The sequence below is a fragment of the Callorhinus ursinus genome, unplaced genomic scaffold (assembly GCF_003265705.2).
Source record: "Callorhinus ursinus isolate GAN/ISIS: 27379988/994484 unplaced genomic scaffold, GSC_fseal_2.0 scaffold26, whole genome shotgun sequence".
In the NCBI taxonomy this organism is placed as follows: domain Eukaryota; kingdom Metazoa; phylum Chordata; class Mammalia; order Carnivora; family Otariidae; genus Callorhinus; species Callorhinus ursinus.
In genome coordinates, this window is record NW_027397088.1 from 8,753,216 (window position 1) to 8,897,394 (window position 144,179).

Consider the following 144,179-nt stretch of genomic DNA (forward strand, 5'->3'; position numbering starts at 1 on the left):
GATACAGACCACAGCCAAAACAACAAAGACAACTGATTTAAGGCTCCAGACACAGTTCATTCTAAGTTCTTAAATTAGACTGAAGACCACCAAAACCTGGCCCCAGCACACTCCACAGAAGGAACAAAGTGCCAAGACCTCATGCCTGGTGCTCTTCCACCCAGAGAGGCTACTTTAGCCACAATCCCAGAATCACACATGGGCTGCTTTCCATCCAGTCCCGTGTGATAGCACAGGCCCTACTTTTGCTTTTTGCTGTTGTCATGGACTCTTCTTTAGATGGTCTTAATTTTATCTATTACCTTTTTAATTTTTTAAAAAATTGACCATTTCCATCTACAGTTTCTCAATTTGTAAAGGGTCAGTGGGAGTCAAAAGACTGTCAAGTGGTAAGGAATTCTCGAATGTGGACATATGGCCATCAGGAGGAGCTAGATGAAGCTGCCAACTACATTGGCTGGCCAAGTAAGGGCCAGGCTAGATGGAAAGATACCTTAAAGGAAGAAAACCTCTATATAGCTATTTCCACTGTTTCCGAAGAACTGGTCAATTTCTAACACAATCAGAAATCATTTTAAATGCAAAATTTCACACTACACTTCTAAAAGTTACATATTTCACTACAGAACATGACCAACAATTTGATTCTGATGTATCATAATGAAAAGACACTAAATCAATACCCACGCTTCCAGACAGGGAGAAGATTTATGAATACCTAAACAGGCCAGACTGAAAACAGTCTACCCTACTGTGAAAAACTTCCGGAGACAGCTTATGCAACCTCCCTAAGTAATGTGACAGTGTCTCGAGTTTCTCTTCATTCTGCTGTCACTCCCTGCAACACTTACACACAATATGTTATACCTCTTATTTCGTAGGGAGGATATGTCAACAAAGTCCAATATTCAGATGCAATTTCAAACGGGCAATCTTCTGGAAGTTTCCAAAGATATATAGTTGGCATAGTCCAAACTATATAGGCTCAAAGTCCATGACTGTCCCCAATTTTTTCTCAGGACACAAAGAAGAAAACCCATAATGAAATCATTTATTGTGCCAGTTTTCCTTCAGATGAGAATTCCAGAAGGCAATGTCTAAATATTAGAAGTCTTCACTTCTCTTGTTTGCCATGAACATGATTCAGCTACCTCTGTGATGTCCAGATTGTTAAGGATCACAGAGAAGACAGCTCTTATTATGAATATCTACCAAGCTGCACTGAACATAAAGGACCCACAGGGTTCAAAAGAAGCTCTCACACTACTCAAAAACATGTTTTGATGAAATGGATATTCATGCTCTCTAGAAAGTGCACATTTCTTATCGGAAAGCCTGAAACAGAAGCCCCAAATTCTCTTCGGGAGTAAAAGAAAAACAATGCCATAAGTAAGTATAGTTCCAGAAGCTGCAGGTAATCTCTGGGATGGTTCCCAGAAGTGGACAAAAAAGGACCCAAGGCCACCATCTCACAAGAGGCTATAAGGCAGTGAGCAGTGTTCCCAAAGCAAAGACAAACAACTTACCCGGCCAGAGCCCCTCTGAGTAATGCCAAGTGGGTAGTAATTCATTACTGCTGGTCACTGGATTCCAGTGGAGGAAACTGAAATGTCATACCTTCATTCACAACACCGGCTCATGGAATTATTTTTTCCGGATTCCTTGGGAAGTTCAAGTATTTGAGAAGAATATCAGGAACTGTTGTTTCAGCCTGTTTTGTGAGTAGATAATTGCCTTCCAACTCCATTATTTCAGGAAATGATGTGTGCGGCATTGTTCTTGGATGGGGGCAGCACTGTGTTTTAGCAAGATCCATACATGCTTATTAAACAAAACAAAACAAAAGCACGCGGACTAAGTCACTTCGCTGAACTCAGACTTTTTGAATCTGGGCTCTAGATAAGAGGCTGGCCCCAGACAACCTACCCACATACCAAAAACATTCTTTTGAAAGGGTGTAAGCAAAACTTGTTCTGAGAAATGAGAAATTTCACCAAAATTACTAAATGTGGTAATAAATAACTCTGGTCAATTAAGTGCTGTCAAAATCGGTTCAGCAAAGACCTGTTTGAAAGGCTAGGTTTTTCTCTAATTTGGGTCTGAATCAAAGACCAGCCTGGGAACTAGAAGTAAAACACTTCATCCTGAGAAGTACCTTTGATTCCATGGAATATATTAGCCGATCTTCCTGAAATGTGACATCATTTGTGGTACCAGCTGTATGGGTGTGCCATCTAAGGATTTACAAAACTAGCATTTCTTTGGCTTTAATATGTATTTTAAGATCATAGAAAGCAGTCTAATCCAGCTAAGGGCTCCAAGGGGAACTGCTATGGACTTCACTTTAAGAAACTTAAACTATTTACAATCATGACCTATCAACCTTTTTATGGATGGGTTGCAAAGAATAAATTCCCAAATGGACATCTAGAATCGATGATGATGATAAAACTGTTAAAAAACAAACATTAAATATGGCGCTCATACGTCAGGCGATGTTGTAAATATATTACATAAGTTAGCTCATATAATCCTCAGAACAAACTTATAAGTTTTAGTACTTTTACCACCCCTATTTTACAGATGAGGAAACTGAGGCACAGAACAGCTAAGTAACTTGCCCATGGTTACCTAATTAATGAGTAGCAGAGGTGGAACCGAACTCACAGAGAATACGCTCACCACCTCAGCTATCCCACCTCTCGTGGTTCTCAAACACTTCTGTCTGATTCAGTTATGTATGTTACAATGGTCAGATCTCCTCTTAATAGAGGTTATTATTTGGATGGTTTGTTAATGAAATGAGAAGTACTGAAAATTTTCTAGTTAGTCTCTATTATGATTCAGCATTAGTTTCCAATAGTTGCTGTAGAGAATTCATTTTCCCCTTGAACAATATATTACTATAGCTAGGATATGTAGGTAAAGAGAAAGCCATTTCTATGAAATATCTATGCCTGGCATTATCATTCAAAAATTTAAGGATGTATTATCTTTAAAGGTTTTTAAATAATCCATTACCAAATGTAGAAGTAAGCTATAAAGAAATCCCTCAGTTCTTTCATATTACACCTTAAAAAATCAGGTATGAAGAAATCTAGGTGGAGTGTTAGACTACAGCATAGCCTCCCATCCATCCATCTACCCACCCATCTATCCATCCATCCACCCATCCATCCATCCACTCATCCATCCATCCACCCATCTACCCAACCATCCAACCATCCACCCATCTACCCATCCATCCATCCATCCATCCAATAAGTCCCATAAGTCAGGCACTGAGAATACAGAATGGGTAAGACAGACAAGGGTCCTGCCCCTCATGGAGGTTATATTTTAGTCGGGGGACTTTAAATACAAATGTGAGGGTGCTATTTTAGGTTGAGTGGTCAGGGAAGGCCTCTCTGAGAGGTGATGTTTGAACAGAGAACTAAAGAAAGTGAGGGAGGGAGTCTTGATTGGATATGGGGACAAAGCATGTCAGGCAGAGGCTCCTAGGTGGAAACGAGCTTCGGTATGTTTGAAGAACAGCAAGAAAGCTAGTGTAACTAGATGAAATTAAGCAATGTGCACAAGGGCAGGAGATAAACGTGACATAGACAGGACCTCATAGGCCATGCCAAGGGGTGTGGATTTTGTTGAGTGGGAGAGACTGCCATTAGTTGTAAGCAGGTGAATGACAGTGATCTGATCCGTGCTTTCTAAAGACACATGACTGCAGTGAGGGAAATGAACGGGTGGGGAGCAAGAGCAAATGCAAGGAGACTGGTTAAGAAGCAGGAGTCTAGTTGAAAAACCCAGTAGTGGCTTAGACTAGAATTGCAGCAGTGAGTTGGTAAAAACTGGTGGTTAGATTTGGGATATATTATGAAGGCAAAGCCAATTTGGCTAACAGATGGGGTGTGTGACACAAGAATCAAGCAACTGGATAAACAGTGGGGCCTCATACAGAGATTTGGAAGACTAGGGGAGGAACAGTGTGGGAAGAAGGGGAATCAAGAGTTCTGTTTAGACACTGAAGTTGGATACCTGTTAGCTATCTAAGTAGATAAGCTTCTCAGGCAGATTTCTGAATGTGTGAGGGGAAGAGTCAGGGCTGGAGATAGAAATTGGGGCTGGTTAAAGTCATGGCTGTTGGGAAGAGACTAGGCTGGAGGTCTGACCCTGAGGCACATATAAAATTAGAGGCTGGAAAGAAGAGGAATATCTGGAGAGGTGGAAGGCAAACCGGGAATATATGGCGATCAGAGAGCCAAGTGAAGAAAGTGTTTCTAGAAGGAGGGAGTAATCCATTGTGTCAACTACTGAGGTAGAATAATATGAACTCAGGGCCAATCATTGGATTTGGCTCGATGGAGTTGCTGGTGACCTTGACAAGAGGGGTTTCAGTGGAGGAGTGGTACTGAAAAGCAGGTTGGAAAGGTATTCTCAAGGAGAATACAAGGTAACGTAAGTGGAGACAGAAGCAAATTTTCAGGTATTTTACTATAAATGTTAGCAGATAAATGGACCTAAGGGTAAACGTGGAGCCTCTGGAGGGCATCTTGGGTCTAGATGGTAGTTATAACACATTTGTAATATGTTAAATGAATGATTTTGCATGATCCCTAAATTTTTATCTTTTCATCTGAAAAAACAAATAAAAGAAATAAAATTAGTTTAATTGATTATAACTAATGTTTGAAACATGCATTTTTTTTCCTGTACACATTTAATCAAGGTTTTGTTTTGCTGCTTGTTTGAGATACAAGGTGGCATACAAATGGGCATCTAGACGTGGCTCAGCCAGTCAGTTGGCCACAGCAACTATGAGTATTGTCTCTTACTTTTCTCTTACTATCATTGTTCTCCTTTCCCTAACACTTAAAAAGGGAACTTGCCTTTTTCTTTACTAAAATCAAATCTAGATGCTCCTAGGTGGGCACTGGAGATGAAATCTCCACTGGAGAGCAGTAACCAGGCCTCGTGGGTACAATGCACACCTGCTCCTTGGAGATCTCTCCCTACTATCACCACCATGTACTTTATGCCAAGGGACACCTCCTTCCCGAATTCCCCCCACACAACTGAGACCATATTGGAACATGTAAAAAAGGTTTCACTGAGGATTTGGGGGCTACAAAATGGGAACAGTCATAAAATATAACTAGATAATCTGGTTTATAAAACATACCTCACTATCTTTGGCTGAAGCACTCCTATCAAGAAGACTCCCTGACTAGCTCCATGTGGCAGGGTCTATCTGTAACCCCAAGGAATGCTACCAAGTGTGCCTAGATTTCTGAAAGTCCAGATGAGAAGGGGAGAGGAGGGGAGAGGTTCTCAACCCACCTGGTCCTAAGAATCACCACTTTCTCAGGCGACTGACAGTAATGTCCAGGCATTCCAGGACTCAAGTACAGTCTCACTCTGGGTCCTTAAGAAGATACCTACATGAGATTATAAGACAATAAACCCAGGATCAAGAGATACACATATATCAGATACAGGAAGGTGTTTTATTATCATCTTACAATTGTATAAGGTCCACTGGGACCTGGGATCTCTACCACCACCCTAACTCACTTCATGGTAACCCAGGTCTGTGACGGCAGGGCCAGTCTGGGCAAGAAAGAAGGGAAAAGAAATGAAAATAAACCCTTGGGAGTTGCTTTCTACAGCCATTGTCATTTCTCAAGCCCCGTTTTAAGTCCTAGGCAGCAACTTCACAGCCAACTCAGTCACCTCACAGAACATCCCACACTTAGAGAACCTCAGACAAAATGTCTGAAGTTCACTGAATCTGCAAATGAAGAAACTTTATCCAGTGATGGGTTTTAAAAACTATTATTGTCACCTGAGTACATTTACAGATGTGTGTTGAGTACGCATGGTGGTGGTAGGGAAGGGTGCTTCTCTTCTGTCGTCTGCTTCTTATTCTCAACAAATTCCAAAATCTCTTCAGCACCAGATAAGAGAAACTGTGACTTCATCTGGAAACGAGATGGATAACATTCTGTTTTGAGACAGTAAGTATAACAATGGAAAGGCAACCAGACTGGTGGGAGCCAGGCCTGGGGATAAAGAAGGATTTGGCCTAAACTGTATTAGTCTCTCTTCAGGAACTAAGGGATTCCTGCTTCCTCTGGTCCTACCGGGGAACATTACTTTCAGGCTACAGCAAGAAGGGTTCATTCCGGGTCTCTCAAGTTGAAACTCTAGACACATTTCTCAAAAAAAAAAAAAAAAATTAAATATAGTGGCTTATAGCCACATACTACTGGTACTACCATTGGCACCAGATATTTTGAGACATAATAGTTTTTGTGGGCTAGCTAAGTGCCTAATCACTATGTACATCATCGTTTCCATCTAGAGATTCGTTCCAAGTTCGAAACAGATGACCTAAATTTTAGAAAAATATCTATACTGGTTAATTGGGAGTAATTATGTGTGTGTTTGAAGAAGGTAAGATTTCAAGTTTCTACTTTTGCAGTATATAGTTCACCTTAAAAGCTTTCCTAAGAGAAATAGCAATATTATAAATTAGGTGACAATAGACCAGAACACTGATGGTGTAGACTAAAAATAATGGAACATATTAATCTAGCCTATGTATTTCTTCATATTCAATCACTGGTAAAACACAAATGTAAACAGTGAGGATAATTCAAATCTTCCTTAACCAAACCCATAACTAGCTCTGTTGGGAAGGTGGGGAAAAAAAATGCCCTTGTTTAATACACAGTCAGCACATGTTCTCAGCATGGGATATAAAACACATTCTCTGTCCTTGAACAATTTAGTCTTCTGGGAAAGGAAACAGGAAATCCTTAAAGAGGGGTAGCTGCTTAATAAAACCCCATAGTATTTTCTCACTAATTATATAAAAGCAAAATATCTAAAAGGTGAAGAGAAGACCCTTCAATATCTTTTTCACTTTCATAGTGATGATATTCTCAAAAGCAAAAATTTGGTCACTTTGGATAACAATTAAGAATGTATATGAAAAGGAAATATCCCAATCTGAAACTGTGCTAGTAATTGGCGTAAGTAATATAAATAGCGGGTGCCTGGGTGGCTCAGTCATTGAGCGTCTGCCTTCGGCTCAGGTCATGATCCCAGGGTCCTGGGATCGAGTCCCACATCAGGCTCCCTGCTCCGCGGGGAGACTGCTTCTTCCTCTCCCACTCCCCCTGCTTCTGTTCCTGCTCTCGCGGTCTCTCTCTCTGTCAAATAAATAAAATCTTTAAAAAAAAAAGTAATATAAATAGCACATAAACATATCTATATATGGATGTTAAGAATTCCTACTACCTTAAATTCCAAACCAAGATCTTCATCTCTATCCCTGCCCTGTCTGGACTAGGCATTGCTGTTTTCAGCTACATTCTCAAAATCCATGAGCAGGTTAGTAATTTCCTCTATCAAACAGTCATACATCTGAGTCTACACAGTAACCTTCCTGTAACTTTCATAGTGCCACTTACTCTAATAGTCTCATTACCTACAGGATAAACACAAAATACTCAAGTTGGAAATGACGTGAAAATTTTCTAAGTGATGTGTTTAAGTCCCTGTATAAATTTAGTGATGGAAGCATGACTAAAACCTAAGTCTTTTGGCTCTCAAACCAGTGCGCCTTCCAATTCCTAGTCTTCCCTATCACTGCCTTCAACATCGAAGAATCTGTAATTGTCATTTGAATTTGCCAGGAGTATTTCCATCTATGTTTTTGGTAAACAAGGGTGGAAACCAAGCTTCATTCACTTCTTTATCTCTGACATCTACTGAGGAATAGAGTGGCTGGAATATAGGTGTTCCATGTGTTTACTGAACTAAACTGAACCAGAAATATTTTGCCATTCTTTTCATTCTCTAAATCCTAATCAATTCAAGTTTTATCTGTATTAATAATAGAATGACTCTCTGTTTACAATTCACAAAGATAGTTCCTACCTGGAATTCACTTATTTTAATCATAAACTACGTGCTTGTATATAATGGGGTTTGTGTACGTACACACACAGACACACACACACACGCACATATAAAAAATGGTCATTGATATATTAATATTATGGTCCTTGGTATCATATTGTCTTGGCTTTTCTATTTTATTATCATATGTACAACTTGATTATAAATTCCTTTAAGATTGAGGACTATGTTGACTGTGTTTCTCTTGGAATAAAATCCAGACACTATACAATGCTCCAGTGAATAAATACTCATTAAATTCTACTTTGGCTTCTATACCAGGTGGGGAAAAAAAATGCCCTGACAACCAGCTCTTCCCATTATTTTCCACCAATTATATAATTTGGTCTCTAAACATTCATTTAGAAATTATAACTCTACCTCAATTTGGAGGAAAGGACCAAGGGCTTTTCAAAATTCATCTGAAAACATTCCTAGGAATGCTGTTTCTTGATTTGGTTTTGGTTACACAGCTGCAACCTAATCATCTGTGCACTAGTCTACACTTCAGTACAAAGTCCAAAACATCACCTGGAGTTTTTTACTATATATTTTTACTGCTAATAAAACCCTCACATCAATAATATAATGAAAAATCTGTATGTTTGAGACATGAAGGAAAAAAATATATATAATTCTCAAAAGTACTCCTAACCCTCCAGAAATCCTGTACATACTTTCCTACATTCTAGTATTTTTGTTCAGTAATGTAACTTAAATTATCTCTTACACATCTTTGTTCATAGATGGTATACACCCATCTATACAGAGCAGCTTAGATGGAGGGGGGGAAAATTCTGTTATCACAGTGACACCTGCTGGTTTTAGTTATATATTTCAAACTCCAAGTGCAGGACAGATTCCCTAGCAACAAAATTTTGCTTAGTACAATTAAACTTTAATGTTTTCCATCTTAATAAATTACTTATTTGATATATAATTAATTTTTAAAGCATATTTAACATACAATTGGCCACATTTTTAAAATTCTGCGACAATGGTCTTACTGTAACTTTATAAACTATTTTCTTAGAAAAAGTAACATTTCCAAAAAAGCTGTTTAAGCCTTTCAGGGTACATTAAGTTTTTTAAAAAGTGATTTGACTCGTGGCTTCCTTTTCAAATTCTCTACAAATATATTTTAAGGGAATGCATTATATTAAACCTTAAAAACATTTAGAACATATTTGCTTTGTAGAATTGTAATTTTTGCAATATAAGCAATTTCATAAAAGTTGAGAATTACATCTATGCAATAGAGAAACTTTTAAACTCAATCTAGCTAACCTCATATATTGACTTTTTTCTCTCAGATTTATTGATATTTAATTGACATAGAACATTACATTAGTTTCAGGTATACAATGTGATGTGATATATGCATATATTGCAAAATGGTCACCACAGTAAGTTAACATCCACCATTTCAGTTATAAAATTCTTTTCTTGTGATGAGAACTTTTAAGATCTATTCTCTTAGCAACTTTCAAATACACAATATAGTACTATTAATTGGTCACCATGCTGTACATCTCATGACCTAATTTATTTTCCAACTAAAGGTTTGTAATTTTGACTCCCTTTGCCCATTTCACTCACTCCCCACCCCCACCTCTGGCAACCACCAATCTGTTGTTTCTGTGAGTTTGATTTTTTTTCTTTAGATTCTACATATAGGTGAGACCCTACAGTATTTTGTCTTTCTCTAACTTATTTTACTTATAATGCTCTTAAGGCCCATGTGAAAACTCATGTTTTCACAAATGACAAGATCACCTTCTCTATAGCTGCTTAATATTCATTCCATTGTGTATATATAATCGCATTTTCTTTTTCTATCCAACCGCTGATGGATTTAGGTCATTTCCACATCTTGGTTATTGTAAATACTGCAATGAACATAGGGGTGCAGATATCTCTTCCAGATAGTGGTAAGGTTTCCTTTAAATATACCCAGATGTGGAACTGCTGGATCCTCTGGTAGTTCAAGTTTTAATTTTTGGAGGAACCACCATACTGGTTTCCAGAGTGGCTGCACCAATTTACATTCCCACTAAGAGTGCATAAGGGTTCCCTTTTCTCCATTATCTTTGCCAACACTTACTATTTCTTGTCTTTTTGATAGTAGCCACTCTAACAGGTGTGAGGTAATGTCTCATTGTGATTTTGATTTGCATTTCTCTGATAATTAGTGATGTTGAACACCTCTTTAGGCACCTGTGCGCCATTTGTGTGACTTTTTTGGAAAGTTGTCTATTCAGTTCCTCTGACCATTTTTTACTGAATTTTTGCTTTTATGCTATTGAGTTGTAGGAGTTCTTTATATATTTTGAATATCAACCTCTTAGCAGATATGATTTGCAAGTATTTTCTCCCATTCCACAGTTTTCATTTTATTGATGTACAGAAGCTTTTTAAAGTAGTCTCACTTTTTGCTTTTGGTATCAAATACAAAAAAATCATCAAATATCAAAGAGCTTACCCCTATGCCATCTTCCAGAAGCTTTATTGTTACAGGTCATGCAATGAAGTCTTTAATCCATTTTAATTTTTGTGTATGGTATAAAATAGTGATCTAGTTTCACTCTTTTTTTGGATGTGGCTGTCCAGTTTTCCCAACACCATTTACTTAAGAGACTATCCTTCCCCCATTGTATATTCCTGATTCTTTTGTCATAAATTAAATGACCATATGGTCACATATACATGCAGGTTTACGTCTGGGCTCCACTCTCTATTCTGTTCCACCGATGTATGTGTCTGTTTTTATGCCAATCCCATACTGTTTTGATTACTATAGCTTTATAACATACTTTGAAATAACGAAGTGTGATGCTTCTAGCCTTGTTCTTTTTCAAGATTGCTTTGGCTACTCAGGGTGTTTTGTGGTTCCATACTAATTTTAGGATTATTCTATTTCTGTGAAAAAATGCCACTGGAATTTTGTTAGGGACTTAACACAGTCTAGCTAACACATATAATCTATAGTAATCATTCTGAATTTGGGTAGTACAGACATTTTTATAAATTGTGTAAGTCTTCCAATCCTTCAGCACAGATTATCTTTCCATTTATTTATGTCTTCTTCAATTTCTTTCAACGATGTCTGGTAGTTTTCAGTGTACAAATCTTTTACATCTGGTTAAATTTATTCCTGGGTATTTTATTCTTTTTGATGCAGTTTTAAGTGGGATTGTTTTAATTTCACTTTCTGATTTCTCTTACTTTCTTGTTGTTACTGTATAGAAACACAACTGATTTTTGTGATTTTATATCCTGTAACTTTACTGAATTTGATTAGTTCTAATAGTTTTTTGGTGAAATCTTCAGGGATTTTCTACATATCATGAAAGAAATAAAACTATGTATTTGCAGATGACACCGACTTCTTTTATAGTCAAATTTTTCACCCATACATGGTAGATAAATTATTTGCTATGAAGGCTAAACTTCTCCAGGCCTGCCTGGTCTCAATCAAACTTGATTTTCTTTTTTTATGTTTAAGGGAGGAAAACAATTATTCCAAAGGAATAATGGGAACCACATATTCTGTATTCACTTCCATTTTTAAAAAGTATTAATACTGCCCATGTTGACTGTGGAGTGGTTTTGCTGGCCAGGAGGGCTAAATGCATTGCAATGGGCTTGTATTCCCTTTCTCCTTTAAGTAAAGGCTGGACCACTCTGGCCTGGTGTGTGTGTGTTGACAGCTCTCAGCGACCTCAAATCATACAGCAGTCTGTTCCCTAGTGGCATTTATCGGCCTTTTAACCTTGGCCACACTCATATTATTTTCCATCCTGTGGCACAGTCTGAAATAGTAGTAAATACCTTTAGTAATTCAGAATATTTTAAAAGACAGAAATTTCACATATTGGAACTTATTAATCTTTGGTTAAATGTCACATGTTGACTTATTAATCTTTGTAGGACATGAAGCATTCTTTTTTATTTTTATTTTTTTTAAATATTTTATTTATTTGAGAGAGAGAATGAGATAGAGAGGGTACATGAGAGGGGGGAGGGCCAGAGGGAGAAGCAGACTCCCTGCTCAGCAGGGACTCGATGTGGGACTCGATCCCGGGACTCCAGGATCATGACCTGAGCCGAAGGCAGTCACTTAACCAACTGAGCCACCCAGGTGCCCCTGCATTCTTTTAAAAAAAAAAAAAAATTTTTTTTAAAGAAAAATTGAGGGACACATCTATGCCATGGATTTTCATGACATTATTTATGGATTAAAAAAAAACATAAAAGAATTATTTATCTAGCTAATGCTGCTGGCTCAATGTTAGGTGAGCAAAACACTATATTCCCTGTATTTCTATCACTTTACTTTTTTTCCAAAGAACAAAGTGTATAAGTCTTGGTTACAAGGATGAAGTAAGATTAAATTACATATAAGGCACTTAAAAGTACATTGTAAACTTTAAGCTATAAGCTGTGTTATACAAATGTGAGTATTGGTTACTTACCTTAAATCAATTTTGATTATTTCTGCAGAGACCATTTGAATCTTGAATTTTTCTGAGGATCAGATGTTAGTGTACTTCTTAATTCACTGCTCTGTGCAGTGCATCACATGTAAAAATGTCAGTTTCCTTTTTTTTATGGAACATAAATATGAAAATATCAGAGGAAATACTGCTTTGTTAATTTTGCCAGATCAATCACAAGAAAGCACTGTTTTTAACAGTTAATTTTAAAAATGAGAAGGAAGAACAGGTAGTGATATGACCGATTTTTAACCTTCCATTCATTCTGTGACCTTGAGTTGCACGTTATTAATATCAGTATTTACTGGAGTTGAAAATTAATGAAATGATTTTAAAACTTTCCTGAAGGACTAAGAACTACTAGAAAATACATGTTCTATAATGGTAGCTTCAATTATTTTAGCTGAATGAATATTTAAAATATTTTTCTGGTATTTTTCATCCTGAAATACAGACTTACAGCACCAAATGGCAAAAAAGGAGCCTCTAGGGTACAGTTTCAGGAAAGGCAGTCATTATGCTAAATTCCAAAGCAATAAAACCCTCTACTTTTAATTTGCAATGGCAACCAGAACCTAATACATCAAAATACATGTACATTAAGAAACAGTTCAGAAAGTGAATGGAAGTGTTCAGATGGAAAGCCTATTGTGTTCCAGGAGCAAAGAAGAGAATCTATGATGTATCTGGGAAGCATCTGTGACTCCTCCAGGTTTTTAGGGCACTTCTGGTTTAATACCACAGATCTAACCTCTAACTACATATCCATATTTATTTACATATTCACAAACCACAGTAATGTCCTAAAAAGAAAAGAATCCAAAATGAAGTATTCAGATAAAAGTGATCAAGGTTCAGAACAAGACTACTATATTCTTATTGGTCTTCAGTAGCTCACAAGCAGTAAAAAGAATCCAACAGAAGTAATAGAAATAATCAAATTAGTTTGCAGATAATAAATAATCAAATGGACAATATTTGGCACAATAATTAAAAGGAAAGGTATCGCTTTTTATACCAGAATATATGGACATTTCTTTTGGAGGCAAATTTTAATATAATAAAATCAACACATACTTGTCTAACATGCTATTTCTGTACAGGGAAATCTCACTAGCTACTGAATGTCAAGAACACTGGGGAAAAAATTTAACTATTTTTTTTTTATTCATGGCTGAGTAATGGTAAATAAATGGAAACAACTGAAGGTAGATAGGAAAGAGTGAAATTCCATACCGTAATTTAGACTGGGAATTGGTAACTGTCCTAAAGACATTTCTCCACCTCTGTAGCCTAGAAGGGCCCCAGTTTTAAGGAGCCACGTCTACACGGGGGACAGGAATTACACAGTTTGGGACTGTATTAGTCTCCTCTGACTGCCCTAACAAAATACTACAGATGGGGTAGCTTAAACAAAAGAGATCTGTTACCTCACAGTTCTGGAGGCAGTAAGTCCACAATCACAATTCCAGAAAATTCAATTTCTGGTGAGGCTTGCAGATGGCCAATTCTTGCCGTGTCCTCATATGAACTTTTGTGTGTGTGCAAATGGAGAGAGAGTGCTCTGTTGTCTCTTCTTCTTTTCCGAAGGACGCTGTGTTATGGGATTAGGGCTCTACTTCAGTTCACCTTAATTACCTCCTTAAAGGCGCTACCTCCAAACACAATCACCTTGGGGGTTTGGGCTTCAACATATTAATTTGGTGGGACACAATTCAGTTCATAACAGGGACTGAGCTGGAGGAAGAGAAGGACTGATGGACCCCCAAAGGGCACGACTCTCAACGAGTAAAGCAGGAAATACCTCAGTGTGCCCTTCTTTACTCCAAGTAGGTCTGCGGAGAAGTCTCCCCTAGGAATGCTGACACTCACATATGTCCGAGGACGAAGGTCACACCACCTGTGAGCAAGCGTGTGTGCACGTGTGTGCGCGCGCACTGAAGCACAGGGGAGACACAGGGAGGAAACCCAAGATGAAAAATGAAGTGATCCAGGGTTGGTCGTGCCCCAAGAAACAAACTGGTAGTTCAAGGAAAAGAAAAACAGTATCTTCTCTATGGGAACATATTTTAAATGAAAATTCCCCAAAATAAAGTTTAGAAGAATACCAACTCAACCAAAATCACTGGTCTTATTAGAAAACAAATCACTGTAACTGTTTCAGACAAAACAACATATACAAATTTAGACTTAGAGCCACAAAAAAGGAGAAAAATATGAAATTATCATGTATAGAATGTAAGTACATTTAATATGTTTTAAGAAAAGAGAAAGAGGAAACAATGGGACTATCCCAAATGACCAGGAATGTTTGAGAAACAAACAATTCTTTGGAAATGAAAAAAACAACTATAATTAAAAACTCAATAGGTTATAAATAGGTTAGAGATGGTGTGAACACAAGAATTAGGGAACTGGAAAACAGATTTAAAGAAACTATCCAGAATTCAACACACTGAAGAAAAAGAGACAGAAAATATGAAACAGATATAAGAGATACAAAGAACAGAATGTGATGATTTCCTAAAGGAGAGAATGAGCGATATGCAATATTTAAAAGAGATAATGGCTGAAAATTTTCCAGAATTCATGAAAAGCACTAATTTTCAGGTTTAGGAAGCTCAATGAATGTGTATAGGATAATAAAAAGAAGTTAAAAAAAAAATACTGGAATAGGGGCGCCTGGGTGGCTCAGTTGGTTAAGCGACTGCCTTTGGCTCAGGTCATGATCCCAGGGTCCTGGGATCGAGACCCCGCATCGGGCTCCCTGCTCGGCGGGAAGCCTGCTTCTCCGTCTCCCACTCCCCCTGCTTGTGTTCCCTCTCTCGCTGTGTCTCCCTCTGTCAAATAAATACATAAAATCTTAAAAAAAAAAAATACTGGAATTAAAAAAGAAATCCACATTGTATTACAATGACTTTAATTATAAAACACCAAAGATAAAAACTGTAAACAATGTGAGACAGATTAGCTTCAAAGGAATACCGATCAGACTACAACTATGATTTCAGAAGCAACAACGAAAGCAAGAAGACAATGAAAGAATATCACTAAATACTGAGAGAAAATAAGCATCAATCCATCAATCTAGAATTGTAGAGCCAGCTACCTTTCAAGGATAGTAAAATGATAAACTGTGGGTAAGTCTAAATAAATACTGACTGTATACAATAGCTATTTTTGGAGTTCAACTGAGATAAATTAAAATTCTAGACACTAACTGATTGAGGAATCAAACTCTGTTCAAAAGTCTCTGGTGTTGAGGGAGACAGTAAAGATACTAACTTTAGATTTTGTTAACTATGCAGATTAAATTTCTTGGTAAGCACTAAAAGTTAAAAATTGAGTTTTACCTTCTAAACTAGTAGAGGGAGGATAAACAGGAAAACAAAATGAAAATCTATAGGAAAGCAAAAACAAAACAAAACAATGGGCAGTGAGGAAACAGAAAAGGTAGGACAATAAGCACAAAAGATGATATAAATGAACCCTAACACATCAATAGTTTCAACAAATTTAAATGGATTAGATAGAAAAAAACCCAGTTATAATTTTTAAGTTACAAATACTAACCAGGTGATGTGTGTAGCTTACATAAATTTAAAAAAAACCCCACAGAATTAAAAGCAATAAAAAATGAAATAAAAACATTACTAGAAATAGAGGCTATGTCAACAAGATTCAATTCTAAGCTTGGAAGATAAAAAATTCCAAAGTCGTATGTACCTAATAACAAAGCTTCAAAATATAGAAAACAAAAACTGACAGAATTACAGGAAGAATTAGAAAACTGACTAGAGTATGAAACTTCAAAGCATCTCAGAATCTGAGGGATTACATAGAAGGAAAACAACAGTAAAACAGAGATAATTTGAACAACACAGTAAGTTTGGTCTAATGGATACCCAACAACTGGAAAACAGCATATGTTCAAGTGCTAATGAAACACAAAAACTAACAATATTTTAGGTCATAAGGCAAATAAAAAAATTTCAACATATCAGTCTTATACCAAACCATTCTTTAACCACAATCCAATTAAAGAATAAATCAACAAGAACAATTTAAAAATCTACAGGTTAAGAAATGAAAGAACTGAAGAAAAGAAATGAAAAAACACCCACAAATAAGTCAAAAAAAAGAAATCATAATGAAAAATAGAAAATACTTAGACCTTAAGAATATTTTTATAATACGTTAAAAAGGCAGAATGTTACTTCAACTTGATCATTACAAAATAATCCTGTGAGCTACGCAGAACCCATTTTATCTCTGCTCAACAGCATAAACAGAAATGTTGTAAATGATGTAATTATTAAAGTTAATTTTTACATGCAAATATCTATCAAAAGTGATTTGGAAACTGGGAAATATAAGTGAAAATATTAAGGGGAAGGCAAACCAACCGTCTCTTTTACACACTATGTTGATTAGCTAACAAAGTTACAAAGAAAGAATTTAATATCTTAATGTTGACAGTTCAAAAAGCTTACCAATTCATTTTGGTCTAAGGAGTCCTTTAGATCCTTATATAAAATATACAAACTTATATAGTATTTATTATTCATATGAGAGGAACAAACACTATCAGAAACCTTGGCTGCACAAGTGGAGTAGTCACTTTTGCTACCACATTTGCTCTCACACACAGTCCTGATTTCTCAGTCACAGCATCTGTTCAAATGGTGCGCTGGCAATTAATAGCATTCCAGAAACTGCCTACAGTACAAAGGGAATTTTCATTTAAGGTTCCCCTCCCTTTTCATGTGTGGGCTATTTTTGGAAGTATGGTTTTATTTTTTTCCATCCACTGAAAGAGAATTAAGAAAATTCCAACATGCCTTAGTGTCAGCAAGTGCTCTTTTTAGTCCAGGTACCAGAGAATGATTGATGAACCTGTCAAGCCTACAGTAGCGGACAGAGAAAGTTGGCAGAAGTTCAGTGTTATTGAAAGAAATCTCAAATACTTATTTCATCTCCTCTATTAACTTTAATCACATTTTCAACATGCAGCCAAGAATGAAGCTTTACAGTAAGCCATAAATTTACACAAGCAAGCATTGTCACTTTTCTGCAGTAGCAACACTGAGATAACACAAGAGAGTTGGGTATTTTCTTTCTTGTGCCTTTCTTTACTGGAGAGCAATAAAAAATATTTGAAAGATTTATCCATACCTTGAATTCATTCGCCATATATCTCAAAAATTATTGCATTTCATTTGCTTGGTTTATAGCAAATAAAAAAATCAACTTAGTTTCTCAATTAGACTGTTAAATGCAGATTTTTTGAAGATCACAGTGATGACAGAATTGGTACATGTTTCATCATAATACACCTGCTTATGAGAACAGACGTTAAACACTAAAAAAGGATTTACATTTAACATGGATCATTTGCCATGTGGGCAAACATTTCTGGTTTATTCAGAGCCAGAATCTTTATATGGTTCCAGAGGGACTCCTTGGCAGATTTTGCTGATTACTCATTAAACAGTTGAAACATGTATAGACGTTATTTATCTTACAAAGCTTACCGACAGCAAAACAGACACAAAAATGAGGTAAATACCATGGACAAGATTATGGTTCTTGGAAAGGCTAAACGTCAAATATATTTTTGGTAAGATTTTCCTTCTAAGTATGTTTTAAAAGCTGAAAATATTAAGTGCCGGAAGGCCAGAAAACTTAGCAAGTGTGTTTTGTCATTCAGTGAAACACTTATTATGCCGTACTACAAAATCTGTAACCTTTCCCAATGGGCAGTTCAAAGACCAACGTGGCCATCTTTGTCTCAGCAGAGAAAAGGTTTTGCCTCTCACCTCTCTTAAATATGATCTCTGCTCCAAAGACGTTGTTTTTGTCCACATTACTCATGGAATAACACTGTATACATTCTTCCAATAACCAAGGACGTTATGACAGTAGCTATTCTATCTGCCTTCTAAGCCACAATAACTAATATTCACCCTATGTGAGAAAGAATTAAATTATTTTTCTAAGAAGTCTATACTTACAGTCCTCTGAGATAATCAATGGAAAAGACACCCAATTCTGATTAACAAAAAGCAAATTTATCCCATTTTTCCTCCTATCCTCCCCATTCAAATAATCATATATAGGCACTTAAAACTGGAAAGATGTAGCACTCTTCTTCTATTAAACAATTAAGACTTACTTTTCTTCTGATATAAGAGTGCCATCGAATATATTGCTAAGCTTGAAGCAGAGGCTAAATGGTTTGGTGGGAACAGTTTTTTGGGGGGAAGTCAATGTTCTCTTATTAAATTGTCACTGTTGTGGTTAAAGTTCTTAAAAGGTTGAAAACTTTGCTAGGTCCTTCTCCATGTCGGCATATTGTTCTTTAAGCCTCTCCATGGCTTTTCTGTGTTCTTCATCCACTTCAGCCTGTCTGCTGTGTTTTTCTTTCATAAAATCTTCCCACTGGGTTATATGCTGTTTTTCACTAGCTATTAAATGGTCATTAAGAATCTGAGAAAAGAAATTTGAAAGTCACATGACATTTTCCAGACAATTATTCCTCTATGCAGAAGAGACAAACATAACTTTACCTCTTGATATGTGGCTACTACAGCAATCAGCTTGAAAGTCACAATGCTAAAATTGCATCACAGTTTTAATGTCCAACAAGAACATGACAAATTAGAAATATCTAAGGCTTCTTTACTATGACTGAACATGGATGGGTAACCATATTTCTGAAATTTCAATAATGTCTAGTATCTTTAAATGACAAAATCAAATACAATCCAAGTAAATTTTCATACCTCTATTTCTTCTCAAATTCCATTTAACTGTACTTAATATTTAAATCAAGTTTAAAGATTATATGTCCAAAGAGAAATCAAGATGCATGTCTTACATAAAATATTTTTTCAATGCATTAAAAAAGATTTTAAATTCAAAAAAGATTTTGGGACGCCTGGGTGGCTCAGTCGGTTAAGTGTATGCCTTCGGCTCAGGTCATTATCTCAGGGTCCTGGGATGGAGAGCCCCGCATCAGGCTCCCTGCTCAGCGGGGAAACTGCTTCTCCCTCTCCCGCTGCCCCTCCCCCTGCTGTACTCTCTCTCTCTCTCTCTCTCTCTCTGTCAAATGAATAAAAAATCTTTTAAAGAAAATTTAAAAACAGATTTTAAATCTAAAAAAGATTTAGAGGCATAGATTATTAATCACTGGAAGAGAACTCAAGACATCTCTTCTGGCTCAGTTCCATTCCTTAAAGTAAATAAATGCCAAAAGCATCTGTGCAAATATCTTAAGTTCTTGAGATGTCCCTTAATACTTCTATATAAAGATGAAAAAATTTTCTTTTGACTACCACGATAAAGATAAAACAATGTATAAGTGAAAAAGGCGTAAGTTTAGTACAATTTCAATTATCTTTGAATATGTACAACAAAGAAAAGCTCAACAGGAAAAGAGAGTATGAAAAATAGCTTTATATCCCTGCCTTAAATGTTCTACATACATGTCTTTACAAGTCGGGATACAGACTAAGTTCTATTAAACAAACAAACAAAAACTGTGACAGATGTAAACCATAAAAAGTTATAAAGCACCTAAAATCATTATAAATTCCAGCACTCTAATGAAAACAGGACACCTGGTATACTCAGATACAGGTGCCCAGATGCTTGGTCACACCAAAAAGATAGCTAATAGGAAAAAAAATGGGAACTGTTTTCATGCTGTCATCATGTCCCTGCTGCTCCATTTTCTCTCTCATCTGAGATGATAAGCAGAATGAAAAGGTGGATAAATCCATCATTCTCTAAGTATCTACGAAATGCATGTTTTTGCTACTTGTTTTGCATATCTTATCTACTCCTAAAAACTGCTCTTATAAAATTACATTATTTTCACTTTACAGATGAAGAAATTAAGGTTTAAGGACAGTAAATGTATTTCTCTATGGTCACTCAGCTACTAAGTTGTAGATTCAAACTTAGGTCTTTGTGATACCCAACCTATGCCTTTTTTATCCAAAGTGTGAACTGGATCTTTCCAGAGGAAGGTTTATACAGGTAGGAAAAGTCTCTTTTACAAGACAAAAACAACTATTACAAGAGCTTTTTCCTGCCAATGTGATCTGACCTTCCTCCGCATGGAGGCTTTTCAAGTGAAAAGAGGTTGGAGTGAGTCTGAAGTCTGCATTAAAGTCAAACATTCCCCTAAAGTATGTGCCACAGACCCCTGGGACCTGCACAGGCACTACAGTGTGGGGAGAGAGGGTTAGGGAGGGGTTTGCTGGTGGCAATAAATTTAGGAAACAGGTTAAACAAAATTCAGAACTTTACTTCTTAAGTTTTCAGTCTCACGGATTGTAATTCTCCAAAAGATGAATAAAACATGGAGTTCATTAAACTCTTTTCATGGTACTTTGGCAAAAACTATTATATTCTAAGAGAAAAGCCACAATCAGACTTAAGAGAGAAGAATATGCAAATAAACCTTCTCAAAATGGGATCCTGCTTTAGCTGTAAATTATTTTTTAATAAATACAGAAAATACTAAACGTGCACTCAGATGTTGTTTAAAAGATTTTTCTTTTTGGGGCGCCTGGGTGGCTCAGTTGGTTAAGCGACTGCCTTCGGCTCAGGTCATGATCATGGAGTCCCAGGATCGAGTCCCGCATCGGGCTCCATGCTCCGCGGGGAGTCTGCTTCTCCCTCTGACCCTCTTCCCTCTCGTGCTCTCTGTCTCTCATTCTCTCTCTCTCAAATAAATAAATAAAATCTTAAAAAAAAAACATTTTTCTTTTCTTTTTATTCTTTTAAGATATGCACCATAATTGGCTCAGCCGACCCTGTGATTTGGACCACAAGGCAACGGCCCTGATTCCACTTCCCACCAGAGAGCACTTTTTCCAGTGCTACTGAATGGAAAAATGATGATTTGGGAAGCATATAAACCTCACTTCAAATTCTGGTTCACTTGCTACCAGCTGCATGACCTTGAGCAAGTTAAAGTTTCTTTAATTTTAAAATGAGGAAAATACTTCATACTCATAAATAAATATTTATGAAGACCAGAGGTATTACATGTCAAGTTCCTAGCTCACTGCCTGTGGAACTTAATGAAAATTAATATCACTAGTATACAAATTATAAGCAAAACATCTAGAAGGAAGATCAAACCACTTTTTATCTTCCCCATTTTTTGCCCTTTAATTTTAATAATTTATTTTTTATTTTACTAATTTTAATAAATATAATAAATTATTTAATTTAATAATTTACTTTTTAAGATTTTATTTGAGAGGGAGAGATCCCGCGTGTGCGCGCGCACGCTTGCATGTGTCGGGGGAGGGGGGAGTGGGTGAGGGAGAAGCAGGCACCGGCTGAGCAGGGAGCCCAAGGTGGGGCTCCATCCCAAGACCCCAGGATCATGACCTGAGCTGAAGGCAGACACTTAACCGACTGAACCACCCAGGGATTCCTAGTTTTAATAATTCAATTTCAGCAATAGATTCTTGTAATAATTTGAACAATACAGGCAACTCAAATAAAAGTGAGTTTCCCCTTCCCATTCCTATACTCAATTCAATCCTCCTTGATGATTCTACTATTTACCATTTGGCTCTAAGAAAAGAATTTAAGATGTCACTAATTATCAGTATGTCTATTTTGTAGTTTCAGAATATTATGACTAAAAACATATATATCCAACTAGCTTTTTCACGTAAGATAGATCACTTGCTTGGCCTCACAGTTCAGGTGCAAAGAAGTTGAATGCTGACTACTCTCTAATCCAGCTGAAAATCTAGTCTTGCTTTCTTACCAATAAGTTCATGAAGTCACTCTTGGAAATGCTGATAAATGAGGTAGGAAGAAATGATAGGCATCAGCCTTGTGGGGAAGGAGAACACAGATACAAAAACTTAGAACACACAGTATTTGAGAACATTTCCTATAGAGAAACACTCTTAACATCCTGAGGACACCCCCATATTCACCACAATGTAAAACTGTCTATTCTCAACAATTCTTGATTCGTAAAGAAAGTTAGCCTATAATAATTCTTTTTATGAAAACCAGAAAAGTACGAAATACATTTTTAAAGATGTCCCCCCAAAATAAAGTTATAAAAGTGTGTGCTTGAAGAAGATAAAACCTCAGCTCTGTTAAGCTTGGCTAGATGGAATGTTTCATTTTCTAAGATTCCTAGACACATAAGGTTTTATTGTATGTAAGAGCAGAAAAATCCCCAATTAGCTGTATCTTACATATCACCTAGGCAAAAAGTTAGAAAGTATTGTACGACAGGAGTGAAGGTCATCCTAGGGTATAGCTATTCAAAATGTAAGGAAATGAAGTCTGGCCAGTTGTAACTTCACTGGAATAGAATGACAAGGAGCTGAGCAGCTGCTTCATCGAGAGCAGCACATAAGGTCCCTCCTGACAGACTGTCACAATACTTCCTCGACTCCACTGAAGCCGTTCTGACGTCAGCGGGCGCCCCAGTTCATACACGAGGAAGTTACAGAAGCCAAGGACTTGGCCCGACATGCCAGTCAATCTGTTCACAACTACAAAGAACTCTCGGAAATAAGGAAAAATCTTTTATAAATACTAAGCTAACTGCAGACGATTATCACCTGTGCACATCACCTTCAGGAACAGCAATTCTGCTTTTATGTTCAAGAAATGGGGTTCTAAGTGAGATTCAGTCTGAAGTAAGTGTTCCTTTCATTAAAACACATTTGAAAACAATGATCCGATCGAACTATAGTTAGAGTCACACAGCTTCATCTAAGTCTGATAGCAAGTGATAGCTCCCCACGTACACACCAAATCCTTTCTCTGGTATCCTTTTTCCTGGCATTATTAATAGTTCAGTGAGTACTAAAGATTATTTCCTGACGTTTGTACAAACGTATCTCTTTAATAACAACACAATGGAGTTGCATTACACAGGAGGGTCTGCAGTTTTCTCTTTTCAGTAACGACACACCATGTACCAGAGGTACAGCAACAGCAGGAGGGTGGGGGAGCCCCGCCCTGGGTGCAAGCAATAAGACAGTGTATTGTCGGTAGAGAATTTACATTAAGGACACAAACAAATGAAAGACTGTTTTTTATCATCACCAGCCACTGACGATACTGAAAAAAGTCAGTGATAAAATACTCCTCCTAAACCAAAAATCTTTCTCTGATCTAAAGCTCTAAACAATTACTGAAGTTATTGTTGAATTTTAATAATATGTTTCAAATTAACACATTTTTATTGTTTATCCTTTAATAAATTTTGTATTTTACACTGAAGTTAATTTAGAGGACTTCCAGTTACATAACCAGTCCTGGACAAAGATGAAGTCGGCTATACATGTTTATTTCCAAAGTAAATACCAAACAGTCCAGAATCATTTCAGCTTTCTTTAGACACTAAGCCCCTCCAGCCCCCAGGGAATTCAATATTATTGCACTTAAACAATGACAGTAGAGCAAATGCAGATAAACTCTGAATCAGTTCAAATCCATTATTCTATATGACCATTTTTTTGTACTTAAATTTGAGTATGTTTTTATTTATACCTAAAATTTTTATACTGTAGGGATACTGGGAACCATTAGAATGACTGCCAAAGAATAAAGACAGTATTGCAATTTCTGGAATTTATTGTGACACATGTTTTTTATGAAGCTCTTTCAGACTTATTCTTATGCTTAAAACTTTTCTGAACTATGTATCTATTGCTTCATGTCAAAGAAATTTTTCAAAATTATAATAAAAAAGCATTTTTAATCAACTGAGTCAAAACATTAATTTGTCTATACTATTTATTTAATTTGAATAGTCAAAGATCAATTCAATGAGGTTATTAACAAATCTGCGTTAAGAATCAAAAGCAAACTGTAATATTATTCATTACCATAACAGACAACATGTAGATGACAAGTTTTTTTTCCTTTTTTTTTTTTTCAAAAAATAATCGATGTACTTAAATTTATTAATCTCTTACCTTTTTCCTTTGGTGTTATAGTACTTTTTTAAGTTTTTTATTTTTTTACTGGTGTGACTACATATATGAAGTTAAAAACACCACCACCTGTATTTTTGTTCTTGTCATTATTCTTTAACATCAGGCTTATTATTAAACATAATTTTGTTGGGAGTGGTAAAAAATGGTCTATTCTAAGTGTCAAATATGGTATATATGCTGCTCCTATAGAGACATATTTCCATAGACACACACTTAGAACACGGTAGAATCAAGAGTAAAAATCCAGTTTTCTACTCTTTTTGCTACATAATGTTGTTTAAACCAAATATATTAAATTATTAGTCTCAGGATTGGTTCTGTTTTAAAAAATGACAGAAACTAACAAGTATTTCACATTCCAATTTCCAAAAGTATTAAAAGCTTTAAAAAAACTGACTGAATATGCCTGAATAGGCAGAAAAAAGTCTATAGGCATACACTATGAACCACTCAGGGATTTATATGTGCTAATTTTCAAAACAAAAGTACAACTAACTTTGAAATAGTTTTTCTTTTTCTAGCAAGAGTTTATGAGAGCATGTGGTATTAAAAATCAAGTCACACCAGAACCAGATGAGTTTACTGGTGAATTCTACCAAACATTTAAAGAAGAATTAGGGCGCCTGGGTGGCTCAGTTGGTTAAGCGACTACCTTCGGCTCAGGTCATGATCCTGGAGTCCCGGGATCGAGTCCCACATAGGGCTCCCTGCTCAGCGGGGAGTCTGCTTCTCCCTCTGACCTTCCCCCCTCTCATGCTCTCTCTCTCATTCTCTCAAATAAATAAAAAAAATCTTAAAAAAAATAAAGAAGAATTAATACTAATCCTTCTCAATCTCTTCAAAAAATTTGAAGAGGAGGGAAGACTTCCCAACTCATCCTGAGGCCAGCAATGTCCCAAGACCAAAGCCAGATAAAGACACTGTATGAAAAAAGAAGTGCAGATCAATATTCCTGATGAATACTGATATAAAATCCTTAATAAATTACTAGCAAACTGAGTTCAACAGCATATTAAAAGGGTCGTCATACACTATTTTGTTCTTGGAATGTAAGGATGGTTCGAAACACATGAGAATCAATGAATAAAATATACTACATCAACAGAATGAAGGAAAAAAAAACATTAATCATCTCAATCTAATGCAGAAAACGTATTAGTCAAAGTTCAAGACATGAACTTTTTTTTACCTTATGTGGTAAAAACACTCCACAAACTAGTGATAGAAGGAAACTATCTCAACATAATAAAGGTCAATATGTGAAAAACTCACAGCTAGCATCATATCCAATGGCAAAGAACTGAAAGCTTTCCCTCTAATATCAGGAAGGAGACAACAAAATTTTGCTGTAGCCACTTCTACTCAACATAGTATTAGAAGTCCTAGCCAGGGCAATTAGGAGGGAAAAAAAGAAGGCATCCGAATTGGAAAAGAAGAAGCAAAATTATCTGTGCTTACAGACAGCATAGTCTTATATGTAGAAAACCATAAGGTTCCACAAAAAAAACACTAGAATGAACAAATTCAGGAAATTTGCTGGATACAAAATCAAAAAACTCAAAAATCAGTTGCATTTCTATATACTAATAATGAACAATCCAAAAAGGATATTAGGAAAATTCCATTTACAAGAGCATCGAAAAGAATATTTGGGAATGAATTTAACCAATGAGGCAAAAGACTTGTACAGTGATAATTTATATATACATACATACATACATATATATATATATATATATAAAATGGTAATCTCATTAGAGATAAATTTAAAGAGAAGCCAATCCTGAGGCCAAACTATGTCTAGGAATAGGTCTATAAATGAACTCTGAGATACATAATAAGAACAAAATTTTGCATATACTATAGTCTAAATCAGTGAGTCTTAACGGTGGGGGGGGCGGTTTAACCACCATTTAATTTTCTCTTGTCCCTCAAATTTTTGGTTATCACAGCACAGATTAGGGGGAAGCGCTACTGGCATGTAGTGGGTAAAAGCCAAAGATGCTTCCAAACATCCTACAAAGCACAGGCCAAGCCACCACAACAAAGAATTATCTGTTCAAATGTCCACAGTGCAGAGGTTGAGACACCCTGGCCTATGGGAAAACTCTGAATTGGCCAACTAAGGCCTAAAAGGCCCTTTCAAACATCTGTCAGTAATACACTATCATTAATTTTACCAAAAAATAAAAAAGAATTTACTTCAGTAAGAAGTGTCAGAATAACAGCTATTCCTTTGCATTTTCAAACTCTATGACGAATGATGTATATGCTATTTCGTTGCTCTCATGAAAATAATCACGCAGGGGTGTAACTAAATCTAGTAAATATCTGCAGACAAGATGAATCAAAGGATTTGTATTTACTTTATTATTATCTCTACTCTGGTCGAATATGGCTTCAAAAGTTGACACGTGTGCATGAACCTAAGTTTAAACTACTGACAGGTATTAACAGCTTGTTTCCCTTGATGGTATATTTTTAAGTCACTGAATTTTCTAAACTAGTTGTATTTTCATTTCATTACTTTTAATGCTAGCTTCCAAAATGCAACTTTGTACTAGAGGGTAGTTTTCAAGACATGTCAAATAACTGGGGAATGTGCATTCATTGTTCTTCTGAATGTACTTTTTAGGTATCAATTGTGGGAAGTGTAATTTGGATGAATGATGTTTATCATAATTTACTTCCCACAGAATTCCACATATTGTCTTGACATAAAAGAATTAAAGATTAATGGCAATAGTCTATTTTATTCCATTACTACTCCCATCTTTCTTTGTTCTGAGAGCCATTCAAATATACAAAATGTAGCCAGCAGTATAACCAAGGGCAACAATTAACATGAGACTGTAAAACCCAGCTAGAGGTCAATTTTGCTTTGTACACATTTGCTAGATGAAAATTTAAACTTTATGTCTATATCTTTTATATATATATATATATATATATGTAATCTGAAACCTCTGCCATGTCAGTTTTGGCAAAAATCAGATATAGCAGTATCAAAAAAGGGTCCTTAAAGATAGATATTTCAAATGTTCTGCTAACTAGATAAGCTCTAAAAAAGAAACAAAGACTAAAGGTTTATTGACCTGCAGAATATAAAGAATGTTTACTTTTCTCTGAGCACTGTCTGAGAAATGCATCTTTGTGTAACATTTAGCTGTTGAATTTTATTAAATTATCTTGAGAAAAGAAAATAATCAGAGTGGATTCTTACACATTTAGCTTCGTAAATGCCATAAAAATTCTTAGTGAAACACATTTCAGTACATTCTAAAATATTGATTTTTAATATGTATTCCACATTAAAAAATAGTTCAGTAACATTCTCTGACATAATACCTATTAGAAATATATTTAAAACTAACATAATCTAAGGACTTTATTATTTCTTGAGGCCATTTTTATTCAAACCACAGTACGGTATCTTAGTATCTTTTAAAGAAATTGTGAATGGGTGGGATTCTCAAGAGCTTCACCAACTCTAAGAGACCACAGCAGGGTTCTTACCAACCTTAAACAATAATCGAGCTGGCAGGGGAAAAATGATGCCTTCCACTAGGGGTGGGATACAATCTGCAAAGCTGTTTCATGTAGATTATATAATACAATTTATCTGGTAAGTAGAAAAATCAATCTATCAGATAAGTATAACTGGTTTTTATTTTGCAGATGAGGAGCTTGAAGCTCAAGGACTTGTGTAAGAGGATACAGCTAGCTCAACAAAGGAACTACCAGAAGTAGAAGATTCCAGGTATTTTCTCACCAAAGCTGGTCATTTTCCTACTTATATACAGTTAATACACCAAATGTGAGAAAGTTCCAAGTGACAAGAGGAACTATTCCAATTATAATTTAATTTTAGGTTAGTTCTCAAGAGTGACAAGAATTGACATTTTATCACAATCCTAACTGTTCTGACAATCTCTCAGGAAGAAAGGCCAATAATGTATGAGTGCATATTGATGTCAATCTGCTTAAATCACATAGTAATATGCTACACAAAACACTTTTTTTAATTTTTATTTTGAAAACCAAGAGAATTGCTTATTTACAGTAACAGCCAGTGTTCTATCTGTTTCTCAAAACCAGAAATGCTCCTGGTGCCCTCAACCACAAATTGTTTAATACAGCATTCAAGATTCTCCACAATCATCTCCAGAAATATCCACTTAGATCCTCTACATAGCAGCTGCATGGGACTACTGACTTCACAGCCTTTTGTCTTTGCTTACCCTGTATCCCTCACCCTACAATATCTTTCTTCCCATCCTCCATCAGCTGAATTCCTACTCACTGATCAAGGTTGGGCTTGAATGCCACCATCTTCCTAATACATTACTCCTTCTACCAAGATCCTACAAAGTTCTTTGTAACTTGACCACAGTTCTTACTTTATCCTACATCATACTAGTGTTAGTAGTTTGGGACTCCTCTTCTGGACTGTTAGTTCCTGAGTGTATGATCTGCCTTCAACTTAAACTAAAATCTTTCATCCCCAGTGGCACCTCGCAAAGGAGAGAACTAAAAAATATCTGCTGTCCAGGCTGGCATGGCCCACATGAGCTCCAGTGCCTGCCTTTACAGTGCTCTGTGGACACTGCAAGCACTACACTCTGACAGATTTCCCGGCATGGCTTTGCCTTGCCATTTTATCAACATGCTCAGGGGCCCTGCTTCCTGACCCAGCCTGCTAGGACCCTACTCCTCCTGGGCAGTCTTCCCACCTGCCTGAAATGCCAAGTCCTTTCAGTAAGGCCCAATTCACCAAATTGTTGAATTTTTAAACTCTGTATCGATATTTAGAATTGAACAGAAGGTGTAGAAACTTAAACTCTGGCAAGGTTTATTTCACTGCATTTTTATACAGTGCAGATCTGAACTATTATTGTGGATTAACCACAATCCATTCCAGAGAAATGGAGATAGTAACACTTGTTCATACATAAAAGGCATTATATTCACAGTGATTTAGTATTTTCAATATTTCTTAAAAAGTGTATCTTTATTAGTTCAGAACAATGATTAAGTTATAAAAATACTTTATGGAAATTGTAAGTGAAAACAGCAAATCATCACAGGAACTTAAATTCTTGTGCTGTTTTTCCACATCTGAATTTATGTAAGATATACTTTCAATAAGCAAAGCACTACCCAGCAAGTGATTCACATACTCTTAGGACTATTCATTAAATAAACCATCCACAGGCATGAATGCTTCCTTTTCTAGAAGAAATATACTCATCAATGCTTCAAGTTTAAATAAAAGATTTATATTTCCAATACAGTGGGTATTTTTTGTTCTATGTAAAAGTCTTAGTCTCTGTTCTCAATCAGACAAATACCAAAAACATGGAAATGTTGAAAAAGGAAAAAAAGAGGTCTGCAATTTGAATTAGAAAAGTATGGATGGGGCAATCATGTGCTCAAACCTCCTCAACATTATCTTCAATGAATTAGCCATTTTTAAGTCACTGCATAAAGAAAACAAATTTGGAGATTTTTTTAATCAAAAGCAACTGCTAACAATTTGGTGATATTAAGAGTTATAGACCCCATTAGCCAAATGATCTACTTTTACCTTCTTTCGTTCCTGCTCCCTCTGTTGGAGTCTACAGACAGAGTCAGAAGCTGCTCGCACTGAAATAAAACAGACAATGAGTTTCAATCAGCAGCCCTTGTTCAAGACTTACCTGAAAAAAACAAAACAAAACAAAACACACCAAAACTTGGATTGTTTTAGATCTCATGATAAAAGAACTGATACTATTTTGGTCGTGGTGAGGTGGCTAGAAGGGAAAAAAGAAGTTTTGCCAGTATATTCAGGATGCCATAATTAGAACCATCATCATTCTTGAGCCTTGAGGTACAAGCCAAGGGCATTTTAAGTACTAATTCCAATGACAAGTTGTCAACAATGACTTCAAAATTCTCCAAAAAGATATAAAATGCCTGATAAATTTACCATTACATTCTGACTATGTCTTTACAGTGTCTCTTTGATTCATTCACCCTCCCTCCCCTCTTTTCTCATTCATACGAACTTCTCTCTTGCAGGTAGTGCTTGATACCTACAATGCTTCCACAACTTTCTATTCTTGTTTCTCCTCTCTTATCTGTTAATTCATCCTGGCTGCCATTGCCAGATTCAAATTTCTCTGGACTGTTTTCATTGAGTGATTTCCCTTTCTCATGGACCACAACTACTCGTAATAATTATTAGAGTTATTTATTGAGTATTACTAGTGCCCAGACCCATGCTAAGTACTTCCCATGTATTATTCGTCTTAATCCCACTTTCCTATTAGAAGAGGATCACTGTCCCATTTTACAGATTTTTGGCATCTGTAAAAAACTGAGGTACAAAGAGAAGGTAATACAACTAGTAAGTACAGAAAGCAGGATTTAAAATCAGACCCCTGCCTCTAAGGACTTGGCTCATACCCTCAACACTCTACTCCTCTTATGATCTCATCAATGAAACTGGTCTTCATCCATCAGTTTTTCAGACCCTTTCATTTACTGGACCCATCGTATTTCTGTACACAAATGTTTTCGTTTATTTCACTGTTTCGCATGCAGGTTAACAGCGAGCAATAGTCAAATCTAGAGTTGATTGCTTAGTTGCATAACTTGGCATGTTTGCTTGCGCGTTCATTCACTTGTTTAATACTGAATAAGCACCTACTATGTGCCAGGTGCTGTGACTACTGCAGCTCCTAGTGCCTTAGCACCTTAGTTCCTCATCTGTAGAATGAGCATAAGAACTAATACAAGCACTTCAGAACTGACATTAAATGAGATAATACGACAGAAGCTACAATGCTTACAAATAATTGCAATATTAATGCCACTGAGAACAGTTCTTCACAAGGTGTAAGCAGTCAAGGAGTTAAGTTATTATCACTATTATTCTTCTTACTGTACTATCCCTATGGAAAATGCTTTCCTTATTCCTTTCTTCTAATGAAAATGTTTTACTTGTCTTCAAAGAACAGTTCAAGGGTGACTGCCTTCATAATAAAGCCCTCCCAGATTAATCCTTTCCCTGTAAGGATTTTCTCTTATTTGAAATTCCTTTATGAGGTAGGTGTGTATCACACCACTTTATCCTGTAATTGCTTAAACAGAGGTTTGCCTAGTGTTTTACAATTCTGCCTTCCTATCCTACCCAAACCTAGCCCCAAATAGCTCACAAGTTCCATAACAGGGCAGGGACTGTGATTTCCCTTTCAGAAAAATGTTAGGTCCCTCCCTGTGAGAATATGGTAAAAGAGGAGGATTCTGCTTTTCAAAAGTAATGTTTTTATCAGTAACCATTTATTTTAGTTATATCAAAGATAATATTTTAGGACTGAAAATTATGTTCCCAATCATTGTTTGTTCTAACAGAAAAGATGAAAACAAAACAAAATGGGAGCTGATTAGATCTGCCTTCTTTCTGTGGTATATTAATATTACATCATTTCTCCCAAGCAGTGGTTCTATCATTTCCTGATTGGATTTTTTCCCCCTGACTCCAAACATAACTTAAAAAAAAAATCCATTTTGTGGTCTTTGGGTGCTTCTTCATTTTCAAATCATTCTGGGCTTAATCTAAAAGAAGAGTTACAAGACTATGATATCATTTTGTCATTTGTTATGTCCTTTAAAATTTTAATTAGAACACATCTGACAGAGGAGTCAGAGGCAAACTTTTGTTCCTCATATTTGTGCTCAGACAGAATGACCATTTTTAGAAATTTCACTCCCTTAGAAGTAACTGATTTTTTAATTCTTTAGCCACACAATAATAAAGGCTTACTTTCTAGATTTCATGAAATCTGCTTTTCTAAAATACAAGAAAAATCATGTGACTATACCAAACATTCCTTCTTCATGATTAGAGACCCCAAGGGAAAAGGCCCATTATGCAAACCTACCCATCACTTCCACATCACTTACTGCAGTGTTATACCTAATTCAGTAGGAAGCCATCTCCCCTGTTGTCTCAGTGTTTTAGGAGACTGTACTGATTTTAAAGCATCAAGAATCTGTCAGATTATTTTCTCTCAATCAAAAGAGTTTTTAAAATTAGCACCACATACAGTAATTGTGTCACAGACGACAATTAACAACATCCTGACTGTCCTCACAGAAGAGAAGCAAATACATTCTAACATGGTGTGTATATGTAAACCTCAAATACATACATAAGCAAATAATTTTGGTTTGCTAGCAGAAGATGTTGCCTGAATTCTCATTCACTCATTTCAATGAATGCATGATTACTTCGTGACTACAATGTGTCACTGTTTTAGGTGTCAGGGGTACTGCAGAGAACAATCAGAGTCTCTGAGCTCATGGAACTTATGTTTTAGTTGGGGAGACAGACAACATATAGATAAATATTGAGCATGTCAGGTGGTGGTGGATATTCCAGAGAAAAACAAAGCATGGTAAAGAGGCCAGAGAATGCCTGAATGAGGGGCAATGATTATTACAGCATGGCTAGAAGGGTCTCACTGTGGACACCTGACCGGAGATCTATAGGAAATGACAAGGGACAAAAACCTGACAAGAGTATTCCAGAGGGATCCCTGAAGTGGGAACACATTTGGCACATACTAGAAGAAGAATAAGGAGGCCAGAGTTGCTAGAATGAAGTGTGGGAAAAGAAAATGGAAGAAAATAAAAAAGTCAGAGCGGGGCCGTCATGTAGAAATGTCCAGGCTACTGTGAAGACTTTGGCTTTTCTCTAAGCAGGGTGAGGAGATCCTGATATAGTAATGACAAGAGCCAAGACACATTTCGAAAAGATCATTCGGGCTCCTATGTGGAGAACAGACCACAGGGAGGAAAGACATGAGTTATGTGGCTACTAGAACAATCTAGGCGAGAGGTCACTGTAGCTTAGACCAGGGTGGTAGCAGTTAGGAACATGATGAGGGTAGTCAGAGTCTGGTCACAGTCTCAAAGTGGAGCCAAGAAAGTATGTTAGTAAGATACATGTGAGGGAATGACCAGGGGGAGAATGGAAAAGGGAGGAGACGAAGGAGATGGGTAGAGGAAGGAGCAGTCAGTGAAGAAGAAAATTCTAACTGGTAAAGTGCTATTAAAAATTGGTTAGTATTTTAAACTGTTGAATTCCTAAAGATTTCTAGGTAGAGACAGTGTGAAGCAAAACCAGGCAAACTCAGTCCCTTAAAATAACCCACAAAATAAATAAAAAGTTAAGAAAAACAAAAGGTAAAAAATTCCATCATTCACTGAATAAGGTTGAATTATAGTTGTATATTATAAACTTTGAAATGTGGCAGCCAAGAACTAAGACTCCTAACCCCACTGTAATTACTTCATCCCCCAAAAGTTAGAAAGAGAAAATGAGTTGACAAAATTCTTAGAACTCTAATATGCTTACATTTGTACAGAAATAGATTTGGGAGGCAGAGAAAGTACGTAACATGTGAGAGATAAGACAAAACACTTATTCTGAAAGAAAACCTAATATAATTTTCCATAGGTACTTTGTTATACAAAACAACAATATGAACTTATTAAAAGAGAGCAAACACATTGCATGAAATGAAAAATGAAATTGCAGCGCTAAGGAAACAAACTGAGAACTATGACAATATCATTACAGATCTAATAAATAAATCAGAAGGAACTGAATAGTCTAAGGCTAAATAAACAACTGGCAGCACTAGAACTGCAGGATAGAAAGCAAATACTGCAAACCTTGATAAAGTTAACATTTTCAGGTGAGGAGTTGGGGAAGAGAGGAAGGAGGGGAAAGTTGCCTCTAACTCTCAAGGCATTAATTAATGCAGAAATAATAACATGACCCTAACTTCTGAATGTTTTTTGTAATTTTTTTGTTTTTCTAATTATTTTTCTTTGATCTTTTAGTAACTATTATCTCTTAGAGTATAGAAACACTTATTTAAGGTATTCCCTTCAGTTTTAAGTGTTTGTTCTGTTAAAATCAAATAAAATTTAAAATTAATACCTAAGCTTCAAAAGTGTATGAGCCCATTCTTATCAAACACTCTCTCTCCCCCTCATACCTTCCCAGCTAGCCATTCAGCCATTATTTCTCTATCTGTTCTTCTATGTGGAGATACACAGAGATGTCTGAAATGATGTTCCCCAAAGTTAAAAAGCAATGGTTATCTTCAGGTGGTTACTAAGGTGATTTATTGCTTTCTTCTTTCTCTTTTTTTTCTTATTACTTAAACATATATCCTTCTGTTTAAGTAAGGTAATAAAAAAAAGTAATAAAAGTAATAAAAAAAAAAAAGTCATGTTCTCAAAAAGAGAGAGCAAGGGGGAAAAGAAGAAAAAACTATCTTCCTATGACCATGCTAGTTAATGTGAATAAGGAATAACCCAGAGAGGCTCTGCCCTTCTTACTCTCAAATCAAGGTCGCGGTCCTCAATACTACAGTGAGATCTCCAGACAACAAAGTTGGTGAAGCCCATGAGTCTGTGAAATAATTTGTAAGCAGGGCACAGACATTACTGTTATCAGGATGAAAATAACATAAAGGCTGCATCTTGATGACTTTATAGGCTGCTTTTTCCATATTCTCCTAGAGCTCTCATTTACTTTTTCTGATTTTTAAGGACCCACAGGTCAGTTTTTGTTCTAAAGCTTCTGGTCCCCAAATCCGGAGACACTCTGCAAGGTGGGTGGCTGCCCAGCCCAAAGCGGAAACAGTTCCAAGCGGGATTTCGTCACAGTTCTACATTCCAGTAATTCAAGACGTCTGCACCTTACTGCTCCACAGTTACTTAGCTCTGTGCAACATGTGGGACCACCAGCTTAAGGCCACACCTGCAGAGTTCTGAGCACACAGCTCTCCCACAGGAAGAGATAAATGTGGCAGTTGTGTTAAGAGGCACAAAAAAAACCCCAACTCATCCCTAGGCTTGTAAAGCGCTACTTAGGTCAAAATATATTCCAGTATATTCCATATAAACTTGCTTGCATGATTTTGTACAAGTCCCTGATCAATTACCATTGAAAATAAACAAGCCAGCACTCTGACTTAAAATGGCAGATTTTTAAATGTGAAATTCCCCAGGAATGACAGCTGGGCCAGGCAAATTTTTAAAATTAAAGTAGATAATCACCTCCATTCTACGCTTGCTCATAATACTTACCAGAATATACGTGGGCAGAAGCCTACTGAAGAAGCCTTTCCTGCTTCTGGCAGGCAAACACCTCCAAAAGTCTTTTCTTGGGTTCACAGAGCTAATTACACCCAGGGTAGTCCACAGATTTTGAAACCTTAACTACCAAACTTTGTATTTTATATGTTTCAATTCTTTTTTTAAGATTTTATTTATTTATTTGAGAGAGAAAATGAGAGAGAGAGCACATGAGAGGGGACAGGGTCAGAGGGAGAAGCAGACTCCCCGCTGAGAAGGGAGCCCAATGCGGGACTCAATCCTGGGACTCCAGGATCATGACCTGAGCCGAAGGCAGTTGCTTAACCAACTGAGCCACCCAGGCGCCCCATGTGTTTCAATTCTTTTCAGGACATGTGTACAGTCTGAATCCCATTTTACCAGCAATACTTTTCTATTTCATTATGAAGACTCTTACTTTTAAGAGGCTAGTCCTCAAATCAGAAGTAATATTAGCCCAAGAATGAAGTAAGTCAAAATAGTCATTCATAGATTGTTATCAAGTTTTACCCAACTTATTTTTATATACTCAAAGTGTAGAAAAGGAAGGTTATAGGCACATCTCAAATGCATTCATAAGAATTCTTATTAATAATAATTCAAGTTTTACTGTTAGTATAACATCTAGAATGTTTGTCAGGGTTAAGGAAGTCACTGTGCAAACAAACAAGGGATGTCTGTAGTAAAATGCAAAAGCCCACAGTCAATTTTAGACTTTTTACTATTCTACTCAAGGAAACCAAACATAATCTTGGGGCATTCATTCTATCCAAGCTCCTAAAGGCATTAGACTACACAAAACTAACTTGGACTTGAATACAAAGACTGGCTTAACTCAGTTATTAACCAAATCTCCCTGTTGCTTTCCTTCACAGATCATTATATTACTGGCTAGTTTTGTTTTCTTTTATTTTCCCCCCAGAAAGATATTTTTTCAGTTACCAGCATTATCTATCCTTGGACAAGCTGAATACCGTCAATATAGATCTAAGGAGAAGCCCTGAGTAAGATCAGTTATTAATAAAACTTTTATTTTATATTATTATTTGATACATTTAATAAGGATTCTTTTCTAATATCTTTCCACATTACAATGTTTTGCTTAATGAAAACAGTTATAAGATACAAACATTTATGACAGGATTATGTTTTTAAAAAGTTAAAAACTCTAGTATCCTGTCTGAAAAAGAAGTTTCATTTCATATCCTAACTCTTAGTTACCAAACTTCTTCTTATGGATAATTAAAGAAACAAAAAAGGTAAAAAGTGTTGCAATTTTCTCACATCCTAAAAGGACTCCAGATGCACACATCTCACTTTGGAGATTAACGCTCTCAACATCAACGGCAACATACATTACTCATGAGATAGTCAATGTTCTTTATGGCAGGGCTTTCAATTTCTATGTTTTGGTTAAGAACTCTCTCTCCACCTACTACCAAAATACTGAAGGAAATACATTTTGGCATAGCATTCATTTGAAATAAAACAATATATATAAAAAAAACAACAATGCCGGCTTACATCTCTGGAGAACTTGGTTTAAGTTGTCCTGCATGATTTCTCTACATTTGGGAAGAGTATGTTCGTTTGTTTCATGGATCATATTCCTCAAATTTTCAAGAACTCGCATTTCTCGAAGACCACGTTTTTCCTATTAAAAGAAAGTAAATTACTAATACATACTGTGTCTTAAATCTCAGTAATTACTTTCTGGGATTTCCAGGCAGGTTTCAGTTGTTATGCTATTACTTATTAATGAAATTTACACAGCTTTCTTCTAATTATTTGGCAATAAATGAGGTCACAACCTGGAGGCATTCTTTTTATTATGAAATGCTTCAAAAGTTGCAATATGAGTAATCTTTTTATAGCACTGTTTAAAAGTGGGCATGAGAAACATTAAATGAACAAAAAGAGGACTAGATTGCCACATATTTTATTCTGCACAGCAAAGAAATTAGACACCCTTGATCTAATTTTAATTTTGGTGTTCTTACATCAAACATATAATAATAGCTCCCATTATTATGCTGTTTTTAAATCTAATCCCATTTTTCTCAAAAATGTGCAGTAAGGGTAACAACACGTAGATACTTCCCTATACAGAAAAGAGTTAACGTTGACCACTCCCCTTAGAAAGGCCCGCTTGCAAGGCTGGCCTCTGGCCAGGGGTTGGGAACTTGCCCAGTAAATAGTTCCCTACACTGGTATAAAACTTTCTATAAATGATAAGGCACATCTTTTCTTCTGGGAGTCTAGAATTTTGATACACGCCAGGCACAGACTGCCTACCTGACCAATTGCCAATAAAATCCCTGGACTCCTAGACTCGGGTGAGTTTTCTCGTAGGCATTTCACCTGTGTTGTCACAGCTCATTGCTGGGGAAATGTAGCCCATCCTGTGTGACTCCACTGAAGACTCCTGGAGGCTTCTGCCTGGTTTCCTCCAAAATCTTCATCACGCACCTGTTCCCTCTGCAGATTTTGCTCTTTATCCTTCTGCCGTAATAAGGCCTACCCACCAGTATGACCATATGCTAAGGCCTATTAGTCAGTCACTGAACCTGGATGTGGTCTTGAGGACCCGTGATACACCCCCCCTTCAGAAAACAGACTTTAACACTACCCTCCCACCACCACTTGAGGGTAGGCCAGATTTAGTGACTTGCTTCCAAAGAACCGAGTAGGGAAAGCAAAAAATACTGACTTCACAGTGAAGACAATGAAGGTTGACATCATCAGTGATGTCATGGTGATAACACATACCCTCTGATGTAATGTGACAAGGGCACTTCCCCAAAACCCATAACCCCAGTCTAATCTTAAGAAAAACATCAGACAAACCCAGATTGGGGGACATTCTATAGGCTACTGGCCAGTATTCAAGACTGTAAAGGTCATGAAAAACAAAGAAAGAAAGATAACTCACAGGCCAAAGAAGACTAGAAAGACAGACAAGTACGTGCAGTGTGGTACCCTGGACTAGGTCCCAAAACAAAAAGAGGACCGTGATGGAAAAACTGGTGAAACCCAAATAAAGTCTGGTATTTCATCAATAGTAATGTATCAATGTTTTACCCATTATATAAGACAATAGGGAGAGAAACTGAGTGAGGGGTACATGAGATCTATTTATACTACCTTAGCAACTTTACTGTCAGTCTAAAATTAATACAAAATAAAAAGTTTATTTAAAAAAGAAGGGTAGTAAACTTGATTGTAGGGAAATAAGTTAGTTGTATTGCTGAGGTTTTTATTTTGTTCTGAGCCATTCTTATGGAGCAGCTATGGCCAGATTTTTACTACACTGTTTTTAGATTTTTACTAAAATTTTTTCCATAGAATCTTTCTCAAAGAATCAAAAGCGAATACTGTACTTATTGCCAATCAACAATTCTCAACTCCTGGCTTATTTTGTTCCCTCTGTAACACTGCATACATTCTCCTGCCCACAATCCTAGATTCTTTTGAAGCAAATCCCAAACAGCACATCATTTCAACTGTAAATATTTCAACATCTTTAAAAGACAAAGACTCTTCTTAAAAAAAAAAATACAGTAAGACCACTTCTCTGTCCCCTTCTCTCTTCACACACTCTCACACACGTACATGTGCACTCAATAATAATTCTTTAATACTATTAAATAACAAGGCAGTATTCCCATTTCCTCAAATGTCCTATTAATGTTCTTTTTTATCCCCATTTAAACAAAAATTGAAGTAAAACTTATATATTGCAACCGGTTAATACGTTTCTTAAATCTTTTTTAATCTATAGATTTCCCCTCCATCACTTTTTTCTTTGCAATTTGTTGAAAAAAAGTGAGTCATCTGTTCTGCAGTTTCCCACAGTCTGTTATTTGGCTGAATGAATCCCCGTGGTGTAATCTAACATATCCCTTTGTCTGTTCTCTTTCCTGTAAATTAGCAGTTAGAACTAGAGGCTTGATCAGATTCAGGGTTTTGTTTTTTTGTTTGCAAGAATATTTCAGAGGTGGGCTGTGTACTTTCAGCAGGATGTTGGTAGCATTCCGTCTTTGTTTATCAGCAGGAATACCTCTGTAAAGAGAAATTTCCCCTCAACTATTTGGTTACTCTGAGGAATGCTTACATGTGAAAGGCAAAATAAAAACTTGATTATTTCCTCTTATTTAACAGATTTAAAAATAATGATTTGGTTCCCTAGTATTCTCTAAAGGTTTCTGTTTGTTTCTACGCATTCCTATGACTCATAGAATTAACATATTTGAAGTTTTCAAGCCATTACAGTATTTTTCCTTACTGGTGTTCAAACTGTCCTATCTTTGTCCAGTGGGAGCCCAGTCAAGTCGGCTCTGCAATGCTTTAGACAGAATTCTATGTTCTTTAGTAGCCTCTTTGCTTTCTGATATAACTGGGTGCACCAGGCTCACTTCGTACATTTCTGGACTCAGACTTGGAATCAGCAGGTCTCTAAACACCATTTTTTTTTAAAGATTTTATTTATTTATTTGAGAGAGAGAGAAAGAGAGAGAGAGCATGAAAGGCGGGAGGGTCAGAGGGAGAAGCAGCCTCTCTGCCAAGCAGAGAGCCCGATGTGGGACTTGATCCGGGGACTCCAGGATCATGACCTGAGCCGAAGGCAGTCAATTAATCCACTGAGCCAGGCGCCCCAAAGATTTTATTTATTTATTTATTTGACAGAGAGAGAGACAGCAAGAGCGGGAACACAAGCAGGGGGAGTGGGAGAGGGAGAAGCAGGCTTCCCGCTGAGCAAAGAGCCTGCCGTGGGGCTCCATCCCAGAACCCTGGGACCATGACCTGAGCCAAAGGCAGATGCTTAATGACTGAGCCACCCAGGCGCTCTAAACACCATTAATATTTAGAAATGGTATTTGAGAATGATCACTAGGGGTGTTCACTGCTACTGGGTCAGTCATTATTTCTAGGCCTTTCAGGGGATAAGGCTACAAAATAGGTTATATGCTTTTTAAAAGACACATTTTAAGTTCATATTAAACAAATTAAGAATAAGGTTTTTAATTATTGTTCTTACCCATTTCTTTGCAGTTCTCAAAACACCAACAGAACTGCTCATTTGCTTTATCACCACTTCACTCAAATGACAATGACACTAGCATCAACAAAATGATTACTGAAAACAGCTTAAGGGTTTGTTTGCTTGTTGTTGTTGCTACCTACGGCTGTTCTGAAGGCATATTCTGCTAGGAATGTACAAACTGCCCTGTTTTAAGTTACTTGGAACAGTTTCTCTCTGCATGGCAATGCCACCATCCAGAAACACACGTTTGCTTTTTTTTTACATTTTACTTGATTTTTAGGGATTGTTCCTTAAAATTTTTCTTTTATGTAAAATATTTACATGCCTCCAAAATTACATTTATAAAAAATATATATACATTCCAAACAGTCTAGCTTCTATCCATGTCCTTTGCATTGTATTCCTTCCTAACTCTCTCTTTAGGTAATTATTTTAAAAACCTTATCCTACCACTGTCTTAAGTATAAGGATATACATCCACATACATACGTGAATGTATACACACACACACACACACACACACACACACAGGCACATATAAATGTGGATGTGGATGTATTTGATGTGAAAATGTTGAGGTTCGGAGTGAATGGTCAAGAAAGAATTCTTGAGGTGTCTCCAGTGCAAAAGGGTGGTTTTATTAAAGCCGGGAGACAGGACCCGTGGGCAGGAAATGCTGCACTGGGGTTGTGAGGGTTGACTGATTATATACTTTTAAGTTGGGAGGAGGTTAGGGAGAGCATAAGCCTCTAAGGAATTTGAGATCAGGCGCATTCAGGGTGATATGGCCATAGACATCTTCCTCTAAGGAATTTGGAAGCAAGGTTTCCAGGACCTTGAGGGGCTAGCTGTTATGAGGAAAAGGTGATTTACTACTATCTAGTAAACCCTTAGTCATAAGACCCTTCAAATGTTTATCAGGGGGCCACATGTTTGGAGGATGATTGCTAACGTACAAAGAGATATGGGGGTAGAGAAAAGGAAGTTTCCAAAGGAATTTTTAAATGTTAAAGGAGACTTACGGGATCCTGGAGTTTGGGCTAATATTAAGCTAAGGCTGCCTTTTGCCCTTAGCAAAGTATTAACATGGAGGCAGTTGAGTTCCGAGAAGAAGGTCACTCTGCCTGTCTCAAAGATTTGTCAATGGGCTCCAAGTTGTAAGGAAATTTAATTTTTTCCCTTTTGCCTTTGTTCTCCCCATTATATTTATTCATATGTATGTGTAAGTATATATATATTTTTCCAATTCCTTCCTTCTTAAATGGAAACATGATATACAGATACTCTTATTTCACTTTATGAGGGACTCATAAATGCACACACATAATGTATGTAACATTTTCAGGTGCGGTCATGTGGTCTATTTGTTCTCCCTCTTTTCGTATCTTTTTCAGTACTGAGAAGAATTTGGTGTTTTCGTTCTCATGGTTATATTTATATTAATACTTTATATAATACCCTTGGTCTCCACTTTTTTGGTTACTGTCTACTGGTTCCCTACTATAAGCAATATTAGTATTAGGATCATCGCCTTCTCTAGCTTTCTCACTCCTTCAGGATCCAATGTGAAACAGTACCCTTTTACTCCCAGTTAATATTTATAAGGCAATAAGAGCCTGGCGATATTCTCCTCATATACACTTCCCTCAGCCTCCACCTTTCAGTAGACCGAGTCTGCATGGTCAGAAAGCAGTCACTGCATGTTATACTCTCTCCCTTAACAACTGCCATTCAGTCTTAGTTCTGTAAGTAAATGGATATTTAATGCTTACCAACTCTTGTTAGGTAGAAGTCTTGCCAATCATTTTCGTCATCTGAAACTCACTCTGTGGATTATATAATTGGTTCCTCAGGAAAGGCTCATTTGAACAATATTTGCAGAGTCCTGCATGACCCAACAACAGTGGATTATATAGCTGTGGGTCAGCTAGACATAAAATCCCTGGCTGTTCAAATCCATTGTCTTCTGGCATAAGACAGATAAGTCTGTTAACAATCAGGTTTTCTGGGCGCCTGGGTGGCTCAGTCGGTTAAGCGGCTGCCTTCGGCTCAGGTCACGATCCTGGGATAGAGCCCCACGTCAGGCTCCCTGCTCAGTGGAGAGCCTGCTTCTCCCTCTCCCTCTGCCTGCTGCTCTGCCTATTTGTGCTCTCTATTTCTGTCAAATAAATAAAATCTTAAAACAAAAAAAATCAGGTTTTCTTCCCCTAATAAAAGATACCCATTTTGTCTATATGCCCAAAGAAAAAAATTTTTTTTCTATAAAATCCAATAGATTAAAAAATTTCTCAGTGTAGGCTCTTCTGGGTTAATTTTCCCTGACAGCAGTGTGCCCTTCCATAAAATTTCGCTAGTACTTTTTTTCAGGAAAGTTTTCTTGAATTTTCGTTTTCACATTTGTTCTATTACACTGCTTTGGCTTTCTTCTCTAAGGGCTGATTATCAGGCATATACTGTATTGCATCTTCTGTATTTACTATCAATAACTACTCCTCTTGAATTCTTTTTATCTCTTTCACTCTTTTAAATTTCACATAAGGGCTATCCATTGTGTTTATTCACTCTTGTGTTCCTTCTAGTTTAGTTTTCATTCCTGAAATAATTTTTAAAATTCCTTTTTCCTGAAATTTTCACCTTAGCTTTTATTTTTTCCATTCTGTTTTAGCCAATCAATTTTGAGTTTTTCTGATTCTGATTTATACCCTTTTTTTCCTCACTTCTAATAATTTTCTTATGCTTCCCAAGCTCATTTTAAATATTAGGTTACAGTTCTTATCTTTTTTTGTGGTCATACTTACACTCATTGCCTTAAAGGACATTATTGTTATGGGATTTGACTCCTGCTTACTTTTAATTAGTTTTCCTCTATTTTTACAAGGGAGGGGTGGTCAGGACGGTCTTTCTAACTTCAAAGTTCTAGAACGCCCTTTTCCTGCTGTTTCACAAAGTATTCAATCTCCTTTAGTTTCTCTAAGGTGAAGGGCCTTGTTCTAGAAGGGTGTTTTGGTTTGTGAGTTTCAAACTCATGGGTGGCTTCAGCCCTCTAGACTTTTCTGTGGTCTGCTACCACTCACTCAGAAATTAGAGCCTGTGAAGTCCCCTCTGAAGGTTCTGCTTTCTCCTTAGAATGGCCCTTCAAGCATTCCTGATGGTAATTTTGAGGTTTTCTAGCATTCAAGACTTCACAAGACCCTTGGCCATTCTTCCATGTCTTCCTCCAGTTTCTGATTCCACAGAAGACTTTTTTGGTGATTTGGTCATTTGGTATCTGGGGGATACCTTGTCCCCTGGTTTTATTACAGATGTTGCCTGGTTTTGCTATTCTAGTTGCTCTATCTCTGTAGCCAGAAGGAAGTGAAAAAACAAACCAACTATGTCATAGCTGCTGTCACCTTCCCCCCACGGCACTGGAATCTGAATGAATCAAGACTATTCCTTATGGTACATTTTTTCTTTATCAAGATGCAAAGGAGTGGTCTCTCAATTCAAATACAAAGACAATGAAGAACAGAAAGGGGAGTTCTGCAGTTCTATTCAAAGTATAGGTCTTACTCTAGGGTCCATGGATGGGCTTTGGGATTCCAGAATGCCCCTGAAATTGTACTCAAATTGAATATATATGTCCTTTACACATTTTCCTGGGAGAAAAAAATTCTCCAAGGAGACTATGACCTACTCAAGTTAAGAAACACTATCAAAGTTGAAATAAAATATAAAGTTAAGAATCCCTATCAAAACACCAATAGCGTATTTCAGAAATAGAACAAATAATACTGAAATGTGCATGGAACCACAAAAGACCCGGAATAGCCAAAGCAGTCTTGAGAAAGAAAAACAAAGCTGGAGGTATCATAATTCCAGGTTTCAAGATATACTACAAAGTTGTAGTAATCAAAACAGTATGGTACTGGTACAAAAATACATACATAGATCAATGGAACAGAATAAAGAGCCCAGAAATAAACCCATGCTTATATGCTCAATTAAGCTATGACAAAAGAGGCAAGAATATGCAATGACAAAAAGACAGTCTTCAATAAATGGTGCTGGGAAAACTGGACAGACACATGCAAAAGAATAAAACTGGACCACTTTCTGACACTGTACACAAAAATAAACTCAAAATGGACTGAAGACCTAAATGTGAAACCTGAAACCATAAAAATCCTAGCAGAAAACATAGGTAGTGATCTCTTTAATATTGGCCTTAGGCAAAAGCAACAAAAGCAAAAATAAGCTACGGGACTACACCAAAGTAAAAAGCTTCTGCACAGCAAAGGAAACTTATCAACAAAACGAAAAGACAGCCTACTGAATGGGAGAAGATATTTGCAAATGCTATGTCTGATAAGGGGTTAATATCCAAAATACATAAAGAACTTAGAAAATTCAACACCAAAAACAAATAATCCAATTAAAACAAGGGCAGAGGACCTGAACAGCCTTTTTTTTTTTTTTTCAGAAAACATACAGACAGCCAATAAACATATGAAAAGATGCTCAACATCACTCATCATCAGGGAAATGCAAATCAAAACCACAATGAGATATCACCTCACACCTGTCAGAATGGCTAGAATCAAGAAACACCAAGAGTTGGCAAGGACGTGTAAAAAAGGAAACCTTGTGTACTGTTGGTGGAAATGCAAACTGGTACAACCGCTGTGGAAAACAGTATGGAGGTTCCTGAAAAAATTAAAAATAGAAATAACATATAATTCAGTAATTCCACTACTGGACATTCACCCCAAGAAAATGAAAACACTATTTTTGAAAAGATACAGGCACCCTTATGTTTACTGCAGTGTTATTTATAATAGTTAAGATACAGAAGTAACAGAAGTGTCCATTATAGATGAATAGATACAGAAGATATGAAATGTACACACACACACACACACACACACACACGCTGGAAATATTACTCAGCCATAAAAAAAGGGATGAGATCTTGGCATCTGCAACAACATGGATGAACCTTGCAGGTACTATGCTAAATGAAATAAGTCAGACAGAAAAAGACAGGGGCACCTGGGTGGTTCAGTTGGTTTAGCATCTGACTCTTGATTTCGGCTCAGGTCATGATCTCAGGGTCGTGAGACTGAGCCCCGCATGGGGCTCCGTGCTCACTGAGGAGACTGCTTGAGGATTCTCTCCTTCTCCCTCTGCCCCTCCCCGCCACCAAATCAGTCAATCAAAAAAAAGGACAAATACCATATGATTTCACTTATATGTAGAATCTAAAAAAACCAAAACAAACAAAAAGGAGAAAGAAACCCATAGAGACAGAAAACAGATGGTTGCCAGAGGCAAGCATGAGGGGGGATGGGCAAAATGAGTGAAGGGGTAACAAGTACAGGCTTTCACTTGGAATGAGTAAGTCTCAAGGATAAAGGGCACAGCACAGGGAATATAGTCAATGGTATTTAAAGCACTGTATGGTGACAAATGGTAGCTATACTTGTGGTGAGCATAGTACAACATATACACTTGTTGAATTACGATGTGTAGACCCGAAACTAATGTAACATGTGCCAAATATACTTCAATAAAAATAAAAATTAAAAAAGAACCACTTATTTAGAGGGTTATTTCTTCTATCAGGCAAACTGGTAGTCTTATATTGTAGAAAGGGAGTTTGTAGCCTCATTCATTTAAACAACAAATAGGCACAATGATAGTGTTATATAAGACAGAATGTTAGAAACAGGCTCTGCCCTTAAACTTACCTGCTGGTATGTGCTTGTTTTTATGCTGATATTTTTGACCATGGTGTACTGTTGACACTTATTACAAAAGGAAGACTATAAATTAACATCCATTTATTTTTTTTAAAGATTTATTTATTTGAGAGGGAGACACAGCATGCAGGAGGAGCAGAGGGAGAGGGAGGAAGAGAGAAGCAGACTGCCTGCTGAGTGGGAAGCCCGATGTGGGGCTCAACTCCAGGACCCTGAGATCATGACTTCAGTTGAAACTAAGAGTTAGCTGCTTAACCAAACTGAGCCACCCAGGCACCCCTCCATTTAAGAGTGTGTGTGTGTGTGTGTGTGTGTGTGTGTGTGTATTCTGGGGCATAAATTCTCAGAACAAAGCTGAGCACTAATGAAGCTTGGTTTCTGATGTGTAACACCCCATAAAATTACATATACAGTTAATTTTAAGTTAAATTTAATAACAAGTTGCTTATGTAATGTACTTAAAACAGTACCTGCTACTATGTGCTTAAAAATGCTACCAATGGGGACACCTGGGTGGCTCAAGTTGGTTAAGCGTTCAACTCTTGATTTCGGCTCAGGGTCTTGAGACTAAGCTCCTTGTCAGGCTCTGCACCAAGCATAGAGCCTGCCTGAGATTCCCTCTCCCCCCTCTCCCTGTCCCTTCCCCCCACCCAACTTGCACTCACTCACTTCCTCTAAACAAACAAAAATGCTACCAATTATTAATAATATTAGTACAGTTACTAAAATATTTATATTTAAGATATAATTTGATATTATTAGAAAGGAAATGAGAGACCAATACCATAATTTAAAATTTTCTTTCAGTCACTAAACTGGTCAGTCCCACAGGATTTAAAACCGTATTGTGTGTGTGTGTGTGTGTGTGTGTGTGTATGTCTATCACATGCTATATGGGACAGTCTTTATCCTGATACTTAATAATCTGACAGTTACTCTAATAATCTCCCATCCAAGTACTAACCAGGCCCGACTCTGCTTAGCTTCTGAGATCAGACGAGATCGGGCATGTTCAGGGTGGTATGGCCGTAGACAGTTACTCTAATAATCTAACCAAAAATGAGAGATTAGGATGTCAAGCGAAATTCTAGTTTGTCCTGCCTTTTAAGGAATTTTCTCTTCATCAATTCAACCCACATTCAAATTCATGGACACAATCCCTTCCAACTCTGTAATTACTGCACTTATTTGAATCCCTTTTTTTTTTTTTTTTGGGCTCTACTTTAATCGTCTCCATTTTTGTTTTTCCTACTGGCCAACATGAATTTTTCTTTCTTAGCTCAAACACCACCCCCTCTATGAAAATTTTCCTCCCAGCTCTGTGGGGAGTTGCTTCTGGAGTTGTTTCCTCTTGAGATCTCAAGTGCTTTGTGCTTATTTTATCATAATTCCACCATTAAAATTCACTGTTTCTATGTCTTTTTTCCCCTAGACTGTTACCTTCCTGGAGGTAGACTCTTTCTTATTTATTTTTATATATCTCCTTGACATTAGTTCTGGATCCATTCTCCTTTCTTCCCATCAATCCCCAAATATTATCTGGAGTGGCAAATGTGCCTGTACAGAGACTGCTTGCTATTTTCCATCTGCCTTCTTTTTTGTTACATGAAATGCAGATGTCATGGGTAAAACTTCCAAAGCCACCTTGAAAGCATAAGGATAGGAGCAACACTCCAGGGAGGTAGAAGGCAAAGTTAGAAGAAAAAGCTAACTCCAGCCCTAGGCTCTGAGTATTGAGAGAAAAATAAATACTTGTTAAAAAGCCACTATTTTTGAGCGCCTGAGTGGCTCAGTTGGTTAAGCGACTGCCTTCAGCTCAGGTCATGATCCTGGAGTCCTGGGATCGAGTCCCGCATCAGGCTCCCTGCTCAGCAGGGAGTCTGCTTCTCCCTCGGACCCTCCCCCCTCTCATGCTCTCTCTCTATCTCATTCTCTCTCTCAAATAAATAAATAAATCTTAAAAAATTAAAAAAAAAAGCCACTATTTTTCAGATATCTGTTACTAGTAACTAAACACATTCCTTACTGATATACCTAGGTAATCAGTAACTATTCAATAAAGCATTCAAAGAATAAAATTTGCTAAAAATGAAATAAGCAACCAGAGAGGAAGAGGTGGTGGGATGGGCAAAGTGGGTGAAGGGGAGTGAGAGACACAAGCCTTCAGTTAATGAAATGAATAAACAGGTCATGGGGATAAAAGGTACAGCCCAGGGAATATAATTAATGGTATTGTAATAGCGTTGTATGGTGACAGACGGTAGCTACACCTGTGGGGAGCACAGCATAACGTATAGACTCACTGAATTACTATGTTGTACACCTGAAATGAATGTTAACATTGTTTCAACTATGATTCAATAACAAAACCATCAAAAAAGAGACTTATGCAACTAAAAAAAAAAAAAAATGAAGTAAGAAACTTGTACAGGACCATAGACCCCAAAAGCACTCCAGAAAAGCTCACTAACTGTTCTACATGGTGAGGCCATGACATCTCCTCTGTGGCTAGAGAGATAATGGTCCCGCAGACACTGCCACACCCACAGACCCTACCGAACCGATGCTCACTGAAAGGGCCCTACTGGGATCTCTGTGCACTGGAATCAACGATATAAAGGATCTGCATAAAGTCAGGAGAAAGACAGTCAACTGTCCAGAAATACTAACAAACACAAAAAGAGAGCTTAAATATAATAGAACTTCAATAATTTAAGTAATGCTGCCACCATGTGGCACTTACTCCCCTCTTCTAGAAATAAAATTTTATAAAGAAAAAGATGATTGTTCCCCTGTGCATTAACTTTGTGAAACATAAAAACTATAAACAACTTTAGTTTGAAATACTAGCCAGGTTTTCTTAGGGTGAACTACATTTAAATGCAGGAGAGATGAAAGTTCTAGGAAGTCCTAATAACTGCCTCACTGTTCCTCTCTGCCCAACCATGCCATCTGGGGACGAGAATCGGAGGATGTTGTTTGGACCAAGATACAAAAGAGCTGTAAATAATGCAGATATATATTCAAATCAAAAGCCTCTAAAATGCTTTCAGCTTTTTTCTTCTAATTTGAGGCAAAATGTCAGCACACGGTACAGAGAAAAGGTAGATGAACCTGATACACAAGAAGGTTTCCATGCTACTCTAAACCCTCAGGAAGACCAACTAGGGAGGTTATCGTGTAAAAAGCCTGGATCAGGTATGTGGCAAGAAAAGGAGTGGGGGCGCCTGGGTGGCTCAGACGGTTGTGCATCCCACTCGTAGTTTCAGCTCAGGTCCTGAGATCAGCCCCCCATCAGGCCCCCGCAGACGGCACTGCGCTTAGCGCAGAGTCTGCTTGTCCCCCTCCCTCTGCTGCTCCCCCCACTCTCTGCTCACTTGCGCGCTCTCTCTCAAATTAAGAAAAAAAAAATTCAAAGGAGTTATGTTACACTTAGTTGAAGATAACCACTTAAACTTAGCTGACAAGATATTTTTGGGTCTTTCAGAGGCCAGTGCTTCATGACAATATGAGAATGCTTCATGGCTGGGTCTATGCCTGTCTTCACCAGGACAGCACTGGTTCCTGACATTATGTCCCACACAAAATAAGTGCTCGAGACACAAAATAAGCTTGTTTCTCTCACACCTGGTGTGATCATTTTATTCTCTAGTAAACATTTTTCTAATATAATGCTCCTGTCATTTGCTTAGCAAATCTCTATCTTCCCTAAAATGGAACCCAATCTCATTCACACTATTGCAAATTCTGAATTAAAACATTTTTATCTAACTGTACTTGCTACCATCTTTCTCTTAATAATAACAGTTAACAACATTCATCTAACACCTGTATGTCAGGGATTTTTTAAAATAACATACCATTTAATCCTCACAAAAGCTGTACAGTATATATTATTGCTCCCATTATTAAGTACGCACCTTAAGCCTTAATAAAGCAGGTAATCATAGCTGATAAGGGGGGCAGGGTTTGAACCCAGAGATGTCAAGCTCCAAGGCCCGTGTTCTTTTTCCACTCAACATCGCCTCCCTTCCAAAAAGACCTGGAAGGCTTCACGATGTGGAGTGCAAGTAATTCCTCTCCTCTCAGACACAAGCCCATCTTCTCTTGCCAACTATCTTCTAACCCAGTTAAAAGAGGTATTGGCTTCTATAGGAAGTGAGCTCTTAAACATAAGATATTCAACCGCATAAATGTAACACTTCTTTCATCTGCCACTCAACACTCAGCTTCATTTGTATAGATGGCCCTTTCATAGAAACCATCGACATTATTTTTTTTAAAGATTTTATTTATTTATTTATTTGAGAGAGAGAGAATGAGGGATAGAGAGCATGAGAGGGAAGAGGGTCAGAGGGAGAAGCACACTCCCTGCTGAGCAGGGAGCCCGACGTGGGGCTCGATCCCGGGACTCCAGGATCATGACCTGAGCCGAAGGCAGACGCTTAACCAACTGAGCCACCCAGGCGCCCCCATCGACATTATTTAAAGAACAATGATGTAAGTACAATGACACATATTCTAGGGATATCTCAGCCACTAATTAGCAATGTGTAACTTTTCACACTTATGAAAAAGATGACTTATGACATCAGTAGACATCAGAAAACTCAAGTTTTAGTCAAGGCTCTGCTGCTTGTTCTTTTGAATCATATTAAGCACCTACAATGCATCAGACATTGGTTTAGGCATTTTTAAAATAGATTTATTTATTTATTTTAGAGAGAGTGTGTATGCGTGTGGGGGGGGGGACAGAGGCAGAGTGGGGGAGAGAGAGAATCCCAAGCAGACTCCCCACTGAGTGCAGAGCCTAACACAGGGCTCGATCTCACAACCCTGAGATCATGACCTGAGCCAAAATCAAGAGTCAGACACTTAACTGACTGAGCCACCCAGGTGCCCCTGGTTTAGGCATTTTTAATACAATGAAGAATAAGGCATTTTTATACAATGAAGAGTCCTGACTTTTATGGTACATCTATTCTAATGAAGGAAGACAGGCAATAAACAAATAAATAACAAGAAAAATATCAGGTAGTTACAAGAGCTTATGGTAGGCAAAATTCTAAGATGGCCCTTAAGACCCTCACCCCTAGTGTACACACACCTTCTCTCAGTTATTCAATCAAACCATTATCTAGGTGTTACTGTATATATATTCTACAGATTTATTAAGCTCCCAAATCAGCTGACTTTAAGAAAGGGAGACTATCTTCAGTGGCCCTGGCTTAATCAGGTGAGTCCTTTAGAGTCTAGGCTCTTCCTGGCAAGCATAAGAGGGAGGGACTCCACGTGAGCGAAACTGACTTATGGTTTTGTTTTTGTTTTTCTGGTTTAAGTAATCTGTACACCCAACATGGGGCTAGAACTTAAAACCCCGAGATCAAGAGTCACATGTTCTACCAACTGAGCCAACCAGGTGCTCCCAATTTCTGGCTTTGAAGATGGAAGGGGCCACCTGCCAAGGAATGTGAATGGCCTCTAGGAATTCAGAGGGGCCCCTGGCTGACAGCAAATAAAGAAATGGGAACTTCACTGTACCATGGAAAAGAACTGGACTCTAAGCTTCAAATAAGAACAATGTCTGACCAACACCTTGATTTTAGCCTTGAGAGACTCTTAAACATAGAATCCAGCCATGCCACACCCAGACTTTATTCTCACTAAGGAATTGGTAATAATCTTCATATAGCATATTAAGGGAATCATCTCTGGATAATATTCTGTGGGTCCCAGATTATCTGTACCCCACCAAACAGTAATGATGATGATGAGAGCTAACAGCTGCTTATTCCTAGATACCAGATCACATTCTAAGATATACAGACACATGCACTGTGTGCACATGCATACCTTCAATCTTTACAACCACGCTGTCAATTAGGTATTATGCAGATTTTAAGTAAGAGTCTGTTGAACCCAGAAATGGTATCTGATGCTACAGCTCTGTCCCTCATCTTGAGGGCTCTGTGCCACTGGCTTTCTGTAGTTTTAAAAAGGATTTATGAAAAGGTTCTTTCCTTTTGGCAGGTTTAGACTTCCTGTTTGGCTGGAGTCTTCTTTGAAAATAGCACCCCAACTTACACAGACTCATGAAATTTTTGTGTGCAACACCAAGTACCATCTATCTGACAGTAGCTCGGGCACTACTGTTTAAGGCACAATGAAGCGATTACACATGTGTAAAACACCAGGAATACGAAACAGGATGGCAGGCTGGTGCCTCAGTGTTGATGCAGCATGGCACGAAATGCTGGGTGGCAGACGGTAACACCAGCAAGGTAGGGGCCTAGAGAAGGATGCTTGGATTTCATCCTGTAGACAGCAAATATTATTTAAGGGTTTTAAAAAGTAAAGTAACATCAGAGCACTCTGATGTTACTCTATTCATACTACTTTGCAACAACTATATAGTTTAAGAGGTAAACCTCAAAACTCCTGGAGGAAATTAAATCTCCAAATAAGAACAGCATTGGCAGCATGGTAAAGACTGGATTTGACTGGGGTGATGAAGCAGGCACACAAATTAGAAGGGATGGAGATTTATGAGTAATATCCAAAAGAAATGGTCACTGAAAGTGGGCATTAACCGGGTAAGGACAGTCAAGGATGAGTCTCCTATTTTAACCTGAGTACTTTGGGTGGGTGCTAATGCTCCAACTGAGAAAAAAATATAGAAAATGGATCTGGAAGACCCACACCTATCAGTCTTTAAAATCTTTTTTTCACTATACTCATTTTACTGATGAAGAAAACTGAGATCAACAGATATTAAATACTCCAGAGTAGGCACCAGCACTTGAGCCCAAGTCTCCTGCTGCCTAGTCTTAAACTCCTTCCATGAATGGTAATGCTTCTTAATGAGTTTTACTTTGCCTATTTTATGAACACATGAATGGAAATCAGAGACTTTAAAACCAGAGAAGTCCCCTTCTGTATATTAACATACTAACAACTAGGGCAGTATTTTTACAAAATAAGTTTTAAATACTCACTTCAAATTCTTTCACAAAATAACGGGTTTCACCTTGAATAACTGGTCTGTGATCTAAAAGCCTTGAATGAATTTCTCCAAGGTCTATAAAGACAAAATGAAATTCAGAGTTAATCCACGCTGGGGGGCACAATCTCTAGTATCTCTAGTTTGTTTTACTCTTCCCAATTCTCATGAATAGATGTAGGTTAAATTCTAGTTTAGACTTGGACTGAGAGGAAATCTCATCCACTGCCAGTAAAACAATGTAAGTACTTCTGAGAGCAATTTGGCAATATCTGGTAAAGCTCAAGACATGTATATCCAGCAATTTCATGCCTAGGTGTCCCAGAAAAACTCTTACACAAATGAAAGACATTTATAAATGTTCACTACAGCATGAGTGTAATGTCAAAAGAAGAAAAAAGGAAACAATCTAAATATACTTAGACAATGGAATACTATAAATCAGCAGGTAAAAATGAATACACTAGGGTTACATTTACTAACATGGATAAATCCCACAAATATAATGCTCAACAAAAAAGCAAGTTTCAGAAGGATAAAGCCATTTTATATAAACTTAAAAAATATGCAAAAGACACTTCCTGTTGGAACACATACCAAAAGCAATAAAACTAGAAAGAAATGCGTGAGAACAATAAACAGCAAAACCAAGACAGTGGTTAACTTTAAAGGGGAGGGAGAGCAATGCAATTACAGCAAGGTACCCAGTGGGCTTTGAATGTTTATTTATTAAGATGGGTGGTGAGAGTGCATTACAGGTCTCTGTACTTTTTTTTTTTTAAAGACTTTATTTATTTGACAGAGAGAGACACAGCGAGAGAGGGAACACAAGCAGGGGGAGTGGGAGAGGAAGCAGGCTTCCCGTGGAGCAGGAAGCCCGATGCGGGGCTCGATCCCAGGACCCTGGGATCACAACCTGAGCCGAAGGCAGACGCTTAACAACTGAGCCACCCAGGTGCCCCACAGGTCTCTGTACTTTTTGGTAGGTCTGAAAAAGTTAAAGTTAAGGGGAAAAGTTGTGAATTTTAAACTGTTTTTGTTAAGTCATTCTATTCATACTACTTTGCAACAACTATATAGTTTAAGAGGTAAACCTCAAAACTCCTGGAGGAAATTAAATCTCCAAATAAGAACATGTACCATTCATGTTTATTTACTAGCATAATCTGTTCCTCTAATTTTTTTATTTTTGCAGACATGCAATGAGGCAATATTTCAATTCTCTATTTAAGGAGTTTTAAAGGATACATATTGGGACGTATGCTAAGTAAAAAAATATAAAAAGAAGTATTACTTCTGCTTAAGTTCTTCAATGATTCATTACCCAGAACACTTCTGTAATTCTGTGAGAAAATAATAGTTCATTAAAAAAAAAAGTTCTATTCTGAGTTAACTTTGGGAAATAGATAAAATCAAGTTAGGTTCCTTCGCCTCAGATCTTCTGGGAGTCTGTAGTTTACTTATATGAACTATTAATGCCCAAGTGAGGGCTACAGTATGCAGAAATGTGTGGACCTTATTTGATAAGAGAACCTATGTGGCAAAGAGTATCTGCTCACATTTCAGTAAACACCAGTGTCTCTGAAACACAACTGGCCAACAGGCTGAAGTTCAAGCCTCCTAGTAGCCCACCCACCCCCCACCCCCACAGTCCTCCATGTCTGGCTCCAGCCACCCTTCCCCCCATGTTGGCAATTCTGAAGTACTTGCAGTTCTCCAAAAACATCATGCTCCTCTCGTGTCCTTGTCATAGTTCATGCTCTGGAACTCTTCCCCAATCCCTGTTCTTCCTTCAAAACTGCTCAGACATCACACTTCCTTGAAATTTTCATTGATTCTATTCAGCTTCCTCCTAGGTTTCAAGGAGTGCCCCCACTTTATGCTCCCAACGCACCAGGGGCAATTACTTCTATCATACTACTTACTATGTTGTCCTAAAATTGTATTTCTCTTCCAGGGAGTATCTCAGACACCAAATTATTTATATCATCCACAGAAGACATAGGAGTTAACATGTATTTTTCTGTGTGATGGAGAAGCCATTAAGCCTTGTTGATTTGGGGAGCCTGATATAAGGAGAACTTATGTGACCTTCGGAGAGAGAATTCAATTCTGTTTAGAAGTGGATAATGATCACTTCTAAAACCCTGACTGTGCCCCAAAATTTAAGAGAGTGAAGATCTAGGGAGAAAATACACATGACCACAGAAATTAAGCCACTAACTAGTTTTGTTATAACATTATAACAACAAAGCAAGCACATTACAATGCAGGAGTCGCAAGGACTAAAATTCTCCGAGTCTGATGGTGTAAATATAAGTTACAGATTTTCACGAAAGTTCCACCCCAACCTTATTGCACGCAAAGCATTCTTTCGTTGTTTGATATAATCTTTTGTCCTCCAAAAATTCATACTCTAATATGGGAGATGGACAAAAATCCCTTCACACAAAAGAGATGAGCACTTTAATGGAAGATCAATATGCTGCTCTGTGGCTATGAAACAAGGAGAAACAGTCAATTGTAGATCTCTCATTATCTAATAAAAGAAGTTTCTCCTCTGGCCCTGAATTTCCAGGCCTTTAATGTAATATCATATGGAACAATTTACTGCAATTTTTCTGATAACGTCCTTTGCATCACCAAACAGATGTTACTCTTCCTCACCACTTCTCAGATCCATTACCTCGTTTTCATCCCTGCTTGTCTCACTAGGATTCGAACACAGTCATACCTCTCTGTAACCCACTCTACAGAGTTCTTGTCATTTGCAGTAGTAATGTTTATAAAGTTGCCTCGAACACTGAACTAGCAAGTACTGAACTACTGTTCCTAGAGGAAATACAGGCTTAGCTTTCTTCTGCAGGCCTCTGATCTCATTTCTGTCACACCAAAATGCCATCTGTATTACACAGGCTTACCAACATCCTTGTAAAACATGCCAGTCTTAGCATTCCAAAATCTGCTCTTACAGCGTTAACAATTTCTCCTGTATTAACACTTACCAGTTATTTTTACCTGCATAACCTACTTCACCTGCAAGTCAAACATTTTTCACACTGTACCACCTATGAAAGTGTGGCCAGCCCTAGACCAGAAGGGTTTAACATTTTCCTGACCTTATCCAACCGACCATGAATTCCTTTGGCTTTCAGCTTCACAGCAATGCTGTCCACTACGCTCTCTAAATCATCTCAGGAATCCACAAATTTAGCTGCTTTCCCATCACTTCATCACACGCTATAAATGTTACTTTGGCACTTTCCAGACTGGCCTAACACACAAATTGGTGAATGCCCTTCCTTTTTCTAGATTGTTGACTAATTAACATTTACCTTGCACCAAACAGCACTCTAACTCATACCTGAAAGAAACTTCTCTAATACAGTATTTTCTCTGTAAGGCACACCACAGCTTTCTTGTGCTTAGGGAAAACTCAGCACTACACCTTGGGGATCTTTTTAAAAAGCAAAATCACCATCAAAAAGCACAAAAATGTGAAAAATATGACACTAAATAAAAAGCAAAAAGGACACTTATGGTGTAAGAGCTAAAACAAAAAGCAGAGCATTGCCTTGTTCAGTCTCAACTACAAATGTGCATGTAGGGAGATTCAAATTTTTCTCTATTCTGTGCATGTGGGAATGACTATGAAAACACCATCAGTATTGATTTTGGAGTTACAAATTCATTTTAGCAATTAGACAAATTCACTAACACCCAATGCACAAGATGAGGATCCACAGTTATCTGAGTGCTTTATTTAAAATATGAATCTAACCACATGATTCTCATACTTACTGCTGGAGAGTTTCCTGCCATTCAAGAAAAAGTCCAATTCCCTAAAAAGGCGAGAAGTCTTCTATGGTCTGATTTCTACCAAACTCCACCTCTCTCAGAGTCGCACTGTAGCAATACATGTAGCTTCCCAAACATGCCATGCCTCCACATCTTTGCTCATGCTGTTCTAAACTAAGTCCAAAATAGCCTTGCCTTCTTTTATTAACTGCTAACACTTGACTCCTCAAGACTCAGATCAGACACTACAGTGTCCAGGAAGCCCTCCCTGTTTCCCAGTTCTTACTTCTTAACACCCAAACCATGGGCCAGAAACCCTTAAAGACCCAGGGCACAAGTCCTGAAATCATTTATTATGTTTCCCTTTCACTAGACTCTGGCAATAAAATTCAACAATGATCTGTTCACAACCGATGGTCTTTAAATAAGAATGAACTAAAAATAGATTTTCAGAATGAAAAGAGTGAATGGTTCCATAAAAAAAAGTCAAGGAAATTCTGGACATATTTTTTAATTAAAACTCAATTTTCAATTAACTTGAAAAACTTTCCTTGAATTACCTTTAAAAAATAATATATGAAAATTAAAAAAAACCAAAACCTATGCATCAAGGGATACAATCAACAGGGTGAAAAGGCAACCCATGCAATGGAAGAAAATATATGCAAATCATCCATGAGCAAGGGGGTTAATATCCAGACTATATAGAGAACTACAACTCAACAACAAAAAACAACCTGATTGAAAAATGGGCAAAGGACTTGAATAGACATTTTTCCAAAGAAGATATACAAATGGTCAATAAGCACATAAAAAGATGCTCAACATCACTGATCATTAGGAAAATGCAAATTAAAACTGCAAGACAGGACTTCATACCCATTAAAGAGGGCCACTGCCAAAGACACAAAATAACAAGTGTTGGTGAGGATGCGTAGAATTGGAGCCCTTGTGCACTGTGAGTGAGACTGTAAAAATAGTGCAGCCACTACAGAAGACTGTATGGTGACTGCTCAAAAAAAATAAAAATGGAATTATCATTTGATCCAGCAATTCCAGTTCTGGGTACACATACACTCAAAAGAACTGAAAGCAAGGACTCAAACAGATATTTGCATACCTATGGTCACAGCAGCATTACTCACAATAACCAAAAAGGTGGGAGCAACCCAAGGGTCCATTCAGAGAGGAATGGCTACATAAAATGTGGTCTATACATACAGTGGAATATTATTTAGCTTTTACAAGGAAGGAAATTCTGACACATGCTACCACATGGATAAACCTTGGGGACATTATACACAGTGAAATAAGCCAGTCACAGAAGGGCAAATACTTTATGATTTCATGTGTATGAATTACCTAGAGTAGCCACATACAGATACAGAAAGTAGAACGGTGGTTGCTGGGGACTAGAGGGAGGGGGAGATGGGGAGTTAGTGTTTCACTGGTACAATGGGTTTCAGTTTGGGAGGATGAAAAGTTCTGGGGATGGATGGTGGTGATGGCTGCACAATAATGTGGAGGTAGTAATGCCACTGAACTGTACACTTAGAAATGGTGAAGATAAATTTTATGTTACCTGTATTTCACGGCAATTAAAAACATTTTTAAGTAGTTCACTTAGCACATATAAACATTTATACTTTAGCCCCGACACTCACGCACCACTCCCACACCCCTAATCAGATTTTTACAACCTAAAGTCTAGAAAAATAGCCAACCCACAGCCAGCTGTGCTGAGCGGTCTACAGTCCTGACAGGTAAGGTCAAAATGAAAGAGGCAGCAACCAAAGGACGTCATTCTCTTGGTAGTGAAGGACTCTGGCATCCTACGAGGGCTTCCACGCTGCAAGATGCTAGGACAGACAGGGTCAGCATAGGATTAAGAATGGATACGGACTGGGGCGCCTGGGTGGCTCAGATGGTTAAGCTGCCTTCGGCTCAGGTCATGATCCCGAGGTCCTGGGATCGAGTCCCGCATCGGGCTCCCTGCTCCTTGGGAGCCTGCTTCTCCCTCTGCCTGTCTCTGTCTCTGTCTCTGTCTCTGTCTCTCTCTCCCCCCCCCCCCGTCTCTCATGAATAAATAGGTAAAATCTTTAAAAAAAAAAAAAATGGATACGGACTGAGGATGAGAAATTCCGTACCTAACCGGCAAAGATCCTGCTACACGAAAATAGGGTTGTTGCGAGCTTTGGGAGTCGAGTATTCAGGTTCTGTGAGAATCCGGGATGTACCCTTCTCAAAGCGCAAAGCAGGGAAGACAAATGGACATCTCTACACGTGTATGGCGCTTTCATGTTTTAAGACGCTTTCATGTATGTTATCTCACTTATTCCTTGCATGACCCAGGAGCAGACAAGGACAGAGTAGGTCAAGCAGACCACCCAAAGTCACCCAACTCCTAAGCGACCTACCGGGGGGGCGCAGGCCCTACCCGACACCCAAGCTCCATGCCTCCCTAAGCGTTATAGGACCGTCGTGAGGCAGCGTCCAAAGCAGCTCCGCGCTCAAAGGTCCCCTGCAAGGGAAAGGGGAGAAGGGGCGGGGCCCAAGACGCACATCCGCGGCTTTTTTGAAAAAGTAAGAGGGACTGGGTTGGTTGGTTGTTACTGGGAGGCATCTGGCGTAGGAAACCAGGCGGGCTCTGGCCGCTACTCCCCCAACTTCCCACGAATGCGAGGCCGCGCGGGAGCTGGGAGGCGCCCTGGAGAGCGGCCCTGGGTCAGAGGGCGCCGCTTGGGAGGTGGAGTAGCGCCGGGCTCCACCACAGCGATAGCCCTACCACTCCGTACCCTTGATAATGAGATGCGCTGGCGAGCCCGCGGTCCCCAGCGAATCCTTCTTCTTGTCGCCGCCGCCCGGGGTGGCCTCACAACCCACAGGGGTCTCCGTCTCTCCGCCACTCATCGCGACCTGCTCCGCCCACCCGCCTCCGCGTTGCGCCTGCGCAGACCTGCGTTGCCCGCCTTCCGGGCGTGGGTTTAGGGCGTCATCAAAGGGCGTAGGGAAAGCTGAGTCTACCCAGCGGGCAATTGCGTTAGTGTAGCCAGAGATGGGGACTTCAAGAAGCAGATGCCGCCATGCTGGGTTAGGGCAAATGCGGCCGGAATTGGAACGTTGGTGTGAAATTCAGTCGTTTCTCCTTAAACTCGCTGGAATTTATTCTGGTTTAGGGAGGATGGGAGAGAGGAGATACAGTCGCAGAATAATATTAATAGTAGTAGAAGTATATTATCTCTGTTATTACCTACCACCAATATGTTATAAAGCATTTTGAGGGGCATTGCCGCGTTTAGTCATCATAGCAACTCAGGGAAACGGTTTTACCATTTCTTTCTAACAAATGAAACAGGGTTAAAGTAATTTGCCCAAATCACTTAGGCTCATTCGTGCCCATGTGAAGAAAAAACAAATTTGTTCTTGGTATTTGTATGTACAAAATTTCAACTGGTTGTTATATGGTCTAAGATAAAATACATGTAATTACGGAAGGGGCCGGTTTGCTAGGCAGCTTTGAATTGTGGTCATGAAATGTCAACTTTGGAGCTGCATGTATCTAATTGCTGCGGTTTGTTAAACTCCATAAAGTTCATCTTGTAATCTCAACAAGTCTTCACGTTTGTTCAAAGTACAGACAACGTGCAGCTTTGCAATGGCTCCTTCACCTCCTATGTTCATCCAGTGGTTCTTTCTAAGAATCACCTAGTCTCCCCCTGTCTCTTTCTGTACAGCCCTTACCCTCCAGGGTATTGCAGTCTAGTGCTGAAGATGGAACATAAGCCAACGTTTAGAATATGAAGCCTATAAATGATAGCATTGAGGAAGGTACAGTACACATGTGGGACACCTGGGGGTGGGAGGTGGCCAGGAAAGACTTCCCAGAGGAGGCACCTATTTGTCCTCAGAACCGAAATGAAGAGAGGTTGATCAGGTTGGGTGAGAAGAAGATGGAAATTGGGGTTTTCTAGCGAAGGAAATAACAAGCCCAAAGGCAAAGAGGCATAAAATAGATGAATTAACACATGAAATGTACTCTTGATTAACTGCAAGTTATTGAGTCTGATTTGTAAGCTTTCTAGTCTCAATTCCATTCCCTCAGCTTTAGCATCAACCTCTAGAAAATGTAATTATTTTTAAAGCCTTCATTATTCTCCCCACTTCTAAGTACTTTTCTTTTTCAAGTTTTCTTCTGCACCTGCAAGCTAAATTTCCTTTCAGCTTGTCTTCTCAGTGTCTTTGAAATACTGAAAAATCTGAAAAGGCTCCCTATAATACAGTGAGGTTAATGCTTCTTCCACATTAATGTGGCTATTAAGTATGCAGATTCCGGGTTCTACATTCAAAAATTTTGTTTCAGTAGTTGTGGGGTAGCAGCTATCTCCCCCTACCCAACTGCTGATTGACTATAAGTGATAGAAGAATTTTGGTACAGTAGTAGTTAAGACTTTGGAACCAGACAGAACTGGGTTGAAATTCTGGCTCTGCCTCTTGCCTGCAGTTCCTTAGCTGTAAAAATGGCAATAAAATATCCATTTATAAGATTTTGATGATTAAAGAAGATAATACCCATAAAACGCTTAGTACAATTCTTGGCGCATAGCAAATGCTCAATAAATGTTATTATGACTCCTATAACCTCCTCTATCTCCTTTTAAAGCCCTGCATAATCTGTTCTCATTCTTCCAATCCACATTTATCACCCACCACTAAAATATCCTGTACTTTTTTAGCACTTTACAATTTATAAAACGCTATCACATATCATATGACATGTCTTTTCTCATGAATCTAGTTGAGGTAGCTATTAAAATACCCACTTTGATGAGTAAACTGAGGGTCAGAGAACATGCTAGAGTATCCAAAGGTGACTGCAGTGATTCCTTCCCTCCGTGTGTACACATGCAACATGTTGCTCAGATAGAGTTGGTCTCCCCTCCCCTCGAAACTTTGTGACTTGCTTGGATAGATAGAACATGGTGGAAAAAATGTTGGGCCGGTGTTGGGCCTTGAGACACCTGGCGGTTTCTACTTTTGCTCTCTTGTCAGGAAGTCCAGGCTGTCCTGCTGTAGGAAGGCCGTCATGTGGAGAAGCACTGGAAGATGAGACATCACGTGTAGAGAGAGGCTATGTGGGTGAGAACTGAGCCAGCAAGCAGTCAGCATGAGGCCACAGATGTGTGAGGGAGTCATTCTCAGCTCTTTTCATCCCAGCCATCAACCTTTTTGAACGCAGTCGCATGAACTGCTGTGGAGCTAATAACGCCACACAAGCCCGAAAACTGCCTACTCCTGATAAGGGAACTCTGTGTCCTAAGATGGCCGACCGACCCAGCAAGGGAGTCCCAGCCCCTGCTCCAGGGCTCTTCCGGGTTCTTCTCCCTGCCCAGCTTCCCACACATGCCAAGACTGCCTAGTATGCGGAAGTAGAAGTGTATAAATTACCCCCTTTGTGCTTGTGGCTCAGACCTTTGGAGACCACTCTCCTCTGAGCCCGTGGGCATTAAATAAACCTCCTATCCTCCAAGATCTCTGAGTGCTGCTTGGTTCTTCCCACAGGCGATCCAATCCAGGTTCCATAACACTCCAACCACAGTATTGTGAGAAATAATGAATTTTGTGGGGGGGGAAATAATACATTGGTAACAAATAGTAAAATTTTGAGAAATAATAAATAAATTCACTAAATGGTCTCTGTTTCAATTATGCCCATCTCTCCTAGACAGGATTTACGATGGGTTACAATGATCCCTATACTCCCATGAGATGGCTCGTGGCTATCAGATAGCAGAACCGTCGTCAGAACTCTGGTCTTTAGACTACAAGGCTGGTGCATTTCAATGTAGCAAAGCCCGGTCAGCTAGGGGGGTCTTTCCACTGTGCCATGACTGTGCCAGGCATATTTCTGCTGCTTCTCTTTAGACATTCCCTTCCTGGAATGCTTTTCTTGCCCTTTCTGCCTATTCAATTCAGTAAACTTTATTGATGTTGTATAATAAAGAATTGGGCTGATCTTTATTCCTGATTCCTTGGAGATAACCTCTAAATCTTTGGAATATCTCAAATATCTCAATTGATAGCAGTGTCTTTGTTATTCATGGTGGCCTGAGTTTATGCTAACGAGGTCACTCCCAAGGGCCCTTAGATGGTTTCAGGATGGGAGCTGGCCATGCTTGAAGACCAACGTCTGATTAGAGGGTTGGGGCTTTGAGCCATGAAATAACACTGACCTCTGGGGAGCAGAGGGGGACTGGGGACTGAGTTCAGTCACATGGCCAATAATTCAAGCATCCATGCCTAAGTAATAAAACTCCAATAAAACCTCCTGGACACAGAGGCTCCAGTGAGCTTCCCAGTTGGTAATCTCCCACTGATGTATCTAGAGGATGGGGCGTACTGAGGATACAGAAGCTTCATGTTTGGGACCTTCCCAGATCTCACCCCATGCATGTACTCATTTGGCTGGTCCTGATTTGTATCCCTTACAATAGAACTATAATCATAAGTACAGTACTTCCCTGAGTTCTATGAACCATTCTAATGAATTACTGAACCCGAGGGGGTAGGGTGGGAACCTCCAAAATTTGTAGACAGCTGGCCAGAAACACGGGTGTCTTAGGAACCTGGAGCTTGTGCCTGGTGTCTAAAGTGAGGGCAGTCTTGTAGAGAATGGTGTCTGTTACCTGTGGGGTCTAAGCTAATTCCTGTAATCGGTGTCAGAATTGTGTTGCAACTGAACAAATACCTACACGGCACCCATGATACGCCAGATAATGTCATAAGTGCTCACACATATTAATTCATCTAACCCTCATGTCAGTCCTTTGAAGTAGGTATTATTGTTATTATTATCCTCATTGTACGGATGAGGAGGCTGAAGCACAGAGAGGTTAAATGACTGTGCGACTTGCAATGTGGCAGAAACAGTCTTGGTCCCTGTGCGTGTGTCTACCTGTAGATGGTGGGTGAGGAGAGAGTGGGGAAGGGAGACTGGGAAGGAGGGAAGAGAGAAGTCATTCTACCTCTAAAAGGACATATGGGCTGTAAATTTTTTTCATTCAAACACATTTAACAAGCGTGTAGTGAGCACTTTCTATGTACCAAGTGCAGCGCTAGGAGCTGAGATACAGGGGTGAGCAAGACTGCTCAGCCTTTTCCTTCTCTCAGTGAGTGTATAGTCTACCAGAGGGAACAATATTAAATCACTATACAATTACTCTTCTTCAGTTCTGTTGCTTATAGTCTGCAGATACATGTTCTAGCTGTTTGATTGTTCTGTTCTGTATATCACTGAGTTATGTTGTTGTCTGGAATGCTTAGGTCCGTAGCAAAAAGTCAGAAAAGAGTCACACGAGCAGTGCTGTTGCATCATGCACCTCAGCGAGGGTTAGGGCTTCTATGAGCATGTCCTTGGACTCTATGTCATCTTGCCAAAGGTCTTGTGTGATCTCTTGTCTGGATCCATGAGATTTTTCTGTATTCTTAAATGAAACTTTGAGATAATTACAGATTCTCACACAGTTGCAAGAAATAATAGAGAGATTCCTTGTATATTTCACCTCCTTTTCCTCCAGTGGTAACATTTTGCAACTGTTAAAATCACAACCAGGATATTGACATCAATACAATCCATGGATCTTATCCACCTTTCCCATTTTACTTGTATTCATGGTGTGTGTATGTGTGTGTGTGTGTTTGGCTCTATACAATTTTTAAAATATTTATTTATTTATTAACGGGGGCAGGGGGAGAGGGAGAGGGAGAGAATCCCAAGCAGACTCTCTGCTGAGCGCTGAGCTCCGTGTGGGGCTCAATCTCACCACCCTGAGACCATGACCCCCTGACCTGAGCTGAAACCAAGAGTCAGATGCTCAACGGACTGAGCCCCTCTGACGCCCCTGGCTCTGTACAATTTTAGGTTGTAGGTTCATGTATCCATCATCACAGTCAACATATTGAACAGTTTCAAAGCCATAACGATCCCCCTGGATGCCTTTTTGTAATCACACCTACTTTCCTCTCTGTCCCCATCCCAACCCGTGGCAACCTATAATATATTCTCCATTTCTAAAATTTGGTCTTTTAAAAAAGTATTACAGGGCGCCTGGGTGGCTCAGTTGGTTAAGCGACTGCCTTCGGCTCAGGTCATGATCCTGGAGTCCCGGGATCGAGTCCCACGTCGGGCTCCCTGCTCAGCAGGGAGTCTGCTTCTCCCTCTGACCCTCTTCCCTCTCGTGCTCTCTATCTCTCATTCTCTCTCTCTCAAATAAATAAATAAAATCTTTAAAAAAAAATTTAAAAAAAAGTATTACATGCATGGAATCATACACTAACTACTTCTGTGTTTTAAGAATAGCTGTTCTCACCATCATCTTATACCTACAAGATCATTTTCCAGAGACTCAATATCAGACACTTTTCAACCATGGAATTGTAAAGGGATTTTTCCAATTATTGTGCTTTTTGAGAGTTAAGACTTCTAAATCATGGAAATAATATTAATTTAGTAGGAGTAAAGTTCTTACTTCAGGGTAATAATTGCTACATCCATATTGAAGCTTATGAAAATTAGAAAATAGAAATAAAATGAGCACTTAATTATATACATACAGAGAACAAAATTGAAATTCATTCCTTGGTATAAGTTCATCAAGGATAAGCATAACTGGGGGAAGGGACTTCCTAAATTTATTTTGCTTTTTATCTTATCTGCTTCCTGAGATTTCCTCTGGCACATTTTCTGTTGACATTACTGTTATCCCCTTTTGTCTAACCTATTTTTGAAGCAGATGAAAAAAATTAAAAATGGAAGAAACTAATGAAAGCAAAGGAGAGAAAAAGACTAGAGGGTCTTTGGGGGTTAGATGGTAAATATTTCTACATATTAATCTCATGAAGTTTTGGGAATGCACCGGGCACACTAGACTTGAGATTTTGGTGGAAGTAGCATGTTGTGCTTTGAGATCAGCTGTCTTCCAGGTGGCAACCACTCAACAGTCCTGTCCTCAATCCTTCTTCTTACCCCTACAAATGCTTCTGTTGTAGTTACACCACTTGGAGAACATGAGGCACCCAACTGCAGGGCCACCACAAAGAGGACCTGTGTTCCTGTGATGGGGCTGACTAATCAAAACGTAGAGAGCTCCATCCCCCCACTGGTCACACCTTCAGAAAATGTCACAAAAGTACCAGCTGTTGAGTGATACAGCTACTCTATGCCTGATTGTCACCCCAGCTTTGGACAGGTGTACTACAATGGTCCTCGTGGTGTGGTCACCACACTGGACCTATCAAATCACATAAACTCAGATTGGAGCTTAGCAACGTGTGTTTTGAGAAGTGCTAGGTGATTTACCACGCACACTAAAGTCTGAGAACCCCTGCTTTAGTGTGATATCTGTTACGCATTCCCCAAACTTCTGACAATGATAGTCAATTCTAGAGTTCTTTTATCCAAGTGAACAGGGCTCAAGTCAAATGCTGAAAGCAGTCAGAAACTACAGAGCTGATGAGACCAGCCAGAGGGTTAAAAATCTCTAAGTGACTTTAAGATAAGTGTGTGTGTGTAGAAGGTCAGGAACAATGAGACAGTAGGGGAAGGATAACCTACATTACGTGAACAGACTGGTTTGGTTCATGGACTGCACCAAAGAAACTTTGGAATTGGTAATCCGATAACTGGAAGTTTGTGGTCTTGGTCACAGCAAGCCTCTAAGGCCTTGTTGTTCAGAGCTATGCCTTGTCAAATTAGTTGTGTGGCTACTGTATTTCAAGCTTAATTTGGACAGACAGGCCTGCCAGGCACAAATTTCTCAGGCAGATGATGTTAAGGGGGAAAAAAAGTATCCCCTGCAAGACCGTTAGGACAGATGACACTCAGCAGGAATGGCAAGCCAAATCTGCAGGATCCATAATACAATTGGCTAGCCCTAGGGACCCAGTCTCTTTGAAGTGGAAGAGACAGCACGCATGAGCCATCACATTAACTCACCAGGCTGGAAAAGATGCAAAGCCTTCATCCTCCCCACAAAGAAAGTTTAAAAGATTAAAATATTCCTAAAGGAATCACGATAATGGAAGCAGAAATCCTTGAGACATAATAGCAAAGATATTCAAGATCTCAAATTCTCCTGACTTCCTGTCTACCTTTTTGGGCCTCTCTCGTAAGTGAAAGATGAGTTTTGCTAGATTAGGTAGCAGGTGGAATTAGTTTTATTCACCAGCAGTATTGGGAATAAAGGCAGAGCCTGCAGGAATGTGGGCTCCAGCAACAAGTAATCATTATTGCAAAATCAAATTCCCCATCTCATCTCTGATATGCCTGTATGTAACCCTAGAGCTGGGCTTCAAAGTGTTATAAATTCAGCATATAAGACATGGAGCAGTGGGATATAGAGCCCCTTGTGTATCTAAAAGCTCTGGCTCTGGCCAGCAAGACAGATATATGATGGTAACTTTCTCCCCATTGCTTTTGCAATAAAATTCACCCAGAGCTCCAGGAAGTTAGGAATGTAATTCAGCTTCAATAAATCAAGACTAAAATTAAGATGGCCATATATGTAGCAGCCTGCTCAGGTGTATGAAGAATTTGAAACTTAGTGCCCTGGTAATAGGTAGGAGCAGATAATCTAATTATGGAAAAAAGAAGAAATATTGCTCTCTGGGGTAAAAAGCTAAATGCTCTAATCCATTAAACCACCACATCTCTGCCAAAGCTAGATTAATATTAAAGTTCATGTAACGTCTGACTTTTTTTTTTAAAGGAATGAAGTCAAATGAAAAAAATATATAAGTGAAAAAGCTATACTTCACAATAATTCTAATTTGCCTTCTTGTCAAATAGTTGCGTATTTGATCTTCCAGTGTGATGCATCTGTACCTGATTATAATAGAGTTCCATTCTTTCCCAACAATAGATCTGCTTAAATTTTTATCAACACATCCTGAGGTTTTTCTGGAAGGACTTTCAGCCGGGCTCTAATGTGATGCCCTGCAGTAGGTGAAACTCCCATTCATTCTGCTCCTACCTTCCTGCCTTCATCCTTGCAGGAGACCTTATGTGCATATCACTGACCATGCTTAACTATGGCTTCAGATTTAACTGGGTGGAGCCATTGGAGGACCTACTCCCTGTTTAATAGGGAGTAAGTAAAAATGAGAATGCCCACATATCTGTTTAAAACCTCAGTCCAACCAACGTGGATACTCCCGGGAGGTCACTCTCCCCGGGCTCCGTCCAGGTGGTGTACGGGAGCATAGGGCTCTGCCCCGTGATGTACAGTCCCTTTCCACGACGTTGGAGATGAAGCCGGGCCTTGAGTCTGTGCCTGCGTATTCCTACAGCTTCTCAGAATCCTCTGGACGATGACTGAGGAGATAAACCATGCAGGAAACAGCTCCCTCTATCTGGATCTAGGTTGATTGGAAAGAAAAACCTTTTCTCCCTTCCAAGTACTACTGGATTAAGCTCTTGCCTACCTTATTTTGCAGTGATCACGCAGGATTCCAAGTAAATTTGATTTGAGGAGGGAAGAGGAGCCTCACCAATCATTGGCAGTTAACACTTACCCTTTTTGGGTCCTTTATTTGGCAGGGAGGGTTGGCAAAATGAATGATAAATGCTGTTTTTATAAGATAAGCCTGGAGGTTTGGAAACTTGGGCACATTTGACCTCTTTAAAACTGAATACTAAATTTGGGGAACAAGTTGAATGTTCCATAGGACAGGTGCCCATTGAAATTTAAGGAATGCGGACAGCACTGAATATAGGCATGTCTTAACAGTCTGGTCTTTGACCCACAAAGCCCAAAGATTCCCGAATGCCTGTGAGGAGAAAACTTCAGGAAGCTGAGATGCTACTTGGCCTTTTCTACTGTTCTCAAGTAAACTGGGTTTTCTAACTACATAACTGAATGGAAAACAGAAGCCTATCAGATCCTAAGTGTCTTATTAAAGATCCAGGCCTGGGTGGCTCAGTTGTTAAGCATCTGCCTTCGGCTCAGGTCATGATCCCAGGGTCCTGGGATCGAGCCCCGCATCGGGCTCCCTGCTCGGCGGGAAGCCTGCTTCTCCGTCTCCCACTCCCCCTGCTTGTGTTCCCTCTCTCGCTCTCTCTCTGTCAAATACGTAAATAAAATCTTTAAAAAAAAATTCAGGTCTGTTTATAATGTATTTATGAATTATAATAAAGATGGCTGCATAAAAAAAATAAAACCTCAGTTCAATAATCTTATTGCTGAGTCTGGATGGGGAGGGAGTGGCGTTTCAACCAGAAAGCCAGGTGATTATGTCATTCTCGAAGCTATGTTACTTTTTTTTACCATATTGCGACAGCAGCTACTTGAGATTTAAAACCATACAACTTCATAAAATACTTCATGACATCTTGTGCTTTGGATATAATAACTGTGTCTAAAGGCATAAAAAAAAAATCTTTAAAGGCAAATGACCTTTTGATATTGGCTCCAGCCCTGTTATTCCGCTTTGTTTTAAAACTAGTGTTCATTTCAATGAATGAAAATTTCATGGAATCTGGACTGATGAATGTTCCTTCTCTATTTGAAATTTTTTATCTGTTCTTGAAAGTTGCATGTGAAATAAGGAGACAGGGCCATGTATCTACTCAGGGCAGTCAAATCAACCCGTGTATAATATGGTGACAGATTATGTCCTCTGCCTCTGAAATTGTCCAATTCCCATTCACTCCAGCCATGGTTTAACTGAGGTGTTGGTTAGCATGTGGGCTGGTCTATGCCCTCATCCTAACTCCTCAATTAATTAATGTGAGATAATTTGAATGTGTAGTGCCTGGTACAGAGCCTGCAACAGAGCAGGCATTCAGTAAATGGTATCTGATTGTTTTTACTTACTTTCAAGCAATGCTGAGTGGCAGCAGCCTCCCAAAGAAACTTTACGTGCTGTTTCAGAAATTTGGTCACAGACCATTAGATTGTAAATGTGAGCAATGTCATTGTCATCCTCAGGGACAAGCAGTTTCTGATACATAGTAGGTTCTAAATAAATATTTGAGGGATTATTGAATGATCAGTGATGCAGACTTCTGAGAATCACAGAAAGAAGATGGTTATAAAGGGGCATTCACTTTTCAGAAGAAATAGCATGCACAAAGATTGCCCCACTTTTGAGTCATCTCACTGTTCTTTTAGAAAACAAAACAATGAATAGAACAGTCCCTTTTTCTGAACAGCTTGAAAGATGTGAGGACCAGAGATTTTTAAATTGGTAAGTCATAAGACAAATTCATGTTTTACCAAAATCATGAGATGTTCTGCCCAATTGTGTTATCTCAGATGGGCTCATGCTGCACAGGTGCCTCAGGGACAGCAAAAGGGGACTTAAGAATTAGTTTAAGGATTTGAGTTTATAAAATTGTGGGTTATGATTTTACGATCTTCCATAGCAGTACTGATCACTTTTTGTGTGCTACACATCGCACTAAGTAATTTTTATATGTTCTCATTGCAAATTAAATCATGAGATCAGAAATTTTTACCTCTATTTCATAAGAGGGATTTCATGTACACTGAACTCTTCAAGGTCTCCTAATATATGGTGAGGCTGATGGATTCCACTGCTTAAAAAAAAAATGCTTTACCTAGCTGTAATTCACATATCACAGTTTAGTCATTTAAAGTGTGTAAGTCATTTATTCTTGAAGTTATGTACTCATTTGTTTTATCCAATGCTTAGGGCAGCTTTTTTCCTGAGGTTGGTAATAACTAATTTCTCAAACTGATTTAAGCAGAACCTTACTGGTACACAGGTAGTCTACAGGTTAAGTTTGAGTCAAACTTTTGTCTGAATCCCAGCTCCTTGATAATGATTGTGTGATCTTGCCCAAGTTCCTTAACCAATATGTACCTCAGTTTCATTAGTTGCAAAAAAAGGGTCATAATTAAAGGAGTGAATTCCCTCACAATACTTAGAATGCTGCCTGATACATACTAAATGCTCAATAAATGTTACTTACGTATTGTTGTTATTAAAAGCATGGGGCGCCTGGGTGGCTGAGTCGTTAAGCGTCTGCCTTCGGCTCAGGTCATGATCCCAGGGTCCTGGGATTGAGCCCCGTGTCGGGCTCCCTGCTCAGTGGGAAGCCTGCTTCTCCCTCTCCCACTCCCCCGGCTTGTGTTCCCTCTCTCGCTGTCACTCTATGTCAAATGGATAAAATCTTAAAAAAAAAAGCACAACAGATCCTCCTGGTAGCTCATGAGTATTGCAGAATTCTGAAACAGCTTCTGAATCATGGAAATTGTGGTCAGTGAAAAGTATTTACTGTATTCTAATTCTTTACAAATTGACGATCCATGGAGTGTCAACAATTTACTAATAAAAATTCTTTTACAAATTATTTGGCATTCAGAAGATATTTTCCCATTTAAATACTACTTACTGTGAGAGACACCTAGCTGACTACCTAGTATCCCATTTTTCCTTCTTCATCATTGACAGAGCTCCAATTTTATTCTGGATGACTTCTCAGTTGGGAGAAGTCTTTTTGCCCTTCCTCTCTTCCTCCTCTGGATCTTGATCACGGAGCTGATGTCTGGGGCTCTGGTAGCTGTTTTGGGCTTTAAATTGAACTTGAGAAAGAAAAACGACTCATTCAGTATGGAGAAGCAGAAAGATGGGAGCTGGACGCCTCATACCAATTGTGGACTGTCTTCTTTCATATGAGAGGAAAACAAACCACTTTAATGTTACTTGGTTTTTCTGCCACTTGACAGCTGTACCTAATTGCAATTCACCCTTACACTTTCCTTGGTCATTGCAAAATGGACTTAAAAGAATACTCTATTCTTTCAACAAACATGCTGAGCATCTGTTGTTGCATGCCAGTCATTGTTTTGAGGGCTGAATATGTAAGGGAAGAGTCTCTGTGCTCAAGGAATTAACAGCCTGGTAGAAGAGACAAATAATCCTAATAGTACAATGATGTCAAGTGCCAAGCTCAAGGGTAGGAGATGGGTTGGTCAGGAAAGACCTGACTTTTAGGAGGACATGACATAGTTCAATAGTGAAGAGTGTCAAGTGAGAAAGGAAGGACATTTCTGGCATAGAAATACCTGACAGAAACGACCCATGATGCACGGCAACATTTCTACAAGGAAATGAATTGTTTCTGTTTTAGGTGCTGAGAACATTACCTAACCTTTGCTTACAGGAGCCAGGTCTTTACATTTCTGCCACACCTTCATCCTCTAAGATCCAAGTTAGTGACAGGCAGTCCTGGCACATAATAGCACTGGGCAATACGTGTGGAAGCAATGCTGCGCACTTGCATAAAGAATTGACTAGCAGATGTCATATCCTACCCTTTCCTCATAGCTGACCTAACCTGAAGGGAAAGGAAGAAACGGCTGGAAAGGAAAAGCTGGGTAGCCCATCTCTCCTCTATCCTGCCTGTCCTGCCCGTCGTGCTTATTTCCCCCAGCAGTCCTGGGGCAGAGGGAGAAGTGTTAGGGGAAGGAGGAATTTGCAGCAGTGGAATAGGACATGGAATGTTTGTAGCAGACCTTGCTGGGGCAGTGGTTTGCAAGAAAAGTCACAGACTGGGTCTGCCTCTGTGACACACATACTAACTCCCAAGACTGGACTCTTCTAGTCTCAGTGTGCAAATACAAGTTTCTAGTTTCTAATTTAAAGACTGTGTTATATAATTAAAAAAAGATGCTTCCAAGGGCAATGAAATGTGAGATCTAATCCTACAAAAATTGTCCTATTACAAAATAATCACATACAGTTAGCTTCTAAAATCTGACTTAGTAACATGAAGGACAAAAATGGGGTGGAGCGGCTCTTACAGAGGAAACTTTACTGATAGACATGGGCTCTATACTAGGCTTTTTCCATATGTATTATCTCATTTAATCCTCGTAATTTAAGAGTTAGCTTTATTTTTACAGATTAAGGAAACATGGTTAACTGATTTGCTCAAGGTCATATAGCTAGTAAGTGATAAAAGCGGAACTCAACCGGAGGGCTGTACACTTCCCAAATCTCTGCTTTTCTCACTTGACCTTTGAATTGTACACAACTGAGATCCAGCACCAGCACCAAAATAGTAGTATGAAAAAGTAAAGCGCTCAAAGTCTCGATTTTTTAAAAAGATTTTATTTGAGAGAGAGACTGTGTGAGAGGGTCAGAGAATATGAGACAGCATGAGCTAGGGGGAGGGGCAAAGGGCGAGGGAGCCTGCAGAACCCCGCTGGTCAGGGACCCTGACATGGGGCTCCATCCCAAGACTCCGGGACCATGACCTGAGCTGAAGGCAGATGCTTAACTGACTGTGCCACCTAGGTGCCCCTAAAAGGCTCTATTTTTCTTATTATTTGGAAATAAAAGTTCTTTAGCTCTCAATAATTATTTACTCAGCCATTAAGTTATAAAATGTATAGATTTGTTATTAACACGTGTCCTTGTTCTTTAGAGAGCTTCAGCAGCAGCCTTGAGTTGGCTTTTAGTTTAGGAAAATCTAGTAGTTGTCAAGTCTAAAGTTAGTGGGATAGCAGGAATTTCCCATCTTGTTTTTAGCCACTGCATATTCCAATAAGCCCAACACAACAAAAGAACCATTAGCTCCACTGAATGTATCTTATTCCAGCTCCCTCCAGGGCAGTTCAGGAGTTAGTTTCACCTCAATGAATACTGACTACAGGAAAGAAAGAAACAAACAAAAAAGATTTTTTTCAACCACATTTACTGGCTCACATAAATATTTGAAAACAAATCCATCTGTCTTCCCTTTCTGTAACCTTGGCACAGTTTATTATAGTTATTAAACAAATTACTGTAAATATCCATAAGGGGGAAATGAATTGTAAAATATGAGATGGAGGTCGATAAATAGCCAAGTTATGTCACCATTGAAAGGACTATTTTTTTTCCCTTAAGATTAAGCCACTGATTTGCAAGTTTTACAAAATAAATTTCATCTATGAAAAAAAGGTTAATTTATAACTTGATCTCAAGTTTTGACAGTTGAATTTTTACATAAAAGCTGCAAAATTTCAACTGAAGAACAAATAAAACATTCAGACAAGTTTATTCCAACTTCAGCAAATAAAGAATGACTGTGTAGCCATTTACGTTATTTCTCTGGTCCAGAATATACTTTCCATTTAAAATATTTGTGATCATGCTTCTGTATGTCATGGATAGCTTCTAGTGGGAATTAGTATATAGTCTGTTCTTGATGAAGACAACAATGGACAGATGTTGCCTGATCCCTGGATAATGCTGAATGTGACAAAACCAGCGAGACACATTAAGATATTTCTCCTTTTCTTGAACTGTCAGGTCAACCTAAATAGAGATTAAAAACACACACAACACAGACATTGCATAAGAACAATTATCAATATCATTTGTGTAGAAGATAAGAAACTTAGGGAGAAAACTCCAGTTCTCAAAAGCCAATACATTTAGAGAGGAGTAAAAAGTTTCAGCCACTTAGAAGAACCATTTGTTTGATGTTTTATTGTTCAGTTCAACACGAGACATGCTTTTTACGGAAGTCTCAAATTTTCAACAAATGCAAAAATTGCATTAACCCAGCATCTGGAGATCCAAATGTTACAGGATTTGTGTCCCCTTAGTGCCCCAGTTCTTGGTCACGCTGCTTCGAAGAATGGACAGTGGACCAGATGAAGAATGGTGGGCAGCAAAGTTTATTGAGGAAGAGAATAAAGTTCCCAGAGAGGGAGGGGGGCCCGAGTGGGTTGCCCTCAGAGTTTCTAAGTTTAGGGGTTTTTATTGAGCTCTTTTGCGGAACTTTCTTAAGCAATCAGGGTGTGCTGAGTTGTGCCAATCAGAGCTTTGGTCACATATCTATTAGGTTAATGTCCACATGTTGATGGTCTTTTTTTTTTGCTGACATCTGGGGGCTTAGGTCTTACCTGTCCCTTGCCTGTGATATTGACAAATGCTTTTGTAGTTAACTGTCTTATTTTAGGACGTTTTGCAGAAGTCATTTCTGCAAAGGCTGCAAAGCAGAATGTCGGTCTGGTCCTGTCTAAGCTGCAAAACAGGATGTTAGTGCTGTTTTATCTTAGCTGTTCTGACTCCATACTTTCTTGTTGGGGACCCTGGCTCTGATCATCTAACTCCTAACAGAAAGAGTTTGTTTTTTACTTTTTGGAAAGGAAGATAGGAGAAAGAAAGAGAATAGCTTCCAAAAGGCTAAGACACTGGTTCTCTCTACAATATTTTTTAGCAAATCTAAAAGCAAGGTTTATTAGGATCTAACATGCCTAACAAGGGAATACCATGTACACTCAAAATATATATACTTCCTTTCTCTCTCTCTATGTATATTACTTCCTTTCTCTTAAACTCTGGGGAAAACCTGTACTCAAGAAGATGATGACCCACTTAATTGCAAGTGATTATTGCCTAATACAAGAAGGAAGTGCTATTTCCAGTGGCATATGCCTCAGATGAACAACAGACCTTCTCAATTCGGTTTGCTACAAAGCTGAACTCTCTCTCTAGTGGAGGTAGCAGGCCACACAATTTCCTGTCAAGCTACAAGAATGCCCAGAGATTTGGTTAGAGAAAGACGCAATAAAAAGAGTTGGTGCCGATCATTTCACTGGGCTCCAATTCCAAAATAGGTGACTCAGAGACTTTTCTCTGAGACAAATCTTGGACTGGAATCATTAAGAGCTGTCAGGTAAAGAGAGAACCAGCGGAGCAGTAACTAACAGCTATGACCCATGTTTAAGAGTAGAGTAGCTAGCTCCTTTTCCTCTTCTTAAATCAACATTTATTCAACAGATATTACAAGTCTCTGTAAAACTGACTGGAATATTTACACAAGGGAAAAAAAAAAACCCTCCTGTGGTTCAAATCCATTAGCAGTCTGCTTGTTGGAAGGCATGTCTAGTGAGACAGATGTCCTGTGGCTGTTCAGAATTTAGCATATACTCGTGTCTACAGGCAAAGACTCTGCTATGTTACTGGGTCAACAACACTGAAGGTCAAATTGCTCTAGTATGCAAAATGTATTGCAGAATACAAAATAGTATTAATAAAATTAAAAGGTAGATATGTAGTATTTTCTCAATAAATGTTTAACTGAACTCATTCCCATTTCATATTTACTATAAGGCAATTTATAAAGAAAAACTGATACAATCATCCTGCTTTCCTTTTTACCTTAGACATGAAGATACCATTGTATCAACAATGTATTAACATTGTCTTTGGTGGCCTCAGAGGTCCAACTCTGCAAGCTCAGTTTACTTATATTAGCAGTGAGAGTCTCCTGCTTATTCTGCATAAAAAAATTTACGTTTCAGGTTTAGGTCCTTACTTATAAGCTGCTACACAAATTATAAAAATATACTCATCTTGTTTAAGGCGGTGTAAGTTTGCATCTAGTTATCAGAAATACATTACTATAACTGTTTCACCTACAATATCGTTAATCTATGGCATAGAGATAGAAAATTAACACATTAGTCAAGAAAACTGACCAAAAAAGTTACTTTTTATTAAAAGAGAATTCATGGCTTCACATATGAAGAATTATCTTATTCCTAACTATCTGGACTGTACACAGGAGGCAAATAAACAACCACTACAGAATAAACTGAGTAACTGAGTATCAGTTTATTCAAAAGGTAAAATTACATTTTGTAAAAGAGCTGACACTTCATTCTTTTTCTAAATCTTTCTCATATGTAAACTTCACCAGCTCAACCACTAGTAAACACAGCTACAAATCTAACAGGAAATGGGGGTGAGTTTTCTTCATTCATACACACATACATACATTCGAAATCAACTTCAGCAAACCTCTCTCCCGATAGCTAAAGCAAACAAGATTTACTCCAACTTGATTTCATGTCAGCTGCTGAAATACAGGATTCAAATCTGACCACTTTCTACAATTTACTCTTCTCACAACTCTTCCATTTAAAAGTCTCCACTCAGCCACTTGGTGAAATGTTATTTTTCTGAATGAATTAAAACACACTGAGAAGAAAGCATTTCCAAACAATACAGTACTAATGCTTGTTTGATCTATGTGCAAGTTGTTCACTCAGACTCTGAAACACAAAGGGCAGTGTCTGTTTACTATTTACATTTCAGAGGAGTATTTGCTACTGCAGAAGGCTGGTTAATGCTGCTACTATTATGGCCTATTATTTAAAATGGCAAAACAACAAGACACAACACACAGCAAAATCGATATTCTCCAACTTAAAAATTGCACATTGAGTCTCTAGTGTAAGGATTATGAATAGACTCAAGGCACAAAGGAACTCATTTTTTATTTTTTGTTTTTTTGGGGGGGGTCCAAAATAAATTTTTTAAAGGTTTATTTATTTTAGAGAGAGAGCAAGTGAGTGGGGGGAGAGGAAGAAAGACAGACTCTCCAGCAGACTCCCCACTGAGCATGGAGCTGGATGCAGAGCTTGCTCCTATGACCCTAAGATCATGACCTGAGCCGAAAGCAAGAGTCGGATGCTTAACTGACTGAGCCACCCAGGAGCCCTGGTGCAAAATAATTTTTATTCCAGGAGCTTCTAAAGCTTCTTCTAACATTTCCATTTTATTCCAATAATTTTTAACTAGATGACCTACTTCAGAGAATGTAAATGTTCATTTTCCCTCAGAAAATTTTGCCAGAAATACACAAGAACCTTTCCAAAAGGTGCCGGTTACCACTGACCCTCCTTTTAGTTTAAACTTTGGAGCTTGTCCCATGAATCTGAGAAAATTATGACTGATCTCAATTTGTTACCTCTGCTATATTTTTGGTAGGCACTTTATTTCTGAATTTACTGTAAATAAACACAAAACAGATCCCCCCCCCAAAAAAACACCTTACAATTTTTTAGAACTTTATAGATGGGATCCCCTGGGCCCTTTCACATACAACATTGGTCTTCCAACATCCCTCTCTAGTCGGCTAGTTTCTTTTCCTTTCTTACAAAAGGAAACACAATGCGACTTTCCAGTCACCACTTCCTGTTTCTTACTGGCCCACATGCCACTGTGTCTACAGCCATGATTCTTGGCTCTTTCTACCTAATCATCCCTTTTTATTTATATTGGCTCTCTATACCTCATCTGAACCTTCAAAGCCGAAGAGATAATATTCTTAGTCACTAATTTCCCATGGAGACATGTGAGCACCACTTTAAGTGACCCATTCCAGATCGGGGTGAGAGGCTGGTTTGCTACCTTCGGGACATTCTTTATGGCTGGTGCTGCTGGACTGCACTGTAGCCGTTTCTTGTACTTTTCCTTTCTTTCCAAAAGAACAACATACCTCCACTGGTGCTCCTAACTTCAAAACAAATGTATTTTAGATGATAACAATCTCACAGTCAAGCAGCTCATAATGCTACAAAGGATTTCAATAATCTTGAGTAACAGTGTGTTCACAGGGACTGCTATCTATGAGTGAAATCACTTTAAGAAAGCAATGAGTCACTGGTATGATAATAAACAGCCATGCTAACTGGCAGTTTCACAAAGGAAGAACAACGTAATATTCCTCAAAGGAATTAAGATAGACCAGATCTTAAAATTAAAGTAACTTAGCCACAACTAAAATTGGGCTCACAATGAAACAAAATACTGTGGGATTATCTGATGACTTGAAGGTTCCCTGACTGCTGTTTTGTACCCTGTGATTACATATTAAGTATTTAATAATGGGAACAAATAAATGAAGGAATGCATGAGGGCAAAAATAAATATACTGCCAAAGCAAGCAAAGCACAAGAAACTGTCTGATGAACACGAGCAGGTAGTCAATCTGAGCTTTACATCGATTCTGCCTGAATACTGAATAATCACCTTTTTCTCATCTGGATATATTTACACCTAACTCAAGAGGGATGATGTCATTTAACACCACAGTGCAATTCTATCACAGTAGGGGTTTGAGTCGGTGAGGAGTTCCTTGAGAAGGTGTTTATTTCTCTGATGTACTTTGCCTGCACAAGGACCAGGGTGGGAGAGATGCTTTGGTTATGGACTCATTTCATGAACCCAAAGGGATGGTGAGCTGAATGATTTACATATCATTCTACTCACTTTTGTTTTGAAAAAGATAAGCATAGTATCTTTCATCATAATATCATAGTCACTACATGTAAAGAGGACATACATTGCAAAACAGGAAATATAAATGGGCACTTATCATTAAATATTGTTAATGTAACCCGAGTTTTAACATGCTGCATTGAACAGAACACTTCTAACCTGCCTGAAAACCAAACGCCCTCCAGGACACCTGGATTCATAATTAAATAACTATGCAGCTTGTGCTGTGACTATTTCGCTTTATAGAATTATGACCTTGTTCACTCTGCTGGCCAAGAAATTCCAGACAAGCTCCCTTCTTCTGAGTATTTCCTTTCCCTACCACATGACCTGCATAAGCCAGGAGAGAGAAAAACGTAAATACACACTTGGTTTGCAAGAGTGAGACTTTATTACATGGGAGAAATGCTGTCCTTCTCTTAATGAGAGTCAATGCCACTAGAAGACAGGCCTTCACTAGCCAAGTGATGGTCCGGACAGGCCTTTACTAGCCTGCTCACAGCATCACACATAGGATTAGAGATGACATTTCTCCTAATATTAAGCTTTAAAATTAAGTAATGCCACATTTAAATGTTTTAAAAATGTCTACAAGGGTGCTGTTGTTGTTGATATAAATTGTTCTTATGCTTCTCTAGAAAGTAGCCATGCTCTTAACAGTGGACTTGCTCTCAAATCAAGTTATGGACACCTCCTAGTTGAAAGACTGTAGATTTGTCACCGGGATAAAGATAGGTAGATACCATAAGAGCAAACTCTTTTTAGCTAGAGGCTTTTGTATTTTGAAATGAGGTAAACCATGCCACGTCACCATTCTACAGTCAAAAAGTTACTAAAATATTTTGAATCTAGAATGGAATAGATCAAATTATTTCAGCTCTACTTAAACTGTCTTCACATTCAAATAAGGTTTTAGAGTTAATCATATTAAAGTATAAAACTGAAGATTACACTATAAAGATATACAACCTAAAATAGGAAATACAAAGAGGAAGAGATTGCTAAGTATTGCTGATCTCAGTAAGCATCTAGTTGTATGATGCATTGCGCTAAGAGCTGGAAGGGGTACAGAGAGGAAGGACATGATCCTCCTCAGTCCCCTTATTCTGCTTAAAATTATTCTGCTTCAAAATACAAGGAACATTTGTCCTAATTTATTCCTATTGTGCCAATAATTATTAATAGCCCTCCTTTCACTGTCAAAAGTGTTTTGGATGAGAAATCAGATGGTCATCCTACTCACATGCAAGATTTACATTCAAACTTATCATTAAGCTTTCTAAAACAACATAAATTCCCTTAAATAGCCAAAGGCATCTGAATCCTGCAGATATTTTTCTGACAATTTCATGATTCTACATTTTACTTTGTTCTACTTGCCTCTTTAACTTTTACATAATACTCTGACCAGAAATTAGCACTTTGCCTTATTCTTTTCACGTGAAACAGGTCTTATCTCTTTGAAGAGATCAACAGTTGCTTGAAAATAGGGTTTTATATTTCTTTTATGTCTCTCAAGGATAGTATTATAGACATATAATGAACTCAGTATGTATAGTTGTAACAGAAACTAGTAGGCTGAGTGAAGGATCATACTAGGTGGTTACAGTGATGATGTTATAGAACTCAGCACAATCCTTTAGGGATTTTAGAGAAACAATGCTTAATGAGTTGAGTAAATCCACTGAGGAATTAGAGTTTGAGGGGGGATGAAGAAAAACTGTCATACATTAGGTTTTTTTTTTTAAATTTTTTTTTAAAGATTTTATTTATTTATTTGAGAGAGAGAATGAGAGAGAGAAAGAGAGGGGGAGGGTCAGAGGGAGAAGCAGACTCCCTGCCGAGCAGGGAGCCCGATGCGGGACTTGATCCTGGGACTCCAGGATCATGACCTGAGCCGAAGGCAGTCGCTTAACCGACTGAGCCACCCAGGCGCCCAGTTATTTATTTATTTTTTTGTCATACATTATTTGACGGTGTATGAAGGGCGTCCCCATACACTGCGACACTTGCAGCAGAAGACGAAGTTCGTCTTGGCCCCTCCAAAACCCAGGCTGTGTCTTCGCACAAAGCACTTGATGTTCCAAGCCCTAGCTTCCTTCTCTATAAGAGGAGGATAATACCACTAGCCCCATCTCCTTCCGAGTTATGAGGTACAAAGAGAAAATATACATAAAACTGAAAAATCTAAAGGAATCCGTTATGTTATTCAATGTTCATAGAGGGGAGTGCAGACTATATGCATGTGGGAGGAATTACGTCAGACGGGAGTGTTGCAAATATGAGTTGCTGCAGTCTCTGGCTCAAGCAGTTTACGATTTAAAAGAGAGAAATTTTCCAAGAAGAATTACAGTAGAAAGTGAAACAAGCCGAAGCTGAGGGAGGCTGTGAGGCACAGAGAGCCCAGAGGAAAGGGCTCTTCGGTGTGCTTCGGGAGACTGAGAGGGCTTCACCAGGAGGTCAGTGCTGCAGCTGAGTGACACTTGCTGAAGTGTGAACCAGCGTGGGGGGGAAGAAAAGGCTGGGCCCAGGGAGCCAAAGAGCAGAGCAGTACGAGGACCCTGAGCAGAGGGAGCACAGGATGAGAGACCAGAGAGTATGCTATGGCTGAGAGAGGGGTGTGTGGGGCGAACAAAGGTGATGAAGCCAGCAGGGGAGGCAGGGTCAACAAGAAGAAGGGGCTGCCATCCCAGGCAGTGAGGAGCTACTTATTTTGAGAAAGAAAGACACATTCGTGAGAAAAATCGCTCCAGGGGCCATGAAGATGGGTGGTATGAGATGAAACTGGTGGCAGGAGGCCATTTCCATAGCCTTGATAGAAGATAATGAATTCTGGAACTAGGGCAATGTCACCCAGGATTACAGGAAGACACATGTGAGAGGCATCCAAGAGGTGGAAACAACGAACCTGATGAATTGGATGCATGAGGTGCGGAATACAGAAAAATCTAAGGGTTATTTTTTTCCACAGGGGAGAAGCTAGGTGATCTCAAAGAAGCTATCTGACCTCTCTTACTTTATCTGTAAAATGTGGATGATAGTAATAATACCTACCTTATAGGACTGTTTTAAGGATTAAATGAGTTAACATTTATGAAGCATGGAGAACACAGTGAGTGCCATATAACTGTAAATAAATTTAAGATGGGATACAATTTAAAGTGACTGATCAGGGGGCACCTGGGTGGCTCAGTCGATTGGGCGTCTGACTCTTGATTTCACCTCAGGTCTTGATGTCAGGGTCCTGGGATCGAGCCCCGAGTTGGGCTCCACACTCAGCGGGGAGTCTGCTTGAGGGTGCTCTCTCTCCCTCCACCTCTGCCCCTCCCCCAACTCACACTTCTCTCTCATAAACAAATTCTCTATAAATAAATTAAAAAAAAATAAAGAAACTGACCAGATAAAGGGGAAAATTGCACATATGGGAAAGAAAGGATATAAAATTTGGGACAAGATCCAGAAACAGGGCAGGAGGGTGCGTTCAAGTAAGAGGGCAGTGAAAGGAGACAAGACAGTTAAGGATAAGCATGCAGTGGGCTGGAGGATGAAGGCATTCAAATGAACAGTCTCCAATTTCTAGCTGAGAGAGGGAGGATGACTCTGTGATAATGACTAAGATAAAGGGGGAGGGAAAGGATGGGGTTAAGGAAGGTGCTAAAGGTCTGGAAGTATGCCTGGGAGGAATGAAAGAGCTGATCCGTAGGAGAGCCTGGCTGAAAATGGATAGTATAAACCTATAGTGGTACCAATCTGTAGCTTTGGGATTTCTCCATCAGAGCTCAGCTTGGATATGGGATTGAAGGCATTTATGAGAACTGACCAAGACGTGGGGATTTACAGACAAAGAGTGGTGAATGTACAGTGGAGCAAAGAAGCTGCAGATACTAAGAAGAGTATCGGAAGTTACACAAAAGGGGATCTAGGTTGGATAGGGAAAAAGTAAATAGGTTTGGAAGTGGGAAGGAATCCAATTGCTTCAGACAATGATGGGATTAGTGAGTTAGAGATTACGAGCTAAGGATTTGAGGTTTCACAGAATATGGGGTACTACAATTAAGATGTTAGAAGGAGAGTGGGAGGCTGATAACAGGGGTCAGGTGCTGATGACGATCAAGCTCAAAGGGTGGCAAGAGAAGTAGGTGTGAACAAGATTAGAAGCAACAACAGGAAGCAAATAGGTCAAGGAACAGGAAGCTACTATATTTGATGGAAATGTGGAAGGAATACGTGCATAAGGTACCTTGTATAAAAATAATTCATTTTCATCTGAGAAGGTGAAAATGCAAATTTGATTTAAATTCAAGACAAATAAAAAAAATCATTCTGAACATTACAGTGAAAAAAGCTAACAACTATTCAAATACTCACTATAAAGCGATGAAGTCCATAGTACAATAGGATATCTGCTAAGGTAAAGTTATATCCTGTAAGGTAGACTTTATCTTCAAGATATGAATTAAGATCCTAAAAAATAAAAATAAAAAAATAAAAATTTCATTTAAAAAACAGTAATAATTGGGGTTCTGGGGTGGCTCAGCCAGTTAAGCATCTAACTCTTGATTTCAGCTCAGGTCATGATCTCAGTGTTGTGAGATTGGGCCCCACATCGGCTTCACACTCAGCTCGGAGTCTCCTTGAGATTCTCCCTCTTCCTCTGTCCCTCCGCCAACTCACACACAGGTGTGCGCACTCTATCATATAAATAACATCTTTGAAAAAAAAAACAGTTATAATAAAGTTAACTACCATATCATTGGACTTCAAACATTTAGAAGATTATTAGAAAATAAAACAATGACTTTTAATTTGAGAAATTTAATCTGACATTAATAGATTCAGATTCATTCAAAGAACAGATCATATACCAGTCATCTCATTTTAAAAACAGGGTAAATGTTATTAGTCTTATTTTATTTTAAAGAAATAAGAAAACATTAAAAGATGCTATTCAGAATGTCATCTATGACCATTTGAAAGACACCAATTTTGGGGGGGGTGGAGATCATTTTATAAATTATGTTCATGTTAGATTTAATTTTTCCATTAAAATATAAAAAGCTCTTCAATAATTTCTCTTAGGATTATAATTTATTGGTTTGCTATATTTTTATATACGTATATTTAAAATTTTTAATTGTAATACAATCACGTTTCCATCTTAACCACTTTGAAGTGTATAATTCAGTAAATATCAGGGGTATTCACACTGTTGTGTAATCAGTCTTCAGAACTTTTTCACACTTCAAGACTGAAACTCTATCCTGTTAAACAACACCCCATTTCCCCCTCAACCCAGACCCTGGCAACCACCATTCTTTCCATTTCTATGAACTGACAACTTTAGATGCAACATGTAAATGGAAGCATAGGGCATTTGTCTTTTTGTGACTAGCTTATATGTAGCATAACAACCTCAGGGTTCAGCCATGTTGTTAACATGAGTCAGAATTTTCTTCCCTTTTGAGGCTAAATAATATTCCACTGTTTATATATGCCACATTCTGTTTATGTAGTCATCTGCCGAGGGGCCCCTCTCAACTATTACCAGTAATATTGCCATGGATGTGGGTGTACTCATAACTCTTTAAAGCCCACTTTGAATTATTTTGGGTATACATCCATAAGTGGAATTACTGGATATATGGCAATTCTATTTTGATCTTTTGAGGAATCAGCGTATTGTTTTTCATAGCAACTGTACCATTTTACATTTTTAACTGGCTTCTCAGTTTTTTTGTTGCTGAGTTATAGGAGTTCTTTATATATTTTGGATATTAACTCTTCATCAGTTACGTGATTTGCAAGTATTTTTCTCCCATTCCACAGGCTGCCTTTTCACTCTGTTGACTGTCCAGCGATGCAAAGAAGTTTAAAATTTTGATGTAGTCCAATTTACCCATTTTTACTTTTGCTGCCTGTGTTTTTGGTGTCATATCCAAGAAATTCCTGCAAAATCAAATAACATATTTTTTTCCCTGGGTTTTCTTCTAAGAGTTTTATAGTTTTAGGTTTTACATTCAGGACTTCAATCCATTGAGTTAATTTTCTATATATTGTGTAAGGTAACATTCCAACTTCAATTTCATTCTTTTACAATTGGAGATCTAGTTTTCCCAATACCTGCAGAGACTCTAGTTTTTTTTTTTTAAGATTTATTAATTTATTTGAGAGAGAGAGAGAGAGAATGCACGCATGGGTGTGGGGAGAGGGGCCGAGGGAGAGAATCTTCAAGGAGATACCATGCTGAGTTTGTAGCCCCATGCAGGGCTCCATCTCAACAACTCATGATATCATGACCTGAGCCAAACCAAGAGTCTGACACTTAACCGACTGAGCCACCCCTAAAAGACTCCAGTTTCAAACACCATTTAAACCTACAGAAAGTTCTTTGCCATTTGTTCTCCAGACCACAACCATCAATTTTCAAAAGGCAATGTTAAATTAAATATATACACAAAAGAATTCATTTAAAATCTTTAACAACAACAAAATATTAGTAAGCACTGAGCTCCCTAAATGGTGAATAAGCACTTTTGAAGGAAAAAAAGAATTAAAGTATATGTCAAAAAATGAAATAAAAATCTCAAGAGATCCTAATCTAAATTAGACATAGAATCTGACAGAACAGCATGAATGAATCAATTACCTCCCTGAGAAAAGAAAAAAATGTAGATAAAAGAAAGATCATATGAATACTCTGGGTTCCTCTCAAAATTAACATATAATTTCATAGCACAGGAATTCATGCTGCATTCATTACATTACACTCGAATCAAATGAGACAAAAGATTCATATAACCTTTAGACAAAGGTTTATAAATCAGTTACATGGATTATTATCAGATATTCTCACAGGCTTCTCTAAGGACTCGTTTTGGAACACTGCTCACTGGTCAACAGCATTTATTCCAGAAAAATTCCTTAAACCGTAGAGAACATTTTGTTTTCTCAAATCACATCCCAAACGCCTGGCATGTGGTATTTCCGTAGGTAGTAAATATTTGCTGAACTGAATTTAATCTCTTTGAGTCTGCCCATGTCTTCATCTAAAGACAGTAATTTTCAAAATGCTATATGAGCATGGAATTGCTAGGGGTGCTACAGATGAGGGCATAAAGGAATATGGACAAAAATGAGACAAATGCAGAAAAATCAAAATAAAATTTGGGTACAGAGGGTGAAATAGACTGGTATATAAGGAGCTACCACTTAAATTCTACAGTGATCTGTGAATGGAGATGGTTTCTCTCCAGTGTCTTCAAATGAAACACCTTGGATAAAGTTTAAGAATAAAATATATATTCAATTTAATTTTAAGAAGCATTTTTTAAAAAGGCCTGAAACAATAATTTAACACTGGTTTGTACAGTGTATATATTCTTAAAATAGAATCCATGTGTAAGTTTTTGTTATAGAGACTCTCAAGGTTGTCGTCTTTAAAATGTCTTCATAATTAATATTTTTCTGATTAGTGATATAATTCAAAATTTCCCTGCCATATCACAGAATTTCACATATTCAGAATATTCACAGAACTAACATTCAGTGTCCATTTCCTTTGTTTTAAACAAGTCTTTCCCATGGCCAAAGTTTATCAAATATTTCCCCCTATAGAGTTCTGAGGCTTTTTTCCCTATTAGTATTAAACTTTCTAATAACACTGAGAAAGCAGTATAATAAACAGCTATATATTCTCCATCTAGATTCAACAAATGTGTTTTGTAATGCCTGCCATTTTGAAATTATGTATTACCTTAATTATGAGCCATTTAAAGTTAGAATAATGGTTTTAGACCAAAATGGAACTTTAGAGAGTAAGAAGTAAAAATACATGATACAAAGATAAATAGCCCAGTATTAAAAAGAACGCATACAAGGACATTTTTAAAATGATTTAAATCCTGATACACCTATATGAGGCAATACTAACAGGTTATCAAAAAAATAGTATAAATGAATATTCTGTGGACATGAAAGATATTCACAACACACTGTCAGTGAACAAAAATGCAAGTTACAGTGGCCAATAGCTGCCCATTTTTAAAACAAAACACACACATGTCTATACGGAAAGGAAAAGCATGGAAAGAACATGAAGGGAGTTCAATAAATACTTGACGACCAAACGTAAGTGTTATTAGCACTTCTCTCTTGGTGGGACTACTAATCCTTGAAATTTTTTTCCTTACTTATATTTCCTAAATTTCTATAATAAATATTTACTGCCTTTAAGATAAAAACAGCAAAAAGCAAAGCAAAACAGAAAACAACACTTTCTCATCTATGCTTCTATGGCCAAAAATCACACTGCCGTCCATTATACATACACTTGTCTCCCCCACTGGTCTGAGCTCTGTACAGGCAGGGACTGTGTCTACTCGGTCACTGTACCACTGGCCCTTAGAACTGCGTCAGGCACATCAGTGCACGTACAGGTACGGGTTAAGGAAACTGGCAGAGCAAGGGTGACAACCAAATCACCTGTTCCCTTGTACACTTCAAAAATGGTAATCAGATTCTCCTGATTGCAATTTCAAATAATGTTTACATATCCCAGATAGAACATTTTAGTGGAATTACTTCTATGTTCTTAAAACCCAATCTCTGAATACAACTATGAACTTATAAACCCAATTCAGTGAAATCCTGTTCATATCTTTCAGAATGAAGTACTTTATTACTATCCTTTCTTCTGGAAAATTGTAAGAGATAGTTATATTTATATTTTATTTGCCTGAAATCCCACATTCACGTAGAGGAAAGGCATGCTTGCTTCCCTCTGGAAAGGCTGATGAGCACGGCAGAGGCCAGTGGGAGGGGTCAGTATGGATATTAAGCATAAATAGCTGATCAGGATAGACCTATAAAGGAACAAAGCCTGAAATTTATTTTTTATCAGTTCTCTTTATGGTATCTATCAAAAATATAGTTTAAACCATTTCCCCAGTGATCACTGAAAAGCTTTCAGTTCTATGAGAGCTTCTTGCACAACTCATACTACCAATTTATATGACACTGGGAATAAAATTAGAAAACAGAAGGGATTCCTGCAGTGACACGTGGTTGCCTAGATGATCTCTATGGTTCCTTTAAATTCTAAGCTTCTATAAAAAATTTTTTGATCTGCTTTATTTTTATGTAAATAATTAACAAAAAGTATCATTTGGAATATTTTTCACTGCTGGTGACTCTGGAGCCATGTTCAGCTTATACCTTATACTGATAAATTCTTTTAGTCTGATTTTGCTTCTTTGGAAAGAAAATACAGATCTTAAAGCAGTAAGTCTCAAGGAAAAAAAATGTGAGTTTTTTCAGATCTAACAGTTTTCTTCAGTAGCTCCCAAAGATTCTGATTCCCTTCCTGCCTTTGAGAAAGTACTTTACTGCTGAGTGCAGAAACTAAGTATTAAGACATCCCATTAAAAAAAAAAAAAAATCATACAAATAATTGTTGACTGATGAGTGTTAGGAAGAAAAAGCATATAGAACAAGTACCCACATGTGTTAAGAGAAAGGTGGTCAAGAACATTTCTGGGGAAGGGGCATCTGAGCTGAGATCTGAAGGGGGAGCGCAGGCAGAGTCTGTTTCCAGCACAGGTAATAAAAGGTACAAATTACCCTGAGGCAGAAGGAAACAAGAAGGCCAATGGCTTTGGCTAGTGAATCTCAGGGGAGAGAGCTTCCTGCTACTAACAGTTCATGCATTTTAGCCTCTAAAGAGAAGTCACAATACCTTCAACAGAGTGTGGATATCGTCTTTATTGGAGTGTCCATCTACTCGAGTTACCCTGTATTCCAACCACTGCTGAACGATTGCTTTTTCTTCTGCAGTGCTCCCAAGCAAATATTCTTTGTTGGCCTGCTTGACAAGATGAGCTGCTATAGTAGTCAGTCCTGTGAGACTTGGACCATTGTTTGTCTGAAGAACTGGAATCTTAAAAAGAAAAAAAAGTTCTGAAAAATTTAAAAAACAAATACCAACATAACCTTAAGTTCTAAGGAATCACTAAATCCCTCACTGCTTTCTCAAATGCCCTAGGATTCTACTCCAAGATACTAAATTACATTCAAATGAATATCAGGAAAATAGTAGTTAAAATGTTATTTACAATTTGAGAACAGATGCTTGAAGTGAAACAAAAGTCAATGTTTCTACATAATTCATAACTGTGCATATACAAGAAGAAAAATGGAAATCCTAATAATACTGCATTAGTTTTGATCAAGTTTACCAATACCCTATTTTAGCAAGATGAACATACTTAAATAAACCTGACTTCTGTAATAACAAAAGGATATGATTACAGTTAACACTGACTTAATGCTGATGTAGTTAGAACCACCAAATGAGATATGGGTTGGTTTTAGTGATATGTGATCTAATATAATTATATCTCGTTAACTAGGTATGGACTGTGACAGTGACTTGGTTGCCATGAATTGCATATCCACCAATTTTTTAGAGTGAAGTCACTGCTGGCCAGTATTTCATGTTTAAAAAACATTCCAAAATATAATTGCGGCCACTGATAATAGTCTGGGCTTCAGGTAATCATCTGAAAAATAATCCTATTTTTGTTTCCCTTATTAGAACAGCAATACTGGGGCGCCTGGGTGGCTCAGTCAGTTAAGCGTCTGTCTTCAGCTCAGGTCATGATCTCAGGGTCCTGGGATGGAGCCCCACATCAGGCTCCCTGCTCAGCCAGGGAGCCTGCTTCTCCCTTTCCCTCTGCTGCTCCACCTGCTTGTGCTCTCTCTCTCTGTCAAATAAATAAATAAAATCTTAAAAAAAACAAAACAAAACAGCAATACCAAGGTTCAGATTTTAGGAAATTGACAGTTAATTTAAATGTTCTTGATGCACAACCAAGCAAAGCACTATGAGAAATTTAAAAGAAAACGGAAGGTATCATCTGATGAGGAGACTGACCACTGGGTGTTATACACAAACAATGAATCATGGAACACTACATCAAAACCTAATGATGTAATGTATGGTGATTAACATAACATAATAATAAAAAAAAACACACTGGAAGAAAACAATAAGGAACCCTCTAGGGGTGCTGGTTCTACTGTTTTATACCTTGCTGGTTGGTTCCTTGTGTGGTTACCTACCTGTGTTCACTTTGTGGTAACTCGCTGAGATTTATTCACTTTTCTGAAGGTATGTTATACTTAAAAAACAAAATAAAAACAGAAAAAGAACTTGACATCAATGAGTGTGTGGGGGGAAATGACATTTAATTCTAAAGAGAATTATTTGTAAAAATAAATTATCCACAATCCTACATTGCTAACTCAAAAACTTCCCAGTTACCTTCTCATTACATCTTGTAAGTTGGTAAGTAATTTCATCATCTTACAAAGAACCAAGGTCACCCGCTTTGTCATGGCAGAATCAGGGTTTGGATAAAGTAAGATTGACTCGAAAGTCCCTTCTCTTTCCTTCATACAACCTAAAGTACACAAATCTTATGTAGTTGCAATTGTGGGATACATACTTTTTCCACATTCATTTTAGGATGACATGGTCTTCTAAGTAATCACCGTCGATGGCTAATAAGTAATATTATAATATGCTGATGTACCATAATTTAACAAACCATTCTCCGAAAGCTGGATCTCTGGATTGTTTTCAATTTTTTTCTTTTATTTCCTTAAATAATCTCTATACCCCACATAGGGCTCGAGCTTACGACCCCGAGAGATTAAGAGTCGCATCCCCTACCAACTGAACCAGCCAGGCGACCCTGGATTGTTTTGAATTACACAGTCTCCCCTTATCGGTGGGGAATATGTTCCAATACCTCCAGTGGATGTCTGAAACCACGGATAGATAGTACCAAACCCTACATATACTATGTTTTTCCTACACATAAATACCTATGATAAAGTTGAAGTTATAAATTAGGCACAGTAGTACAAGATTAACAGCAAGAACTAATAATAAAGTAGAACAATTATATCAATATACTGTAATGAAAGTTATGTGATTGTGGTCGGTCTCTCTCCAAATGTCCTATTCTACTGTACTCACCCTTCTTCTTGTGATGATGCAAGATTTCAAAATGCCTATATAATCAGATGAAATGAGGTGAATGATGTAGGCATTGTGACATAGTGCTAGGCTACAGCTCACCTTCCGACACTATGCCAGAAAGAGGATCATCTGTTTCTGGATATGGCTAACCATGGGTAACTGAAACGGCAGACATTGAAACTATGGATAGGGAGGAGGTACACAGACGGGTGACTACTGTCTAAGTGGTAATGTTGCAGAGAAGGCCTTATTGCTTGATGTGGAGAACAAAGGCAAAAGAAAAAAATTAAATTTTCTTACAATTTACAGCCCAATGACAAGTACTCGAGACAGGTAGAGTGACATTCCTCTAGGAACTTAACTGCCTCCATCGATGTTAATACTTTGCTAAAGGCAAAAGGTAACCTTAGCTTAACATGAGCCTGACCTCCAGGATCCTCTAAGTCTCCTTTAATGTATAAAAATCCCTTTCGAAACCTCCTTTATCTCTACCCCCAAGATATATGTTAGCACTCATCCTCCAAGCATATGGCCCACTGATATACGTCTGAAGGGTCTCATGACTGAGGTTTTACTAGACAGTAATAAATGACCTTTTCCTAACAATAGCTAGCCCCTCAAGGTCCTGGAAACCTTGCTTCCAAATTCCTTAGAGACTTATGCTCTCCTTAACCCCCTCCCAACTTGAAAGCATATCATCAGTCACTCCTCACAACCCCAGTGCAGCTCCTTCTGCCCATGGGGCCTGTCCCTGTGCTTTAATAAAACCACCCTTTTTGCACCAAAGACACTTCAATAATTCTTTCTTGACCATTCGGGAGCACCCGAACCCCAACATTTTCACATCATTGCTGGCTTACTGCTATCAGTTGTCTCCCTGCCCCACCAAAAAAAAAAGACCGAATCTTTTCATTTGTTCCCATCCCTTTCCCCAAACATATAAAAACTTTCAATAGCTGCCCTCTAATAAGACCAAAAAAAAAAAAAAAAAAAAGTTTTAATTAAAGTAAGAAACCACACAATGAACTCCAGAGCCCTCACAACTGCCCTCAAACTATAATTTTGGGCTTCCTTTGCATTGTAGCACTTTTCATATTGGTCTACTTCTTGCCCCAAACTTCCCAATCTTTCATAATTTTGGCCTTACACACTTTAAACACCAGCTTTTCTGTGAAGTTTACAAATCCATTCTCACAGTCAAAATTAACTTTCCTGTCCACGTTCCTCAACAACGTCTCCTCCACTTAGTATATATTCTGTCTTGCCTTAAATTAATTGCCAATGACTGTTTCTCATACTAGGTAAGTTTCCTGAAGGCAAGATTCATGTCTTGGCAATGTTCTCTAAAAAAACAGAAACCAAACAAGGGAGCGGTGGGTGAAGGGAAGGAATTAGCACATGGCCAGAGGAAAAAGCAAAAGCAGGCGGCTTTGTCTCCAATCAGTGGGCTCATCTTAAGCCCCAAGACCTTTCTAGGCTTCAGCTGAACTTATGTGTAAGAACTACACTAGGACCGCTTTTAACATAAACCAAACAAAGAACAGAAAAAGTAAGAACAAAAAATAAACGTCACATGGAAAAACTCTCAAGGGGGCAAAAAAAAATATTACCTATCCAAAGAAGTCTCCCTAAAATTATTCTCCTTTCCTAATGCATTCCATCGACGTCAAACAACGATATTTACGAAACACAAATATTCTTCACCGCCCTGAGAAATCTGAGTCCTTATACCTTACCAATTTCATACTGTATTATCCTTCCCCTTCATTCTCTTCACGTCACACATTGAACTTGAACAACTCAGGAAACCTTCCTCGAATCTCCCGGATTGGACCGAGACCACTTATGTGCCCTCTCTGCCATCTCGGCTTCAATATAGCACTTTTCATTTATTGTAATTAAAATAGCAACAATATTTGTCCACCTTGTTAAAACCAAGCTTCCTGAGGAGGAAGGACTGTGTCCTTCTCAACCACTGCTGCATTCCCCAGTCCCAGCGCAGTGCTACTTGGCACCCCGTTAGTTCTCGGGAGTAGATGCGTGGCACTGAATGAAAGGTAGTGTTACAGGAAGTGCTGTCAATGAACGCAAATACGGGGCCCCCAGATGGGTCTAAGGGCTCTTTGAGAGCTCTCCTCGCTTTCCCAGAACAGGATGACAATTTCCCAGGAGAAAAAGGTCAGGGCAAGCCGGAACGGGGCAGATTGCCCTCCATCCTCCAGGCTGCAGGAGACCGAGAGACGCCAGTCAGTCGGTCCTGCGGCGCAGACACGTGGGGGAGGAGAATAGCCGCATCCTCCGCCTCTGCCGGCTAGCCCATCTTACCTGAGCTCAGCAGGGCCCGCTCCTGCCCACCTCTTCCCCTCCACGCAGCCCCGCTTCTCACCTGGCGCTCGCCCTGAGCGCTGTATTTGTTCCCTTTACTCAGCCCCAGGGATTTCTCCAGCAGCGTCAACTCTGCGGCCGCCGCCATCTTCCGGCAGGAGCTCCTGGCAGGGGTGGGACCAGGACAGCAAGGATCTCCTGCATTGGCTGGGAGGGAAGGCCCTCTCCCACAAACGTCACCAGCTATTGGCTGAACGCAGGGGGCGTGGAAAACGCGCCTGAGCGCAGGAGGCGAGGCCAAGGTAAGGGGCGGGGCGGAAAGGTGGGTGTAAGACAGGTGGAGAGGTGGTGGCAAACAGCTCTGTGAGTTCTTGGAGCTCCTGAGGGCTTATTGGCATAACGGGCTTTGGTGTTACAGTAGAAGGAGTCTGCCAACTTCTAGACAGCAGGCTGTTGTCCTGGCTGCCAGAGTTAACTGGTTAGCTGATTTGGCATGCTAAGAGACTTTTTAAAATGGGAATCGAGATTTACCTTAGCTTGGCTTGGGAATCTGTGAATTTGAACAATCAAATTGAATAGCAAAGACTTCACAATCTATTAGGAATTTCTAACGGTGTTATTCATGGGGATTTTAATTGTATTGGAAAAACAAATTTTTCTTCAATCTACAGCTCAATAGTAACGGTAACATTAAAATTTAAAGATTATTTGTAGAGCACTGGGTATGGTAGATACCATCAAGCAATTCCTGTACCCCAAGAAAATCAGCCATTAATAGTCTTAATGATCTTTATTTGCAACACCACAAAGATAAAGTAGTGATGTAATTTATGTAGCTTTTTTCATGTAAATAAGCAATGCATGTAACATTTTCCCCCTGAGCTGTTATATGCTTAGGTCTTTAAAGTAGAAAATGGGTAGTGTATGTTGAAGCCTGGACTACTTCCAAAAGATTTCTGGAAAAAAAATTTTTCCACATTGAAAAGTGAATGAACAAAATGTGTATTATTCTGAGAGAAATGGAAAAGAAGTACTACAAGGTAGCTCATCACTAATTCAGAAATACGGACATTTCATAGGGAAATGCTGTCCCTGTGTGATACCATCCTTTCACCCAAATACTTAATGAGTTAACACTGGCAGCAGAATTAAATGTAAGGAAAAGGAAATTTGGCCAAATTAACATAAACAAAATACAAAGGAAATTCCAGTGTAAGTGGATTGTTGCACATTGATTTTCTATTTTCCATATACAGAGAATTGAATGACTATTTCACTACTTCTAAAATGGCCAGGGTGCCTGGGTGGCTCAGTCGGTTAAGTGACTGCCTTCAGCTCAGGTCATGATCCTGGAGTCCCGGGATCGAGTCCCACGTCGGGCTCCCCACTCGGCGGGGAGTTTGCTTCTCCCTCCAACCCTCCCCCCTCTCATGTGCTCTCTCTCTCTCTCATTCTCACTCTCTCAAATAAATAAATAAAAATCTTAAAAAAAATAAAATGGCCAGTCCTCTGAGAAAATTCACCTATTTTCAGTGTTTAGGTTCAATTTCTGCTTATAATAAAACATTTTTAAAGATTCCACAGTTATGTAATTCCAGTGGATGGTATATTTAAAATAAGGCTTGACCTAAATGACCTGAACTGTGATTTGAGTTCCAAGATAAAAAAATAACTGAATGGATATTCCCCCAAGTGATAGAAGTGATAATTTGGGGGAGTAAGATTGGATAAATAGGTAAAATATCACCTTTTAATTTATCCAGTTTGAATTATTGCAGATAGATTTTGTAATTAAAAAGAAAATTTGTTTTAATGTAGATAGAAACTTCTTCCCTTCAAGTCCTGAAGTTTTTTAATACTGAATTTCTTTTTATTTTCTGGTATTCTTACTTTTGTTGTGGATGTTCATGAATGGGGGTGGGAGGAATTGGTTAACCACTGCAGTGCTTCTGAAATGAAAGGGAAAGGAGGCGGTGCCACATGAAAGAGGCAAATTTAAACTGGATTCCAGGAGCCAGAGGTTCTATTCTTTATTCAGTACTAACTGGTTGTGTCGCTCGAGGCAGGCAATTAGCCTCATTAAGACTCAATTTCCCCAAATATAACCCCAGTGGGCTTGGATTCTATCTGGTTCCTTTTGGTGATGACATTATGTCTTTCAGTGTTTAAGGTGAGCACACGTATTTCACTTTTTGCCTTAAAGTGAGCATGCATTTTTGTATACTTTTGCCTTAAAGTGAACATGTGTTTTTGTACAACTAATGTAATTTTGTAATTTTAATTTTGAAATGTAACTGCACCACTAAAGTAATTTTATATATGGTTGGCTGGAAAGCCTTTTGTTGTGGCCAATTGTGATATATAAATATCACAGTTTGCTTGTTTTAAGCAGAATTTAAGGGTGGCAATAGAGACATGGATCTAGATGTCCCTGTCATATTCTCTATTCTTAACACCAACAGATGAGAAAGAAATCAGAAGTGCTTCATATAGACAGGGCCTGCAGCTTTCATGGGCATGCATGCTGGGAAGGGTCCTGTGCTTGGTTTAATGCTCTGCTGTTGCCATCTTGAAATTCATTATATGTATATATAATATATTTGTTTTTTTGAGAGAGAGAGAATATGCATGCATGTATACACGCATGCCTGTGTAAGCAGGGGTGGGGGCAGAAGGAGAGGGAGAGAGGGAATCCCAAGCAGGCTCCATGCCCAGCTCAGAGCCCCATGCAGGACTCGATCTCACGACCGCAAGATCATTACCGGAGCCAAAATCAAGAGTCAGATGCGTAACCAACTGAGCCACCCAGGTGGCCCCCTTTATAGTTTTTTTTTTTTAAAGGACACTGCATTTTCATTTTGCAGTGGGCCCCATGACTTATATAGCCCGTCATGCATGTAAAGCTTGTTACCTTTGCTCCTGGGTTTAATAGACTAAAAAGATTTCAAGAAGCATTTGAGGCTTGGACATTCCATGTCCAGTGCTTGAATATATCTTTAATAAATGCGGATCTATTTCAGAAACTTCAACATGATCTACCATGGCTGCGTGTGTACTGTTTGCCTCCTCAGGAACCCAGAGGGAAACTAATCCTTGCTGCGCACTATTGTGTGTGTGTTCAGTGTGTTAGCATAGCTTCTAGCATTCAGTCTCTACAACAATAGTAGGAGATGTGTGACTCTCCAGGTATGATTCAAGTCAGGACATTTGGATGCAATCAACAGTATCTGCTCTGATTAATTTAAGCAAAGGTGGGGAATACAGGAAAGGATTTTAGGAAGTTCACAATAATGTTAGGCTGTAGGCTAGAGAAATAATCTCAAACCTAGGGTTCAAAAACCAAGTTGGGGAATTGGCCTGTTAGGAAACTTCTACCACTTATGTCATGTCTACAAAGTACAAACACCAGAAATTAGATGTTACTGCAGCTACTACTGCTACCAGCAATATGTCACTTCGGCTCAGGAACATGACCTTCAAATCATTGGGAAACTTCTCTTTCATCATTGCCTGTGCAAGCTGGATGCCTGGGCTACTAGCTTTTCCACTATGCACAGTGGTTTCCTAACATTCCTCACTTCTGGATCAAAGTCCTGATTGGTGGGACTTAGTCACTTGCTTGTGTCCAAGGCTGTAAGTTAATCCAGGAAATTGAGTTTTGACTTCCATATTCAAGGGGTATTGATTGTATCTTTATCTCTAGTACCATGACTAAATGATCGAAATAAAGGAGGTGGTCATTATACAATGCTTATCTGCTCTGCATTGTAGGAACAATATAACTATCAAAAACTATCAAAAACTATAACGATTTGTATAACTATCAAAAGTAGGGAGATAAGATGAAGAATATATGGAAATGAGACTAGTTTGCTGATTGCAGTATTGGTGTTGATTAGAAGGAAAAAAGCTATTATTTCACATTAGGTACTGAAGGAGCAGGAGGGAAGGAGAAAGAAAAGATTTCTAGCAAATTCCAATATTGTTCATAATAGGTAAGTGATAGGCAGTATCCCAAAGAAGAGAGGATTCGGTTATTATATAAAGGTATTATTTTAAAGGTAAGCTCAGAGCAAAAATATAAAGTTTCCTAAGCACCAAAAGAAAGAGAGAATGCAAGCAAATAAAGCAGACCATGTAAGTGGGTGACTGTATGTCTAGCTGTACCCATATGACAGAACTGAGGCCAAGTATATGGATTATATTAATAGATATGTAGGTTTAATTCACCTATAAAAGAAAAGGATTTTATTTTTTTTAAAGATTTTTTTGTATTTATTAGAGAGAGAGCACACACGAGTGTGTAGCAGAGGGAGAGGGAGAAACAGATTTCCCACTGAGCAGGAAAACCTGGCACGGGGCTCAATCCCAGGACCCTCAGATCATGACCTCAGCCAAAGGCAGACATGTAACTGACTGAGCCACCCAGGTGCCCCAAAAAAGATTTTAGAATTGTCTAACAAAGCAAAATTCACATGATGTTGTTTATAGGAGAACATCCAAAACAGCACAAAGGGCACTTTATAATGCTAAAGGCTACAATATGGGATAAAAATAAAATAGTGATTAATGTTATGTACCCAGAAACGTGACAAAATTTTCACCCAAGCAGATACAACAGGAGATGGCAGGAGACGTAGAAACTCAGGAATAATAGGAACCTTTAGTATATCTCCCTCAATCTGAGACAGAACAAGTAGGAAAAAAAAATCAGGAAGAATAGAGAAAATCCAGAAAGATAAGCAGTAATGGAGAACATATACATATGTACAAATCTCTGAAACCTGATAGATAGAGGAAACACCTTATGTATTAGTTTTGCTTTGGCTGCTATGACAAATTTCTACCATCTTGGTGGATTAAAACAACAGAAATTCATTTTGTTGCATTCTGGAGGCCAGAAGTCCAAAATTAATTTCATTGCGCCAAAATCAAGGTGTCAGCAGGCTGCATCCTTCCAATCAAGGCCAGCATCTTCAGATTTCTTTCTGTTTCATCTTCACACACACTTCTCCTTTGTGTGTGTCAAGTCTCCCTCTGTCCCTCTCTCATAAAGACCCTTGTAGTTGCATAGAGAGCCCAATTGGATAATCCAGGATAATTTCCCCATCTATATATCCTTAACTTAATCATATCTGCAAAGACCCTTTTTCATATTCCTTTATAGAGTAATATATTTCCAGGTTCTAGGGATAAGACCTGATATTGGGGGGCCATTGTCAGCCTCCCATACCTTCATTTTGAGTGAACATGAACATTCATGAAAATTGATTGCATCTTAGATCACGAAGGAAAAAAAAATAAATTTGAAAAGTAACAAATTCTAAAGAATAAAAATAATTTTTTGACCACAATGCAGTAGAATCAGAAACTAATAAAAATAAAAATTTAAAAAGACTTCTTTTAGAAATGTAAAAACATTTTAATAAGCAACTCGGGTTAATGAGGAAACATAGGGTGAAATAGCAGAACCTCATGAATCTATGAATGCAGATATGATGGAAAATTTATTCTGTGAAATATTTATACAAATAAAAATGAAAAATGAATTAAAATAAAATTGAAATGTAAAGAATTTAAAAATAAGCCAGAAGAAAGCACCAGGAAAAAAGTGATAAATATAAAAGAAATGTGTAAGAAAACAACAATAACAACAAAAGAGTAGAACTTATGAATAAATTCAAATTGCAAAAGTTGAAAAATTCACAAAATTAACAAACCACTAGCTAGTACGTAGTGAAAAATATAAAAGGGAGAAAGCATAAATACACAAAATTAAAAGTCACGGAGGGGGGGATGGTGCCTGGGTGGCTCAGTTGTTAAGTATCTGCCTTTGGCTCAGGTCATGATCCCAGGATCCTGGGATCGAGCCCCACATCAGGCTCCCTGCTCCCATCAGGCTCCCGGCTCCCATTGGGCTCCCTGCTTCTCCCTCTCCCCCTCCCCCTGCTTGTGTTCCCTCTCTGGCTGTCTCTCTATGTCAAATAAATAAATAAAATCTTTAAAAAAAATTAAAAAAAATGAAAGTGATGAGGGCAATCACCATCATAACAGAGAGAATTTTAGAAATCATAAGAGATTTATTTTGTATAAGTCTCTGCAAATAAATGTAAACTTAGATGAGGTTTCCTACAAAAATTTTTTGAATTTTTTTCTAGAAAAATGTAATGTAATCAAATTGACACCAGCAAGAAAGATATCCTAAAGATTCCACATTAATTACTATGGAAAAAGTAGAGGAAGTAGTAAAAGAGCTGCCTCACAAAAAAGTGCCAGTTCCAGATGTATTCACAGTGGGGTTCTACCAAAGTTAAAGATCAGATCATCTCAATGCTGGTTAAACTACTCCACAGCAAAGAAGAAAAACTTAGAAATTTGTTTTACAAAGAGACTAAACCATTGATCCCTAAACCTGTCAACAATATCTCTAAACAGGAAAAACTACAGAACAATCTCAGTTATAAAAATATGTGTAAAAATCATAAAGTATTAGCAAATAGAATCCAGTTACATATAAAAAATACATCATGAATACATGGAATTCATTCCAAGAATGCTAGGGTGGTTCAACATTAGGAAATCTGTTAATATAATGCATCATGTTAATATGGCTAAGGAGAAAAATCATATAATCATCACTGCAGGCTCAGAAACATCATTTGACATTATTTAATACTCATTCACATTAAGAACACTCAGTAAAATAGGAATTAATATGTTTGAGTGTGTGTGTGCTTGCACATGTGTGTGCCAAAATCCCAAAGGTAGAGTTTGCTTTTTATTTAATAGGAAAACATTAGAAGCTTTCTTGTTAAAGTCGGGAAAAAAGCAAGAGAGCTCTCCCTCTCAGCTATTTCATAACATTGTGTGAGAGAGTTTTAGCCAATGCTCTTAGATAAGAAAAAGCAATTAAATGCATTCAAATGGAAATGAGAGGTCAAAATCTGTTTGTAGAGAATTTGATTTTATATCTTCAAAACTCAAGATAATCAATGGAAAAACTACAAATAATGAGAAAATTTATCAAAGCAGCAGATTATAATAGGAACATAAAAAAATCAATGTTAGAAGTTACAATTAAAGAGATCCCATTTGTATTAAATATTAAAAAATGGAGATATAAAAAACATGTTAGTCATATCAGTAACAATATAAAAACACAAAGCTGCAAAAGTACAGTTGAACAGATGGATAGACATGCCATATTAATTTATAAATTACTAAATTCCAATAAAAAATAACAGTTTTTTTTTTAAAATATGGAACTGGATAAGTAAAGAGTTCATTCAGAACAGACAAACAAGAAAGAACATAAAAATTCTGTGGGTGAAAAAGAGCAATGAAGGGTGGGAGCTGGGAGAGCCCTTTAAAGCTTTATTATAAATCTTCTCTAATCAAAACAAGGTGGTATTGACATATGAAGAGACAGATCCGTGGACCAGGATAGAAAATCCCGATATAGACCCAGCTGTACTTGTTAATATGCAATAAAGGCAGCATCTCAAATCAGTGGGGGGAAAAGATGGACTTCTTAATAAATGGTATTCAATAACTCCCACTACACACACACAGATTAATTCCAAATATATTAGAGATTTAAATGTATTAAATAAAAGCTTATGAGTACCAAAAGAAAACATGGGTGATTTGTACTTACACTATGTTCTCATAATAACACAAAATGTACTCATAATAAGGGGAATGAAAATTATAACCACATTGATATCATTTCTTATCTATCATATTGGCAACAGTCCAAAGTTGTGAGAACATGTAGGCTATGTTAAAAAATGGGAACTCAGACATTTCAGGTGACAGCACGCTGATATAATCCCTATGTGGGGAATTGGGTGGTGGCTAGCAAAATTACAAACATGTTTAGCCTTTGGCCCAGAAATTCCACCTCTAAAATTGATTCCATGGAATACTGACAAAAACATGACAACAAAAACTATGTGTGTATAAGGCTATTGAATGCCATCCTGTTCATTATAACAAAAATTAGAAACACCCAAATGTCCTTAAATAGTGGACAGGTTGAAGAAATAGGGTACAGAATACTATGTAGCTCCCCAAAGGAATGAAGACCATCCCTGTATAGTGGTACAGAATGATCTCCAGAATATATTGTTAAGTGAAAAAAGCAAGGCGGAGAAAGTGTTAATAGCATGCTACCATTCATCTAATGAAGAAGGGGGTGGTACAAATATACACACATTTTTCCTTCTATTTAAAAAGTGGAATGATAAACCAAAAACTTAAAAAAAATGGAAGGTAACAGAAATAGAAACTAGACTTTTGTGACCATACTTTTTCCTGTAGGTTTGACTTTGGAAGCAGGTACATATTTTTACATAATTATAAACATATTCAATTTAAAAAGTTTATCCTTGAAAAACTGAAAGCAAAATAAAGCAAATGGCATGGCAGGTCAATTTGGTGGCACAATCACATAGCGTGGAACTCTTTTAAATGCCTTTATAACACAATAATTTAGTTGTACATTTTTAGTGAGATACACTCTAAAGAAAAAAATTCATGAAAAAATCTGTTTTTTTTTGTTTGATTAGCATATTGGCAGTGCTGGGCTCTTAAGTGTTGTATTCCAATGCATGTGTTATATTTTAAGGCATGTATGCTATGAACTTTGTACTAAGGCATATGTACTGTGGCACAAAGCAAGGGAGTAATTATGTGGTGTTGCTAGAAAGTAGGGGTTTTGGTACAGCAGAAAAGAGGAACAAGATGTAAGATAATGAGATAAATCAGAACTCTTCAGTTCTGAATTTCAATTGAAATATCAATATGAGCTCATGATGATTTTATCTTAAAGAAAATGAAAAGTATTTCCTATCAAGCTCTGATAACTTAAAAGTCTTAGAGGCAGGGACAACTCCATAACACTGAGAGCCCATTGTACCCAGATTCTAGTTTCAAATACTCTTTCCACTAAAGGGAATAATGGTTCTTTGCTGAACTGACTGATTCCAGATCTGGGACAAGACATGTATAAGATGAGCCTAGATCATCTTGTCATAGCAGAAAGCAAAGAATTTATCAAAGAGTAATGAAGAAGTGTCAAAGGATGGGATAGTATCATTTGAGGGTCAGTAAGAATAACTGTAATGGATTAAAACGCCTTAAATATATTTGGATCTATGAGGTCATAGTGATACTAAAAAACAAAAAAAGCATTGATCACCTTTGGATAATTCTAGTGATCCAGTTCATTATTTTGAAACGTGATAAATATTGGGAACAAATAAATGTTTTTTTCTTGATTATTCTATTGATACTGTATTTCAGGGAAACCAAATACTGATGAAGGGAAAATTTCTCTTTATGGAAGTGCTCAAGCTAATAAATGAAGATAAAACAATAGAATATCATTGTTTTGCATCCCCCCAATGAAATAATGGACCTAGGCAATGATTATTAATAATTGCTCACACCACACATTAACAAGTAGTCTTAACAATTGAAGTAGTCTTGCCAATTGCATCTGAATCTGATGAAGCCTTTTGCTCTAGCAACCAATTTACAGGAAGTATTGGGGGAAAGAGGAACATGTTAAGTAGCACCATGGACAATCAGCAAATTCTACCATGGAAAACTCTTTAGAACAAATGATCTATTTCATTAAATAAATTAGAAAGAAAAAATAAAGGAGGGAGGTAGAACTTATAAATTTAAAGAGTTCTAAGGACAAAACCAATTGCAGTGTATGGATATTTTCTTTTTTTCAAATCTTTATTTAAATTTTTGTTCATTAACATATAGTGTAATATTGGTTTCAGGAGTAAAATTTAGTGATTCATCACTTACATATAACACTCAGTGCTCAACATAACACATGCCCTCCTTAATACCCATCACGCATTTAGCTCATCCCCCACCCACCTCCCCTCCAGCAACCCTCAGTTTGTTCTCTATCATTAAGAGTCTTTTATGGTTTGTCTCCCTCTCTTTTTTCCCCCTTCTCCTATGTTCATCTGTTTTGTTTCTTAAATTCCATATATGAGTGAAATCACATGGTATTTGTCTTTCTCTGACTGACTTATTTCGCTTGGCATTATATACTCTAGCTCTATCAACATCATTGCAAATGGCAAGATTTCATTCTTTTTGATGGCTGCATAACATTTCATCGTATATATATATACCAAATCTTCTTTATCCATTCATCAGCTGATGGGCATATGGACTCTTTCCATAATTTAGCTATTGTTGAAATGCTGCTATAAACATTGGGGTGCATGTGCCCCTTTGTTTTTTTTTAATAATTTTTTATTGTTATGTTAATCACCATACATTACATCATTAGTTTTTGATGTAGTGTTCCATGATTCATTGTTTGTGCGTAACACCCAGTGCTCCACGCAGAATGTGCCCTCTTTAATACCCATCACCAGGCTAACCCATCCCCCCACCCCCCTCCCCTCTAGAACCCTCAGTTTGTTTTTCAGAGTCTATCGTCTCTAATGGTTCGTCTCCCCCTCCGACTTACTCCCCTTCATTCTTCCCCTCCTGCTATCTTCTTCTTCTTTTTTTTTTCCCTTAACATATATTGCATTATTTGTTTCAGAAGTACAGATCCGTGATTCATCAGTCTTGCACAATTCACAGCGCTCACCATAGCACATACCCTCCCCAATGTCTATCACCCAGCCACCCAATCCCTCCCACCCCTCACCACTCCAGCAACCCTCAGTTTGTTTCCTGAGATTAAGAATTCCTCATATCAGTGAGGTCATATGATAGCATGTGCCCCTTTGAATCAGTATTTTTGTATCCTTTGGGTAACTACCTAGTAGTGCAATTGCTGGGTTGTAGGGTACTTCTATTTTTAACTTTTTGAGGAACCTCCACACTGTTTTCCACAGTGGCTGCACCAGTTTTCATTCCCACCAATGTGTAAGAGGGTTCCCCTTTTTCTGTATCCTCGCCAACACCTGCTGTTACTTGTGTTGTTAATTTTAATCATCCTGACAGGTGTGAGATGGTATCTCATCATGGTTTTGATTTGTATTTTCCTGATGCTGAGTGATGTTGAGCATTTTTTCATATGTCTATTAGCCATCTGGATGTCTTCTTTGGAAAAATGTCTATTCATGTCTTCTGCCCATTTCTTAACTGGATTATTTGTTTTTTGGGGTGTTGAGTTTGATAAGTTCTTTATAGATTTTGGTTCCTAACCCTTTACCAGATATGTGATTTGCAAATATCTTCTCCCATTCTGTAGGCTGCCTTTTAATTTTGTCGATTGTTTCCTTCACTGTGCAGAAGCTTTTTATCTTGATGAGGTCCCAATAATTCATTTTTGCTTTTGTCTTCCTTGCCTCTGGAAATGTTTCTAGTAAGAGGTTGCTATGGCTGATGTCAAAGAGGTTGCTGCCTGTGTTCTCCTCAGGATTTTGATGGTTTCCTATCTCACATTTAGGTCTTTCATCTGTTTTGAATTTACTTTTGTGTATGATATAAGAAAGTGGTCCAGTTTCATTCTTCTGCATGTGGCTGTCTAGTTTTCCCAGCACCATTTATTGAAGACTATCTTTTTTTCCATTGGATATTATTTCCTGCTTTGTTGAAGATTAGTTGGCCATAGAGTTGTGGGTCCATTTCTGGGTTCTTTAGCCTGTTCCATTGATCTGTGTGTCTGTTCTTGTGCCAGTACCATACTGTCTTGATGACTACAGCTTTGTGATATAGCTTGAAGTCTGGAATTGTGATGCCTCCAGCTTTGCTTTTCTTTTCCAGGATTGCTTTGGCTATTCGGGGTCTTTTGTGGTTCCATACAAATTTTAGGATTTTGTGTTCTACCTCTGTGAAAAATGCTGGTGGTATTTTGATAGGGATTGCATCAAAGTGCAGATTACTTTGGGTAGTATAGACATTTTAACAATATTTGTTCTTCCAATCCATGAGCATGGAATGTTTTTCCATTTCTTTGTGTCATCTTCAATTTCTTTTGTAAGTGTCCTATAGTTTTCAGGGTACAGATTTTTTACCTTGTTGGTTAGGTTTAGTCCTAGGTGTCTTATGGTTTTCAGTGCAACTGTAAATGAAATAGATTCCTTGATTTCTCTTTCTAGTTCTTCATTATTGTTGTATAGAAATGCAACAGATTTCTGAATTTGATTCCTGCAACTTTGCTGAATTCATGTATCAGTTCTGGCACTTTTTTGGTGGAGTCTTTCAGATTTTCTACACGGAGTATAATGTCGCCTGTGAATAATGAATATTTGACTTCTTCCTTGCCAATTTGGATGCCTTTTATTTCTTTTCATTGTCTGATTGCTGAGGCTAGTACTTCCAGTACTATGTTAAATAACAATGGTGAGAGTGGACGTTCCTGTCATGTTCCTGACCTTAGAAGAAAAGCTCTCAATTTTTCCCCATTGAGGATGATATTAGCTGTGGATCTTTTGTACATGGCTTTTATGGTATTGAGGTATGTTCCAACTATCCCTACTTTGTTGAGGGTTTTTATCAAGAATGGATGCTGTATTTTGTCAAATGATTTTTTTGCATTTATTGAGAAATGCATTAATGCATAATGCATTTCTGCATTATGGTTCTTACCCTTTCTTGTTATTAATGTGGTGAATCACATTGATTGATTTGCAAATATTGAACCACCTCTGCAGCCCAGGAATAAATCCCACTTGATTGTGGTGAATAATTCTTTTAATATACTGTTGGATTTGATTTGGTAGTATCCTGTTAAGAATTTTTGCATCCATGTTCATCAGGGATATTGATATTGATAATTCTCCTTTTTAGTGGGGTGTTTCTCTGGTTTTGGAATCAAAGTCATGCTGGCCTCGTAGAATGAGTTTGGAAGTCTCCCTTCCATTTCTATTTTTTGGAACAGTTTGAGGAGAAAAGGTATTAAGTCTTCTTTAAATGTCTGGTAGAATTTGCCTGGGAAGACGTCTGGCCCTGGGCTTCTGTTTGTTGGGAGATTTTTGATTACTGATTCTATTTCTTTGCTAGTTATGGATCTATTCAAATTTTCTATTTCTTCCTGTTTCAGTTTTGGTAGTTTGTATATTTCTAGGAATTTATACATTTCTTCCAGATTGTCCAGTTTGTTGGCATATAATTTTTCATCATATTCTCTTATAATTGTTCATATTTCTGTGGTGTTGGTTGTTATCACTTCTCTTTCATTCATGATTTTATTTTTTTGGGTTATTTCTCCTTTCTTTTTATCAAAAGTCTGGCTAGGGGTTTATCAATTTTATAAATTCAATATAAATTCAATATCATTTATTTCTTCTTTAATCTTTATTATTTCTCTTCTAATGCTGGCTCTAGGCTTTATTTGCTCCTTTGTTAGCTCCTTTAGGTATAAGGTTAGGTTGTGTATTTGAGATTTTTCTTGCTTCTTAAGGTAGGCCTGTATTGCTATATACATCCCTCTTATGACTGCCCTTGCTGCATCCCAAAGGTTTTGGATCATCATGGTTTCATTATAATTTGTTTCCATGTATTTTTTTATTTCTTCCTTAATTTAACTTAATTCCCTGGTTGACCCCTTCATTCTTTAGTAGGATATTCTTTTACCTCCATGTATTAGTGGTCTTTCCAAATTTTCTCTTGTGGTTGACTTCAAGTTTCAAAGCATTGTGGTCTGAAAATATGCAGGGAATAATCCCAATCTTTTGGTACTGGTTGAGACCTGATTTGTAACCCAGTGTGTGATCTATTCTGGATAATGCCCCATGTGCACTTGAAAAGAATGTATATTCTGCTGCTTTAGGGTGAAATGTTCTGACTATATCTATTAAGTTCATTTGGTCCAGTGTGTCATTCAAAGCCATTGTTTCCTTGTTGACTTTCTGCTTAGATGATCTGTTCATTGCTGTAAACGGGGTGTTAAAGTTCCCTACTAGTATTGTATTATTGCCAATGAGTTCCTTTATGTTTGTTATTGATCGTTTTATATATTTGGGTGCTCCCAAGTTGGGGGCATAAATATTTACAATTATTAGATCTTCTTGTTGGATAAACCCCTTTATTACAGTATAGTGCCCTTCTTCATCTCTTGTTACAGTCTTGGGTTTAAAATTTAGTTTGTCTGATATACCGTATGACTACTCCAGCTTTCTTTTGACATCCATTAGCATGATAGATGGTTCTCCATTCCCTCACTTTCAATCTGGAGGTGTCTTTAAGTCTAATATGAGTCTCTTGTAAGCAGCATATAGATGGGTCTTGTTTTTTTAATCCATTCTGATATCCTATGTCTTTTTTTAAATTTATTTTTTATAACAGTTTTTAAGATTTTATTTATTTATTTGACAGAGAGATGCAGCGAGAGAGGGAACACAAGCAGGGGAAGTGGGAGAGGGAGAAACAGGCAGGAAGCCCAACGCAGGGCTTGATTCCAGGACCCTGGGATCATGACCTGAGCTGAAGGCAGACGCTTAACCGACTGAGCCACCCAGGAACCAGTATCCTATGTCTTTTTATTGGAGCATTTAGTCCATTTACATTCAGAGTAATTATTGATAGATAAGAATTTAGTGCCATTGTATTACCTGTGAAGTCGCTGTTTCTGGAGATTTTCTCTGTTTCTTTCTAGTCTTTGTTGCTTTTGGTCTTTCTTTCCCACTCAAAGGGTTCCCTTTAATACTTCTTGCAGGGCTGGCTTAGTGTTCATGAACTCCTTTAGTTTTTGTTTGTCTGGGAAACTCTTTATCTCTCCTATTCTGAATGATAGCCTTGTTGGATAAAGTGTTCTTGGCTTCATATTTTCCCCATTCAGCACACTGAATATATCATGCTACTCTTTTCTGGCCTGCCCAGTTTCTATTGATAAGTCTGCAGCTGCCTTATGGGTCTTCCTTTGTAAGGTAAGGATTTATTTTCCCTTGCTGCTCTCAGGATGTTTTCCTTATCTCTGTATTATGCAAATTTTACTGTGATATGTCTTGGTGTTGGCTGGCTTTTGTTGATTTTGATCTGTGCCTCCTGGATTTGGATGTCTGTTTCTTTCCAGATTAGGGAATTTTTCAGCTATAATTTCCTCACATAAACCTTCTGCCCCCTTCTCCCTCTTTTTCTGGGACTCCTATGATGTGAATGTCATTATACTTTTTGGAGTCGCTGAGTTCCTTAAGTCTACATTTGTGCACCAATATTTTTCTTTCCCTCTTCTTCTCAGCTTCATTGTTTTCCATAATTTTATTTTCTATATCACTTATTTGTTCCTCTGCTTCTTCCATCCTTGTGGTCATCATTACATTCAGTTGGTTTTGCATCTCAGTTATAGCATTTTTTTTTTTTGACATAACTAGTTTTTAGTTCGTTTATCTCTGCAGTTAGGGCCTCTCTGGTTTCTTCCATGCTTTTCTCAAGCCCGGCTAGTGTCCTTATGGTTGTTGTTTTAAATTCTGATTCAGGCATATTACTTATATCTGTGTTGATTAGCTCCCTGGCTATGACCTCTTCTTGTTCTTTCCTTTGGGATGGATGAATTCTTCTGTCTTGGCATTTTGGTTAGGTCTCTGGCTTTTGTGTGTTACTAAAACCTATGCCTGGCCTCTTTCCACTAGAGCTGAAGCTTTGCAGCACTCTGATCAGTAGACCTGGTGTGTGTGGGGTGGGGGTGGAGGGTTGTGCTCATCTTCTGGGGGAGGGGTCTGCTGCAGCTCTGGCTTTCAACCACACTTGCTCTAGTAAAAAGCACCTTCAGAGTGCAAGGGGCTGGGGCTTGGTGCAAGCAGCTCAAGCTTCCACTGTGTGTGCTGTGCCACTTGTTGAAGTCTATCCATGCTGACAGGAGGGGCGAGAAAATGGCATGGGCCTGCTCTCTTCCCTGGAGAGGGGAGTTTGTGCCTGTCGCTGTTTAGGAAGTCCTCACAGAAGAGCAAATAGTCTCCCCTCTTGTGTCCCAGGCTTCTGTCAGATTCCTGTCTTCACCCTGTCTGTGTCTGAGCCCTCTGCCCACCTGGCAGCACAGTGCTCCTGTGTTTTATCTCAAGCATGCAGCTGGGTTTCAAAACTCCATATTTTAGGGACCTGGCACAGCGCAGATCTGCACTGATCCTCTGGGGGAGGGTCTCGCCATGCTGTGGCTAGTGCTGGTTTGTCCCAGAAAAGTAGTCACATGACCATGTAGGGGCTCAGAGTTTATGGTAAAGTGGAGCCAAAAGCTGACTTCCAGGTTAGCTCTCCTCAGCAGGTGTCTCTGCTGCTATGCTGATATATGAATCAACTCAATGGCGCCTCCTGGGTCTTTTGTCCCATGAGAGGCAATGCCACCTCTCCCAAATGCACTCCAAGAAGGGGAACTGTTTCTCCCAGTGCAACCCAGGGGATCCTCAGACCAAGCTGTCCACTCCCAGGCCTCTGCCCTCCTCCACAGAAGCACCACTGCTCCCACCAGGCTCCACCCCAGCAGTGGCACAGATTACTAAAACTTCAGACTTTGAGCTCTGCTGCTTATAAAAATTTGTGATAATCAGCCCCTCTCATTTTCCCAGTCAGTGATTTTGGGGAAGTGTTTTTCTTGTGCAATCCCCCCAAATAATGCTTTCTCTCTCTCTCTCTCTCTTTCCCCCTCTCTCCTGTCTCTGTGATCAGGGTTCCTTCCCCACCACAGCACCTGCAATTCTTTTTTCCCCCAATTGACCTCTTCACACCTCTTACCTTCCAAAGTGTGGCCTCTTTTGCCCTCTCATTGTGCAGTTTGTTCTTTTAGTCCTCAGATTGATTTCCCGAGTGTTCCGAATGATTTGCTATTTATGTAGCTGTGTTCAAGTGAAGAGGAAAGCATAGGGTCCCTCTACTACTCTGGCGTCTTAACTCCTTACCTGCAATGTATGGATATTTTCTTAAGCCTCATTCTAGCAAAAAACTGTTAAATTAGAAGAAAAGTTTGGGTGATCAGCCATTACAGTGGTGGACGTTGACTACAGTCCATTTTGTATACCAGGGATATTAAATTAGTTGCCCAAATTCACATAGCTAATAAACACATATATGAATCACCTGGAGTTTAAGAAAATGCAAATGTCATACCATACTTAAGAAGATTCTGATTTGCTCTATCTGGGTTAGAACCAGGTATTGGTATTGAAAGAAAACAGAATGAAAAACAAACCCCAGGTGATTTTTTTTAAAGATTTTATTTATTTATTTTGAGAGATGGAGAGATAGAGGGAGAGAGAGTGCTTGAGCGGGGGGAGGGGCAAAGGCAGAAGGAGAGAGAGAATCTTAAGCAGACTCCACACTGAACACAGAGCCCAGCTCAAGGCTCGATCCCACAACCATGAGATCATGACCTGAGCTGAAATCAAGAGTCAAACATTTAACCAACTGAGCCAACCAGGTATCCCTAAGTCCAGGTGATTCTAACGTGCAGCTGGGGTTGAGACCCCCTTTAATAGACAGAGGATCTGAGATTTCAACTCAGCTTTTTTTTTTTAATGATTTTATTTATTTATTTGAGAGAGAGAGCTAGAACTACTATGGTGGAGGGGCAGAGGGAGAGGCAGAAGCAGACTCCGCATAAACAGGGAGCCCAATGTGGGGCTCGATTCCAGGACCCTGGGATCATGACCTGAGCCAAAGCCAGACACCTAACAACTGAGCTACCCAGGCGTCCCTGTTGCATGCTCTTCACTCAATGCTAGGCATAAGAAAGAGGAGAAAGGTAAATTTTATTTAAAATAATCATGTGTTGTAATGAACACTGGGTCTTATATGCAAATAATGAATGAATCATTGAACACTACATCAAAAACTAATGATGTACTATATGGTGACTAACATAACAATAAAAAAATGAAAAAAATCAATGAATATATTTCTTAGATGATTTGCATATTTGATTGGAGATATCCCTGTCAAGACAGGCTTACTCACAATAAAAATAACTTGAGGATTTGATTTTGTCAGATGGAACACTTCCCTAATCTGCTCTCTTAAATCCACAGTACCTTAGGATACAAATTGAACGTCAAATGAAATTAATTTGGCAAGTGGAACATGAACTGGCTGACTTTCCTTTTTGGAGCAGGCCTGACAGCTTTCTGTATGTCATATTGGCATCTGTTAAAATGAGCTGCATATGCCAGAAACTGTTACTGTATCAGATTGCTCTTAGCAGTGCCTATCACCAATTTTCAGTTTTAGGAGAGTGTAACTTTCTATTTCAGAACATGTTTGAGTTTTGAACCCATGTTTAAGTGACATCAAGTGTGAGGTAAATAGGTGACGTATGTGCCACATGTGCTAATTTCTCTTTGTCACAGAGACCTCACGTCTATGGGTGTCCCCTCAATTTTTAAGCCATTACTATGTGCCAGGCACTGATCAAGCACTAGGGACACATTGATGAGCACCCCCTTCTCCATCAAGCTTAGGTCGTCTTGAGGGAAGAGACTGGAAAACAGATAATCACAACCCTGTGGTAGGTAATGATTGGGAAGTAGGGAGAATGGCAAGAACACACAAAGGGACACTTAACATGGAACTGCGGGAGGTCAGGGAAGTTTCCAGGAGGTCCTGGTACCCAAGCGAAGACTTGAAGGATGAACGGGTTGTTTGGGAGAGAGGTAGGGTGGCATGGTGTTGGGGGAGCGTTCTGGGTGGTGGGAATTGCATGTGCAAAGGCTATATATGTGAGGAGAACATGATTCTTTGCAGGAACTGCCCAAGGTGGGTACTGAGAGGGGAGGCTGGACAGGTAAGAGATGCTGGATCAGAAGGGCCTTGTAAGCTGCATTCAGAAGTCTTTACTCCAAAGTCTCTTAGGTGCCTCAAACTCAGCATGTGTGAAGTGAGCTCGCTGTACTGTCTCCTGCCCTTTCCTCAGGGATACTCCTTCTTTCCTAACTCTATCTCACTGAATGACATGCAGACATTTGCCCAGGTCAGAAGTCCAGGTGCCATCCCTGACTTACCTCTCCTTCATGTCCCAATGTGGGCAACAGAGGGTGGGTTCAAGGCCCAAGACAGTCTTCCTTCTCTTGCCTCCCCAGCGTAGGCAGACTGGCTAAGAGGGTCTACAATGGATCTGTGTTTGGGCCCAGATTGCCTTCTGGTCACTGTTACCCCATGAATGCTGCTCTGCGGTTCCCCATCCTCATTACTCATGCCTTATCTTATGGTCACCATCACTGGCCACTTGGAATTTTTTAGCTACCTGGAGTAGATCCTACATAGGGAGCTTTTTCCTGCCTGGGGTCCCAGTATCCATTTTGTTCTCTTCCCTCTGTCCTCCACCCTACAGCTCTAGACATCTATCTAAACTACCAGTCTATTTTGTCAGTGCCCTGCTAAGGCCTGAGAATTTAGTCCAGACTCCTTGGCCCAGCAACTAAGGTCCTGACCACCATTGACTTCTTCAGACTCATCTTTTGACACTTCCTGCCTGATGTTGTCTTCTCCAACCCTGCCTGTCTCCTCATAGTCCTGAAAGCCCCTTGTGCCCTCTTGCCTTTGAGCCTTTGCATTTGTAGTTGTCCCCACCAGAAATGCCCCTGCCCTCCCACTCTCGCCTTCACCTAGGGCTGGGGCTCTGAGCACTCACAGCAGCCTTGGGAATGCTCCCTCCACAAGAAGTACCCCGCTGCACTGAAACTACTTTCTTGTCTCTCTGCCTGCCACCAGCAAACCTTCTGAGGGCATAGACTCTGTCCTGTTTATTGCTGAGTCATCAACACCTGACACAAGGCTCAGGACAGTAGTGGGGATAAATTCATTTGTTGAATGAAAAAATGGAGGTACAGAATGATGTGGAAAGCTAGGCTGATGGGTCAAATGATTAACTCACATTGTGAGGATATGGTAGAGTTCTGCTTTTAAGTAAGGGTCAAAAACCCAAAAGCAAGAAGTCCATATGTGATCAGTAGACCAGTGCAAATAAAATGATTCAGAAAACTACAAATTGTGAGTTGGTAAGCAGTTTCCTCAAGGAAAAATCATTTCCTTCAGCTGCCCCAATCACTCATTTACTGATCACCCGAACCACCTTCTTTGAGCTCAGGAATGGCCATTTATCATCTCATCAGCCCCATCTCACTGTCATACTCATCATTGGACTTTCAGACATTTGTCACTCACTGTTGTGCCCCAGACACCACGCTAAGCTCCTTACTCGGATTAGCTTGTGGATCCTCACAACAACCTTTGAAGCAAATACTATTATGAACCCCGTATTACAGAGGAGAAAATTGAAGCTCACATGAAGGTAAGAAAATGCTTTTTCGGAGCATTCAGAGATAGAAGTACCTTAGAAGAATGAAAGAATCCAGTTTCCCCCAGGTTTTGAGGCCTGCCCCTGCTGGATGGGTTCCTTGCAGCTTCAAACCTCTAAGACTCAGTGGCAACTCAACGAAGCTCTAGGTTCTTCCTGGGGATAGCACTTCATTAGAACTCAGCTAGAGCTTGGCCTGAGAGCCATTCAGGGTCACTGCTATGCAGTGGTGGCTTGTCTGCCCACGAGCAGCTGCTGCTTGTGCCAACATTGTTGCTGAGCTGAGAATGTGTTAGGGAAGAGCTGTTGGCACAGCTTCAACCTCAGCCCCGGGGCAATGATGCAGATAATCACAAGATTTGTAGCAGCAGAGTATCTGCCCAACGTTTCTGGAGGAAGGCCCAAAGGTGAAGCGTGTCTTCTGTGCTACCCTTTAAGTGAAGAGTTAGCCTGTGACCAGCATACACTGACCCATCTCTTGGGGCAAGCTAATTCTTTCTCATAAGAGGAGCACAGGTTTTTGGAAGCACATGTGCCCATATAGCTACTTCCTTTCCCCCTGCTCTGGGTCACTTTTTCTCTGAAGACTTTCCTAACCCAGCCACACCCCTGCTCCTGAGCAGGGCAGAGCTGGTCACCCCCTGCTTTGGGGTCCCACTGAACCCTATAGGTCCTTCAACAAAGCACTTGCTACACTTCACATCTAGGACTCTTTCAAGTAGACACTAAGTCACTGGGAAGGTGGCTGGCACAGAGTTGCCATTCGATAAATGTTTCTAGAATGAGTAAATGAAGATTAAATGAATAGTCATCCTAGGAATGAAATCTTAGGGAGACAGAATAGCATTGAAGAAAGAGGATGGGCTTTACAGTGGTCCAAACTATACACACATGCAAGGACTAGCAGTCTACATGCTGGTGTTGAAGGGTCCCACTTGTCCCCATTTATGGCAGATATGGTTGGATTCCTACCCCAAAGCTATTTTCCTTCCTTTTCTTCCATACACACCTTCTATAATACTGGCAGAAAGTACAGAGGCAAAACTAATGAATCAAAGGTTTGATCATTTTGGCCCCAAGTAGGTAACCTATTATTTCATGGTCCTTTATTGCTAATAATTTTTAGAATGGATTTTAAAGAGTTATTCTAAGTCTCTTTTGCAAACTTCAGCTCATTTTAGACTTTTTCTTTCCCAAAATATTCATGTACGTATTGGTTACAGTTGTCTACATAACAGTTCCACAGACTCAGAAGCTTAGCACATACAAATCGATTTCTCACTCATGTCACTGGTGAGTGTGGGTCTCTGACTGATAGTCATTTAAAAACTCAGGCTCAGCTAGTCTAGTAGCTCCATGATCATTGAAGACCTCAAATCTTTTTCTGGACCCTTTCAATCTGAACTATAGATGAAAACACGGGAAGAACATTGAGGGCCATGTCAAGAACTATGGGCTAGGATTGAAATTGTCACACATCAACTTCTGTCCACATGCTATTGGCTAGAAATCTGTTGTGAAGTTTAACGTAACTGAGGAGAGGCTGAGTAATGGTGTCTGTGTATCTGCTGGTTCTTTGGCATTTACCCCCAGGTTCCATTCTCCACTCTCTTTAGCTCTGCTCTGGGCCCCAGAAGAGTGACATCACCCTATGGATGACATTACCCAAGAATTCTCACCCTCTGGCTTCCAGAAAGCTTCAGTGTGGGAGGCACAGGCAAGGGATTGGAGGGTTAGAGTTTGGAGTTTCTATGTCTTACTCCCTTCTTGCATTTATTTGGCTGTCTGATAGAGTCTGATTCAATTTTCGATGTTTGATGGCTGACAGCTTTTGGGCTTCCAGCTAACTCTTCCCCACCAGCACACATCTGATACTTTACATAAGGAAATCCCGCACACCTCCTTGAGCTCTTGACATCAATGGGAAGTTTGAACCTCATAGTCCTAGTTTGGACTTGGGAACCCTTCTTCACTCTGATGCCCTAGGCATGATGGCCAAAGCAACTCTCTGCTCTTTGCTCTTGCTATTCTAGACCACCTTGCACCTACCCTTCTCTTCCCTGAAGTCCTTTGGGTGTGAGTAATAGACTTCCTTCCAACTCTCTTGGTGGATGAAGAAGTGTCATCAGTCAAGATGGCCAGCCTTGAGGAGTCGTCCATCCTGTGTCTATGGGATGACCAGAAGACAGGCTATGCTATCTGAGAGCAGTTGGCAACCTATCAGTGGTAATGGCTTTTTCTTCTTGCTAGACCCTGGGTGCCTCAGCATCCCTTATTGATTTTCTTAATCATTTCCACACCTCTGTAAATAGTTCTTTCATCAAAGTTTCTTGAATCATCAGAGTTGGGTTCTGTTTCCTGCAAGAATCCTGATTGACAGCAGAAGAGGAAACAGGTTTGCTGAACATTTAGTCAGTTGCTATCACATGATGGTCAGTGCCAACCTTTAGATTTTATCCTTAACTTTCAACATATATGGATATATATGCATGCCAACCTAAGTAGATGGGATTCGATTAGGAAATTTAGTAGAGATGGGTCTTTTCCATGTACTTGACACTAAAGTGTCATTTTGCTTTGAAACATTTTTGAGAGTAGGCTGGAATTTAGACATGTATTGAAATGAACACCACTCACCTGAGACTGGACATGGGACAAGCATGTTTCATGTAATTTTTCAATGTAAGGCCAACTGTGATTCTTAGTAAGGGAGCACTGCTATGAAGATCAGTCTGCAAACTAGACACATCTTTTCCTCCAACTCATCCTGCTGAGGTGCACATAGATATCCCTGGCTTAGAATCAGCTGGTCCGGGAAATAGGTCATTTAATTAAGGAAGGAGATGCTAAAGAAAATCAGGAGGACAAATATGTATTCCCACAGTAGTCTTGGAATTCCACAGATGACCTGACTGCTTGTACTTTATTCTCAGTTGATGCATTTAGATTAAGCAACTGAAACTTGTGTTGCTAGACTTTCTTTGATTTCATATCAAGCATTTTCCAAATTGAGAAGCATTTTTCAAATTCCCTTAAAGTTTGTGAACAAGAATCACCAGGGAGGCTTTGCCGTCTTTGCTCCTAATTTGTGTGCCCTCACTAGCTTGCAGCTCTTTCCAGGCTCTCTGGTGTTAAATTAATAACAAATGATGTGGAGCTGACAGGTAGGTGAAGATGGAGAGTACCATGATATTAAAAAAAAAAAATCTCAATCTGTTATGTAGCACAATGTAAAACACTTTGTCAGGTTTTGCCTGTAGGTATCTTAATTTAACTTAAATATTTTGCTCACATCTCTTTAACCAACCCAGAGGATGGAAACATGGCCCTCGGCATCTCTCTAGCAGACTTTGTAGCATGTATTAGTGTGATACAGAATATCAAACTTTGCCCATTATTTGGGATTATTTGAAAATGCACTGAATGCAGCAAAAAGGATAAATATAATTTCTTGATGGGGGAACTGTCTGGTTCTCATTTGAAGTTACAAGACATCATACTTTGGATCAATATCAGCATTTTCTGGCAAGCAGAGCTATCCAACTCTGAGTGCCTCAAAATCAAGGTGCTCCTTATCATTCTGGTATATGGTAGACCTCCTTGGAAATGATTCTTAGCAAGTATGCTGAATCTTGGAAGCATAATTTGACAATATTTAAACTGCATGCATTCAGTTTGTTTTGTAGATTATGTCTCAATGCAATATTTCTTTAAAATATTTTTAATGGAAAATTTCCAACATACACCAAATAGAATAATATAAAGAATCCCTATTACCAATCCCTCAGTTTCAACAATGATAACATTTCTTTTGAAGAGAGGTGCTGCCACTGAATGTGAATTAAGAAACTGCTGGATTGGGTGATATCTCAAGTTCCCATGATTCAGCTTTACAGGCAACTTAAGCTTTCCTGTCTTGAGGTGTCTTGGTAAAATTGAATGAGAAGATTTTGATTTATACTCCTCTTGAGCTGTTCTCTTGGCCATTGGTCTTCTTCATCTCTGCTCCCACCTTTCCCGTGGACATCTACTCATTTCTCTGCTGGATACAATTTTTTGATAAATTTTGCTTCCTCTCTACATGCCTGTGGAGGGGTGAAGATAGGCACGCTCCACAACTATTTCTGGTCTCTTACTTTTTTTCTTTCATACCACCTGATTTTACTGAAAGGTCAAAGCAAGTACAGGGAATTATAACAAAAGGAAGAAGGCTAAAATTGAATTCAAATTTGACCGGCCTGTCAGTTCAAGGACTTGTCCCTCTCCCAGAAGTTATACCCTTCCTGAGGAACATACCCAGGATACCCTCATGGGTACTCCCAGATCCTAAACTAATTTCTTCCATCCATAGATTGATACAATTTCACAAGGGTTGGGACTTGGATTCCACTTATCAGCCCCAAGGGCATTTGGAGTTGACAGTGTCTGGCTTCTACTTTGAGAAGGTGGAACTCATAATTAGAGAAATTACCATAATGTAGGGTGGATGTTCGGAGATGCTAGTTGGCCACATGTGATGCATATGTACTATATTACCTGTATTCTCTTTCACTTTGAGAGCCATCACCTCACTCTTGCCAGTTATCTTAAAACAATGCTCTAATCATGTCATTTATCTGCTTAAACATCTCCATGTGACTCCCTAGTGTTTATAGAGCCATTCTAAATTTCCCTAGCTCAGCCAGGAACTCATCATCAGTGGTCCCCACCTATCTTCCAGCTGCCTTTTTAACTTTCTCATTCGCTATGTTTTTAAGATGCTGAATTTCTCCCAGCTCCTTCCATGGGCCACACACTTTTTAATTTCTCCATGGCTGTGGCAGAGACTCTTAGTATCTTTCAGTGTTCTCCTCTTCTTCCTCAGTTATTGAAACTTTGATGTTCACCTGGACTTATGACTGTCCAGAATAAACACCACATTTCCCAAGTTCTCATGTATATAGGGGAGACCATATTCTAGCTAGAATGATTTAAGCTAAAGTGCCACATGAAGGAGCTCTCCCTTCTTTGCTGGAACACAGATATAGATGGCTCGTGTTGGAAGAACCATCTGGACCATGAAGAGGAAGCCACACTTGGAGGATGGCAGATAAACAAGATAGAAGAAGTCCAACTCACTGATGATCATAGAGATGCCATACTGGCTCCAGATGCCTCTGTGTCATAGAGAAATAAAATTTTGTTTTGTTAAGCCAAGTTATTTTTGTTTTGTGTGTGTGTTTTCCTGTCACACACAGAGTGAAACCTAGTCCTAATTATTTCAGGGCCTTTAAGTGGATGACTTTTGCCTACCTGGAAAATTCCTATTCATCCTTCAACACTTAATTCAGATATAATCTCTCTGAAACTAGTGTTTTTTGGTCTTCTTCAAAAAGAATTATTTGTTGTCCTATTTTATAGCTAAAGCATTGTATGTGGGCATCTTTCATAGCTCTTCTTACATTGTGTTATAATAATGGATCACATTCTGTCCCTTCTGTCAGTGAACTATATGAGGAGATTGCTTCTCATTTATCTGGGCCCACCCAGTCTTTTTTTTTTTTAATTTACATTAAATTAGAAACCATATAGTACATCCTTAGTCTCAGATGTAGAGTTCAATAATTCATCAGCTGCATACAATACCTGGTGCTTATCATATCACATACCCTCTTTAATGCCCATCACCCAGTTACCCCATTCCCCACCCACCTCCCCTCCAGCAACCCTCAGTTTGTTTCCTATAGTTAAGAGTCTCTCATGGTTTTTCTCCCTCTCTGATTTCTTCCCATTAAGTTTTCCCTCCCTTCCCCTATTGTCTTCTGTGCTGTTTCTTTTATTCCATATATGAGTGAAACCATATAATTGTCTTTCTCTGATTTATTTTGCTCAGCATAATACCCTCCAATTCCATCCATGTCAATGTAAATGGTATTTATCATTTCTGATGGCTGAGTAATAGGCCATTGTGTATGTATATATACACACTACATCTTCTTTATCCATTCATCTGTCAATGGACATCTCAGCTTTTTCCATAGTTTGGCTATTGTGGACATTGCTGTTATAAACATTGGGGTTTAGCTGCCCCTTCATATCAATACATTTGTATCTTTGGGGTAAATACCTAGTAGTGCAATTGCTGGATCACAGGGTAGCTCTATTTTTAACTTCTTGAGGAACCTCTATACTGTTTTCCGGAATGGCTGTACCAGCTTGCATTCCCACCACAGTGTAAGAGGTTTCCCCTTTCTCCACATCCTCACCAACATTCATTGGTTCCTGCCTTGTTAATTTTTGCCATTCTAACTGGTGTAAGGTGGTATCTCATTGTGGTTTTGATTTGTATTTCCCTGATGGCTAGTGATGTTGAACATTTTTTCCATATGTCTGTTAGTCATTTGTGTGTCTTCTTTGGAGAAGTGTCTGTTCATGTCTTGCCCATTTCTTAACTGGATTATTTGTTTGTCCAGAATAAACAGCACATTTCCCAGTTTCTCATGTATATAGGGGAGACCACATTCTGGCTAGAATGATTTAAGCTAAAGTGCCACATGAAGGAGCTCTCCCTTCTTTGCTGGAATGCAGATATAGATGGCTTGTGTTGGAAGAACCATCTTGAACCACGAGGAGGAAGCCACACTTGGAGGATGGCAGATAAACAAGATAGAAGAAGTCTCTATGTCTTTTGATTGGAGCATTTGGACCATTTACAGAGTAACTATTGAAAGATATGAATTTAGTGCCATTGTATTACCTGTAAAGTCACTGTTTCTGTATATTGTCTCTGTTCCTTTCTGGTCTATGTTACTTTTGAGGTCTATCTTCGCTTTTGAGTTGAGAAGTTCTTTATAGATCTTGGATACCAGCCCTTTATCTGTAATGTCATTTACAAATATCTTCTCCCATTCCATGAGTTGCCTCTTAGTTTTGTTGACTGTTTCTTTTGCTGTGCAGAAGCTTTTTATCTTGATGAAGTCCCAAAGGTTTTGAAGAGTTATGCTTTTATTTTCATTTGTTTCCATGAATTTTTAAATTTCTTCTTTAATTTCCTGGTTGACCCATTCATTCTTTAGTAGGATGCTCTTTAACCTCCAAGTGTTTGAGTTCCTTCCAAATTTTCTCTTGTGACTGAGTTCATCTTTCAAAGCATTGTGGTCAGAAAATAATGCAGGGAATAATCCCAATCTTTTGGTACCCATTGAGACCTGATTTGTGACCCAGTATGTGATCTATTCTAGAGAATGTTCCATGTGCACTTGAGAAGAGTGTGTATTCTGTTGCTTTAGGATGGAATGCTCTGTATATGTCTGTGAAGTATCTGGTCCTGTGTGTCATTCAGAGCCCTTGTTTCCTTGTTGATCTTCTGCTTAGATGATCAGCCCGTTGCTGTGAGTAGGGTGTCAAAGTCCCCTATGATTATTGTATTATTATCAATGTATTTCTTTAATTTTGTTATTAATTGGTTTATATAATTGGCTGCTCCCAAGTTAGGAGCATATTTATAATTGTTAGATCTTTTTGTCAGATAGACCCTTTAAGTATAGTGTCCCTCTACATCCCTTACTACAGTCTTTGGTTTAAAATCTAATTTGTCTGATATAAGGATTGCTACCCCAGCTTTCCTTTGATGTCCATTAGCATGATAAATGGTTCTCCATCCCCTCACTTTTAATCTGGCAGTGTCTTTGGGTCTAAAATGAGTCTCATATAAATAGCATATGGATGGGTCTTGCTTTTTTATCCAATCTGATAGCCTTTTAATTGGAGCATTTAGCCCATTTACAGAGTAACAATTGAAAGATATGAATTTAGTGCCATTGTATTACCTGTAAAGTCACTGTTTCTGTATATTGCCTCTGTTCCTTTCTCGTCTATGTTACTTTTGAGCTCTATCTTTGCTTACAGGATCCCCTTTAATATTTCTTGCAGGCTGATTTAGTGATCACAAATTCTTTTAGTTTCTGTTTGTCATGGAAGCTCTTTATCTCTCCTTCCATTCTGAATGACAGCCTTGCTGGATAAAGTGTTCTTGGCTGCATGTTTTTCTCATTTAGTACCCATTTAGTACCTTGAATATATCATGCCAGCCCTTTCTGGCCTGCTAGGTGTCAGTGGATAGGTCTTCTGCCAGTCTAATGTTTCTACCCTTGTAGGTTAAGGACCTCTTGTCTTGAGCTGCTTTCAGGATTTCCTTTTTATCTCAGATTTGCAAGCTTTACTATTATATTGATCTATTGTGTTGATCTATTTTTATTGCTTTTTGAGGGGGGTTCTCTGTGCCTCCTGGACTTGAATGCCTGTTTCCTTCTCCAGATTAGGGAACTTCTCAGCTATGATTTGCTCAAATATACCTTCTGTCCCTTCCTGTCTTTCTTCTTCCTCTGGGACCCCAATAATTCTAATATTGTTTTGCTTTATGGTGTCTCTGATTTCTCAAAGCCTCCCCTCATGATCCATTAGTTGTTTTTCTCTCTTTTCCTCGGCTTCCTTACTTTCTATAGTTTTGTCTTCTATGTCACTGACTTTCTCTTCTTCCTCATTTTCCCTAGTCGTTAGAGTGTCCATTTTAGACTGCATCTCAGTTAAAGCATTTTTTATTTCGGCCTGATTAGATTTTAATTCTTTTATTTCTGCACTAAGAGATTCTCTAGTGTCTCTTATGCTTTTTTCAAGCCCAGCTACTATCTTTATAATCACTTTTCTGAATTCTGTCACTTTACTTATATCCATATTGATTAAATCTATGGCAGAGAGTATTACCTCTGGTTCTTTCTTTTGTTGTGAATTTCTCCTTCTAGTCATTTTGCCCAGAGAAGAATAGATGAACGATAGAATAAAATAAAAAATATCAACCACAACCCCAGTGAAGTACACAATAGACAAATCTGAAGACATCTGAAACCAAAAAAAGAGAATATAATCTCACAGGTACACAGAACAAGGTGATCCACTTGGTCCTGTATGTATTTTGGTTTGTTTGTTAGAAGACATTAAATCCCAATATTGTAAAGAAAGAAAAACATATCTATCTATCTGTAGATATACACACAAATAAAATTGAATACAGTGAAAGGAAGCAAAAAATGAAGAACATATGTATAAAATGTAAATGTAAAAATGAGAATTAAAAAACAACTTAAAAACAAAGAGTTGGGGACGCCTGGGTGGCTCAGTTGTTTAGCGTCTGCCTTTGGCTCAGGTCATGATCCCAGGGTCCTGGGGTTGAGCCCCACATCGGGCTCCATGCTCAGTGGGAAGCCTGCTTCTCCCTCTCCCACTCCCCCTGCTTGTGTTCCCTCTCTTGCTGTGTCTGTCTCTGTCAAATAAATAAACAAAATCTTTAAAACAAACAAACAAACCAAAGAGTTGATAAAACAAGAAACTAGTTGAAAAGAAAAAAGAAAAAGAAAATTTTGAACTGAAAGGCTAAAGACTCATGAGATGAAAACCTTGAATTCTGTATACGATTTTTCCCTAGCACAGGGGTTTTTCAGTTCTGTGTGATCCATAAACTTGGTATTAGCCTGATGTTCCTGCTGGTGTTCTGGGGGAGGGGCCTGTTGCCCTGATTCTCAGGTGTCTTTGCCTGGGCAGAATTGCACCACCCCTTGCCAGGGGATCGGGCTCAGTGTAAGCTGCTTTGGGTTGCTCTATGTGGCTTTTATTCCCTGAAGGCTTTCTGCACCACTTGCAAAAAGTGGTCACTTTTCTATTTATAGAATTGCAGCAATTCTTTTCTTAGATCTCAGGTTGAATCCACAGGTGTCAGAATGATTTGATAGATATCTAGCTGAATTCAAGGGACCAGGTGAAATGAGGGTCCCCTACTCTTCTGCCATCTTCCCTCCAGGACTCTCATACTTTCTTTGATTTCCTAAAGGGATGTATTCACTTCTTTGATGAGACTTCTACCCTCTCTTTAGTTGTGGAGTTTGTTCTCAGTTTTCAGGCCAATTTGGGATGATTTGACAGTTACCTTGTTGTGTTCCATGGACAAGACTAGCTTAGAGTTCTCCTACTCGGCTGCCATCTTAGCTTCCTGGGCACACCCAGTCTTATCACAGCACCAGATCAGTGGTGGATATCCAGTTCTGAATTGCACTTTTAATTCTTTCTTTTGGTCTTTTTCACATTTCAAGTGATGGTCATAGGTTATTCTGGTTGTTTTGATTTTTTTCCTCTTTTCTGGTGGGGATTCATGGGGAATCTTAAAACTTTATGCATGAAGAGAGTTGCAGCTTTCATACAGATCGATGACATTTTGAAAAATTTACTTCTAAAATTACCAAGCCTTGGGAGTCTCACTATCAGTTCTTTCCCAGTCTATTTATCAAGGGTGCCCTGACTCAGGGGCAGGGGACATAGACTCTACCTCTGGAAGAGTAGCTGCAAACTTCTGGAAGAGCATGTGGGACTAAAACTATTGTTTCAACCATTTTTGGAAAATGCCATCTACTAGAGTCTCCATTCTGGCCATAGTAATTCAAGTCTCCCTTGTATGGAAACTACACTTGCTCCAAAGCCTCACCTGGAGCACAGGCTCCAACTCAATGTCCAGTATCCCATCATTTAAGTCTTATCCAGGTGAGGATGAGGCTTTTGAACATTATACATCTGAAACAACTCCTTGAGAACTCTTCCTTTTAACTGAAACACTTGTAAATACAGTGATACATTACCTAGATCCCACTTAACCCAACATGCAATGATGGAATAGAAATGGGGTAACCAATTGTAGACATTTCTGTTCAGAAAATGTGAAGGTACATCCATCCTTACAGGTTCATAACAATCCTGAAATCCAGTTAGGTGGGTGTTGCCAGTTCCATGATTAAGACCAGTTCCATGATTAATGCTTGGGAGTGAATCACTGTGGCTCTTGGCACCGTCCTCTGAAATAGCTTTCCTCATCCATCAGATGTGGCCCTTGTTTGAAGCTGAGTAATTCCTCAGTCTACATCCTAACCGTGCAAGTTTTAGCATTCATTTTGTACTGTCTATCCCCCTCAACTCAAGCTAATATTATTCATTTAAAAAATTCATAGATTTTTTTGGAGGGAATTGGTTTATAACCCATTCCATTAGACAAAAACAACACCCCAAATCTCTTTTTTTATTTTATTATGTTATGTTAATCACTATACATTACATCATTAGTTTTTGATGTAGTGTTCCATGATTCATTGTTTGCGTATAACACCCAGTGCTCCATGCAGTACATGCCCTCTTTAATACCCATCACCAGGCTAACCCATCCCCCCACCCGCCTCCCCTCTAGAACCCTCAGTTTGTTTCTCAGAGTCCATAGTCTCTCATGGTTCGTCTCCCCCTCCGATTTCCCCCCCTTCATTTTCCCCTTCCTGCTATCTTCTTCTTCTCCTTCTTCTTCTTCTTCTTTTTTTTAACATATAATGTATTATTTGTTTCAGAGATACAGGTCTGTGATTCAGCAGTCTTACACAATTCACAGCGCTCACCATAGCACATACCCTCCCCAATGTCTATCACCCAGCCACCCCATCCCTCCCAGCCCCCACCACTCCAGCAACCCTCAGTTTGGTTCCTGAGATTAAGAATTCCTCATATCAGGGCGCCTGGGTGGCTCAGTTGGTTAAGCGACTGCCTTCGGCTAGGGTCATGATCCTGGAGTCCCAGGATCGAGTCCCACATCGGGCTTCCTGCCCAGCAGGGAGTCTGCTTCTCCCTCTGACTCTCTTCCCTCTCATGCTTTCTATCTCTCATTCTCTCTCTCTCTCAAATAAATAAATAAAATCTTAAAAAAAAAGAATTCCTCATATCAGTGAGGTCATATGATACATGTCTTTCTCTGATTGACTTATTTCGCTCAGCATAATACCCTCCGGTTCCATCCATGTTATTGCAAATGGCAAGATTTCATTCCTTTTGATGGCTGCATAATATTCCATTGTGTGTGTGTGTGTGTGTGTGTGTGTGTGTGTGTGTGTATATATATATATATATATATACACACACACACACCACATCTTCTTCATCCATTCATCTGTCGATGGACACCTTGGCTCTTTCCATAGTTTGGCTATTGTGGACATTGCTGCTATAAACATTGGGGTGAATGTACCCCTTCAGATCCCTACATTTGTATCTCTGGGGTAAATACCCAGTAGTGCAATTGCTGGGTCATAGGGTAGCTCTATTTTCAACTTTTTGAGGAACCTCCATACTGTTTTCCAGAGTGGCTGCACCAGCTTGCATTCCCACCAACAGTGTAGGAGGGTTCCCCTTTCTCCACATCCCTGCCAACATCTGTCGTTTCCTGACTTGTTAATTTTCACCATTCTGACTGGTGTGAGGTTTTGATTGAGGTTTTGATTTGGATTTCCCTGATGCCGAGCGATGTTGAGCACTTTTTCATGTGTCTGTTGACCATTTGGATGTCTTCTTTGGAAAAATGTCTGTTCATGTCTTCTGCCCATTTCTTGATTGGATCATTTGTTCTTTGGGTTTTGATAAGTTCTTTATAGATTGTGGATACTAGCCCTTTCTCTGATATGTTATTTGCAAATATCTCCCATTCTGTCAGTTGTCTTTTGGTTTTGTGGACTGTTTCTTTTGCTGTGCAAAAGCTTTTTATCTTGATGAAGTCCCAATAGTTCATTTTTGCCCTTGCTTCCCTTGCCTTTGGCGATGTTTCTAGGAAGAAGTTGCTGTGGCTGAGGTCAAAGAGGTTGCTGCCTGTGTTCTCCTTTAGGATTTTGATGGACTCCTGTCTCACGTTTAGGTCTTTCAACCATTTTGAGCCTATTTTTGTGTGTGGTGTAAGGAAATGGTCCAGTTTCATTCTTCTGCATGTGGCTGTCCAATTTTCCCACCAACACCATTTGTTGAAGAGACTGTCTTTTTTCCATTGGACATTCTTTCCTGCTTTGTCAAAGATTACTTGACCATAGAGTTGAGGATCCATTTCTGGGCTCTCTATTCTGTTCCATTGATCTATAACACCCCAAATCTCTTGAATGAACCCCTCTGCAGTGTAGATTCCCTGAAAGGAAGCTGAGGGACAATGACTTTTAAGACCTGAGATTTTTCCCTATTTGAAAGTCTTCTGAGGTCTTAACAAAAGACTTTACAGTCACAACCTTGGCTTCATCTTTAGACTATGTTTTCCTGATCTTGCTTGGATTCAATCTTTGTCCAAAAGGTATTTCTTAGTCTTATCATCATTTGCCATCTGGAAAGGCTGGGAATGAGAAAGTTTTATTTTAAAAAATTATTTATTTATTATTTATTTATTTATTCATTTATTTTTAGAGAGGGAGAGAGAGATGTGAGGCTGGAGATCTCATGACCCTGAGATCATGACCTGAGCTGAAATCAAGAGTCAGAGGCTTAACTTACTGAGCCATCCAGGTGCCCCAAGAGTGTTATTTTTGTACCTAGAAGGTCCTGGATTCTCTATATGTATTAGTTCTTTAGTTTGTTTAATTTACTTTATTTCTGTACTCACATTTTACCCTACACTGTGAATAGAGACAGGTGGCATTCTTAGTACTATGTTTGGGTATCTCCCTAGCTAGATTATCCATTTCAGACACACATTTCTACCTTTGTATAACAACAATATTGCTAAATTTTCTGATACTACATTGAAGACCCCCCTTCCCTTAGCTTCTTAGAACATTTTCTTCATTTTCCTCTGAGATCTCTGCAACTGCCTCCTTGGGGCCATCGATAAGATTCTGCTCAAGGACCTCCCCTAGGCCTTCAGGACTTCTACCAACCATTCTGTCCTGAAAACTTGCATATATCCTAGGATTTTGTTAGGGCAGTACCCCACGTCTGGGTACCCAAGTCAGTTTGTAATTTATCCATGTCATCCATAGCACAGCACCTGGTAGGTAGTGGATATCTGATGCAGAATGGAATTGTGAGCTCTTTATTTTTGTCTTTTTCACATTTTTAGTGATAATCATAGTAGTTATATTATTTTCATTTTTCTTTTATTAGATGGAGCTTATCTTAAAGTTTTATGCATGAGAACAGTGTAGTAGTTTTTACAACAGATCAATGGCATTTTGAAAAATTTTCTTCTAAAATTACTTATTACTAATTACTTATTATGAATTATTAGGTAATTTAAAATTACTTAAGCAATTTTGAGACACTGTAATTTGTTTTTACTCCATAGGGGCATTCACAGTAACCAGGTAATTGTTTATAAAATAAATACAAAGATCAAAGTCACTTGGCATTCAGACTGACTTTCTATCTTTTTTGGGGGTGGGGGTTGCTGAAAATGATAAATTTTCAGTACATTTTTATTTAAGCTCATTTTTGTCAGGAAGTGGAATTTAATCCACTTCGACCATCAAACCATTGACTCTACATTATATTTATTCATTGAAGTAATCAATCAGTGGGAATGAGGTTTTCTTTTTTAAATATATTAAATGGTGAAAATGATGAGTTCATAAAAATGTCTGGGAAATTTCATTTCTTATCTTAACTCCGCCTTCTGCAATAGTATGATCCCATATATATATATATAGCAAGCTCACTTGCTTTTTGAGTTGTTTTGGGTGCCTGTGCACCATTTGTGTATATATGTAGTTTCCCCATGTCTCTGCATAAAAAGAGAGTGCAAGTGACAGTAATTAAAATTAGTGACACAAAAGAGAGCAGAAGCATGAGCATTTACACATTTTTGGGGACAGATACTGCCTCCATGGTCAACATGCTGATGCATTCCTCCACTGGTCCCTTTGTCTACAGCCTACAAATCTTTGTGGTCTGTCTTCAGTCATGGAGACTTGCAGGAAAAAGTCCACTCACCACCCTTGAATTGAATTTCAGAAGTAGATGATAACTGAATGCAATTACCATAACTATTATTTCTCTGTCATAAGTAAATTATTGATGAGAGTGGCATTCTTTCATACTTTTAAGATAGTTGCTATTTGGGGGTACCTGGGTGGCTCAGTTAGTTGAGCATTCGACTCTTGATTTCAGCTCAGGTCATGATCTCAGGGTTGTGAGGTCGAGCCCCATGTCAGGACTCCACGTTCAGTAAGGAGTCTGCTTCTCTCCCTCTCCCTCCCCCACCCCCACACACACTCTCTCTCTTTCTCTCTCTAAAATAAATAAATAAATCTTTAAAAAATATGATTGGTATTTGTTACTATTTGTTAAAAGAATAGCAGCACAACTTGCTTACAGAAAAGTGCACCAATCATAAACATGTGGCTCAATGAAATTTCATCAGTAGAACACACCTGTGTAACTTGAATGTGCATCCAGATCAGGAAGCCAGATCTCCTGCACCCCTTCTAGTCATGACCTATCCCAAGAGGAACCACCATAGATTAGTTTTGCCTGTTGTCAAATGTCAAATAAATGTAATCATATGACAAGTTCTCTTTTAAAAGCTTTATCGAGGCATAATTGACACAAATAAATTGCATATATTTGGAGTGTACAATATGATGGGTTTTGACATATGAATGCACTTGTGAGACCAATTAAGATAATGAACATATCCATCATCCCCAGAGTTTCCTTATCACTCTCTCTCCCAGCTCTACCTCTCTTCTCCCCAGGCCACCATGTTCTGTCACCACAGATTAGTCTGCATTTTCTAGAATTTTATATAAATGTAATCTTACAGAATGTGCTCTTCTTTTTTGTTTTAGACTCCCCTTAACTATTTTGAGACTCATCCGTGCTGTTGGGTGTATCAAAAGATCATTCCTTGTAATGGCTGAGTAGTATTCCTTTGCATGGATATACCACCGTTTCTTTATCCATGCACCTGTTAGTAAGTACTTTTTGGCATCTGGCTTCTTTTGCTCAACATTATGTTTGTGAGATTCATTCCTAGTAGGACATTTGTGGGAGAAAAGGGGAAGTTGTTTTGTAACACTCCATGGGATAAAACTGTACCAGAGCAGGTAAATCTATCTACCTTTAGTGTGAGGTCACTGTCAATGGTAAGTCATTCACACACTAATTCAAAGCATTTATTGAGCATCTACTTTGCACAACACCTTGCACTAGACACTGGGCATTTTGTGGAATGGTGGATTACATCATTGTTTCTAATTGTTTTCTGCCCTTTCTATAAGAGCATTATATATTCTTGTTTGTAGCCATGTGGCTTGCAGTGTCTCTCTATGGGAGGATTATACCTCCCCACCCCAATGATGTTAGGGGGTGGATGTTTGACTTATTTTAGTCAATGCAATGTGAGCAGAAACTTGAAAAGCCATTGAATGGTTTGATCTTAGCTCCTTTCTCTGCCACAAGATTACCATGTCCTAGACACAGGACACTTCTTCAGCCTGGAATCTGAATGAAGGAAGCACATAGCACAGAACAAGGGCAGATCTGTGGCTGAGATGGATAGTGAGCAAGAAATCTTTGTTATTGTAGCAGTAGTTACGAGTAAGATCTTAGCCATCTTCTGCATAAGAAAATCAACTCAAATAATTGAATTATTGGTTGTGTTTTTACAAAAACACAACATTCCGATATCTAAATTTGAAGGCTTTTACCAGTTTTAATCAATCTCCTTATTCTTTCTTTAACAATATATTTCCTTTACTTTTAAAATGAGTTTGTGAATTAAGAAATAAATCATTTCCTGAGTGCCTAGCTTCTTTCATTTAATACTTGGTCACCTGATTTCATTTCTTCAGTACGCTGGTAGGTTTTAGACAGTTGTTTTCAAACTGTGCTCTGTCGATCCCAAGAATATTTCTTAATCTCGCCTCTGCTCCGCACTGTGAATTATAAGCATAGTGCTCTAGATTCTTCTTCCATCCTTGCCTTCCGGTTCTGCTTCAACCACAGAATCTCCTGTACTGTTAAAAAAAAAAAATGGAAACCACAGGGTTAAGAAATTATCAGCACTGTGCCAAAATTCCTACCAAAGGCCTTCCTCTGGTAAACCAATCAAAGAGGTCTAAGGTAGGCTCTGCTATATTTTCTTATGGCCAAATCCCTGAATCATTAGTATTCTTGTATTTTAAACTGGGCCTGGGCTAATTGAGCTATGCAACTCTCCGAAAGAAGTCACTTTATGTCTTAACATTGTCAGAGAGGGGCGCCTGGGTGGCTCAGTCATTAAGTGTCTGCCTTCAGCTCAGGTCACGATCCCGGGGTCCTGAGATCAAGCCCCCACATCGGGCTCCCTGCTCCGCGGGAAGCCAGCTTCTCCCTCTCCCACTCCCCCTGTTTGTGTTCCCTCTCTCGCTGTGTCTCTCTCTGTCAAATAAATAAATAAAATCTTTAAAAAAACCAAACAAACCATTGTCGGAGACCCTAGCTCACTTGCACTCAGGTGTCACTCAATATCATAACATTAAAAATCATTCCTGATCCATAAAAATCACATAGCTAATTTGGACTTATTATCATAATACTGTTGTCACTGGAAGGTTTTAAAGTCCCATTTCTAGGAGCTGGCTTCTAAATTTGTACTTACCACCAGCTATTAATATTACAGGCACACCCAGGAGGTACTGCAGGTTTGGTTCTGGACCACCGCAATAGAGTGAGTGTCGCAATAAAGTAAGTCAAATGAATTTTTTGGTTTCCCAGTGCACATAAAAGTTATGTGTACACTCTACTGTAGTCCGTTAAGTGTGCAATGGCATTATGTCTAAAAGAACAATGTACATATCTAAATTTAAAAATACTTTATTGCTAAAAATGCTATCATCTGAGCTTTCAGTGAGTCCTAATTAGTGATCACAGATCATCATAACCGATATAATACTAATGAAAGATTTAAACTATTGTGAGAATTACTAAAATGTGACACAGAGACACCAAATGGGCAAATACTGTTGGAGAAATGGCCAACTTGCTTGACCTAGGATTGCCACATTTTTTTCAATTTGTAGAAAACGCAGTATCTGCAAAACACAGTAAAGCTAATAAGTGCCCGTACATATCTGGAAGAAATATGAAAATCTAGCACACGTGTTGGTGCTGAAAAAAATATGTTTAACTCAGTGATTCCTGGCTATAGTTGACTTTTAAACGTTTTTCTGAACCGTTTCCTCCCCAGCTAGGCTGTTGTTTGGGATCTGACCAGGTGATGTCACTATGGGACCGTGAATGCACGCCTGTTTCAAGGCCGTTGGTTCAGAGAAATTTTGGATTGATGTTCTAGTCGCCCGGGGAAAGATAACCTCCCTCCCACCCAGCGCCAGCTTCCGCCCCAACCTCCTCTCTCCCCCTGCCTGCATAGTTTATAAAATTGAGAACTAGCTGATGGATTTAATTTTGATGGAGAATTACCTGTAGGCAAGAGGGCAATCAAACCCATACTGTTAAGGAGAGGGGGCCGAGATAATGAATCTATTATCTCTGTTTATAAATGGAGAGTGTCAGGCTAATAATCTGTCAGTTTCTTTTTCCTGCGCTATAAGCTTTCATTTCCATCATTAGGTACAACTAACTTAGAACTATCTATAAAGGGGCTGATTAACTGGATGGTGTATTTTCTAGACTTATGTCCTGTATCCTTTTCTGTGCCTGCCCTTGATCTATTTGGGCTATCACAGAGTCCCAGCTGGACTTGAGACTTCAAATCAGTCTCTTGGTCACAAAGTTCTAGAAACTGTGGGGATTTGGTATGGGGGAAGGTTTAGAGGAAGAGCTAATAAGAGTTTTGTAAATACTTAGAGTCATCACTTTCTATCCGTGCGACAAATCATATACAGGTTCTCAGAGGCCACAGGGGATCACTTTATTTATTTATTTATTTTAATTTAACTTAATTTTTTTTAGAGAAGGAGAGAGAGGGGTGTGGGCAGAGGAAGAGGGAGAGAGAGAATCTTAAGCAGGCTCTGCACCTGGCGTGGAGCCCGATGTGGGGCTTGATCACACAACCCTGAGATCATGACCTGAGCCAAAATCAAGAGTTGGACGCTTAAACAAAACAGAGCCACCCAGGTGCCACCACAGGGGATCACTTCAAATTTAAATTTAAAGTTGTATTAGAAGAAGAGTCCTACTGACTCACGGTCACTAACTGTACACCTCCTGCATTCCTTTGCTAGAGTCGCTGTAACAAAGTATCACAGCCTGGGTGCCTTGGCCAACAGAAATTTATTTTCTCACAGTTCTAGAAGTCCAAGATGAAGGTGCGGGCAGGATTGGTTCCTTCTGAGGCTCCTCTCCTCAACTTGTGTCCTCCCGTGGCCACCCCTCTGTACAGGTGAGCACCCTTGGTGTCTCTCTTTGTATGTCCTAATTTCTTCTCTGCACAAGGAAACTAGTTAGATTGGATTAGGACCCACCCTAAGGGCCTCATTTTAATTTAGTCACCTCTTTAAAGGCCGGTCTCCAAGTGCAGTCACATTCAGAGGTGCTGGTGATTAGGGCTTCAACGTATGAATTTGAGGGAAGAACACAGTTCAGCCCATAATACCCTTTCCACTCCCCTTACTGATCTAGATTGATGATAGATCAGCATCTGGGATGCTGATGATTTGACAGAAATATGTTTCCCAATTTCCTTAGCTTCTTTATGTCTTTTTGAATCGCATAGAATAGACTTGCCAATAGCCTCTTCATAACCATGAGATCTCAGGGAGCCTCAGGATATCCAGGGATCCCCCTGAAGACCACAGAACCTGGGACAACAGAGATCTGCTTAAGCCAGTAGGAGCCGAGGCTCAGGCCTGGGGTTCATGATGAGATTTTGGTTGACCCCAAAGTGCCTTAACCTGGACTCTTTCCATTCATCCTCAGGCTATAGATAAACATTTTTTTAGGAACGTATACCAAGATGCTCTAAAACTTAAATTATTGAAAATACAGTTAATGCAAAAATAATTGAATTGAGATCGTGCTTTTGCTTTGTAGTATAGATGATTTAGACTTTTACTAAACTAAATTAAAGTAATGCAAGTTAAAATAATGTGCAGATATTGTACGTTTATTATAAAATTAGTAGCATGATAATAACATGTTAGAAAATTTAGAAAGTATAGATAAATAAAAGGAAGAAAAATCAGTTACAACTCTTAACAGGATTATTTATCTTTTCTTTATTTCTCTCTGAAGAGATCATACTACAAATACTGCTTTCCAACAAAGAACAAATCTTAACTGAAAAGAAGGAAGCTTCTCCTAAATTGGTAACTTAATAGAATGTATGACTAAATTAATTCAGTCATGTCTTCATTAAATGTTATTGAGCACTGATCACACCAGGACTGTGTTAGGGCTGGAGACATTGCTGTAAATAAATAGGCAAAATCCCTGATCTCACGTTCTAGTGAGGAAACACAGAGCAAATAGAAAATCCATAAAAGTACATTTCATTGATTCCAAATGCATATAATTGTTGAAATATCTTTGATACTGAGTTGCATCTTACAGTCACCATTGGTTTGTATTGTCACTGCCTGAAACTTGTGACACCAGAGACTGCACAATGAAAGTCAAGACCTTGGACAAAAATTCTAGAGACAGTAGGTATCATCAGTCTTTTAACCTCTGTGAATGGATGGTCATGAGGTGGCAGTTGAAACAGTGATGAATCTGAGCAATGTAAAGCAGCCTCCAGGAAGAAAGGCTCCAAAATAGGCCCACACTGCATGATACAAAGCTGAGTGGGAGCCCAGGTCCAGTGAGTTTAAGGTCACCCATGAATTTATTTTAAGAAATGTTGCATGGCCAAAGATTTTAAGGCACCGAAGATGACATTGCATAGCAAAACATAAACATAAGATGAGTCTGGGTTTTCAGTAAAAACTTAAAAAATAAAAGGATGGGTCTGGGTAAAAAAATGATTCAAAAAGTTGCACTCTATGAAAAAGTTTTAGCGATATCTTAATTTATTTCACCTTCTACAAACATGTGTGCAAAAGAAATAGCTGATAAAAATCTATGCCTGATTTGGTTTAAAAAAGCTCTCTCAATGAACATAAAATGATTTTCTGTCAGGTAAGGAAGCAGTGTTTCCTAGTGGAAATGGAGGTAGTTTTTCTCTCAGTGGTACACATAAAATCCTGGTGCATGTCTCAATAGTGTTTTAGATTCTATGAAATATGGTGATGTATCAGGTAGTAATAAGTCACTCATATAAATTCAAGGTAAACTTGGAGGCTGTATTAGTTAGCTCAGGCTTCTATAACAAAATGGCACAGACTGGTGACTTAAACAATAGACATTTTTTTCTCACAGTCCTGGAGGCTGGAAGTCTAGATCAAGAAACCTGAAAATTTGGTCTTGGTTCCTGATCAGGAGGGTCTTCTTCCTGGCTTTCAAAAGGTCCTTACTTGCTGTATCTGGAAAGAGAGATAGAGATAGAGAGAGAGAGAGAGAGAGAGGGAAAGAAAGCGTTCTGGTCACTAATTCCATCATGGAAACTCCACCCTCATGACCTCATCTAAAACTAATTCCCATCTATCCAGGGAGACCTTTCCCTGGTTCCTTCTGCTTCCTCTGCTCAACCAATAAAAACTAATGTGCAATATGTCAGAAAGGGTGTGCAGAGTTGTCGTCATTTGAGCCATATTCAAAAAGGAAATAAATGGACTTTATAAATGGATTTGAGTTGCCTCTCACTAAAGTTGCTTGGGGATTATTTAGTTCTTTCAGCATTTGCTTTGGATTTGGCAAAAATGTTAAATAGAAGAAGTTGGCTTTCAGGAGGTAGACATCATTTTGGGTAAATTTCCTCTTTTTTGGTTAGTGTTCTAGACATCACCTTATAAGGACCTACTGCCTCTAAGACCCCATTCCATCTTTCTACCTGCCCTATTTCCCCTACACATTCTTGCTGTCAACACTTGCTTTTAGGAGATAACTTATACTAAGTGGTAAATGACTGATAAAAGCTTAAAGTGTACCCCTTCTTAAATGCTGTGTATTTTAAGTGGAATCAGTGCTTTGAGGTAAATAAGTGATTTTTTTTTTTACAGTAGATTTTAGGTCATAATCATTAAATAAAAAACTTGGTCTCTACCATGCCACCTAGAGGTCATGTAGGAAAACTTAAATCATCACAGTTAACAACCACTTAATTTTCTTTCTAGAAATGTTGGTTCTACTTATGAGGAAACTTCCTTGTTGTTGTTGTTATTCTACTTATTTCCTATTGCAAATAATATATTATTTATCAAACATCCCTCAAACTCAAATGTATGTTTAGGGAAAACCTGCTCCTTAATTCTTAACAACAAAGGCCCTGATTCTAACTCTGGAGAGTTCTATTTTACACTTAATTTCTTTGAACTGCTTCTGATTTTTATTTTAAAACATGTATAAGATGGTAAGGTGATATCTATGTGTTGGACTATGACTTGCATTTTTGAAAAGCCCTGAAAATAATAGATATAAATAATATATTTCATTTATACTCCTTCTTATACTTATGTCTGATTATTCATTTTATTTTAAAAAATTGTGATTTCTTGATTTAAACATGTGTGACTTTTCTTTTTAAGCTTAAAAGACTTTTTCTTTTTTTGCTATTAATACCAGCCAGTAGGATTATAACCAACAGACAGTGCCTGCCATCCTGAAGAATGTATACAGTTGACTCCTGAACAACACTGGGATTAGGGGCACCAAACCCTCCCCACCATGCAGTCAAAAATCTGCATATAACTTTTGACTCCCCCCCAACATTTAACTACTAATAGCCTGCCATTGTCCAGAAACCTTACCAATCACATTAACAGTTGGTTAACACGTATTTTGTAAGTTATATAACAATTAAATGCTGTATTCTTATAATAAAGCAAGCTAGGGCAAAGAAAATGTTATTAAGAAAATCCTAAGAAAGAGAACACGCATTTATAGTACTGTACTATATTTACTGAAAACAAACAAACAAACATGTTTAAGTGGACCACACAGTTCAAACCCATGGTGTTCAAGGGTCAACTGTATTTGTTATAGACCAGGTTTGGTTAATATCATCTGGACAACCATGTTTTTTTCACCAGATCAGCCTAATTTAATGTGAAGTTTTGGGAAAGTATGTTCTCAACAGTGAACAATGACCACATAAAAATCACTATACTGTTAACAGGTTTAATCAATCACGATGGCAGCATTAAATGTGCTGCACTCTTCTGTGACATAGTGAGGTTGTCCTCTCTCTCTGGTCCTGCATTCTGTCGCTCACAGAACGGGAGTCTACTGAGGACCACAGCAGGAAGATGAGGAAGCACGTGTACAAGGGCTTCTTCTGTAGTTCTGACCCTCTGGACATGGAGCCAAGCTCTGCTCTTGTTTTATAAGCTTCAAGACCAGTGGTGGGGAGAAATAGCCCATCTTTGGTGCTTCTGTCACTAAAGAGGGACAAGAGAGGGAAGGGCATCAAGGACTGCCTTTCCCATGGAAACACCAACCATGTCAACAACCCGAGCAGCACGGTGCAGTCAGATGGAAGAAGTTGTTGACAGATCATGATCCACAGCCATTTTCTTCAAACAAAGTTCATTTTCTTCTTCTTGACTCCCCCAGGGAAAGGAGGAGTTCAAGGGCAGAGTCATTTAATGTTTACTATACCTCAAGCCCTGCCTTTGATGTCAGTATCATTCCTTTCATCTCACCACTGAGGAAACACTGGGCTCAAAATGGTTAAATCACTTGTCCAAGGTGTCACATGGATAGCAATAGAAGAGTCAAGCTTTTGATTCCTAAAATAGAAATTTCTATTTTTTTAGAAAATCATGCTGTTTGCTTATATAGATGATATACTTATAGAACTTCAGATCTTGTATTAGAGGTTAAAAAAATGTTTTTAACTACATGTCTTGAAGACAGAAACTCCTGTTACAAACTTTTGGAAAAAGTAGAACATGCATAGGTTTTGTAATTGAACATATCGGGGCTTTAAGTCCACACGCTACTGTGAGCTCTTGTGCAGTATGTTTACCCCTCCCCCACTGCCAGTTCTTCGTTTACAACATGAAAATGCTTGTCCTGAGAAATAGTAAGCACCAGGTAAATGTTATCTTTTGTAGAATTCTAAATATATCACATGAACTGATCACAATAAAGAAGTTTCTGTTAAGGATGAGTAGTTTTTTTTCTTTTTTTGAGGCTGATAGCTTTTATTTTTATTTTTTTAATTTAAATTTTAGATAGTTAACATACAGGGCAATATTGGCTTCTGGAGTAGAATTCAGTGATTCATCACTTACATACAACACCCAGTGCTCATCATAACAAGTGCCCTCCTTAAGGATATGAGTATTTCTTAAAAATGTGAATTTAATTAGTCTTCACATGTCTGTACTGTTCAAATATAATAATTTGGTCAGAAGTGTTTAGTTGATAATTTACCTGTTGATAAAGCAGTTTCAAACACACTATACTGTAGATGTGAACACACTATACTGTAGATGTGTGAAAAAAATGTAGTTGTCTTTATTGTTTTTAACTTAAATGTGTAGTACTCTTGAGCCCTATTCTCACTGATGCTAAAAGACACATTTTTAAAAAGATTTTATTAATTTATTTATTTTAGAGGGGGGAGAGAACAAGCAGGGAGAGGAGCAGAGGGAGAGGGAGGGGGAAAGAATCTCAAAAAGATTCCGCACTGACTGTGGAGCCTGACGCGGGGCTCGATCTCACGACCCTGACATCACGACCTGAGCAGAAATCAAGAATGGGACACTTAACCGACTGAGCCACCCAGGCACGCCCCAGAAGACACTTACATTTGACAACTAAATATAATGGTCTCTTTCTCTTTAAAATAGTCCTTTTCAGATAAATTGGTTCAGTGCAAAAACTTCAAATTCCCTTGCAGGATCTTCTCCTGCCACTCACTCTTCTCCAGGTGGCATCTGAATGAAGGGAGAAGCCCATAAGTCCTTCTGGGGGCTGAGGTGTCCACTCCTTCCTGGCTACTTTGTACCTTGACAGGGATCTGCTGAAATATGGCAGTTTCTGCGTGGGCCTTGGGCATCCTCCTATTGCCTGCTGGGGAATTCAGTGGTCCCTGAACTCTGAGATCCCTTTGAACTGACCCCAGACCTCCATGGCCTATTGGTTCTCTTAGTACTTTCACTTAAGAGTCTATTGAAGGAAGTGAACAATTAAAGAAGCAATTTGCATAAAGTCTAATAAGTGCTGTGGTAGAGGAAGTACTGCGTATCAGGGGATGTGCAAATCAGAGGTGGAGGGAGGTAAAGTAGAAGTAAGGAGTGTTTAGGTGCAGCTGGGAGCAGCAAAAGATGAGGCTGGAGACCACGTGAGATGGGCTATAGCAACCACAGGAAGTGTGGTCTAAGAGCACTGGGAAACCACTGAAGTTTCGTTAGCAGACAAGTAACATGGTCACATGGTCTCTGTGGGCTGTACTGCAAGGGCCAGATCCAAGGGGTCTGTTACATTGGTCGAGGTATTTGTTTGAAGAAACATATGACTAGCTCAGCAAAATCCCCCTTTCAGGTCATGGGTTGGCATCCAATATCATTAAACACAATTGCTTTTTTTTTTTCCTGGAAAAATAGAAATCACTAACATACACTAAAATTTTATCAGAAAATTTTAACTTACTGGAAATTCTATATATTCCATGGTTTATTTCCTACCCATGCTCCATTGAAAAATTAATTATGAGGGGCGCCTAGGTGGCTCAGTTGGTTAAGCATCTGCCTTCAGCTCAGGTCATGATCCCGGGGTCCTGGGATGGAGCCCCACGCTGGGCTCCCTGTTCAGCGGGGAGTCATTTCTCCATCTGCCCTTCCCCACTGCTTATACTTTCTCTCACTCTCTTGCTCATGCACTCTCTTTCATAAATAAATAAATAAATAAAATCTTAAAAAAAAGAATAATTATGCTACCAAAAACACTCAGTGGATAATGACTTAAAGATGAAAACACATACATTTAAAATCTGGTGGGATTATAATCTCCCCATGTTTAGGTGACATGTTGTGGACCATTAAAATGATCAAAAGATCAGTGCAAGACACTGAGATTTGGGGTACAGTTTGTTACCCCAGCATAACCTGTTCTGATGAACATAACTCTATTACATCATAAAATAATATTATCCAAAATATGGAGCTTTAAAATAGCTCCATTTCCTTGGGAGATGGGAAATCTGAAAACAGTGATTAACTTGGCTTCTGCATGAAAACGGATGCTTCCCAGGCATTTAGGTGGGCCATCATAAGAAAACATAGGGTGATGGGTTAGCCAGGGAGAGGAGGAGAGATAGCTTTCTCCAGACCAAAATGTGGCCCGGGGAACCTCCCTCTCAGACCTCCCCTTGTAACTGGCAGCTGCTACCCTCCCTGTCCATCTCCCTTTCCTTCTAGCTTCCTAGCTCATTCCTCGTTAAGCTCCGAGGGAGACATGTCGGAAGCATTCCCCGTGAGGATGCATGACTTTGTTGCTTTCGATAAATGGACTGACATGAAGTTAGCACCCAGGCACTTTGCTTTAAGATGCCTATCTGCTTGAACTATCTGTCTACAGATTCTGTACCATAGGCAGGGGGAATATCTGCATCCAGTTTACAGGTGCTCAAATGACATAATTGTGAACAGTTTAGTGAAAGTCTGCAAAATTCAAGCAAATAACTTGCATCCCTTTTTTGGGGGGGAGGGTCATGTGTCAATATTTCTGTCCTATTTAAGGAGTTGTAACATTTAAATTCCAGTCTTTGATTGTATGGGTAGGTTTGGTTTCCTGTTTGTTAAAGTTCCCCGCATGGCAGTTATGGCTATCTTATTATGTGAGTTAGTTCTCGGTGGTGATTATAAAATGTTCTTATTTTGTGCCCTTTTGTGCCTTCCCATGCATCCATGTGCTGTGTCGTTTTATGTCTGGAATGCTAATGGAATAGTTGAAGGAAAGAGCAGCTCAAGACATGGGCTCTGATCCTGTGGACTGGGTCTAGCTCCGGGGATAGCAGCAGTGGTAAGTTTATAAAGCAAGGTCTGTAGAGCTGGAACTTTGATCCAAAAGGTAGTGAAAGCAGGCAGAAAAGAGACCTCAACATTTGTTGCTGAGAGAATCAGGAAAGAAGATTGGGGATCATGAATCTTTAAGCTGAAGGGTTGTCTTTTTGGCAAATGTCACTAGTCGCTGTAGGTAAGAGAGAAAATTAGAGGGAGAAGTTTATGGCTGCATGTTATGTGTAATTCCATAGATTTATAAGGGAGATTGGCTGGTTTCCTTGAGTTCTTTAGAGGGAAGTCTAGGGTGGATTTTATGGAATGGAAACATGGCATGTGAGGAATCGTCTTTCCCGTGTCACGGAAAAGGCATGTTTTCTCCTAGGGATCTTGCTTTCCATTTCCAAATCTTTAGATATTTTATGTACTTATCATCCCCAAACTATTTGAAGCAGTTCTTGAATATTTGGCCTATAGATTAAAAAAAAACAAAAACAAAACCTACATGGTCACAGGATAAGAATTGTAAAAGATACATTCATGTCTTTTTAAATGTTAGTGGACCTGGTCTGAGGTTACGCACAGATGAAAAAAGCCAACTGCTACCTTCGAAAGGCAGAATAGCTTGCAATCTGTTCATCAGAATGCCAGTCAGAGTGGCTTACAAGTTTGTGCCTTCTCCTTGTGGTACAGTGTCAAAGTAGGAGAGCTGGGCACCGATTGGAGTAAAATCCCCATAAAAACGTTCTTATTTAGGGACACCTGGCTGGCTCGGTCGGGAGAGCATGCGACTCTTGATCTCAGGGTTGTAGAGTCAAGCCCCATGTTGGGTATAGACATTATTTTAAAAATACAATCTTAAAAAAAATGGTTGGTGGCTCAGTCAGTTAAGTGTCTGCCTTTGGCTCAGGTCAGGTCCTGGGATCGAGCCCTGTGTCAGGCTCCCTGCTCATCGAGGAGTCTCCTTCTCCTTCTCCCTCTGCCCCTCCCCCTGCTCATGCCCATTGTCTCTGTCTCTCTCTCTCTCTCACACAAATAAATAAATAAATAAATGAATAAAATCTTTAAAAAAAATTTTAAAAGTTCTTGTTTACATAGAAGCCCAGAGTTGTGTGACTTTTGTGTCTCCCGGCTTTAGGGGGCCTTCAGGTAGTCTTTCGGTGCTGAAGAGAAAATGCAGTTACTTCACTCAAGGTTATATTTTCTAATGTCCTGTTTTTCAGATAACTGTCAGGTTATGAACCAAATGCTCCAGTGGATCTGCAGCCCGGCTACTTTCAACTGGGAAGCAATTCTGTGATGCTGGTCTCGGTGAGCACACAGCCCCTGTGTCAACTCATGTGCATTGGAGGCCTTCCAATTCTTGACTAAAGCTCTCAATGTAACAGTATGTTTCCTAGTGAAAATGACTTATTTTTCTTCACTACCAAATTAGAATCCATTGTTTTTTTTTTTTTACCATGTGTTATACTTGTAAAAGCAGCTATAATCAAATTTTAGGGGTATGCTCTACCAGTAGTCATTTCTACAATTAAAAGTGTGATGTTAACTAATCTGCAGATGGATTACACTTCTTTGTGCCTTTTTACCTTCTCCCTTCTATAAAAGGACATAGAATTTGTATAGGTTTCCTGGAAAGAAGGGCAGAGGCGTTACTGTGAGTATGTGTGTATTTTCTAAAACATTCTTTTATGTTGCAGATGCTGTGAGCTTCCACATTTATATAGTCAATAAGGCTTAAGGCAGATGTGAAGAGCTTTGGTTGGTCCAAAATTTAGTTTCCTTAGAAGAGAGGTATAGAAAATTTGGCTGGATAATAAAGGAATCCACTGGAACTTTGAGCCTTTTTTTAGAACATGTTTTACCTTACTTCGGTTAGCAATTTTCCTATTTTATTTCCTTACAGTTTGGTACAGGGAAAAACTTATGCCATTTGGAGTTGGAATAGACACAGGGCAAATTCTCTGTCTTTTCTGAGACCCAGTTTCTCAGTTGAAATAGTATTAACCACCTCTCTTTTTGTGAATATTGAATGAGATAAAGTGTAAGCAATTTTAGCATTCCATCACACATAATAGTCACTCAATAAAAATCCATTCCTTTTCACTTTCTTCTCTGACATACTCTTCCCTTAAGGAAAATCTCATGTTCACCTCATAATGAATGAAATAGAATGAATGAAACCCTGGAAAAAGGAAGGGAGAGAGGGAGGAAAAAAGAGAAGAAAAGAAGAATAAAGGCATTGTGTCAACATAACATAAAAATTGGTTTGGAAGCACAAGTTTAGCTAAAATGATTATGTGGTATCGTGTTAACCAAAGTAATTGATTCAGTCTTTAAAGAAAAATTGGTTGTGCCACATTTGTTTAGCACCTACTAATTGCTGGGATAGGCACCAGGAATTACTTGGTGAGCAGACTAGTTCCAGCCCTCTAGGAGCTCAAGTTCACGTGGGGAAACAGTTACAAAAATAATTATCTCCAGTAAGATACACTAAGTTCTGTAATAAAGAAGAGTCTGCACATTGGTGAGTGGATGGGTGATATTACACTACAAGGATTACTCAGATGAAGCTTCCTGAGCTCCAAGAGTCGCTAGTACATTACAGAGCTTTCGATACAATGCTCTTATAATTCCTTGCCATTGGCTGGATGGTTGGGGTAATTTGTTGCTCAGATTCAGAATCAGTTATTTAGGCTTCTATAAAAATTATCTTTGTAGTGAGGCAAAAATGCTTCAGTGTAAGGGAAAGCCATAGACACTGGATTTCCTCAAGGGTGAAGAAGTTTTATTATTTATGTTTTATTTAGTAACAAAACAGACAAATGCGCAGGAGACCAAGAAACAAGTGAAGCATCTCACCACTTAGCCTTCTAAAATAAGTTGGCATTTCTGGAGAGAAGGTATAGGCTGGGACTAAGTCTCTGTCGCTCATAGCTTTAAGCAGATCTGACAGCTTCTTGTTTAGAGAGAGCGCGTTCCTTAGTTGACATGAAAAGTTTTGATGACACACTGCCCTAATTATCCCTACTCTCTGGAAGAGCTGAATCCACAACCCAATTCTGGGTGACATCTTTTTGCCCCTCTTGCTATTACCAGTCTCTGCTGACCGGTCATCACATGTTTGCAAGTACAAACTCCCGAGTCATTTAATGAGGCCCTTCTATCTACATCCAACATTGAGGTCTCCAAAGAACTCTCTCGCATCTCCTCTTCCGATGAGCTACATCAAGTAATGGTTGCATTAAAATAAATGCATCTTTGTTAGAGATGTCAGGTTTAGGGGCGTCTGGCCTCTGAGGCTGGCTAAGGCATCACTCCTCTGCTAGGACAAGGTAGAGAGCTCACTGAAGCGATTAGAGCAATTATTCAAAGCTACCTGTCACAGCTAATCAGCTCTGGCCCTGCCTGATGGCAAGAGGTGGACTCATCCTGCCTCC

The 144,179-nt window shown here is 38.7% G+C and overlaps 2 protein-coding genes, 1 long non-coding RNA gene and 1 other non-coding gene across 6 annotated transcripts; 2 read left to right on the forward strand and 2 right to left on the reverse strand.

The window, feature by feature from the left end:
* Positions 1-5,356: 5,356 nt before the first annotated feature.
* Positions 5,357-60,170, reverse strand: BLOC1S5 (biogenesis of lysosomal organelles complex 1 subunit 5). Of its 3 annotated transcripts, XM_025891226.2 has the most exons (6): positions 60,020-60,170; positions 53,422-53,504; positions 37,166-37,295; positions 30,048-30,106; positions 5,840-5,975; positions 5,357-5,432 (listed from the first exon to the last, which is right to left on the reverse strand). In XM_025891226.2, the coding sequence occupies exons 1-5, from the start codon at positions 60,132-60,134 to the stop codon at positions 5,850-5,852; spliced, it is 513 nt and encodes a 170-aa protein (XP_025747011.1). In that variant the 5' UTR covers positions 60,135-60,170; the 3' UTR covers positions 5,357-5,432; positions 5,840-5,849. The 3 variants fall into 3 exon arrangements, with proteins under 3 accessions (XP_025747011.1, XP_025747010.1, XP_025747009.1); XM_025891225.2 differs by lacking the exon at positions 5,357-5,432 and having other exon boundaries at positions 5,680-5,975; XM_025891224.2 differs by lacking the exons at positions 5,357-5,432; positions 5,840-5,975 and adding an exon at positions 17,436-18,947.
* Positions 60,171-68,417: 8,247 nt separating this feature from the next.
* LOC112838432 (small nucleolar RNA SNORA73 family) lies at positions 68,418-68,622 on the forward strand. The gene has a single exon (XR_003211989.2). It is a non-coding gene; the product is annotated as a small nucleolar RNA SNORA73 family (small nucleolar RNA).
* A 4,753-nt stretch (positions 68,623-73,375) lies between these two features.
* On the reverse strand, positions 73,376-93,865 carry EEF1E1 (eukaryotic translation elongation factor 1 epsilon 1). The gene is made up of 4 exons (XM_025891113.2): positions 93,740-93,865; positions 89,044-89,244; positions 83,679-83,774; positions 73,376-74,549 (listed from the first exon to the last, which is right to left on the reverse strand). The coding sequence occupies exons 1-4, from the start codon at positions 93,824-93,826 to the stop codon at positions 74,409-74,411; spliced, it is 525 nt and encodes a 174-aa protein (XP_025746898.1). The 5' UTR covers positions 93,827-93,865; the 3' UTR covers positions 73,376-74,408.
* Positions 93,866-132,995: 39,130 nt separating this feature from the next.
* Positions 132,996-142,190, forward strand: LOC141370126 (uncharacterized). Its single transcript, XR_012373886.1, has 3 exons — positions 132,996-133,076; positions 140,688-140,761; positions 141,963-142,190. It is a non-coding gene; the product is annotated as an uncharacterized lncRNA (long non-coding RNA).
* Positions 142,191-144,179: the final 1,989 nt, after the last annotated feature.

Bases quoted from the DNA above. Each gene is read 5' to 3' on its own strand.
- BLOC1S5 (XM_025891224.2), bottom strand. From the start codon at position 60,134: ATGAGTGGCGGAGAGACGGAGACCCCTGTGGGTTGTGAGGCCACCCCG. The intron at 37,296-53,421 runs GTGAGTATTTAA...TTCTTTTAATAG, and splicing joins ATTTTGTGAAAGAATTTGAA to GAAAAACGTGGTCTTCGAGA. The intron at 18,948-30,047 runs GTAAAAGTAGAT...TTCTTTTCTCAG, and splicing joins GGGAGCAGGAACGAAAGAAG to ATTCTTAATGACCATTTAAT.
- EEF1E1 (XM_025891113.2), bottom strand. From the start codon at position 93,826: ATGGCGGCGGCCGCAGAGTTGACGCTGCTGGAGAAATCCCTGGGGCTG. The intron at 89,245-93,739 runs GTGAGAAGCGGG...TTTCTTTTTAAG, and splicing joins GCGCTCAGGGCGAGCGCCAG to ATTCCAGTTCTTCAGACAAA. The intron at 74,550-83,678 runs GTGAGTATTTGA...ATCTCTATTTAG, and splicing joins ATGGACTTCATCGCTTTATA to GTTGACCTGACAGTTCAAGA.